Below are 137,539 nucleotides of genomic sequence, written 5' to 3'. Positions count from 1 at the left end.
TATATAACTGTAGCAGTGGTGTGTGTCTGCTGAATCGAGGAACCACAAACACACACACACACACACACACACACACTGCAGGATCACAGCGATGTGTTTCCATTCGCACTGTTCCGCCTCCCCAGTGTGATGTTCCTCAGCAGTTCTCATCCGACCTCCTCTCTTCTTCCTCTTCTTTTCCTTCTTCCTTTCCATCTGTCTGTCTGTACATCTCTATCTCTCTCTCTCCCTGTACATCTCTATAATTACCACCTTCTCTCTTCTGTGTTCTCTCTCTTTCTCTATCTCACACACTGCTGTGAATGACCTTTTCAGCACCCACTCTTTTCTCTCTGCGTCTGATTCGGAGACTTCCTCAGATGTGCCTTAGTATTGATCGCGGAGGCTTCCTGATGCGAAGGGTTGACTTTTATTTTTAGCCCTGCTTTTTCCTGCACTTAAATATAGTCAGGTCTGTCTGGTGGTTATATTTTTACAGGAGAAACTCTGAAATTCTGATTTCTGTAATTTTCTAAAACATGGATATATCAGAATGTATTCAAGTGTATGCACGTCAGTGTGAAATGTCTTGCACTCTACATCTCAATGCCTTATGGTGATTAGTTCTATAAATCGGCTTTGTGAGAACATTGTAAAATAAAATGACTAAAAACCCGTTCTGTCCTGTGTCCGTAGAGGAGAGTTCTGCGCTCGGCTCCGGAGAAGCTGCGTAATCGAACCTCGGTTTCCGCCAACGTGACCCAGAGCAGCCCCGGCACACGGGTCAACCGCTACATCGGCCGTCTGATCGAAGCGCGTCAGACAGAGTCGGACACGGCTGACTTGCATTTCCTCACACTCATGTATAAGTGCTCGGAGAGGGAGAGGAGGGTGAGCTGCTTCATCACATCCGTGGTCCATTAAAAGTTATCATCTTACTGGCCGGCACTCCCATTAGATCCATGGTGCTGCACACCAGTGACTGGACTGGTAGTGGAGCAGAAGAAGACCTAATGTATTAGATCTACATCACATAAAGGGACAGTTAAGCATTTTGGTATATATAAAAATAAAATAAATGTTTCAGTGTAGTGAAAAATAGCAGACATTCTGTTTAATCCAAACTCGAAGGGCATGTCCCCTCAGGATATCGATACACTTTTCCTAAACTGAATCATGTTTTCCAACCCAATGTAAAGTTCTAGCAGCATGACAGACAGATTGACTGTTTTGTTAACGCTGGGAGACCGAAAACCGTTTCTTTCCATAAATATCATGTTTGCAGGTAAGCATCAAGGCGAGGTTGGAAAGTATGTTAAAAAAAAATAAAAAGATTTAAGCTTTGCTTTGAAATAGGAAACAAATTTATGGTTCAAAGGGAGTGGTGACTATTATTAATTGTAGTGTCACATGGTGTCCACTAGGGGTGTAACAGACTCACTCACTCGCTCATTGTCTATAAAGAACTAGAACTTAGGATGCCTGCATCTGTCTTAACAGATGCACACGCCCCATACACTCACTCATTCATTCACACACTACGCGCAATTTGGGAATGCCAATTAGCCTAATCTGCATGTCTTTGGACTTTGGGGGGAAATACCTAAAAGAAACTCATTAAGCATGTGGAGAACATGCAAACTCCATGCACACAGACCCGAGATGGGAAGCGAACCCCGACTATGAAGGTGCAAGGCGTGCTGGTGGTGTAACAAACCAACAAACAAATAAGAATAAATAATCCTAAACGTTGCATTAAACTTCATCTGAGAAAATGATCGATGGAAATGAAAAAAACTCTGCATACAGCAGAAATCGTCATCCACCTCCTCTTTCTCAGCGCGTTGTTGCACTGGATTGGTTGAAAATCTTTCATAGACTTTGTTTAACTGTTATACACATGCCTGGTGCAGATCCTCAATCAAATAATGTAATTATATATATTTAACTCTATTGGTGCCACAGTTGCTAAACTATTAGCGAATGGCCGCCATTGTTAATAGTGTGTTGTAGTGACATATGGTATCCAGTAGGGGTGTAACTTCACAATTGGATTCAAAAAGCAAATACACATAAAATAATCCTAAAAAGTTGATTAAATATACTCTGACCCTAAAAAAACGATCATTTAAAATCGTTGAAGCCCTGTACAGTATGTAGCAGTGCCTGGGGCATCAGAGCTCCAAAGTCAGCTAAACTGCCCCACTTCCTCCTCTTCGTTCTCGAGGACCCTAGGTCGCCGCTGCGTTGTGGCACTGGTTCCACAAGGTAATTATATATATATATATATATATATATATATATATATATATATATATATATATATATATGAAAATGTGTGTGTGTGTGTGATGCATAATTCAAAGTTTGTTGATTCCCATGATTGTCATTATTCATTAGTTCAAATTTAACCCACTTAACTTCTCTCTCCATTTTCTTTTCTTTTCCCCCAGTATCATCTCATCCATGACGAGTACTTCACAGGTGCAGTGGTGCTGTCGCTAATCCTTGCAGCCTTGTTGGGCCTCGTCTACCTTCTCATCATGCCACAGTAAATCTTTACTTTACCTATTTTCATTAATGATTGCCTTTTCTTCCAAGCTAATGCTAACAGCAATCATTAATGGCTAGAAGGAGTAGTTCAGTGGATAAGGCATTGGACTACGGTTCGGAAGATCCCAGGTTCAAACCCCACAACCACCAAGTTGCCACTGTTGGGCCCTTGAGCAAGGCCCTTAACCCTCAACTGCTCAGATGTGTAATGAGATAAAAATAATTATCTCATATCTCATAGCTCTGGATAAGAGCGTCTGCCAAATGCCTAAATGTAGAAGGAGTAACACTTTTTATGGCCATTAATAATCAAAACCTAAGCACTTTTAGTTCTGTAATTGCACCTAGTCTCCTGTCTTTGCATTCTGTTATTCTTGCTTTACTTTTATACTCTAATTTTCCTCTAACCCCTTGTGCTAACATCTCGTCTCTGTTTGTCCTCTTTCTTTTGCCTGACCTCAGGGGGACAGTAGTGTTGGTGCTGCTGGTTTTCTGCATCTGTTTCCTTGTAGCTTGTATCATGTACCTTCATGTCACTAGAGTGCAGGTAAATGATTACATTTTAAAATGCAATTAGTTTTTAAACAATATTATTTTTTTTCTAACACTAGCTCCATGCTAATTTCCTGACACAGAATAGCCTGTAGCATTTCAAATAACATGGCTAACTAGAGAAAGATTTAGCACATTTCAGATGTCTTGCAGCTAAACCTGAGATGTACATAGGAGTGTTTTCTAATACTACCTTCTCATTTTGGACAGATACAGATAGAGGAAAGGCTTAAGGGTCTCAACAGCGCTACACACAGCATTTAGGAATGAATACTCTTTGCTTAGCAAGTGAAAGTATCTTGGAAGATTACAAAACCTATTAGTAGATTTTTTTAACAGGCCCATGTTCCCAGAGGCTTATGTTCATATGTTCACAGGGTCCTTTGTTCCCGTGGTTTTATGTTCACGAAGTCGTACTGTATATTCCCATCTTTCCATGGTCCTATGTCCCCATCTTTCCATGGTCCTATGTTCCCATCTACCCATGGTCCTATGTTCCCATCTTCCCATGGTCCTATGTCCCCATCTTCCCATGGTCCTATGTCTCCATCTTCCCATGGTCCTATGTCCCCATCCTCCCATGGTCCTATGTCTCCATCTTCCCATGGTCCTAGGGCCCCTTTGTTCCCAGAGTCATATATTGCCATGTTCCCATGTTTCCATGGTCCTATGTTCCCAGAATCATATGTTCCCATGTTCCCATGGTCCTATGTTCCCAGAATCATATGTTCCCATGTTCCCATGGTCCTATGTTCCCAGAATCATATGTTCCCATGTTCCCATGGTCCTATGTTCCCAGAATCATATGTTCCCATGTTCCCATGTTCCCATGGTCCTATGTTCCCAGGGCTCTATTTTCTGATAGTCCTATTTTCCCAGAGTCTGTTATATATGTTTATACGGTCTTTTGTTCCAGTGGATCTGTGTTTCTCTGTTAATACACACCAATCCTCAATTCTGTCTGAGACAACTGTGGACTACTTATTTCCTAAACATTATCCAGGCTTTAAAACTTTTTTAAACACAATAAAACTATTGTTTTTATTTATTTATTTTTATTGGCTTCATTTTATGTGTATTTTATAGATCTGTTGAGAGAATTTCATAAAACAAAGGGAGCTAGGGAATCCTTTCAGGTTTCTATTATGTGACCTGATAGATTAAATAGACCCGGGGAACACAGGACCTTAGAACTGGGAACATACAGCCCTTTCTCATGCCATGTAAATCTAGTGACAGTACGGCCCTGGGAACATAGCGATGACCCTATTTTTAAGCTTCAAATTAGCTTTTAGTTATTAGCAGATTAGCGGTTACTTTAGCTTCCAACCTGGTCGACTTTATCCAGATGAACTTTGCCCTAGAAATTTACCAGTCTTGAAAACTTTGAATGAAGTGGCTGAAATATAAAGTAAAAACCAATCATCTCAAAGCTTATTGAGGTTATGAAAAGAGAAACACTGACATGCTACGAAAGTCAATTCGCGCTAATCGTTTCCTTTTGTTCAGAACAAAGTCTTTATCAAGTTGGCTGCTTGTCATTAGACGTTGCCTGTAAGTGGATTTAGGAATTTGAATTCTCTGAGGTAATTGTGTGTGTGTGTGTGTGTGTGTGTGTGTTTCTCCCGCAGTGCTTTCCTGGGTGTCTCACTATCCAGATCCGCACAGTCTTGTGTGTGCTAATAGTGTCGCTAATCTATGCTGTGGCACAGGCGTGTGTGGTAAGCCTTTAGTTTTCATCATCATCATCATCATTATCATCAGCATTAAAGGGAAAGTGTATGATAAAACACAGTATATACATCCATGTGAGGTTAGCAGATAGCGGTTAGCAGTTGCCTGAGGTGACACGTTAGATGTTAGACAGAAACCAGTGTGGAGTTGCTGTTTCCTGTCCAGGTTGACTGCATGCCCTGGCTCTGGGTCTCCACTTCCAACACCTCTATAGTGATCATCGACACGGTGGGCGGGGCCAACCGCACTATGCCCGAGCTGCCCTGTGACGGAGTCCAGTATGCCTTCCTGGCCTGCGTGGTAGCCACGGTTACCATGGCGCTGTACCTGAGGGTGTCCTGGCTGCCCAAGCTGCTTCTGCTGCTCGTGTTGGCCGTCAGCTTCATCACCGTGCTGGAGCTGAGCGGATACCGCCGAACCATGACCGGGTCAGAGCTCATACCCCTGCTAATGTGTGTGTGTGTGTATGTGTGTGTGTGTGAATACAGTATTTCATCCCCTCAAAAAAAGAAAGGCAGGGATGAGTCTAAAAAAAAAAAAAGTCAGATTCATTTGTGTAATTGTTTTCTCTGTTGTAACTCGTCTGTGTATTCTGTTTAAAAAAAACTAATCTCTTTATATAATCATCCTTAAAATTCAAATCAGTTATAAATTCTGATGTATCATCATCTTTTATTTAAATAAAACATTTAAATGGTGCAAACATTTTAAAGAAGGCCATACTGTACATCCCTGAATCATTGCCATACAGTCCTGACCTCACTACTAGAAATTTCCACATGTTTGCGGCAATAAAGGAGTTCCTGGGAGGCCAGCGTTTCACACGTGATCAGGCAGTCCGATCATGGCTGAGACAGCTTTCTACCTTTGATGGTGTCCAAGCACTAGTGAAACGCTGAAATGAGTCCATTAGTGTGGCAGGGGATTATACAGAGAAATAAAGGGAGTTTTTCAAAATCTCTTAAAGTCCTGGTTTGACTTGAACGCCCCTCATTTAAGCTGTTGACTTGGATATTAGGAAGTCATGTTCCTCCAATAAACCAGTGATTATTTAGTAAAAGTTCAGTGAGTAAGTCGTGCTATCTTTTATTCATCCACAACATTAGGGTTTTAGATTACAAAATTAAATCCATACACATGATTGCACACACACACACACACACACACACAGCAAAAGCATTAATCACTCTGCTCTTTCAGAGCACGCTATTTTAGTTAGTGACCTACACTATGTTGTGTGTGTGTGTGTGTGTGTGTGTGTGTGTGTGTGTGTGTGTGTCGGCGTGTTCCCCAGAAAGCCTGAGCTCCAGTCCTTTGTGCAGTCCCCACAGCTGTTTGAGAAATAGGCCATGGGTCAGTTGCAGGGAGATTTCCATAATAATGATAATTAAAAGGTATTTGAAGCCGCTCTAATAAAGTTGTGTGTTTAAGCGCTCCCTTTTAATCGACCTCTCCAAAGTGTTTGAAGACGAGCCGAGCTTCATTAGAGCCACGCGTAATCAATCACGACACAAAACATCCACCCACTCAGCTCAGTGGCCTCTTACATAACCCTGGGAGAGAGAGAGAGAGAGATGGACAGTATCGGTGGTTAGATGGACAGATGGACAGATGGATGGATAGATGAATAATGGATTTAAAATTCATTCTTATTAGAACTAATATTTTAACAGTTTATTAGATTAATGGGTAAATGGGTTGATGTATGAGTATGTAAAAATGGTTAATAGATGAATTCATTAATTGATAGACTGATTACTAAATTTGTGCATCGATGGATAAATGGATGGATAAATAATGAACAGTTATATAATTAAATAAATTCTTTCTAGAACTACTACTGTTATAGAATGGATGAATGGATGGGTTAATTAATAAATAATGGATAAATAATGGGTTGAGCGATAGATTAGTGGGTGGATGGATGGATAGATAGATTAATAGGCTCGTGGATTAATATATAATATACAAGGAAATGGTCGTACAAGTTGGGGATAAATACAATGGTCACCACAGGCCTCCACGTTTCCTAGTTGGACTACAGAGGTTCCTAGATGGATGGATGGATGGGTAGATAGATTAATGGATAAATAGATGGATGTGTTGATGGATGGGTTGATGGATGGATGGATAATTAGATCAAGGGATTTATGGATCAATTAATAGGTGGATGGATAAATGGATGTATGGATGGATGGATTAAAGGAAAGATCAATGGATGGATAGATAGATGGATAAGGAATAAATGGATGTATTTAATCTACTGTATTTAATCATAAAAGTAAAAACAGATGAAGCGTGGTTAATAAGTAATCATTATAGTTTTAAAACAGTGCTGTGGCATGATGCCATGTTGCTGCTATAAATGTAAATTTATAAATTTGTAAATTTGAGTTAAACAGATAAAAACTGAGACAGACAGACAAATAGATAGATAGATAGATAGATAGATAGATAGATAGATAGATAGAGAGTTTACATGAACACACATTATTTCTACAGTATAATTTGTAAAAGTGAACGTTTTCTCCTTCTCACCAGATGGTTTCCTGAAGCCCCCTGAGGGTTCCCCGTGTTCTCTGTTTGTCTCAGTCTGACCTTTATTCCAGCTCTTCTTCTCCGACCGCATTTCATTGCGTCCTGCACTGCGTTCCGCGTGCTGGTGTTACACACTCCATCATACACAGCTTGCTGTTCCAGTGGGGTGAAGCTGAGACACTAAAGTCTACTTCATCATGACTGTGCTTTAACCACAGCAGTGCACAGTGGAGTGTTTTCTCTTCTCTAAAACACACCCTACAGCTTGTTAGTGTTTTTACACACTTGGGTTGAGTCGGGTGGGCTCGCGGAGTAAACCCTGCAGCGCTCCAGGACTTCACTTCATCCCTCTCTCGTTAGCTGGTTTGGAATGTCTGTCGGAATAATTTCCTAATTAAACGATAATTAACCCTCTGTGGCCTTCTCTGCTGCGTCTCTTATAGCATGTCAGCATGTCAAGATAGAAAAAAAGGATGGACAGAAGACTGACATGACGTGTTTTTTTTCTCTCTCCACAGTGCGGGTATGGGTTCACTGAATGTTCGCTCATATGAGCCCATCCTCTCACTGCTGCTATTCTCCAGCGCTCTGGCCCTGCACTCACGCCAGCTCGAGCTCAAACTGCGCCTGGACTTCCTCTGGGCCACACAGGTTAGAGCCCTCATACAGGAAACGTTTACATAGAGCCCTGACACAAGGCCACTGACATACGGTAATACCCTCACATAGGACCCTGACTGTGAACACATACAGTAGGACTGCGACATGACCGACTCACTTAAGGCTCAGACCTGGAACCCAGGCATAGGATGCTGACCATCAAATAGGACACTTACATACTGTAGGACACAAATGTAGGACCTTTACATAAAACTCTCATATAGAAATCTAACATAGATTTCTCACAGGGAACCTAAACAACACTGGAACAGAACCGTTTCAGAGCCCTCACATATAACCCACACATATCCATATCTAAAAACCTCTGTAGGGACTGTGGAGGCCAAGGGTGACCTTTGTATTTACAGTATTCACATTTTTACAACCATTGTACTGTAGGTCGACCAAGACATATAACCATCACATTTAACCCACACACATCCATCCATCCATCCATCCACCAATCCATTCATCAGGAAACCTCTGTAGTCCAACTAGAACTGTGGAGGCCAATAGTAACCATTGTATTTATTCACATTTTTACAACCATGGTAGGACAACCCTCACATATTACATTCACATATAACCCTCACATATAACCCTCACATATAACCTTTATATATAACCCTCACATATAACCTTTATATATAACCCTCACATATAACCCTCACATATAACCTTTATATATAACCCTCACATATAACCCTCACATATAACCTTTATATATAACCCTCACATATAACCTTTACATATAACCCTCACATATAACCCTCACATATAACCTTTACATATAACCCCCACATATAACTCTCACATATAACCTTTACATATAACCCTCACATATAACCTTTACATATAACCCTCACATATAACCTTTACATATAACTCTCACATATAACTCTCACATATAACCTTTATATATAACCCTCACATATAACCCTCACATATAACCTTTACATATAACCCTCACATATAACTCTTACATATAACTCTCACATATAACCCTCACATATAACCCTCACATATATAACCCTTACATATAACCCTCACATATAACCTTCACATATAACCCTCACATATAACTCTCACATATAACCCTCACATATAACCCTCACATATAACTCTTACATATAACTCTCACATATAACCCTCACATATAACCCTCACATATATAACCCTTACATATAACCCTCACATATAACCTTCACATATAACCCTCACTTATAACTCTTACATATAACCCTCACATATAACCCTCACATATAACCCTCACATATAACCTTCACATATAACCCTCACATATAACTCTCACATATAACCCTCACATATATAACCCTCACATATAACTCTCACATATAACCCTCACATATAACTCTCACATATTACCCCTTACATATATAACCCTTACATATAACCCTCACATATAACTCTCACATATAACTCTCACATATTACCCCTTACATATATAACCCTTACATATAACCCTCACATATAACTCTCACATATAACCCTCACATATAACCCTCACATATAACTCTTACATATAACTCTCACATATAACCCTCACATATAACCCTCACATATATAACCCTTACATATAACCCTTACATATAACTCTCACATATAACTCTCACATATAACCCTCACATATAACCCTCACATATAACCTTCACATATAACCCTCAAATATAACTCTCACATATAACCCTCACATATATAACCCTCACATATAACTCTCACAAATAACCCTCACATATAACTCTCACATATTACCCCTTACATATATAACCCTTACATATAACCCTCACATATAACTCTCACATATAACCCTCACATATAACCCTCACATATAACTCTCACATATAACCCTTACATATAACCCTCACATATATAACCCTTACATATAACCCTCACATATAACCTTCACATATAACCCTCACATATAACCCTCACATATAACTCTCACATATAACCCTCACATATATAACCCTCACATATAACTCTCACATATAACCCTCACATATAACTCTCACATATAACTCTCACATATAACCCTTACATATAACCCTCACATATATAACCTTTACATGTAACCCTCACATATAACTCTCACATATAACCCTCACATATAACCCTCACATATAACCTTTACATATAACTCTCACATATAACCTTTACATATAACCTTTATATATAACCCTCACATATAACCCTTACATATAACCTTTACATATAACCCCCACATATAACCCTCACATATAACCTTTACATATAACCCTCACATATAACCCTCACATATAACCTTTACATATAACCCTCACATATAACCTTTACATATAACCCCCACATATAACTCTCACATATAACCTTCACATATAACTCTCACATATAACTCTCACATATAACCCTCACATATAACTCTTACATATAACCCTCACATATAACCCTCACATATATAACCCTTACATATAACCCTCACATATAACCTTCACATATAACCCTCACATATAACTCTCACATATAACCCTCACATATAACTCTCACATATAACTCTCACATATAACCCTTACATATAACCCTTACATATATAACCCTTACATATAACCTTCACATATAACCCTCACATATAACTCTCACATATAACCCTCACATATAACCCTCACATATAACTCTCACATATAACCCTCACATATATAACCCTCACATATAACTCTCACATATAACCCTCACATATAACTCTCACATATTACCCCTTACATATATAACCCTTACATATAACCCTCACATATAACTCTCACATATAACCCTCACATATAACTCTTACATATAACTCTCACATATAACCCTCACATATAACCCTCACATATAACTCTCACATATAACCCTCACATATAACCTTCACATATAACCCTCACATATAACTCTCACATATAACCCTCACATATAACCCCCACATATAACTCTCACATATAACCCTCACATATATAACCCTCACATATAATTCTCACATATAACCCTCACATATAACTCTCACATATAACCCTCACATATAACCCTCACATATATAACCCTTACATATAACCCTCACATATAACTCTCACATATAACCCTCACATATAACCCTCACATATAACTCTTACATATAACTCTCACATATAACCCTCACATATAACTCTCACATATAACCCTCACATATAACCCTCACATATAACTCTTACATATAACTCTCACATATAACCCTCACATATAACCCTCACATATATAACCCTTACATATAACCCTCACATATAACCTTCACATATAACCCTCACTTATAACTCTTACATATAACCCTCACATATAACCCTCACATATAACCCTCACATATAACCTTCACATATAACCCTCACATATAACTCTCACATATAACCCTCACATATATAACCCTCACATATAACTCTCACATATAACCCTCACATATAACTCTCACATATTACCCCTTACATATATAACCCTTACATATAACCCTCACATATAACTCTCACATATAACTCTCACATATTACCCCTTACATATATAACCCTTACATATAACCCTCACATATAACTCTCACATATAACCCTCACATATAACCCTCACATATAACTCTTACATATAACTCTCACATATAACCCTCACATATAACCCTCACATATATAACCCTTACATATAACCCTTACATATAACCTTCACATATAACTCTCACATATAACTCTCACATATAACCCTCACATATAACCCTCACATATAACCTTCACATATAACCCTCAAATATAACTCTCACATATAACCCTCACGTATATAACCCTCACATATAACTCTCACAAATAACCCTCACATATAACTCTCACATATTACCCCTTACATATATAACCCTTACATATAACCCTCACATATAACTCTCACATATAACCCTCACATATAACCCTCACATATAACTCTTACATATAACTCTCACATATAACCCTTACATATAACCCTCACATATATAACCCTTACATATAACCCTCACATATAACCTTCACATATAACCCTCACATATAACCCTCACATATAACTCTCACATATAACCCTCACATATATAACCCTCACATATAACTCTCACATATAACCCTCACATATAACTCTCACATATAACTCTCACATATAACCCTTACATATAACCCTCACATATATAACCTTTACATGTAACCCTCACATATAACTCTCACATATAACCCTCACATATAACCCTCACATATAACCTTTACATATAACTCTCACATATAACCTTTACATATAACCTTTATATATAACCCTCACATATAACCCTTACATATAACCTTTACATATAACCCCCACATATAACCCTCACATATAACCTTTACATATAACCCTCACATATAACCCTCACATATAACCTTTACATATAACCCTCACATATAACCTTTACATATAACCCCCACATATAACTCTCACATATAACCTTTACATATAACCCTCACATATAACTCTTACATATAACCCTCACATATAACTCTTACATATAACCCTCACATATAACCCTCACATATATAACCCTTACATATAACCCTCACATATAACCTTCACATATAACCCTCACATATAACTCTCACATATAACCCTCACATATAACTCTCACATATAACTCTCACATATAACCCTTACATATAACCCTTACATATATAACCCTTACATATAACCTTCACATATAACCCTCACATATAACTCTCACATATAACCCTCACATATAACCCTCACATATAACTCTCACATATAACCCTCACATATATAACCCTCACATATAACTCTCACATATAACCCTCACATATAACTCTCACATATTACCCCTTACATATATAACCCTTACATATAACCCTCACATATAACTCTCACATATAACCCTCACATATAACTCTTACATATAACTCTCACATATAACCCTCACATATAACCCTCACATATAACTCTCACATATAACCCTCACATATAACCTTCACATATAACCCTCACATATAACTCTCACATATAACCCTCACATATAACCCCCACATATAACTCTCACATATAACCCTCACATATATAACCCTCACATATAATTCTCACATATAACCCTCACATATAACTCTCACATATAACCCTCACATATAACCCTCACATATATAACCCTTACATATAACCCTCACATATAACTCTCACATATAACCCTCACATATAACCCTCACATATAACTCTTACATATAACTCTCACATATAACTCTCACATATAACCCTCACATATAACCCTCACATATATAACCCTTACATATAACCCTCACATATAACCTTCACATATAACCCTCACATATAACCCTCACATATAACCTTCACATATAACCCTCACATATAACTCCCTCATATAACCCTCACATATATAACCCTCACATATAACTCTCACATATAACCCTCACATATAACTCTCACATATTACCCCTTACATATATAACCCTTACATATAACTCTCACATATAACCCTCACATATAACCCCTTACATATATAACCCTCACATATAACCTGCACATATAACCTGCACATCTAATCCTTACCTATAACGCACACACACATAATCAACAGCAGTGTGATGTCATTATAAAGTATAAATGCAGATAGTATATGTACTTGAGTATTACAGTATGAGGAATGTGAGTGACATTTCAAACACACACACTTACACACACTTATACACACAGTATTATTATTATTATTATTATTATTATTATTAATGAAAGGAGTCGAGGCTACTGGGGTCATTTTACCTTGCTGTTTTGTACAGCACTTGCAGCAGTGTGTATGTATGTATGTGTGTGCGTGTGTGTGTGTGTGTGAGTGCGTGTGCGTGTGTGTGTGCTACCAGCATGCTCACCGCTGGGTATTTGCTCTGTTAGCACTGGCACTCCAACGAGGTGAAAAAGTAGCACGCTGGGCATAAGTGTGTGTGTGTGTGTGTGTGTGTGTGTGTGTGTGTGTGTGTGTGTGTGTGTGTTTATGCACTCCCCGTATTTACACATGATTTGGTGACCTACATTACACCCAGTTTCAGTCAGACACAACAACATCAGTCCTTTTATTCCTTTTAAAATCACTGAGGCTTGTTAAAGTGCTGAATATTAACATGCATATTTTATTCATATGTAAATGTATCGATTTTACTGTAGGTCATAAATAATTATCACTCTCGATGGGAGTCAATAATTTAGTGATTGAGATGACGACGTTCATCCAGACGTCAATGGCAGACTTGAGTACAACATGTTTCAATGGACATCACACATCACCCGAGGTTGTTCTGAGCCACGCCCGGGCGTGGCCTGTCTTCAGGGGTTAACAGGAGTGTGTGAGTGTGAGGGGGTGAGGTTTACATTGTCCCCACACTTCTAAAATCGTTACCTGGGTTTAGGAGAACCTCGGTTTTTTCATGAGGAGTGAACGAGAATGAAAGCGTCTTCGCTGCCACACACACACACACACACACACACTCTGGGATTTATTTTTCAAGCCCTGGCCTGAAGTGGCACTGCAGTGTGTGTGTGAAAGCTCTGCGTCACCAATTCGGAGCTGATGTGAATGTTCGATAAAGCAGCCTAGCACATAATGGAATAAATTAGAGGCGACCCCACACACACAGACACACACACACACACACACACACCTCCCTGAGGCCTTTATTACATAACGCTGAGAAACACAAACGCACAGAAAACAAAGAGCCTCTGACACACTGCTTACCTCGCTGTCCTCACTCACCCTCATAATGTAATATACACGGCCTGAGAGTGCACACACACACACACACACACACACACACACACGAGTGTTTATATATATATATATATATATATATATATATATATATATATATACAGGACACACATTTACAGTACACACACACACACATGCACTGGCTCTGTGCTGACATCTAGTGCTCAGCCGAGGCGAACACCAAGTCACACTCTAAATTAATTTATTTTTTCTTAGTTAAAAAAGTTAATAAAATTAATACATAAATAAATAAATATATATTTAAACTAATTAATTATTTCAGTTGCTTAAAGTTGTATTTACTGTAATAGTTTATTTAAAAAGAAGCCATTAATAAAACATTTATACATTATTTATCTGATATTTACAATGACATTTTTTTTCATGTTCATTGCACAGTACCAGCTACTACTAGTACTAAAGTCAATTATTCTGCCCACTTATTTATTTGTATTTTGAGGAAAACACTTTATTTATTTATTTATTTATTTATTTATTTATCTATCCATTTAGACATTGATGTGTTTGATTGTTTATTTAATAATAATATTAATAATAATAATCTAATTGTTAAAGGACAATATATTATTTAAAATATTGCTAGATTAAAGATTTAATAATTTTATTAATCACATACATGATTGTACAAGTACAACAGTAGTGAAATGCAATAAAACAAACTCCAGACTGTGCAAATAAAAAAGGGATGCATGTATGTACAAAATAAAAAGGAGAAAATAAAATCAATTATATACAATATAGTATACATCTAAAATGATAAAAATTGTTGTTGTAAAAAATGTGAAACCAGTGCAATGGTATTAGATGTTAGATAAATTGACTATAATATTCATGTTTAAATTTAATTTAATTTAATTGAAATAATTGTTAATAATAATAATAATAATAATAATTATTATTATTATTATTATTATTATTATATTTTTTATTTTATTTTTTACTTTGCCTATTTAAACAGCAGGACAGTATTCAAATACTTATTGATTTGTTAATTATTATTATTATTATTATTATTATTATTATTATTATTAGACTATTATTTATTTCTTATTTATATGCTAATTTAAAGAACAGTCTTGAATTAAACACTAAGTTATTTGTTTGCTTATTTCTTTACAGATTCAAGACTTCAATCTGTATTTTCTGATTTTCTTTTAATTAAGGTGTGCAATAAAGAAATAGATTTTCTTTTTTATTAGATAAAATTAGTCTTATAAAAATGTTACAGATAGAAATGTGTTGTGATTTCTTTTCAAACATTAAAAATAATGACCGTCATTGTTCTGAAAGTTAGTATTTTAGTTTTAAAAAGTATTTTGGATGAATCTTCTTTTCTCTAATAATTCCATATTCTTTAACTGACACACCAAATATAAAAGACAATTTATAGAGTTAATAGAAAAAATATTCCCTGTAGCACCAAGTCAGTAATGACAGCTCTCACACCTTTATTTATTGTCCTGTAAGACTTAATATCTGCGTTGACGTTCCTGTTAGCATGTGGTGGATAAGAGACTGTGTAGCGTGTGCTGTTCATGATGTTATTGCTACTCGTTGTGTGTGCTTCCAGGCCGAGGAGGAGAGGGACGGTATGGAGAAGGTGAAACTGGACAACAGGAGGATTCTCTTTAATCTGCTCCCGGTCCACGTGGCTCAACACTTCTTAATGTCAAACCCCAGGAACATGGTGAGAGACAACACGGTCTCACACCTACACACGGGAAGATTAACAAAGGCAACTCTAAGTAAAGGTTACATTTATCTGGGGTTGGCAGACTAGGTGTACAAACTTTGACACTTTTTTTTTTACATTTTGTATATTTGAAAGTAATCAAATAGTAAATACTTTAAAAAATAATGAATAAAATATGGATATTTGATAGTGGGTGCCAAAACTTTTGACACCACTGTATTGTATTCAACTGTGAACTTTTTTGCTTTGACACTTGTTTATCCACAGGACCTGTATTATCAGTCGTACTCGCAGGTCGGCGTGCTCTTCGCCTCCATTCCCAACTTCAACGACTTCTACATCGAGCTGGACGGAAACAACATGGGCGTGGAGTGCCTGCGCCTGCTCAATGAGATCATCGCCGATTTCGATGAGGTCAGTCTCCCGTTGCCTCGCAGCAGTCGATCACGAGCTTGTCCCGCACATCACGTGCTCTGAACATTTCCTTTTTCCTATTCGTTTCCCAGCTCATGGATAAGGAATACTACAAAGACATCGAGAAGATCAAAACCATCGGCAGCACCTACATGGCAGCGGTGGGATTGGTTCCCACTACAGGCAGCAAGGTGAGACTTGAGTGCAACCATTTACCATGACCTCTACCTAATAAGATAAGAGAGTTTTACTCTTGTGTTCCAGGTTAAAAAGTCTATTTTAGCTCATCTTAGCACAATAGCAGACTTCGCCATCGAAATGTTCGACGTCCTTGACGAAATCAACTACCAGTCCTACAATGATTTCATCCTGAGAGTAGGTAAGCTGCATCCAGGCAGGGTGGACTTATGCATTTTGAGAATTCTCTACCAGAAGCCACTGGAACTGTCCTGTTCTGGTCTTTATGGATGTGCTTTTCCTCGCAGGTATAAATGTAGGTCCAGTAGTGGCTGGGGTTATTGGTGCTCGGAGGCCACAGTACGATATCTGGGGCAACACGGTGAACGTGGCCAGCCGTATGGACAGTACCGGAGTCCCGGGAAAGATCCAGGTCCGAATGCTTTTCTTTTTTGATATATTTGTTCGTTTTTTTGCCATGTCCTTACTTTGAATGAAAATACAATTCTTTTCATTTTGCCTTGTCAAAAGAAAAAGAGTAGAACAGGTACAAGTCACAAGTTTAGTGTCTGAATACTTTGGAAGATTCACACTGTATCTTCTTTAGCCAATTTTCCAGTTTGGCGTATCAACAATTAAAATGGCTGGGGCTGCTTTGCAGCTTCAGGACCTGGACGACTTGCTATAACTGATGGGACGATAAATTCTGGGCTCTACGAGAAAATCCTAAAGGAGAAACGTTCAGCCATCAGTTCAAGTGCAGTTGGGTTATGTAGCAGTACAATGATCTGAAACACACCAGCAAGTCCACCTTTGAATAACTCCAAAAAACCCAAAACAAAATTAAGGCTTTGGAGAGACCTAGTGGAAGTTCAGACTTCAATTTGACTGAGATGTTGTGGGATGACCTTAAACAGGTCGTCTCCCAAAAACAGTCCAATGTGGATAAATTCAAACAATTCTGGAAAGAAGAGCGGGCCAAAATTCCTCCATAGCTATATAAAAGATTTGTTACCAGTTATCGCAATGCTTGAATGCACGGGCGGCACAACCAGTTATTAGGTTTAGGGGGTGATTACTTTTTCACACAGGGGCTGGTGATGTATGTGAGAGAGTGAACTAGCTTGTTTTGTAGACATTTCCAAACAGGAAATTTCCCTTTAAGTGGCAACTGCTAGTGTAACTATAAAACTTTCAGAGCTGTGTTACAACCAAGACAACGCTGTACTGCATGTCCTGTAGCAGATTGTATGTAGGGCTTTATTTATTTATATCTTCTCCATAGGTAACAGAGGAAGTGCACCGTCTGCTACAGAACGACTACGACTTGGTGTGTCGGGGCAACATCAGCGTAAAGGGAAAAGGTCAAATGGTGACTTACTTCCTGGAGGGCAGGTCCCAAGACGCAGGTCCGAGGGCACCTGAGCGGCGAAGGAGCACGTACGCGATAGGGCGCGCCGCCCGGGTAGGGGTCGGATCTGCACAAACCTCCGCCCACAACTCCGGCCGTCCCGCATCTTACATCGTGCACGAGGAGGATGGGGAGGAGGACACCGAAGAAGAGGAAGGAGAGGTTTGAGGAAAAGGAACATAGAGCGTCAGTACGGTGGCGTCGGAAAGGGGCTTCTCCGATTGAGGTGCATGAGGCTTTTGAAGGTTTTCCAGTCTACGAGGATAAGTCTTGAGATTTGAAAGATTGAATTTTGTCTTCCCTTTCTAAGTGATCGATCACTTTGCTTTAGTTTTGGCGACGGAAATACTTTGTTATGTTTTTCAGCTATCCGATTTCAATCTGCACACTCGTCTTTTCCAATCAGAGGCACGGCTGGGGATCACAGACACCCTGTTTAGTGGGTGATTTTTGTGCACTTGTAAAGTGTTATTTACAATATTTACATCAGGACTGATTTTTTTAATTTATTATACGCCAAGACTACCTGATCTGATTCAAATACTTCGATGTTCTATCAGATTTGTGTACTTTTTTCTATGCTATTCAGTGTGGTTGAGTGGAGATGTGTGTGTGTGTGTACAGTATGCATGTGTTTGAGATGTAAAGATAGCACAGATGACATTTTAAAAGCAATTTATTAAATAAGCGATAGGCTTTATAGGCTTTATTTTTTTGTTGTCATTAGTGGTGGCAGTCTTTTTTCGGATCTTTGAGTAGCTGTTGATTAATCAGGGAGGGTGACCAGCACCCAAACTGCTCGACTTCAGTTGATATTTTTCAGGTTATGCGACTTGCCTTGCTGCACCGACGACTTTTCTAACGTGAAATTTGTGCAACTTTCTTATCAGGGCACTTCTATTAGACGTTCTAAACAGACTTAAGAGATGTAGATGCAACTTTAAGGACACATTTAGCACCTATGAGTTCATGACGTCAAAGCTAAGCGATGGACTGGACGTTCTCTGATCCAGGAATGAAGATAGGATTATAAAATCATAAAGTCATTAACATCATATATTTATGGTTTTTAAACATGAAGTGATTATCAACCAAGTGATTAGCATCTTGTGAAAAACCTAATTTAGCTCTGTTTTTTTATCTTGCTTTCTTCAAGACATGTTTAATGGTGGTTATGAGAAAAGATTGAAGGCAATGACGCCATGTTGAGTGGGGTATCTCACCTGTACACATGTATGAAGTCACAGGGTGCTTTCACATCCGCAGTGTTTGAACGGAACCCTCACATTGGTTCTTTAGACTTTCAGCAATCGCATTGAAGTTCTAGTGCGAGATGGTCTCGGTCTACTTCCAAGTGACCCATGGCATGTACAGTATTCTGGTTCGCAGACTCAGGGTTGCCAGGTCTCAGGGAAACTCCCAGCCCAATTACATTCTGCAAAACATATATGAAAAAATAAAAAATACAACATTTTTTTTCTTGTGTTCTGTCTGGCTCTCTTAGGGTAACGAGGGTGCGAATGCATTTCTAATTTGTGTTTCAGTTATTTGCTCCAGAATCCCATTTCCCAATCTTTCCAATATATCTGTTCTACAAAAAATGTTCAATACGTCCCAGATACTTTTCTTCCCTTTGTTTATGGAAATGAACAAGATATAATTCCAATTGTTTTCCCCTTAGATAAACAATTTTCAAGACCCTCAAGGGGCAGTGTTGGCTCAGGAGGTTTGATGTTGTGGGTCACTGGTTAGAGTGATGGGGGTTTGAGCCCCACCACCTCAAGGTTGCTACTGTTAACCATTTGGACAAACTGGAACCCTCAACCTTTACTTGCCTATACGAAATAACTCTGCTGGTATCTGCATGGGAGGAAAACTGGTTTAAAGGTCCTATATTTGACTATGTTTGTAACAAGGTCTCAGAGCAGCACTGAAGCTGGGGAAGGGGCTCTTCTTTTATGAGGTCATATCAGGAAGGAAAAATCGAGGTGTGTTTTTTAATCACTTTGTTGAGAGCCATCTGAACCTTTCAAAAGTGAATTTTCATGGTGAGATGAACTGCAACCCTGGCAACCCTGGTAACAAAGTCAAGCTCTGAACCTTGGAGGCTCATTCTGAGCTAAAAGACGGAGCTGTAGTACAACAGAATGCCATGTGGAAATTCTGGAGAACAGAAAGATGAAATCAACGTTGAACATGACGACTGAGTTATTACGTATGGTTTAATAATTCCATGCTCACTGTGATGGGTTCCATTTAGTGGTTTCTACACGCACTAGGAAAATCTTCATTTTATTTTTTTGTTGTGACTATAAAGGAAAAAGCAAGTTTTTAGTCCAGCACACTACTAAACCAACATCATTTTATTTTGTCTTTCGGTTTGTTTACTGAATAAACTCAGAGGTGTGAAAGCACCCTTAGACATTCTCATTACCAGAACATCACGATTCACCATAATTTGCAAAAATAAGTGCCAGAGAATGTACATTAGTAACTTCTTATATTAATCCTCACCAGTACATTATCTTTATACTATACTATACTATACTATACTATACTATACTATACTATACTACAGTCATACTATACTATACTGTAGAAGAATGGGTCCAGAAGACTGTACAGCTGAATTTGTTTATATACGCAATAAGTTTTGCCAAATTTTTTGAAAAGCGCAGTGTTAGTAGAATAAACGCTTGTAATTTTGAAGCGCTTGTCAAACTTTTGTATCTTTTACAGCTTTTGTTTGAATTTCGCATGATATTTTTGGGGAAATTCAGGAAGATTTTCAGGTAGACATGGAAACTCAATAACTATTTGAAGTGGGTATGAAGGAGAATTATAGAAATGTCATACCATACAGTAGTTATACAGTTTTAGATTTTTTTTTCCTCTTCCTTTTGTAACACTTACATTACATAACTGTACCTTGGGTTGGTAAACTACATTTCTGTAATTAACAAACAAGCCAAAAATGTAACTTTTGAGCACATAAAAGCTAGATTTATTTATTTATTTAGTTATTTATTTTTATTTCTATAGTGTTTCCGGAATGAATGTACAGTATATTTAATCTTCCATTAAATATCTTCTCTTTAATCCTGGTTTAACAACAGACATTTTTTTTTTCCTGTTTAATGTATCAAACTGCTAACTGACAAAAAAATTATGGCTCACAAAATTTCCTCATACTATATCTATAATCAACCAATTATTTATATAATATTAGTTATATATAATATTTATATATATATTTATATAATATTAGTATATATATATATATATATATATATATATATACTTTATTTTTTTTATTTATTTTTTTTTTTTTGGTTTTTCGGTTCAATCAGTCAGAAATAAAACTCTCAGTGTTGTGCTGTTACAGAAAAAAAAAAAAATCAACAACGATGTGGGGTAATTAACTCACAGATCCACAGGGTACTTTTTAATCCAATTGTAGTAATGTTGTGGACCTTCTGCAAAACGGGCTAGTTCCCAAATTTACCGACTGTTACAAAGCACTGGACACTCCTTCCAAAAATATGTCCTTCCAGTGTATTAATAATAATTAATAAAGTTTATTATTAAATTCTAGTTCTAATATTAAAGGTGTAACAATAACTCCTAGTCCAGTAGCACATTCAGAAACAAAATTTTAATTTCATTAGAACTAATCATTTTAATCAACTCCTTTTAGTACTGTGGTATAATAATCGTTATTTGGTCCATTTTTCTTTTATCAGTACTTTTTCTAATATTAATGCTGGTTTATAAATATCTCTGATATGTCCGTATGGAGCTGAAGAACTGCCACAAACTCCATCCGAACCTTTTTTATTTTTTGCATGAACTCTGTGTATTCTTTCTTTTTTCTCAGAATCAATAACATTATTTTGTAATTATACTTTCCTTCTCTGACAAACATGTTACCATGGTTCAATTTGGTTGACTGAACATGAACTCGTTGACCCAGCCACGGGCTGCTTGATCTGACCAGACCGCGTCAATAATTTAAAAAAAATAAAAATTCTGCCTTATTTTCCAAGCTATAGTGAATGAAATATATTGCCTTGAAGCTGCCGCTCTTTGATATGCAGATGTACCGTTTGTAAACGCAGTGGTTTGTGAAGCATCTTCTCTACTAAGCTAATCAGTAGAAGATTTTGTAATGAACACGACATTGAAGTAAAACTCTTTATCCACCCGGGTCTTCAGAGTGATTTTTTTTTTTAAAAAACCTTAATCCTAATGGACTAGTAAGTACCAACAGAAGCATTTCAGAGTGGAGAAGGCTAACGAGGGCGTGTCCAGCCAGCATTTAGCTGCCGCCCTTGATCATCATGACAGGTGTCTCCAATCAACCCAATCATCCAGCTTCTCAAAGCCCTGTTAGAAACTGCACTCTGCAGTCTGAAGCTCTGACATCCAGGACGCTCTACTGAGGTAAGCGGACACTGTGTTTATTATGTGTTTAGCAACAATCTGTCTGTGATCTACTGTTTATGAGCATGGTTGACCACAAGCATTCCTCAGAGAGCTTCTCGTACATGCACGGGTAAATATTTACACCAATAGGAAGGTCAGGAGGGATGGTTCGATGATGTGTGTGTGTGTGTTCTTGTTTGAGCAACTTCTCGGCTGAGGTTACATATGGCTATCAGCGGTTGGGTAATCCATAGATGTTGCTGGGGGAAGAGAAAAAAACACACAACCGGGAAAAACAAAACCCAGTAACCTTCAAACAGCCTGAGATCAGAGGTCTGATTAGAGCGGAGTTTCCAGATGACACGGCGAGATGTAATGTGATCACACAGTCTTGTACCTGCTGAACATTATTTAGACTCATTCCCAGATACTAAATAAATATACAAATAGTGTTGAGTCAAAGCGGGACTTTCGATCGTGTCAAATAACGGAACACAGTTATGAGAGTAAAAGCTTTATTCATTTCTCTATATAATCCCTGCTACTTGACATAATCCATGTATAAAGTGAAACACTCACAAGATCTAATGGTAGTCCTCAGCTTAGAGCTTGGACCTTCTAGCGACTAAAAACAGAACCTCACTCTACCATCTACTAGACTTAATAAGACCAGGTTATTCAAAATAAGAAGAGCTGGATTAATTACGATACCACTGTAACCTCCACCCTGAACATTTTCTACCCCAGCAAAATGTTCTACTTGTCCACTATTCAAGAAGATGATGAATCTGAGACTCTCCTGCAGGAACCTGGAGTAGGAGAAGGAGGAGGCCAGAAGGAGCCTGATGAACCTTCGCCACATGGTTGGGTTACTGGTTAACTTTTCCCATTTCCTATTCATTCCAGTTGATACACTTGGGCAGAACCGAGAGTGCCAAATTACACAACTTTGTTAATCATTAATGAAATCCATATAATACAATTCCTAATTAATTAGTTAGTCCTTATAGGAGCCCATGAATGATAATTATTCATTCAGCCAATGAATTAATTACCTAATGCTTCAGTTTGACAACGTTACTTATTAAATAATCTTGCTAATAACCACGATTATTGCTGAAATGGTCCAACTGCTGCTTCAGCTCTTGGTTCATCATCAAGTAGTATTTTGGTTAATGGTTTCTTAGTTAGAAGTCTTGCTTAGTGACTGTTACCAATGGAGAAACTACATATACGATTCTTAAATGAAATCTAATCCAGGACATGCAGGGCAGGATTATCTTAGTTGTAGCACGGCTCTGAAAGTCTCATAGGTATACTAAGGTTGTAATAGGATGTACGTAAAGGGATGTAGCCAAAAATCAAGACTTTATTTAACACATACCTGTAACATATTCATTCTAAATAGATATTCAGTATAAAGTAAAGCCTTCATTTGTCACTTATACATTACTGTACAGTGAAATTCTTCACATACCCCAGCTTTATTAGTAGGCTGGTGTCAGAGCACAGGGTCAGCCATATGTTGCCCACGGAGCAGACATGGTTAAGGGCCATGCTCAAGGGCCCAACCTAGCAGAGCTGGAGACTTATGTCTCCCAAACCCAAAATAACTGGGAGGCAAATCCAATGTTTACAATTTAATTATCTGATGAAGTTGCCTGAGTACCGAGTCTGAGACCTTACACTACGCAAATCAACTTCTGTACTGATGGCACCTGATGAAGAGTTTGGACAGGCAACGAGTGAGAAAATCCGGGAAGTTCCATTTGGACATTGTGTTCTTGTTAGTTCCTTGACTAACATTAGCTTACTTTGTCTAGCTAGCCAGCTCGGCTACATCACAACCATTATTTAGCATGTCCCTCGACTGGATGTGGAATGGAAATCAATAGCATTTCTAGCATAGCAAAGATGGTTCCCTTCCTGGTAAACTACTAATCAGTTCTTGTTTTTTTCAGTATCGAATCAGAAAATTCACCCACTATTGGTTTGTTACATCTTATTTAGGTGTTTTATCTTTGTTCAGATTAGGTGGATCTATTGATTAAAATAATCATCTTGTGGATTACCAGGAAATTCCAATCCTTGACCCAACAGAAATGCGGTCAATAAAAGTTCAAATACATAGATTAGTTGTCTTTAAGTTCAGCGCCAGTTTGCAGGATCGTGGTCATGATTAGGGTAAAGTTTTCCAATGATCAATTTAGAAATGTTTCATGTTAGCTGGTTGGCTTTTCTTAAAGAATGTAATCACACACTTTCAGTCCAATTAGAACAGCACTAAAGAAAATCCATTATTTAATAAATTGGTTAAATCTTTTGATAGGTGGTTCAATACGTTCATGAATATATCCATCACTCAATCCTCCTTCAAAACAATAAATAATTAGATTAACATTACTTTTATTATTATAGTTTGGTGTCATTTGGCCCTGTTCATCCTCCATAGACCTAAAGTTTAACTTGTTCATATTAAATGGATGTAGAATTAATAAAGCTCCACTGTGGTTCCTTAGACATCAGAACATCCAGACATGACACCGATTCACACAAATACACGTCCTCATTGTCTCACTTTGAAAACGACTCAATCCTACAAGACAAGGATGGTGACCGTAACTTCAGTATAGCTCCAGCCCCAGTAGCCTTGAAGGAACTCCACACAAAATCACACGATGAACCGAATAATAGACTGAGCCCCTCGACCCCAAGAAAAACGAGGAGAAGTAGCTCCTCAACACAGATGAGAAGAAACTCTTCAACATCTAGAAGCCCTAACAAAAGAAAATCCACCCCAACACCACAGAGTTTTAGAAGAACGAACTCATCTACACCTTCTCAGAGAAGGACCTCCTCAGACCAGAGCACTCCTTTAAGTGTTCCACATAAAGCTTCAAGAAGACGTTATGCAGGACGAATGTCTGAGCCTGTGGTGGGGAAAAGTGATGCACCAATGGTAAGACCAGGTTTTTTTTTATTTTTATTGGGTATGTAGTTATTGTAGATGGTCGATACAGGTTTCACAAGTCATTAGATCAATGAACCTTCTGTGTAGATTATGAGGGTTTACTAGGTATGAGGAAAGTTTTAAATTTTCTTCAAGTTCCAGTGTTGAAGGACACATAATGTAGAGGAGATAATTGTGGAGAGAAATGGAAGCAAGAAGGCAAAGAGAGCATTAAGTGAATATTAATGCAAGCATGTCTTTAGCTAGCTAGTTGAGCTATGTACACACATATTATGCAATAGATGCTTAGCAAATTAGTTTTTAAGTTTGACCAAAACCATTGTTCTGCCATTGCTTCTGGCTCCTTAACTAGTCTGTCTGCTGCTAATCACAAAGTATTGGCTCCCTCTATCCTCCCTATTATCAATGGATCAATCACTGAGCAGTTATGATCTAGATGGTAAACCAAAGCATGGACTTTGACATGGCAGTAGAAGAGTAGTAGTAGTAGTGTTTGGTGCTGGAACTAGGGTATTATCCTTCAGCCCACTAGTATCAGTTCTTGACCACAGTTTTCCTACATGTTCAATATGTTATAACGCCAAAGATCTGTGGATAGGTCCAGTCTTCTGTGGCTTGAAGGCCTTCCACTAGATTTGAGTTCATGGATGTTAGGATTTGAATTGTAGTTGATTGGAGTGATGTAATCTAAAGTAGTGTATTATGAGATATTTTCCCTTAAAGACGACTTCATCGAAGAGGACAGCGCCCTCTACTGCAGCACAACGTCATTCAGCGAGACGCAGACAGCATACACAGGTGACTCCTGAACACGTGAGTAAACATGTATATAACAAAATAAAAAATTTCAATTATTTAGGTGATATCTATCAATTATAGGATATGTTTAAATGTGTTTAGCCTATATTTAAGTCTTAAAGTCAATGAAAAAAAAACAGGATTGATTGCAAAATGCTTGCTGTGTTTAAACTGGTTTGATTGATCGTTGTTGCTTCCACTTGGCACTGGTAAATGGGCCATGATCATCCAGGTCAAGGGCTGACTCACAAATCAAACACAAGAAGTGTCAATAAAGGGTCAAAAAAACACTTGATTTATTATTATTGACTTTTATTATTATTATTATTATTATTATTATTACAATTTGTGCTGCTGTATATTTGTCAAAATTCCAGAACAGACCTGTCCATGAGCTACAGTAATCTGTTACCCATGTGTTCATACAGAACGACCTTCCTGCACCTCAGTGGGTCATCAATTTGATGTTTGACATCGAAGAAGCCACCAGACATGAGCTGAACGTGGAATATGGGATGAAATGAAGAATGAGGATGCTTTCAAAGTTCCTGTTTTTTTTTTTTATAGTTAAAGTGAACATTCTGTTATTTTCTACAGTATTGTATATTGATTATAATAAACTATAAAGCATTATGAGTACCTCTCTCTCTTAAGTTCTTACTTCTATCTTTCCTCCTAAACCATAGATAAAAAGACTGACCGGTTCTGACCTGCCGCACTTGCACAAGCTGTACAGAACAGGACAATACAAGTTCTTCTTGTTTTTCCAACATCATCCTTGACAAATTGTTTTTTTTTTTTTTTATCCTTTCTGCTTACGTAACCCTGGCCTATGACACATTGCATCGTGTTAATCATTGGCTCAGCGTCTGTATCAAAGTAATGCAAATAGATGTACAGATTAATTCACAAATGAATAAAAGGACCCCAGACGTAAGTGTCTGTACATGCTCTCAATTCTCAAGTCTCTCTAAACAAACGTTAAGTCGATTTACATGGTGTTTCAAAGTGTTTTAAAGTGGGTGTGATCGAGTGAGAGTTTTACTGTAACCGGTGATTGTTGTGTCATTGTTTGTAGAAGATAGGTGAGATTAATACTACACCAGGACGCTCGTAATTACTCGACAGACAAACATGTTGTGATTAAGGCAAACCTTTGAAGAATCCGTCCTGTTACTCAACCCACTGATAACTTGTTTTTGTGACCCGTGTCACGGGTGAAAGAGGAAAAGTCCGAGGTCTGACGGAGGTGATCACCATGATTAAGGGGATCAGAGGAACCTGAATGGCGAATGATGTAATCTTAATCTGAGGGACATTATCACATTCACTAAAATGCTTTGATGATTATTATCAACATCAATTTGGTGTGATTGATGTCGTTCTACATTTTTTTTTTATCCTGGAAAAGAGGGAACACTGCATACCTATTCCATTACAGAAAATTTCACCAATCAAATATTTATGAAATGACATGCATTTTAATCCGTTCATTAATAACCTTAGTTTATGTGCATCATCTGCCAGACAAGTCTCTGTGAATGAGCTGTTACCATGGAAATGATAACACATTAAAAAAGCAAAGCTCATGTTCTATAAAATGAATAAACATCTCCTGACCAATCAGAATCCAGATCTAAACAATGTATCTCATGTATTATACATTACCATTAACTGGGTAAAGAACCCTTGAACACATTGTGAAAAGCTGTAAGAGTGGTGTTGAACCATCAAATTTGTGTAAGAAATGTGGTCAGAAAAAATAATCAATGGAAATCACTTAAACACTGTAAGAAAACCATGTTTGATGAGATAATGAAAATGTACTGCTGTATAAAAAAGGAATAGAGCACATACTGTATGTAAATAGTGTAGTGTCGTTTCAGCACAAACTTGCAGAACTAAAGTGACTATCGTTTCATCATGTAGACATGTTTAATTGACTGTGTATGTTTAACCTGGAAGCTGACCATGGTGTAGCTTTAATTAGCTTTAAGAATAATGCTTTTTTTTTTACGCATTTTCCATTTAAAAAAAAAAAAACTTTTCCTTTTTTCTCATCAATCTATCTATCGATCTATCTATCTATTGATCTATCGATCCATCTATCGACCAATTATGGACGAGAAGGCCTGGCTCCCAATCTCCGTTCCAGTTCATCCCAATGGTGCTTGCTTGGGGTTGAGGTCAGGGCTCTGTGTTAGGGCCGGTCAAGTTCTTCCACACTGAACTTATCAAACCATGTCATTATAGTCCTTGCTTTGTGCACTGGGACACAGTCATGTTGAAATAGAAAAGGGTCTTCTCCAAAACTGTTGCCACAAAGTTGTATAGAAGGATAGCATTGTCCAAGATGGTCTGCTGAAGCATGAAGATTGCCCTTCACTGGTCATAAGGGGCCTGAGTGAAACACCTGAATTCAATAATTAACAGGTTTGGGCAAATACTTTTGTCCACATAGTGTCTATTTCTATCTCTCTATCTATCAATGGCTTAGTGGTTAGGGCCCTGGGTTACTGATCAGTTGGTTGGACTTTACGATTTGCAAAGAAAGCAATTTTATTGAGCTCCAAAAGCACACTCACTACTTTATCCTGTATACAGGGTCAATGAGGGCGTGGAGCCTATCTCAGAGCGCCAATCCATCATAGGACACACACACACACTCATACACACTCATTTACAGCCTAATCTGTGGGTACCTGGAGGAAACCCACCAAGCACTGGGAGAACATGCAAACTCCATGCACACAGTGATGGAAATCGAACCCGGACCCTGGACTTGCGAGGAGATGGTGATAATCACTACACCACTGTGCCGCCCTGTAAAAGCACAAAGGCTTATTATTATTATCATTATTATTATTATTATTATTGAAGCGTTACCAGTTTATAAGAAGTCCTTAATGTACTGTATAATTATGTACCTGAAATATTAATTTTTTTCTAAAACAATAATGTGAATTTTCAAAGTGGATATGATACACCAGACATGTTTCACGGTCTTTTTATTTATTTATATATATTTTAATATAAGTTTGAAAGGCCACAGGAGGGAGGTAGGCGGTGAGGCCTGGTTAAGGGGAGACACACACAAGAATACCCTGACCCGACCCAGTAAACATTAACTCTAATCAGATCAAACACACACACACACACACACACACACACAGTGCGGCGGCTGTGTACCTACGCAAACCCGCCCGCGCACGCCTGAGCGCAAAAACATTTGTTTTGTTCCGTGACGAATTATTATTACGAGTGGCATGTGGGTCAAATATTAACCCCCTCCTGAGGTCACGGCGGGGTATAAGAGCAGCACACACACACACATGCCGGTTACAGACACACTTTAGGAGCTTCAACCTGAAAACTTGACGAACAGGAGCTTCACTTCAGAGCGCGCTTTGTACCTTTCTTTATTATTATTATTATTATTATTATTAGTTTTTTCGTGTCTTTTTGTCCGACATGTCCGGATTACTTCTGCCGTCCACGCTCCTCCTCGTCCTCCTCCTCCTCCCCGCTCCGGCAGAGCAGTCCCCGGTGCGAGCGCTCGAGCCGATCCGGTGCGCGCCGTGCACCGCGGAGAAGCTGAGCGCGTGCCCGGCCGCGCCGTCCGGCTGCACGGAGCTGAGGAAGGAGTCCGGCTGCGGCTGCTGCATGACCTGCGCGCTGCCCGAGGGCGCCCCCTGCGGCGTGTACACCGCGCCCTGCGGCGCCGCGCTGCGCTGCACGCCCCGGCCCGACGACCCGCACCCGCTGCACTCGCTCACGCACGGACAAGCCGTGTGCACCGGCGAGCACCCCGCGCCAGGTGCGTCTCCTCTCTCTCCCGCGCAGTCCCCGCTTGTTGCCGAAAAGTTGATGCTAAACCATAACAGTCTCCTTACAGAGGAGGATCCCGAGCGCGGCTTCTCCCTATTCCACCTGCTGGGGCTGGATAGGGCACGAGACCCGGACGCGCTGGAGGGCATCAAGGCCAAAGTCAACGCCATCCGGATGAAGCTCGTGCAGCTGGTAAGGGTACGCAGACACACGGCACGCTCTCTTACAGTACGTCATCGCAGGATTTAACAGGGTGCGCGCGTTCCTCCTGATCACGCGACCTCCTATCAGTTAATCAGTGCGGTTACAGATCAAAGAGGACCAACAATGGCGCATCTGTTCTAACTTTAACTTAATTAGAAGCTTTGATGTACATTCAAAGCTCATTATAGTTACACCTCGTGCATCTTCAAGGTACTCCTGATGGTACCCTTATTTCTGATAACTAACATACTGGGTAATATCAGTACATTTGTTTTTTGCTGCATGTAATTGAACAACAAACATTTAAGGACGAATAAATCTTTCTGTTATTTGTTTGCTTGTTTATGAATGTGCTATCTACATTCCCAAAAAAATAAAAAATAAAATAACACCAATATACCGCCTTATCCTGTATACAGGGTCACAGGGAGGCCTGGCGCACCTATCCCACGAGACTTAGGGCACAAGGCGGGGGAAACACGCATGCTGCCTTACATGTGTTGTACCTTTTACTTAATTAGCACACATTCAAAGCTCTGATGTACATTCAAAGATTATTATAGTTACACCACATGCGCCTTCAAGATACTCTTGATGGTACCCTTATTTCTGATAACTAACATACTCGGTAATATCAGTACATTTGTTTTTGGTGCATGTAACTGAACAACAAATATTTAAGGATTAAACAAAGCTTTCTGTTATTTGTTTGTTGCCATACAGTAGGCTATGTAGGTTTTCAATTCCTGCCTTAGGTCTGTGTGTTTGGAGTTTGCATGTTTTCCCCATGTTTGATGGGTTTCCTCCCACAGTCCAAAGACATTAGCCTAATTACTGTTCCCCTAAAAAAAATCCTCATTGTGTTTGTGGCCTGCAATGGATTGGTACCTTGTCCTGGGTGTACCCCACCTGGTGCTCAAAGTCTCCTGGTATAGGCTCCAGGCCCCCAGCAATAAAGTGTTAAAATTGATACTTTAGGTGTAACAGAACACTTAAAATGCATGTCCTAAAATAAAAACTTTGGCTGTAATTGAACCCTTGTGACTCTAGAGGGCAGTGCTCCAACACTTGGCTTTCAGGTTTAGCTTTCAGCCTTAACCTGAATGCGACACCGGGTTGTTTGAGATTGTCCTCACTGCAAAACAACAAAAAAAATAATAATAATTTAGGGAGCTGAGCTGGATCTGATACAACTTATTCTGTAAGCCTAACCCCTTACCCCTAACCCACAAAACACTGTACAACATGAAGCAACACATTAAAAACATTTATTTAGCCTGAAACAAACTCTGGCCACTTGACTGAACTCTGTCCAGCTTCACCCAGGAAAAAGGACATGGATCAGGTTAAACTTCACCCCATGGACTATTTGTTCTGACTGTTTGTTGTTTAAGTTGGGTTACCAATCCAGTTTTTTGGGGTAGTTCATATTTTTCTTCACGCTAGAATGGAAAATGTGAAATACCTGGACTTGAGCTTGTTAGGAAATAGGATACAATACATTTATGAAATTGTGGACTGGCTCAGAGTCTATACGGCAGCGGCGTCCAATCTTATCCATATTAAGGCATTGCGGCTGCAGGCTTTCCTGCCACCCAAGCAGGAGCCACATCTGATAGCTGATTAAAAGCCAAGACAAACTGAATAAATTGGCAAGACCCTTGATTTGTTGGAACCGCCGCCACATGAATCTTCTGTGGATGTAACTGGACATCCCTGCTCTTAGAGCTGGATGAAGAACTCTTCCCCTAAACCCTATTTACAATTCATTGGCCCATAAAATCAGATGTTCTCAGTGGACCAGGGCCAGTCTTTAAAAAAATGTGCTGTTCCAAGATTAACCAACCTGATCCAGATAATCCAGTGTCTAATCGTTTTCCTCAAACAACCGGTTCAAGAGCAGCCAATCAAGTTTGAGCCAATTAAAATCCGTTCTCTTCAGCCTTGAGGAAAGATGCAATCATGCCAGTATTTCAACCGCAGATAAATTTGGATATCCCTGACTATCTGAGTATCTATCTGATTCGAATGTGTCCTGCAGACAGGGTTAGGGAAAGGTTCTTGAATCCAGCTGTCATTTTCCTGGATGTTTCCATCAAATGCATGGTGTTGACTTTAATGACTAACTTTGAATCGATGTTTTGTTGCAGGGTCCATGTCACACTGAACTTCACTCTGCCCTGGACACGATCACGGCCTCGCAGCAGGCTCTGGGCGACAAGTTTACTACGTTTTATCTTCCCAACTGTGACAAGCATGGCTTCTACAAGACCAAGCAGGTGAGCCTCACTGTGAAACCCAAGTCTAATGGTATGTTGGTGCGTTTCCATATGGTCGCGCGATGATCATTGGCTTATGTGCAATATACGATTGTTTGCTGTATCTTCATCTGCACAGTTTTGAAAGTCATATGCACATCTCTGATTCTCTTTTATTTTTCATTCCATGTCGACCGCAGTGCGAGACGTCCCTCGTCGGCCAGCATGCACGCTGTTGGTGCGTCTCAGCTTGGAATGGGAAAAGACTCGTGGGTTCCAGCGATGTCTCCGAAGATGACCTCTGCCACCAGGAGATCGCTCACTGAATATTTGGACACCACTAACACACAAGCTGCATTTTTTTTGTTATTTTCTTGTTTTTTTGAAGCACTTTTCTTAATCAGGACTACCTACAAATACTATGTACATACATACACTATACTAAATCTTTTTCTTGGTAAAGAGATCAAATTTCTTAATTTATTTTTGTTTTGTTTCATATCTTCACATATTTATTGTAAAGAATCATTTGACAAGTATTTATATTTACCGAAATTGTATTGTTACTGTCGATATTTTATTTTTATTTAATTTTGCTATTGTTTAAACTGAACGACTCCACTGTGACTCAGAACTTGCAATAGAACCGTGGGCCATATTAAACACCCATTGCAACACACACACACACACACACACCACTGAAAGAAAGGCAGAGTTGCTTTGCATACTTTTAGTCTCAGCCCAATTTAGAAGCTTTGTACTTAAACAGCTTCACCATTCATTTGCTTTACGACGTGTCGATTCGGCCGACATTCGCACAAGCCTGCTAAACTTTCTGCCTCGACCTGCGACGCCCGTGTTTGTGAATTTGTCGGGGCTGTTTTTCGTTTCTTTTTTTTTTTTTTTTTTTTTTCCTGCCCCTAGAAGGAATAGCTCTGGATTTTTCCACTTACACGGGACAACTGCCAATTGATCCCAGATGTTTTGAAGGAGATCGCAGATCTGGCCCGTGTTTGTGACTCGTACACAGCTTCTACCTCTCCGGAGTGCAGGTTCTTCTTTTCCTCAGGTCCCTCTCTCTCTCTCTCTCTGTCTGTCTTCTGTGCCATCACTCTGGAAATTACTTCCCCGTTCCTTTGAGTATATGAAAATCTCAGATACGTTGAAATAAAAAAAAGAAAGCAAATGGACTTCCTGTTGGTTTGGAGAGCAGGAGATATGAGGCCAATGGGATTCAGAGTAGTTGCAAGCAGGAACGCTTTATGAATATGGTTCCAACCTTGCTGCATGCCAGGACATTTTTACAGAGGGAAAAAAAAGAAAAGAAAAAAAGAAAAACCAGACAGGGATTTGTAAACCCATGTTGCGGGCGTGTCTCTTCTTGGCTCTCTGCAAAAAAACACATCCATCCTTCTATCCATCCGTCTATCTATCTATCTATCTATCTATCTATCTATCTATCTATCTAGCTATTCAGGGCTCTGTCTGAAGTTAACAGATTTGATGCATTCAGGTTGGGGACTAAGAGGACTGGACTACCAAAGTTCTTCTTTTCTTGACTTAAACATTCACATGCTGCTACAGTTCATCTGCCTACCTACCTGTTCTTTTTTGTAGTAAATGTAGATTCATTGTACATTATTATATGCTTTCTAATCTCTATTGTATACTGTATATATTCTTTTAATAAAATCAATTGTCATTATATCCCAGGACTGTGAAATGTGCATTTTTTTTTCTCCCCCACTTATTAGAAGAACCAGACATAAACGCCAGCTGTTCCTTAAATTAGATCTTTAATTATTGAAAGTAAAAATATACACAGATATATCTCCCGGTTTTAAGGCACTGGGAAAGACCTGACACTGACACGTACAAAAATTTAACCACACAAAGTGAATAATGTCAAAATACTGTTTACACATGATGTCATGTAATGTCCCCAGGTACAAGTTTTGGTTTCTTGTTTGTTCGTTTTTTTTATTCCTTGCTTATAGCTTATCACAATGGGGATTCAGTCCAAAAGAAGCCAGTATAATGGAACAAAAAGCTGTACACTTACTGTAGCTACATTGTACTGTACTAGAAGCGTTTGCATATCACTAGAAGCCTGAGTATGAGCTTAATGTGTACTGTTTCCCTGTTCGCAGCAACATTTACCTTTGGTTACAAAAGAACGAAAAAAAAGAATAACAAAAGAAAGTGAAAAGGTGCAGCGATAAAAGTCTTTTTAATGCTAATTTTGTTAGACAGTTTACAAAATTTTACATGAATTGGATATTTTACAATTTAGCATCAATGAGAGTTTTTTTCATTTGTTTACTCCAGTTGTTAAGCTAAAAAAATCGAAATTAAATTTTATTTTAATAGGATATATTACAATTTTACAACAGTTTTTATTTATTATTTAATTAATTAATTAATTAATTAATATTATCATTCTTCAGTTGGGGGCTATACTGTATAGTATATGAGATAGCTATTTTTCTTTACATATTTTACTTTTATTTTAAACTTTAACATCAAGTCTTTTTTTTTTTTATTTCATTAAACATTTTTTTACAACTTTAAACCAATTTAATGTTTTTAATTTTCATTAAAGGATTGAAAAACTTTTTTATTTACACAATTTTTATAATTTCATAATTATTAGATGCATTCGAAATTTGTTCTAGACGGTGAATTTTAAGCTAGCTTTTAGTTTTTATATTACTCTGATTGGAGATTTGACCCCTTTATGGTAGCATTTTTGTATTTTACTCCAGTTGTGAATGTTACAATTTTACACTAGTTGAATTCTTTAAAATTAAATTAAAATTTTTTATTCCATATTTTTTTATGGTGTTTGATGGTTTTGGATTCTTAAACGAGATTAATATTTCGGAGTTTGCCTTTGTCTGAAAAGCTTTTGATTTCTAGACCATCTAGGAACTTTAGAAATTTACAGTTTTCTGGCAGATAAAAGTTCTAGAATGCTACAGTTTTGGGGAATTTTACACATTTATGAAAACACTTGAAATTCCACAGCACGCATTACTGAAAATAAAAAGCAATGAAAGAAAATGTAGTGACATGAAGACAATGAATACTTTGTGTACAGTAAAAACAAACAAACAAGTAAACAAACAAACAAACAAACAACCCACCACATCCTATTTTGGCTCATGTTAGGGTGCGTTGAACAAGGACGTCTTCGGGAAAGGTTTCAGCTTCACACGAACGTTTAAAAGCCAGAAAATTGGCCGTATGTCACTCAAACAGAAAAAAAAAAAAATGTTGCTATGCTAAGCATGTCTGTTAAAGTCGTCGCAGGTTTATAGATCAGTAAAGACATATGCATTGTATATACAGAGAAAGTAAAGCAGATATGGACGTCATGAAGGTTGTATGATCGGTCCTAATAGAGCGCGTGTATACAGCTGTATTCATGCATCATGCACATGCTTTCCATACTGAATCGGATCAACGATAAAAAAAAAAAAAGGATCATTTAATTCGAATTCCTGATTTTACGCAACAGGAATGTGTAATAAAGGTGACACTGATAGCCATGAAGATACAGAGGCACATGGTTAAGTTATTATAATAGCCACTCACACACACACACACACACACACTCACATACACACTCAACCTTATAGGAAGTGCTTTACAAACGTTAGTGCCTTCTTCCATGTCCTTTTGCATTTCGCGGTCAGTCCTGCGTCCACTTGCTACAGCTCTACTGCGTCCTGAGACACACCCATGTCCTTTCATCCATCAATCTCTTTCTCTCCTGCAAGCATCTAGGGTTCCACTGCTGCGTAAGCATGGGGCAATGGAGCACAGAAATAAATTAGAGCTTGGTGAAGATCAGGAAAGCCCAGAATTTTAAGCCCCACCCCTTTAATATAATTATTATTATTTTTTTTTATTATTTCTTTTCTGGAGGACCGACAGCACGAGTCCGAGATGGAGGGTCGGAGCGTGGAGGTTCTTCAGTGCACGCACACTCCCTCGATCTCTCTCTCTTTTCTTTGGCCTTCTGCGCTGTTCTACTGGTTCTCCATGGCGTAGCACAGCACATTCCCTTTCTCCTTTCCATCGTAGCCTGGCATGGGCTGGCCGTATTTGTCCACGCACCAGCATATGCCACGTTTTCGGCCCTTAGAGGGCCAGCACTGAGAAAGAACGACAGACAAAATTTTATAATTGGTTTACCGATTTACTCATTGTTTCTTTTTATTTTAAATTTGAAACAGCTTTAAACCTCATGACCTTGAGTTTCACTATAATAAAACACCCGCTGTCTGTCCAGACATTATGCTGACGTGACCTGCGCTCCGAGGTATTTTCGAGGGATTTTTTACGATGCACATCCTGTTTTGTGTTCATATAGAGCAACTTAAAGGTAAACACAGGGAAGCTGAAATATTTGCTCAGGGCCAGTGTGTGTGTGTGAAGCTCGCCAGCGCCAACTTCTATTTTCAGCCTCCTGCTGGCCGGTACAAATCATCCATTGCTGATTATACCCCCGGCTCCAAATTATGGGTGCTACAAATGACTTACAGAGCTTGGCGCTCCAGCCCAGAGGGCTGTTATTTAGCTGCCAATTTAACTAAAGGTCAAAGTCCTGTCTAGTGTGCGTAAAAAAAAAAATAAAAAAAAATACAACAACACAACAAAAACCAACCGTTCCATGAGAGCATGAGAGGACTCGATGATTCGTAAATGGCCCATTGATTCATTCCTCGCAGTGTGTGATACCAAGGGAATTCGCTCAAGACTGGGAGGCCTGTTTGGAGCTCACGAAACTAAATGAAGTGAGAGCCAAGAGACAATATCCAGACTGGGAACCTTAAAGAAAAAAAAAACTGTGTGGGAGTGTGAAGGCTAAGGATCTTGTTTTCAGCCTTACGCTTCGTTAATGCAGTCTAAAATGTCCTTGAAAAATAGATTGAATTCTTGGTCGCTACAGCTACCTGTAAAGGCTCGTGGAACCAAAATAAACTGACCGCAAAGCAAGCTAGGATTCTGCTAATCGAATCTTTCTTTATTTGCACAAGACCCGCTGCGAAAACGTTCAGGTTTAATCATTAGCGCGAGGCTAAGCGTCCGCGCTGACCACAAAAAGTAAACACCCCGTCGTAAAAAAGGTCGTCACTCCCTCTCCTCTCTTTTCATGATTGTTGCAGTAACATATATCTATAAATATATAAATTTAAACTATATGAATATATATATATATATATTTAAAGAAGAAAACTGTTTTTTTTTTAATTGCAGGTCGACAAAAAGACCTCCATTAAGCAGGACCTGCCATGTTGTATAAATATTGCTCATGACGATGGAGGATAAGTGCATCCATATGAAGGCGTCTGGGGCACTCATTTATTATAAACCAATTGTGGGCCGACCGCGTAAATCTGGAAGGGGCTCAAATCTATTTTCAAGCAGCCACCACAAGGAGTCCGATAATTATGGGGAGATGCTCAGACCCCAGTAGCCACCTTGACGTCGCTCGCTCAGGGCGGGTTACACAAGATGGCCACCACGGCGGCCACGCTCGGTTTGGCCCCGAGCGAGAAAGAGATGGGTCCTTAGGGCTCGTTTGGGCTGGCGCTAATCACCCGGAGAAAAATGACTCTGAGGCTGATACGATCCTAAACGGGATCATGTGTGGATAAACAGGATGCTAATGTCCTGAAAAACATGCACCACTAAGCCAAGGACATCATCTGTGCTGTAAGGGACACTTAAGCCCCAACCTGTCATAGATTTTATTTTGATAAATATTTCATTTCAGATGCAATTCCCACTTAGGATAAACAACAAAAACTCCCAGCCAGATCCTTGACAGGATCTTTATGAAAGCATCTTTCAGCAATGTTACTAATGCAACCAGACCCCATTTAGAAATCTAGACCTGGCACCATATTTAAGGTTTTTTTTTCCACCAAATTTTCTTAGCTACAAAGTTCCATTTGCATTGTAATTCCCTCACCTGTTTTTTCCTGTAGAAACCTTTCCTGTCGCAGTTCGGGATGCGGAAGCCTCTGGGGTTCGCCATGTCCGTGATCTTCAGTGTGTTTAGTACTTCGTCCATTTCCCTTCGACATGGACCCTGCATACACACACACATACACATAAACAGCATCAATGCACCGCTCAAAACACAATAAAAACAATGTAGTCTACCAAAGAGGGAACTAAATTCGGCGGCTGTATTTGCTCCCTGTGGCATTCTCATAAAGACCTCCTTCAAAGACCTGGACGCAAAATGCACAAGCTATGATGGAAGAAGCCTTGACAGAAACCAAACACAGACTGCCATGAATATGGACATTAGTGGCCATTTTTTTTTTTATAAATCCCTCTGTGTACCTTGCCTCTAATTCGTCCCTTGGGAAATAAATATGGAGGTCCATTTCCAGGAAATGCAATCCCTTCTATGAAAACAGCTTCTGGCAGCAAGATCGCCACTAAAGCAGCTAAACACGCCACACCGCACACCGGAGCCCAGGAATACGGGATTAGAAGCACTTTAACGCTGTAACGGCTCCAGAACCCGAGCAAATACGGGTCTACAGGAAGTAGGGCCACACAGCCTGAAGCCCCGAGAGGGTAAAAATAGGATCAGGAATTAACGAACGAGGGTTAACGAGGAAGTCAAATTGTGGAAAGGGAGGCGTGATCTTCATTCAAAGACCTTGCTGTGCAGTGATCCAGCTGCTAAAATGAAACCTAATTCATGCTGCTGCTTTTAAAATATGAATGGCGGCACGATTTCATTTCAGAATTATAAAATCAAAATATGCATTGCACTTTCCATCTCTTTCCTTTTGGGTTTACAAGATTTAAGTTTACAGAGTGTTTTTTTTTTCTCTGCTAAATGAGAAACAGCCCTGTAGGAATTTGTGCTTGTCTAAACATTGTGGTGATGTTAATTTGGCAACATTACAGTCGTTGGGACAATGTTGGTGTTGAACTGTTTTAAAAAAATTTTACTTACTTTCATGAAATGGCGTTGGAACAATGTTGATTACACGACAATAGGATAACGTTGAACGAATGCCGCTAACACGATATTGCAAAAATGCCTTTAAAACTAAATTAATACCAAATCATTAGCCTGAGCGGGACTCGAAATTCCAGTCACTGTGGTGAGAGCACTGTGTGCTAACCACTGGACCACTAGAGGAACATACTGTTGAAACCAGTAAATGCGTGCACATAACAACAAGCGGCACAAACACCATGTTATAGTAGAGTAATTGGAGAGCTGAGACGCATCTCATGTACGTCCCAATCTCTGATTGGAATTCTAAACCTTGTTAGAAACTTGGGGAGCTTGAATTTGGATGGATGCTGTAAGAATGGAAGTTAATCTAAATAAATGAGCATGCATGCTCCGAATAAAGCTTTAAATTATGTTGTTTTGGGGTTGTATTTGCAGCGTTACGTTTAGGTTGTTCATTCCATGTTATCTCAATTTCTTTTTATCAAAATTATTCTAACGTTAGAGCGCTGCCATTGAACATCCACTTCTTTATGTGCCAAATATTTCATATTGATGGATTTCATCCATCCATCCATCTAAGAACCTCTGTAGTCTATCTAAAGACCATGGAGCCCAATGGTAACCATTGTATTATTTCCATTTTTTACCACCGTGGGTGGACCTCAGGTCATCACTCGGAATGCAAATTAGTCTAATCTTCATAGTCTTTGGACTGTGGTTGGAGGAAACTGGAGTATCCAGAGGAAACCCACCAAACATGGGAAGAGCATGCAAACTCAATGCACACAGACCCGAGGCGACAGTGCTAACCACTTGAGAAGGATGTTGCAAGTGTAATGTGTTAAACAGATTCTTGTGAAAAAAAAAAAATGCATTAAGCATGTTTTGGTTAAACGGAACAGATTAAATTGTTTTCTTGATGTTTGAAGTTGGTTATCTGAAACATGCATGTCCCTATTATTGTTACCTTTGAACAAACCCAAGAAAACTGCACTTTAATAAAACCTCTGCCTTTTAGACGACGGACACTTTTCTTTTCGAGCACATTGAGAAACGTTCAGACTGGCGCTAGCTAAAGCGTAACTAGCAGCCCTGTTCGTCGTCTCCGAACAGCTTTCCAGCACATGAAGGAAGGCGAAAGCCACATGAATCACAGCCCGAAAAACCCCATCCCCTCAGTGGCGTCCAGTCGAGGAGGCAGAGCTTGTTTACAACAGAAATGGACCAAAAGCAGGGAATGTGGGCATCAAAACAGCCCTAACACACAAACCAAGAGCCACCAGCTCTAGTTACTCATCAGAGTCCGCAAATACCACTCACACATACACACACGGCGAGAGGAGACATCCAAAACGCCACCACAGTTTGGCTCGTGCCAACATGGTAGCACATAAAATGAGACCAAAAAAAATGCAGCACAAAAGGTTGTTCGCAAATTACGCATTTTGCAAAGTTTACTGTTCTTTCTTTTCTCCTTTCATACGCACACTTTTAAGCTGTTAAACATTCCTCAATCGTCGGTTAGCAACGATGTTCCAAAGAAAAATCATACCTGATCACTACTGTAGGATAGAAAAACAGCCTAATCATCCAAACACACATCACACACACACACACACACACACACTCAATCACTCACTCATACATTTCCCACTCAACACTCGAACTCATGGATTCGAAGTAGATATCAAGAAACAACACAAGATATCTCTGGAATGTTTGAAAGATGGTGCAAGGCTCCAAGAACAACTACTCTGAAAGACACACTTTGATAAATCTGGAATATTACTTTTGGTGCTACAGATTGCCGAGCTTTCCATTGCAAAAAGGTCGAGCTGAACCTTTTCTCCATTTCGGATTTGGATGAACATGATGTATTCTTTAGAGAACAATTGTTTCTAGGAAAAAGAAATCTCAAATAAAATCTTCTGAGTGGCCGGGGGTGGTGGTGGTGGGGGGGGTGGGGGTTGGTGAGGTTAAAAACAACTTCAGGTTTGAATTGTTGCTGGTTTTGGCAGTTAGTTTGCAACTTTTATTATGGTGGTGCATCTGTGGTTATGGTTGGGGTGGAAAAGAGTTGCAGGAACCCAAACTACATATACAGCACTAGTCAAAAGCTTGGACACAAGTTTGGATTTATGTTCCACATTCTAGAGCAATACTGGAATTTTTTTCAAAACTATGAAATAGTGCACATGGTGACACAAAGGTCAGCTGTTCTGGAGCAGTTCTTGCAAGAACAGTATTTTGTCAAGTGCAAAACCCACCAAGCTTCTTTTTCTCCTTCTTTGTCTTTCGTCTGTTCCCTTTCAGGGGTCGGCACAGCGAATCATCTGCCTCCATCTAACCCTACCCTCTGCATCCTCTTCTCTCACACCAACTAACTTCATGTCCTCTCTCACTGCATCCATAAATCTCCTCTTTGGTCTTCCTTTAGACCTCCTGCCTGGCAGTTAAAACCTCAGCAACCTTCTACTGATATATTCACGATCTCTTCTGAACATGTCCAAACCACCTCAATCTGGCCTCTCTGACTTTATCTCCAAAACATCTAACATGGGTTGTCCCTCTGATGAACTCATTCTTGATCCTATCCATCCTTGTAACTCCCAAGGAGAACCTTAACATCTTCAGCTCTGCTATCTTTATCTCTGCCTCCTGTCTTTTCTTCAGTGCCACTGTCTCTAATCCGTAGAGCATCGATGGTTTCACCACTGTCTTGTACAACTTTCCTTTCATTCTCGCTGATACTCTTTTGTCACATAACACACCTGACACTTTTCTCCACCCCATTCCAACCTGTCTGTACCCACAAAACCCACCAAGCACCATGATGAAACTGATCTCATGACCTTCCCAGGAAAGGAAGACCAAAACTTACCTCTGCTGCAGTGGAGAAGTTAATTTAGAGTTACCAGCCTCAGAAATCACCAATTAACCAAATAGCACTTATGAAAGCTTTAGAGAGCCCAGGTAGCAGACACATTTCAATATTAACTGTTCAAAGAGGTATTATCACATATTTTGGAAACCTTGTATAGGAAGAAATAATCAGGAAAGACCATGGAATTAGAAGGTGTGTCCTTCCAAACTTCATCTTATCCCATCACAGTGTCACCACCACCTCTCATTAAATGACTTGAGAGAAGTTTCAAAGTAAAAACAAAGCTTGGAGGAAAGAGGCAAACCCGTGTCAGTGAGTAATTAGTTAGCATAAATTTTACTCTTTGTGTTTCTACAGTTCTGCCCTTTGGCTCAGGTAAACACCATATGTCTTGGAAATTAACCCACTTTGGCCCAGTTTTAGTCACTTCCTCCAGTCGCTGCAATAAAGCACACTAGACCAGTGGTCCCCAACACCTTTTTATCACCGCGGACAGGTCAATGCTTGACAATTTTACTGCGGCCCGGAGGGGTGGAGGGGGTGAGCCGTCAGATAAGGCCTCTGCATTTTGGTGTGCCCGCTAATTCTCACAAGCTCTACTCCTCTCCAGAACACTGGTAAGCTACAGTAGTTTTGTGACCCATTCCTTGTCATTGAAATGTGCTGTCAGCAGTGACTTCTTTTCTAAGAGAAATCTTTGCAGCGGCTCTCGTAATGCGGCGCGCGCAAGACATAACCGAGAGAATCCGGTCATTTCTCAAAATAAAACGTTTTTCAAAATAAAAGGTTCTTTAAAATAAAATATCGTTCAGACTCAGATAATACATAAAACAAAAATATTTCATTATTTATGGTACCATTTGATCCACGGACTGGTACCGGTCCACGGCCCGGGTGTTGGGGACCACTGCACTAGACTATCTGTGACCATCTTAGAACTAAAGATGTATAATGGTTAACATACCAGTTGAGATGGGAAAAAAAGGTTTAATGATTCTTTTGTGCGGCAACTCATGTTTTTCCATACTGACTACAAAATTGTTTTTCTTTTTAATTAAATTTGATTTCTGTGTTTTCATTTGAGGAGGTAAAATGTTGCAGTTCCGCTATAATCCTACAGGTGATGCACTCTAAACATTGGCAGGCAGTACAAGCAAATAATTTGTTTCATTTGTTTAGAACTAAATGTGTTTCAAAACACTCGTAAACCAAATCAAATTTTCTCATAAAACATTATAAAAACTCAAATTATTCGTTCCATAGCCCCAAAAATACATAAAAATAATAAAGAAAAATAGATATAATAAATAGTATACAAATAAAATAGATTAACCTGCACTTCACCTTTAAAAAAAAATTCTGGGACAGACTCCTGATCCACTGAGATCCTAAGTAAAATATGCTAAAAGTTAGCTAGCCTATATACAGTACTGTATTTTTTAAGGGCTAAAGATGAAGTGGTAGTCTTGCATGTATTAAGCATGGCTTAATGCTAGCTACATCTTTTCCACATTAGCATGGCTTGTTAATGGTTCATTAGAAATTAATTATGACCCATGAATTAGCAAAGAAGTGGCCAGAATTTAACACATTTACATCACAGCTTCCTTGTTTCCTGACTTTCTTTCTAGTTCCCATGAAGGACACATGCTTCTGTTTTGGTCTTATTCCTGTCTTTGTCTTGTAATTGGTCCATTATCCCTGATTGTAAACACCTGTCCTATGCCTCCCCCACACCTTAATCAGTCTGAGTATTTCTACCATCCGTGTTGCCCTTTGTTTTTTTGCAAATATCACTTTGTTCATCCAAGCCTTGTTTCCCAGATTGTGCTTCGTCATAGTTCCCGTCTTTGACTTATGCTTGCTTACTTCATTTAAGAAGCATCCTGCGGTAAATCCTGGCTGTCGGTTTTTGGATGCCCCGTTACAGACTACGGATATGATTTCTATCTCACATCCCAAATCATGAGCTTGTGCACTTGTGCCCAGTCGGCAGCCTAACATGAAACCTGAACTGTGCAACCCTCAAGAACGGAGAGAGAAAGAGAACTGAAATCAGATGTTTTTATAAAAATATTTTCCTTCCTGCAAATGTTCTTGAGCACTAACAAAGTTTAAGAACTATAAAAAGAAAAAAAATTCCAGCACCAACAGCAACCGTCAAGGCAGTCGACATTGAGTGGCATTGTGGGGAAATAAATTATACGTGTCCGTATACTGACTGTTCTCACAGAGTCTGCCCATTGTAAAATGTCATTTGTGTTCAAAGCCAGCATTATGCAATCCCTTTCCTGGTGTACCACAGGGAATGCAGATCTAGTGCTAAGCCGACCCTGACACACCTACTTCAGCTCATTAAAATACTGAGTAGACTCTGATTTTTAGGCCCAGGTGTGTTCGATTAGGCTCGGAATTAAATTCTGCGTGATGCCAAGAGCGCCGGCTTTATATCCATTGTGCTACCCTGAAGGACCTCGAAGCCGCGACTTGCATAAATAGCTGATTGTGTACTGACCGGCAGCATACAGGATCTTTTACAAAGCCACCAACCAAATAGTTTGAAGGACACTACCAGCTGTGCCCACAGCCTTGCAGATTCTATTCGGTTATCCAAAAGATTCTGGCACAGTACTTACATACTCTCGCTCCTGCTTGGACTCGTAGGCGATGTTCTCATGGTTGGAAGGGGCGACTGCGGGAGGCTCCTCTATTTTGTAGCTCTGGGTTTTCCGGTGGTGCTCACGTCGGATGTCCTCAGCTTTGGGGTGAGGCCGGTGGGATGGGGGACGCCGACCGTGGGGGGGGAAGATATCCGTTGCCTGCTCGTGTCCAGCTGGCACCAACGGACTCGTTGTGTTGCTGCTGGAATCTTCCTCGGGCATCCTGGCACTCTCTCCTGAAAATCGGACAGAAGGAATGCTGGGAAGATACAAAACTAGGATGCAAAACCTGCCAACTTCTTTTTTTTTTTTTTTTTTTCCTAGAGAGGAATCTAGGAAACAACACAATCATTGTATATGAATAGCTTTTTACTCAATATAACTTTTTTTTCTTCTTGTTTCAGTCGCAGATTCTTAACTAGACATTATTTTGTGAGAAGGAATGGAATCATGTCTTTAATTCCTTAGTCTTTTCTTGATTTCCCCTTGTCCTTTATTCTTACATTCAGCACCTACTGCACACCCCAGGGTCTAAAGCCGGGTTGTCGGCTGTTAAGGGGCTGTGAAGCCCATCAAGTCATACTTGTGATTTCAGGCTTTATAAATAAACTCGACTAAATATAAAGCACACTAAAGTACTGCACTTGAGTCCAGAAGGAAAAGAGAATTCAGGAGACAAAGAGAGAGGTTCTGGAACTTGCCCAAAATGAGGACAAACATGGAGAAGTTCAACTGGGAAGGTTTTCTGAGATTTTCTAATGCAGTTCCAGCCACCTTTATGGTCCATTTTGGAAAGAAAAAAAAATCTAACAAAACGGCAATATCTTTTCAAATCATGTCTGTTTTTATTCATTAACTTTAACCACTTCTTCAATTGTGTAAACTACTCATTGTACTAATAGGAAGATCATACTCTGTTGAATATATACTAAATGTTTGTCCAAATCACATGTCCATTTAACAGATAATACAAGCAACGTTCAACGACTTTAAGCAACGTACAGTGATGAGACTCTTAGCTGCAGTGAAATATTTGAATGGTGAAAACATTCAGGTAGGCTATACATCCATGAATGACGATCCCGACTGAGGTGGCTCAGAGACCACTGCAGGTGTTACCATAGACACTCAGTGAATAGAACACCTGATCCTTGTGGAGAACTTGACGCCATCTTAGAGAAGAATGTGAGAAGAGTCTGTTTGTGGGAACTGTACAGTACACACTATAATTCACCAACACCACTTGCACATTACAGGAACTCAGCTGGGAGTTATTGCCATATCCCCTGTACAGTCCTGACCTCAAGCCATTTCCACGTGTTTGGGCCATTAAAGGAGCTCCTGGGAGGCCAGCATTTCAGACATAAAACAAGCAATCTGATCATGGCTCTGTCATACAGAGAAAACTTTCTACCTTGATGGTATCCAAGCACTAGTGAAAGTCTGGGATAAGTGCATTATAGCAGAGGATTATATAGAGAAATAAAGGGAGTTTTTTTTTTTTCTCTTATAATAGTGTTCTGTTATTCTGCACAACCAAAAGTCATTGTTTGACTTATACAATCTGGAAATATAATCTCAGGAAAAGCTCATACCCAACAAGGAGAAGATGCTATTCTCCTCAAATACCAAAGCCTAATTAAATATTAGGTGTAATAATTGTTGTTCTGATCATAACAAACTCAATTTTGTCAGTCTGTTATATTACTGTTTGGTTAGTTCAAAATGCATCCATGATAGAAAACCTTTTTTTTTTTTAAATCTCATCCAGTGCAGGAACACCCTTAGTCTTGCAATTTGTGCAATCTGTGATTAAAAAAAAACTTTTAACCTGCACAGAAACACACCTCATTTCAGAAACACCATGAAATGGGCACATTATACATAAAAGAACACATTATACAGTACATACAATCTTTGTTCAAGCTTAAACATAACCATAACATAAAGTCATTTGCAAGGTGATAAGTTATGATGTGACCCTCCTATTAATATTATCATAGGCCTATATAATAGCCTATTATACCCTATTAATAGCATTATAATAAGCAGCTCTGGGCAAATATGATAATACACTCGAAGAATAAAGCAGCACCTATGGTACCTTCCATGGTCACTGTCAGAGCATGTAGCTGCATAAGTGGACTGTGATTAGGTAAAGTGTTAATGCCGTGCAAATAGAGAGTGCTTTATTAATAACAAAGGGAAATGCAGTCAGGTCACATATTATGCAACAAGCAAGAATTGCAGTGAGGAAATGGTAAAGTTAAAAACAAACAAACAAAAAGATACATTGTTTAACATTTAATATGCATTTATTTCTAAGGATATTAGCCTAAAGTGCAGAATGGTAGCCTTTGTATGCCAAAAATGAATAAATAAATAAATAAACACACAAGAAGATTGAAAGCTCCATGCAGAAAAACTCATGCAGTAATCTCATGCCACTCCTTCCTCGACAGAGGGGATCATGCCAGGCGAGCCCCTGGGTGCAGAAGACCCCGGGAGGGTTGGAGAGGAGAAACGCTCGTGCATCCTCATGACGTTAATTAATTAACAAAGCTCGGACACACACACACACACACACCTTCGTGCAGAATGCAATCTACATATATTTGCAGTTATAGTCTAAGCACTGAAATAATGACGTTTAATAGCGCGCTGTGCATATACTGCGCACTCGTACGCATGGTGTAAAAGTGCGGTACCTTCTCGCGCGCCGACCGGAGGAGGAGGAGGAGGTGCGGTCTGGTCCACGCACACCCCGCGGCCCTCGAGCAGCGCGTGCAGCGGCTTCGGCTCGCCCGGCCGGTGTCGGCAGACCAGCCCCGCGCCGCAGCGCCCCGTGTACACCCCGCACGCTCGCCCCTCGGCCAGCGCGCACGTCACGCAGCAGCCGCAGCCCGGCTCGCGCACGCGCTCCACGCAGTCCTCGGGCACGGGCTCGCACAGCGTCCGCGCCCCGGCGTCGCACGGCTCGCAGCGGATCACCGCGCCCACGGCGGAGGACAGGCGCGCCACCGCGGCCAGGCTCACGGACACGAGCAGGGAGCGGAGCGCGGCCACCATGCTCACGGAGACTCGGGAGGGGGGGAAATCAATCTAATATCAATAATAATACTAATATTAATAATAATGATGATGATCACTCCAGTAATAATAATAATAATAATAAACTTAGTAATAATAATAATATTATTATTAACAACACTAATGCGAAAGTTTCTGCGTCCCGGGTGTCGCCAATCGGCCACGTGAGACACGTTTTAAATGGAAAACTTCTCTCTCTATATATAGACGCGGAGAATCGGAGACACGCCCCTTTCATGCATAATGCAGCATCATCTGCGTGACGTCACTCGTCGTCTGGTTCAGCGCGAGACCTCAGAACTGCAGGAGGTTTTAATGTCGCTTCTGTTTCTGCTATTTTTAACTTCACTTGTTTAATAATTTATATATTTATAATTTTACATACAAATTCATGTACGTGATCATGCATTTAATATAATTATTGTTATTTAAACACACACATATACAGTATATATATATATATATATATATATATATATATATATATATACTGTGTACGTAGAGAGAGAGAAAGAGAAGCATGCCATGACTTGGTGGTTAGCACTGTCGCCTTGCATCTCCTATCCATCCATCTATCTATTCGTCCGCTAGAACCTTTTCCAGAATTCCTGGATGTAAAGCAGGAATACATCCTCAGTGAGGTTAGGGGTTTATTTATTTAGCCCTGTTGCACCTTAGCCCTGTTAGCCCTTCTTCTCTTTGCCCCCCTCTTTCTCTTTCCTCTCTCCTCCTGTCTCCCCCTTTCACTCTCTCTCTCTCTGTCGAGCTACACATGTCGTTCCTGAGCTGCCAGTGATCCAGACTCCCTCTGCCCTCCGGACCTGTCTGACCCATCCTGGTGCCCCGCTTCTGGCTGAAGATCTCGTCACATGGATGCCCCGTGTGTCTCTCTGGGATGCGTCTGGTGTCTGGGAATGATTCTCTCTACCTAGAAAATGGTTCTGGCCTTGACTGGTGTTGGCAACTGTTTCTCTGGGGACTTGACAGTTCGATAGTTCATGACTGGAACTTCTTACAAGTCTACCTGGGTCTTCAATAACTACCTGGACTCCATATTAACATCAATTAACATCAGCTATTATAGCTGAACTGCCTCCCACCCTACACACTGTATAAATGCAGATCATTTACTGCTTTCTGTTTCACCCAAATGAGGATGGGTTCCCTGTTGAGTCTGGTTCCTCTCAAGGTTTCTTCCTATTACCATCTCAGGGAGTTTTTCCTTGCCACTGTTGCCCTCGGCTTGCTCACCAGGGACAAACTGACCATTTTGATTCATACAAATTCACATTTCATACAAACTTAAATAATTCTTTTGACTGTGTAAAGCTGCTTTGCGGCAATGAAAATTGGTAAAAGCGCTATAGAAATAAAATTGAATTGAATTGAATTGAATTGCACCTCCAGGGTCTGTGTGCATAGAGTTTGCATGTTCTCCCCGTGCTTGGTGGGTTTCCTCCGGGTACTCTGGTTTCCTATATATATATATATATATATATATATATATATATATATATATATATATATATGAAAGAATACAGCTCCAATGCCACTATAAAATTTGTAGATGAGTAAATTAATTAATACCACCATAACATATTGTTTTTTTTCTTTTATAGTTCACTAAAACAACATTTTATTCGACCAATATGTATATTACATGCAAGAGGACAAACAAAATAAGATAAAAATTAAGTTTATTATAGCATAAAGCTAAATTAATGACTGAAACATTCTTCTTTATTTCCTTACTCTGAAGATCCCTTAGTTTGCAGCACCTTTATTTTTAAACACACATCCATAACCATCCCTTTTATCATTTACACTTATGATAAAAATGCACTCTGTGGGTTTATCTGTCACTTTGCTCTGTGTGTCAGCTCTCCTCTATCTACCCTGTAGTGTTTGTATGTGTGTGTTTGTGTGGGGAGCTTGGATGAGTGCATTAGCTGCAGTGGTGCTGTGAAGTGCATAAACAAGGTACTAATATAAATAGAGTTATTAGTCATGAAACATAGCTGTGTAGGCTGTGTAGATCAAATAAACAGTACCTAGAAAATTTGCTCTTAAAAAGCATACAACACTCAAGGTCTTCCCCTTTAACCCTTAGCACTGGCTTTGTGTAATGCTAGAACAGGTTTAAGACGATTAATGGAGTGCAGTAAAGGAACGTTGTTGCAAGTCATTTGTATGATGCAGTAATTGCTTTTTAATGAGTAATCAGTGTTTTCCTGGGTGGTTATTTCTCATACTTCTAAAAAAGAGATCCAAGGAAATTTGTAATTAGAATGTAAGATACCTCCAGTTCTTTTTTACTTTATGTTACTCCAAAAGCAGGTGCAGACAGTGGGTAGTGGCTAGTCAGCTGAAGATTTGCCCATGCCTGAGTTATTTCAATTACATTTTAATTCTATTGTATTACTTGTACATATTGTAATTTTTTTATTTTACAACCAAAAAGTTTTTCGCTGTAAAATAAAAAATAATTACAATATGTACAAGTAATACAATAGAATTAAAATGTAATTGAAATAGAAACACAATGTCAAGTCACGAGCAGAATAATGTGCAAAGTTCCAGGTGTGCAAAATGTAGACCATGCGCAAATGTGTGTTAATGTGCAATGGTTAGCGTGATGAGTGATGTATAAGTAGGGAGAGTGTTATTGTTGAAATAACAAAGTAGAGTGTTTAGTCTTGTGTGGTGTTGTGTTTAGGAGTCAGTATTTCCTGCGGGAAGAAGAAGCTCCTCCTCAGTCTCTCTGTGTTGGCCTTCAGGGAGCGGAAGTGTTTTCCTGAACGCAACAGAGAGCACAGTCCATTGTTGGGGTGGCTGTGGTCCCTTATGGTCTTCCTGGACTTGGTCCACGACCGCTTGCTGTAGATTGAGTGCAGGTCAAGGAACTCGATGCAGCTGATGCACCCAGCTGATCTCACCACGCTTTGTAGGGCTTGTCTGTCCTGCATGGTGCTGTTCCCAAACCAGGTTGTGATGTTCTATGGTGCAGGAATAAAAAATCCACCAAAAAGGGCACCCTGGAGGGCAGTCTGAAGTCTCTCAAGTCTCTGAGGTGATACTGTAGATACGCTGCTGGGTTCTTTTTCATCTGTTGATGTGACAGGACAGGTCCTGCATGAAGTGAACACTAAGGTATCGAAAGCTGTCCACTCTCTCCACTGGGCTCTCGTTGATGACGGGGGTCTGGTAGTTCCTCTCCTGCTTTGTACTAAAGTCCACTATCAACTCCTTTGTCTTGCTGACATTAAGGAGAAAGATGTTACTCTGGCACCAGTTCTCTAATCTCTTCCAGGCAGGTTGTCTTATTGTTGTCAGAGATCAGACCCACCATGACGGTCTTGTCAGCAAACTTGATGATGGTGGTGGAGTTGGTAGTGGCCACGCAGTCACATGTGTACAATGAGTACAGCAGTGGGCTCAGAACTCAACCCTGGGGGGCTACAGTGCTTAAGGTGAGGGAGCCTGAGACATGTCCGCTTATCCTTACTGCCTGTGGTCTGCCAGTTAGGAAATTGGAGATCTACTGGCACAGGGTCGGGCTGAGTACCAGGTGCTCTGGCTTGGTGGTGAGTATGGTGGTACTTACAATGTTAAATGCTAAACTGTAGTGGACAAACAGCATTTAACATAATTCTCGCTCCTAGTGTCCAGATGAGTGAATGATGTGTGAAGGAGGGGTAAAATGGCATCATCTGTTGAACAGTTTTGATAGTAAGCAAACTGTAATGGATCTGAGGTGTTGGGTAGTGAAGAGATGATGAACTCTCTGACCAGTTGATCAAAGCATTTCATCACTACTGAAGTAAGGGCTACAGGGCGATAGTCTTTGAAGGAAGCAGGATGGGGTTTTCTTGGGACAGGAACAATTAGATAGGAAGAGATTAAATACTACCGTGAACACAGGTGCTAGCTGGTCTGCGCAGGCTCTGAGGACTCACATTACTGAAGGCTCCCCACACATCATGCTTGGAGATGATGTTGGGATTCTCTTCCCGTCTGCAGCCATTTGCACTGCTAGCTTAAGCATTAGCATTGCTAGTTCTATTAGCATCATTAGCTGCAGCTTCAAAGCAAGTGTAGAAGCTGTTCAGCACATTTGCTAGATAATGTTGGTGCTTTATAGCCAGTTATTGTCCTTAGTCCCTGCCACAGGCTCCTAGAGTCACTCTGTTGGAGCTGTGACTTTAGTTTCCTTCGGTAGTGCTGCTTTGCCTTCTCTACTGCTTTCCAGACATTGTATGACTCAGCCATTGTTTGATTTAATGTCACCCGATGCAAGTCCTGCGTTATAAGCTGCGGTGCGAGATCTCAGAGTGTCGTGAATGGTTTTATCCACCCATGGCTTTTGATTGGGAAATGTTCTGATGGTCGCTTTTTGCTTGGTATCACCCACTAGTTTCCCGATGAATCCCACAACCGCTTTTGTAAACACGTTGACGGCATCAGAGCAGTGCCAGAACATGTCTGCGTCATCAAGTGCGTCCTGTAAAGTGGCCACCAATAGGTTCGTCGAGTGTGCCAGAGCTTCCAGTTTGATGCTTCTGATTGAGAATTGTAGACAGCAGTGCCCTTATCTCTCTTTTTTTTCTGAAATGTAATTAAAATAAATTCTACAGCCAGTGTGTGGATAATATTTGATTAACCCTTGTACATTACAAAATTACGCAGATTGCAGAATAACCCTGTGACACTAGGATTGCTCACATGACATGACTAAAGTTTGTATAATAACTATTACTGTTTTTTTTTTTTTTTGGATTGTAATTGTTGGTGGTATTTTGACCAGTAGCTATCATTTGTTTATGTCTAATAAGACTCTTTCAGACTCAGACTGTTTTTTTTTCTCACGTAAAGTTCGTTTATGCTCAAACGAGAGGATTATGTCGCAGCAGGGATTCAGACTCGTTCTTGGCTTTCGAACATAAACAAAACAACACGCTGTAAAAGAAAAAGAAAAAAAAAAAACAATTACATTTTATTAGGTTATTACTGTGACCAGCTGCTTGGTGTATTTCTTCCTGACTGTGTGCCTACCCCTGTGTAACCTCGACCAGCGGTTTTCATTTCCCAGAATAGGAGGCGCTTGCGTTTTACGCACAGCATGATGCAGCGTTTCCTTTAAGATGTATGATTCGGTTCGCAAGATCATTCGTACGGACTTTTAGTGTGGTATATTATAGTTCAATATTTAGCAACGAGGAGTCAGTGGAAATATCTGTAGCGAGTCTTCACTGAAAACCCTAATAAGTTAATTGGACTAATTTGATTGAGTAAACTCGTTGCCTCAATTTAATTGAGTAATGGAATCTTCCAAAACTTGCATATTTAAGTTTATTTAACTTGGCGGTTTTGTAGACTGTACTTAAATCATTTAGTTCAACAAACTTAGCACTTATTTAATGTACTTAAAAAATTGCGTTCACTTGGTATAATTTTTTTTTAAGTGTACTTATATATTTAAGTTAACTCAATATGAAAATGTAACCTGTAAACCTGTTAAACAATGTTCTTATATTTGACTGCAAGCTTTGTGCACACCGAACTGAAATAAAACAATGAACAGCATTTTTAATTTTTTTATTGACAAAATGCCACAATTTTCCACCGGAAAGAATGTTGGAGAGTATTTTATTAGGCACACAGCATGTACGGCATGAGCAGCACAGGAACCACCATCCAATTCAGCCTCAGCATGAACCGGAGCACATTTCACCCGTCACCCCTTACCCACACACACAAACAGGGCTGAAGCCACTAACCCAACCACCCTTCCTCAACATGGTGAACACACCGACATCCCCGCAAAGCATGCTGGTCGTCAGCCGCCGCCCCGCCCACGCCACATTCACATTTGTGAAAATTGACCTTTTGAAAATGCTTTTTCCCCCAAAGGATTAATCATGATTTTGAGTTCACAACACTTGAAATCTTAAGTTTATGCATTTTGATGGTAAATAAGTTAAATGAACTTATATTTTTAAGTGATGGGTCTAAAATGCAAAATTTTAAGTAATGTTTAGTCAACATTACTTGATTGTATAAGTAAAGACAACATTAGGGTTTACAGTGTTTTAAACCCCTTAAGAGGGCTTTACGATGACATTAGTATAAGGATGTCTGGGATGATACCATTTTTAGGGCTCCAATGGGTCTTGAGGATGTCCTGCAATTTGATTCGTGGGGAAACCCCCCCCCGAAACTCTCAGATATAGAGGTGTGTGCATTGCGTGTGAATCCTGCCTCTGACTGTTCTTCAACCTCAGCTACATCAGTCTCCGAAGCTGCAGAAATGTAGACTAAGATTGAGAGTTCCTCAAACTACAAGACTGCAGAGATGTAAGCTGGATTAATAGTTATTTTAAGGTTTTTTTGTGTGTGATATTTAGTTCCTAAAATATTAGAGGAATTTAATCCACATCTACTGACCAGGCAGTTACTAAGGATAAAGGTTAAAAGCATCACTCATACTCAGGTCTCAATTTGTCCTGTGATCCTCCAGCCTGATGCACTCCCGGGAACCTCCTGGTATATAAATGTATAACCACACACACAACTGGTCAAAGGTATGCACACCCGTTCTAATTTGCAATGCTAAAGGCATCCTAAATATGCAATAATTTCATATTGAGATGTGTCTGCAGCTTATGCACTGTAAAGCTTTCAGAACCACACTAATTTTAGGTAATGTTTGGTAAATGGTGATTTGTAGGGCTCGAAACACTAAAGGAACTTCTCCTCTTGGTCTTGTTTTGTTTTCCTAAGAAGGTCTTCATGAGAGCCAGTTTCATCACGGTGCTTGATGGGTTTCGCGAATGCACTTGACATTACTTTTTTGTTGTTGCAAGAACCGTTTCAGACTGTTTCAACTGCCAGAACAGTTTCATGTCTTAAAATAACAACTGACTGTTATTGTTGTTACTTAATTACCTAATGCCATATGTGTTACTTCATAGTTCTGGAAAAATCCAGTATTGCTCTAGAATGTAAAAAAAAAACAAAAAAAACATTCAAGCTTGTTTTCAATCTTTTGAATGACACTGTATATTAAACATACTGTATGTATATACTATAAAGAGTATATGATGGGAGCATACTAAAACACAAGCGGTCAGGTAAGCAGTGCAGTTTGTTATGCGACAGGTAAGTAGTGCAGTTTGTTGCAGGACGGGTGGCCTGAGGTTTGAGTAATAGGCTGTAATGATTTCCTGTGGATGAGGATGTCATCTGTAGTGTAAATACCAAACCGTGCATCATATCCCAAATGAAATGTGACTGTTAATGATTTGTTACCCTCCACGCAGCTGCTTTGTGGATTGGGATAGAGGGACTGATTGGTTCAAAGCACGAAACTGCATGGAAACAAGGCAGCTGAGTTCATTTGGTTCATGCTGTAGTGGTAATGTGTGCAGATTTGCTAACGCTTCATTTTGAAGGATTATTTCCCACAAAATGTTTGCTTTCATGAACCATAAAGTCAGCATTTCAAGCCCATCTGGATTTCTTAATCAACTGCAAGAAGCTGTCAGCCAGTACCTTTACATGATGTGTGAGTCTGACTAATTGCATTAGCCAACTAAAATTGGGCAAATTTTAAACACACATGTTAATCTGAATGAAAATCATACTTTTCAAAGTCAACCTGCACACCCAGGTAATGCAGCTGCAAGTCAGGTTTCTCCTGCATGTTATAACTCAATTGGACACAGAAATTGGCTTAGACCAGGAAGTCGGACGAAATGCAAAACAGCGGGAAGAGGCCATTGACAATAGGGTGTCATGTGCCTTTGGATAACACCATTACCATGAGGGATAGTCTGATTCTCATTAAAAAAAAGCAAACATCATGAACGAAATGTACTGCTAGGTTAATTTTTGTCAATTGTTTGGTTTGTGATGTCGTAGCTTAACTGGGAAGAGATCCAATAAGGCCAATCTGAAAGGAGGCATATTACCACCTATTATAGCGGAGTACTGTATAACATACTTCAGACAATAAATCAATTCCCCTGCCATGCTTGTATAATAAGACAAGAGCAGCAGTCCAATTAAATAGTCTAGTCAAGCTAGACCAACAGCTCTTAACTGTGCATGTATACATAATATTTCCTAATATCTCTTATTAACTCTAAACCAGCTTTTCTTTGAAGTCATCTATTATAGGGTATAAAAATGTTTATTCTAATATTCTAACCCTATTTTCTGAATATATTTCCTGCTGTAAAACATCTGGAAGAGTCCACAAGTTGCACATTCTTCAAGCTGCTGCATAACCTGAATGGTTGGTTTGAAAGGTGAAGTCTTTCAGTCATTATTTCAAAAGCAGCTTATAAAAGGACTGTTTCCTGAATTAGCTTAACATTTGTATTTTAATTTGTAAAAAGTTACAAGAGCTAAAAGACACCGCAGTCGTGGAATCTCCCAAAGGCCACCCGAGAGCCAGCTGGAATCTCAAGCTGTGAGGAGAACTCCTCTGGAGCAGGTCAACTTTGTCCATTGCCAGGAGCTGACCTGAGAGATTCGGAAAGCTTAAAACATGATGCCAAGCTTGCTTTGTAATTATTTTGCATAGTAGAATGTCATTGACCATACTATTTTAAATTACACGACACAGTTGGCAAAGCTAGGCAGCTGTTTGGCTTACTTCATTCTGACTGTGTGCCTACCTCTGTGTAACCTCTAGTCCGGCGGTTTTCATTTCCCAAAACCGGAGCCTCTTGCACAGCATGATCCGGCATTTCCGCTAATACGTGCAATTCTGTGCATCAGATAATTCTCAGGCACTCCGTGATTATAGTTAGATGTGTCGGAATAAGAAAAGCTGTCTCATCACGTCTCGTTCCAGTATGAAATTACAAAACATTGTGTGGTGTAAACAGCAAATTGGATAGTTGTAACTTGGGGTGTGGTTTAGCCTGGATCTGTACCTCGAGGGAGACGGGTAAGGGAGGGCATAACTGACTCTCGGATGACAACCGACTCTCGTATTTATGTCATCTACTGTATCTGTCTCTTTCTCGGAAGTGAGTATGTGTTTTGTGGCTGAGTTCACATGATGCTGAAGAGCACAATGAGATGGAAAGCCGCAAACTTGGTTTTGTTTTGGTTCCAGGAGCTGACACTGGAAAAAAATAATAATTCTTCTTGGCCTTTTGATGCAATGTTTAAATTCACAAAAATAGGGATCAAGAGCAACAAGCTACCCACCCCTATGATTATATCCAACTGTGCACAGGAATCAACTGCATCCAGGGGTACCCTGCAAATCATTGGGTACAGGGACAGCTGAGGGAGCAGGGATGAGGATGACAAATCTATCAGGGTTGTAGACAGAGTAACAGCTACCCTCAAATGGACCCAAAAATAAATTTATGCCATGTGAATTTAGTTCTTTGAGATATCCAGGCTCTTCATCGAACAAGATATGATCCGAGATGAGGCATTGTGAAGAGTTTCACTTGACCAAGTGATGTGGATTCAATTGAGCATCACTCCCTACTAGTCATGTACGCAGCTCAGGATCTACACTGTATGGCTAAACAGGATTCTTCTTCAAACTGTTTTATTTTTTGTGGAGAATGTGTTTTTGTGCTGTAGTCTTAATATTTTCCTTAACTGGTACTAAGACATCCAAACATATACCCCGGAACATTACCCCTGGGCCTTAAAGTAAGCTCTTTGAAAACACTATTTGCAAATTTTGGTTTGATAGTTCTCAGGTTTCCAGCACAGAACCATGACCACAACCCCACTAAAGACCTTTGGCAAGAAGTGGAATGGCAACTGCATCCTCACCTTACATCAGTGCCTGATCTCACGAATCCTCTTGTGGCAGAATGATCACAAATTCCCATAGCCACGCTCCAAAATTCAGTTGAAAGCCTTCCCAGAAGAGGTTCCTAGAGAGAAACCATGTCCATGCTAGTTCCCGTGGTTTTAATGACTATGGTGATGGTCAAGTGCTCACATGATTATTGCACACAACATGGTGGAGACAGTTTCACAATTTCTTCAAGGTTGGGATTCTAAGTTTGTATGAGTATTTGTTTTCCACACACTTCTGGGGTACATAAAATTGCTCAAAAGTTGTAACCCTTATTGTTTGCAGTCTGGGAGGTGGTCCGAGTCAGGATTAGCAGGTTTTCGTAATTCAAACTGCTTCATTGGTGGAAGCCCAGAAAGAAAACTGGATCTCAGGTCCAACCTTTTGCATAAAACAAAAAAAAAAAGTCAGTATATCCTGGATGTGCAAGTGAAACTCCATACACTTGGTGAGTTATCTTGAGAGAATTCACTCCAGGTCCAAAAAAAACAACAGCAGCTCTACAACAGGCACTCCCAGATGAGGCAATATTCACCATAAGATAAGTTCTTGTCTAATTCCCTCTCTCCCTATCTCCAAATAGAAAAGGTTTGCAATGTTCTCCAGCTGCTGCCAAATTTGCTATAGGTTGAATCATATACAGTACCATATAGCTGGAAACTCTCTGGCACTGGCTTTCCAGTAAATTAGGATGATGGTACCACAGAACCAACAAACAGATTTGCATTTACAGCATCTAGCAAATGTTCATATTCAGGGTGCCTTACTTTATACATCTGAGCAGGTGAGCGCTACAGGCCTTGCTCAAGGGCACAACACTAATAGCTTAGTGGTGCTGGGTTTTGAACCAATAACATTCTGACCATTGAGTATTTACCCCTAGAACATATGTATCAGTATAGACAACTACAATATAACAGATACAAAATGTTACTAGTATTTATGTTAGCAATGAGGCTCCTGCTTTGCTGCAAGGAAAATAACCACTTCTCTTTAGATTATCGATTATTCTAGTATTATATAAGCATTTTACTGAATATTATACTGTGTATGACAGTGTATGTGTATGTGACAAATAAAATTTGAGTTTTTCCCACACCTGCAATATTTATCCATCCATTGTCATCCATAAGCATTTATACTGCTATCCCAGGGAACATAGGGCAAAATATTGGGTACGCCCTGGATGGGGTGTCAACCAATCTCAGAGCACAAGTCCACACACTTAGACATTACAGACAATTTGGAAATCAGGCTACAATGCATGTCATTGGACAGTGGGAGGAAGCCCACTGTATATGGAAATAACTTTCTTTAGAGTTTTAGTGTTAAACAAATAATTGAATAGTCAGAAAAGGACATGAACATGTAAAGGAAACCTGAGATGTATCACATGGTCATGAACCCATTTAATTTTCCTCATTAATAGTAAGTACACTGTAGTATATTGTACATAGTGCTATCTGGGCTTCAATAAACTATATCTATACAGTATGTTTAAAACTGGAAGGTGTGGCATAGGATTTCCCAGGAGCCCAACATGTTCCATCATGGCAATGCCAATGTGCCTAAGACTAGCTCCCTGAACACATGATTTTTTTAAATTTACTAAGAAACCCTGAAACTGGAACACTGACTACACCTCAGACATCCTCACCGAACACCAATGCCTCACTCACTCATCTTCTATACCGCTTTCAAGTATTCAGGGTCACGGGGACCTGAAGCCTATCCCAGGAGGCTTAGGGCACGAAGCAGGGTACACCCTGGACAGGGTGCCATTCCATCGCAGGGCACACACACATACACACACACACAATGATTCACACACTACAGGCAATTTGGGAACGTCAATTAGCCTAACCTGCATATCTTTGGACTGTGGGAGGAAACCGGAGTATCCGGAGGAAACCAACCAAGCATGGGGTGAACATGTAAACTCCACGCACAATGCCTGACTTCACGATTCTCGTTGTGGCTAATGATTACAAATTCCTATAGCCATGCTCCAAATCTATTTGAAAGCCTTTCCAGAAGAGTGAAGAATACAGTGTGCTTGATTTACTTTGCTTAGCTAGGCCACCCCATTACTTCTAGAAGACTCAGAAGTAAATCAATCACTTATCATGATCTATATTGCGCTGTGGAAGGCCTGGAGCATATCACAGGAGACTAGGGCATGAGTCAAGCTACACCCTGGACAGGGAGCCAATTTATCACAGGGCGTGCACACTCACACACACACACACACGCACACACACACACACACACACACACTCAAACACCCATTCACACACTATGGGCAATTTTGGGAAAGCCAATAAGCCTAATCTGCATGTCTTTGGACTGTGGGAGGAAACCAGACTACTTGGAGGAACCCCACCAAGCACAAGGAGAACATACAAACTCCAGGGTCCAGGTTTGATTTCTGCCTCCGGTCTGTGTACATGGAGTTGATTGTAACATTGTTTGAGCCTTAAACAATCATGCTAAATTGAAAGGATTTACTGAGTAAATTGATTTCGAGTGAGACGTGTAGCTGGTTGGACCAAACCAAAGCCTGGAATCACAACATCAGTTTCTGGTTGATGATTATAAAAATTAAATATGATGAAAGTTTGATGGAAGCAAACTCCTTTGTGGCTACGTTTGGTGGAACTTACTGTTATCGTACCATAAACGGCACCAAGTAGGGTTAAGTCAGAAGATCACACCCAGATCTATTCCTGCTTGGCCAGAGAAAAATGGACAACTAAGTTAGCAAGCACAAGTATAGAAGAAATAATGTGCTGTGAACCACAAAATGGTGGTTAGGCCTATTGCATGGGTTAGGATAGAAACCATTCCACTAGAGGAATGTGTGAAGCACAACAATTTGAAGTCAGCTGTAACAAAACAAATGCTTGTTCTCCCAATGGGCACTTAAGGTTTCTGTTAATAGAATTAATACTTCAAAGACAAATAAACTACTGACGACAGTACATTTATGCACATAGAAACGATAAATCTTTGGAACATTCCTTCGTTTTTTTTTCTACAGGAAACAGATTATGATGTCACCCTTATTATTTCAACAATACTTATGACTTCCAGCCAAATTCTGCATTAAATAGAAAATATTACTGATGTTGTATTGAGTGCCAAATGGTGCCTGAATCAACTTTTGGTCGAATGTGTTGCAAAATGTCCAGGGAGGTGTTGTGAATGATTACCGCCCAAACAAAATTACAATTTTGTTTAAACCATGTCCAAAGAGCAGGTCACAGGGGGAAAAAATAATTCTCTCATTTTAACCACAAGCTTTTTTCCCGATCACAGAATGCTTTGAAAGTCATAATAACCTTACTTCATTGTGCCACAACAACGATGAAACAATTGCAATACACTGCACTACACTAAGAAACATAGGGTCACATCCTCAGATAAAAAGGGTGCAGGTTGATTAGCAATTCCTGGTGTTTCTTCAACTTCAAAACCATTTTCTGTTCGAAATGTAACATTGTACATAATTGACTAGCGGGTAATAATAAGAACACAGCGGGTTACTCTGGGGTGAAGCTTTTAGCGCCCACGAGACCTTGTAGTGTGGGATGACAGAAATGTAATTCGAAACAGACAAAGAAATAAAAAAAAGAGCAAACAACTTAAACAAAGGCAAGATTAACGGAAAACATGTAGCTGGAAAAAAAAAAATAGAGCCGATCTGCTAACTAGTTATTAGTGCGGCTGTGGATGTGAAAGGCGAGGCAGCTGAGGGAGCTTTGTGACGCATCAGTGCCTGAGTCACCGCACTTGAATGTGAGGTTTTAGCAGTGGAGCAGAGCGAGCACATGTGACCAAATTACTCCTGCTCTGCCCATTACCATTAGCATTAGCATTGCCATTCAGCGGGCACGCTGTGTGTGGCACGGAACGAGGGGGGTCTCTCTCTCTCTCTCTCTCTCTCTCTCTCGGCTCAGAGGGGGGCATTATTGCAGAGGTAGAGGAGAAAATAGCCTTGTGCATTCCACACCTAGACGCAGAAAAATCCAAGACATAATTAAGAGTGTACGTTGAGACCACATCTGAGCTCACCTCACACACAACAAAAACATAGAGACCGAAACAGGCGTAGAGTTGCACAGAAAGGGCCAAGTGTTCTATTCCAACACGCCTCTGTGTTTTCTCTAATAACCGTCCCGGGTGGTAGGCAGGATCTCTCTCCAAACCCCCTGCAGCGGATCCTGTGCCTCCCGATGCACTCGGGCTCTGCTCTGAGAGCAAGGAATGTCAGGAATTTCTGTCGTGTGATCGAGCGCGTGACTGTGTTCGCCAACAACATTTTGTTTCACAGGAAGTTCCTTCGCTGCACCACACTGTCCTACTGTATTTGTCTCCCTTCTATTAGAGAGAGAGGATCACTATTTCAATTCCAAAGATGTAAAATCGATGATGTTCCCCAGCTTCGGCGTGTCTGTTGGCTGAAACGTGATTGGCTCTTTTAAATTTGGTGATGTAACAATACTAAACAGCGCGGTCATAATCTTGTTTACTAAAGCCATCCATTCATCTTCACTAAATGTTTATCGCAGTTGATCTAGAGTTCATCCCTGACATAATACAAGCACATTAAACACTGAGGCAGTGTAGAGTCACCTGGGGTGTTTTTGGAAGGTTGAACAAACCTGGAGGACCCACAGGACACTCGGAGGAACATGATTAGGAGATACAAAACCACAGACAGTATCTCAAACCCAGGATCTGACCAAGTTGTAAAGTGGTAATGCTGCCAGCTGTACCAGCATGCTGGCCCTTGGAAACATTAAATAGTGGACGGTAGAAAGAGGAAAAGGTGAATAAAGAGAAGAAGACAGGAATAAAAAAAAGAATGTGGCTTAATGCTATTGGGGGGGGGGAATCTTAAGGGACCTCACAGAGGAACTGAGGTAGAGTTTAATCAGCTAGTGTGTTAGAAAGGACTGGCATTTCAGACGCACAAATACACACACATGACTGGGGTCCTGTAAATTTACATTTAGGAATTTAGCAGACGCTTTTATCCAGAGCGACTTACATTTTTCATTATACATCTGAGCAGTTGAGGGTAAGGGCCTTGCTCAAGGCAACTTGGTGGTTGTGGGATTTGAACCTGGGATCTTCCGAACCCTAGTCCAATGCCTTAACCACTGAGCTACCCATGGCCACAGTAGAGAAATGAATAGTATCAGAATGTCTCAGACTGAAGCATGCGTAGTCTGAGACACAATTATTAGTGTTTGAAAGCACAAATGCTGAATGTTTTACTTAAATATGATGAAGTACTAGCACAAAGGGACTACTTACATTGGCAAAGTATTACAGATAAATTAGTTACGCTCCATTGCGTAACTTTGGGATAATCAGATTCTAACTTCTAATGCATTTATTGTTCATGTTGCTAAGTAATGAACAGATCAACACCGCAGCGGTATAGAGTACATTAATCTCATTTGTACATTTTAGTCTCTGAGTTTGCATTACATTGTACGACAGGCTTCTCCAGCAGCACCATAAAAAGACCAAAGGTCCAGTCAAAGGATGCCATGTACACTACTGTATAAAGGCTTCTCTTTGCTGGGGAAAAAATGTCTCCCAACACTTTGACAACCTGCAGGTGATTAAATAAAAAACAACTTCCCTGTTATAACAATGTTTTGGGAAAGGAACATTAATGTTTTCAGGAAACACCGAAAAAATTGCCAGATGAAATATTCATAGAAAAAGAACAATTCTGAAAGCGTTCTGGTAACTGAAACCAGTTGGCAGAGAGAGTAAAAGAAAAGCAAAAATTATCCTTCTTCAAGGGGTCTTAATGGTTTTAGTGAATGCTGTATGAGTATTTGTAGAGAACCCCCCCAAAATAAATTAAGGGTTAGAACTTTATTTTTAAGTCGTTATTGTTTGAGGATGCCCCAAAACACCTGTTCCATGTGAACGTACCCTTAAAAAAAAGGCCCTTAAATGGCAACTTGGCTCCTTGTGTTCTACACAAAGTCCTGCTTTAAGTCTGGGTTCTGGCAGGGAATGCTAGTTACACCTACACACACAAACACACACACAATCACCCCAACTACACACACGTACTCTTATAAAGATGAATTCCTCAAAGGTTCTTGGCAAAGCTGAAGACTTTCAAACCCACAAAGCCACTCTGAGAAGCAAACACTCAATAATTGGAATTGACAAGGACAAGATAAACAACAAAGAACCCTAAAGGATGTACATTTGAAAATCCTTCACTTACAGAAAATCATACACTTTTTCCATCAAGTTCCTTGGATAGTTTAGCTTTCTAAATTGATCTACTTAGACCATTCACTGAAAATGAAAATAAAAAACTCAGGGGGACTCCAGTTTCCTCCCACATTCCAAAGACTTGCACATTCGGCTAATTGGGATTCTCAAATTTCCTGTAGTGTGTGAATGAGTGTGTGCCCTGTGATGGATTGACACCCATTCCAGGGTGTACCCAGCCTTGTGCCCTAAGTCACCTGAGATAGGCTCCAGCCCCCCCGCAACCCTGAATACAAGAAAAAGCGGTATAGATGATGATTATCTAGCGGTGAGTATTCCAATGTATCTTCCATGGCAAGGTTTCCCAGATGTTCCTCAGATGGTTTAGAATTATTTGCTTTCTTATTGAGGGTGAATACTTTCTCTGGTCCTCTACAGAATGTTAATGTTGCCCCTAATATTACGCAGTGATTTTGAAACTGGTGTGGAGTTGTTTTTCAGGAGTTTGGCTCGGCCCCTTACTTCCAGTTAAAGGAACGATTAATGTCCTGATAAGAGTCCTGACCTCAACCTGATAGAACACTTTTGGGATGAATTAGAGTGGAGCCAGGCCAACCAACATCAGTGTCTGACCTCGATTGTGAAAGAATGGTCAAAAATTCCCATAAACACACTCCTAAACCTAGTGGAAAGCCTTCCAGGAAGAATTGAAGCTGTTATAGATGCAAAAGGGGTATAGTGTATATAAAAATACATCTACCCTAAGTAAGGTTTTTGAGGGTTTGCTAAGTGTAAAAGTTCTAAGTTTTAGATGTTACATTAGATGTTTCTTCTTTCTTGTCTAAGAGAGAAACACACCATGGCAGGGTTCTACACACAACCAGAAGGTCAAGCAAAGTGTGCTAGATATGGCTTATAGCGTATGCACTCCAACAGAGAAATGTTCCTTGAATAGTTGAGGATTCTTACAGTAGGTTTGTTTCGAGATTCCAGGGTGCTAGTTACACCTTAAATGCACATGACATTTCCACACACTCTATGGTTCCTCGGTGGTTCCTTCTTTGTTTAATCAAGAGGCCCAGTATGGAAGAAGAGAGCTGAAAGAGAGAGAACGGAAACCTCTGTTTTTGATATCTGTAACCAGGAGGAGCTTTAAAGGCTTAACTTGATGAATGGGGCTTTATTTCTAATGTTGAAATTGAAATGTAATTTGAAATGACTTCTTGGCGATATTTCAATCTGATAAACGTGCGTTCCTCTTGTCACAGTGCCATCGTTTTCAATCTGGCTTCTGCTCGCATTTTACTTCCTGTGACTTAAGCGCTTGTGTATGTCCGAAAATGTCATCCTACAAACTATTATTCAGATCTTACATAACTTGCCGTTTGCTTCCCATTTTTTCCATAATTAGAACAGATTTTCAGAAGCGTGCGGAGCGGAGCCCGTGTGGACAATAACAAAGGGAGAAAGTATGAGCTACAAAAGCAGATAAAGAGAATGAAAGTGCTGCGGTTTGCTGTTTAAAATCGTTCATCTGAAACGTTCGCCTGAACGGATTCATGCTGCTGTTAATATGTTTAACAAAAATACAGAAGGAGCTCGGCTCTATCGGACAGCGTCTCCAATCCCTAGACAGCCCAGAACTATGTTGTGTTTACAGCAGACATTCCTAATAGCACTAATTCTATACTATTTCCTCAAACAATGTCGTTCCAAATCACCAAACATGAGCACTTTGAGCAACACGCTGCTCCGGAGCCCATAAAAGGCATTCGGAGGAGCACTGTGTCTTTTAAATAAGTGGCATATTTCATGACAGTCTATAAAGTTTTACCAGTGGTATTTAGCTAAGACATACAAACTTCTCGAGGATATCTGCTACACGTTCACTAACAGCCCGTAATACTGAGGGATTTTACTGAGCAGTGATTAGTTATTAATGAAATGAGTGAAGAAGCCATAATGTAGGCTTAGCCAAACGCAAAGAACATCAGAACCGTCATTAAAACCCAAATGTATGTTTCAGTCCTGCTGATCTGAGCAAGGGGGATCATTCGCGCCAGAACGCTGCAGAGGTTCACTCTTTGACCCTGATTCGATCTGGCCAGCTCTGTGTATCGCTGCGGTTAGCATGTCTGACTCATTCGCTGGACTGAAGTGTGTGTGACCCGGGCCAGGACTCACAACGCCTCCCAGAGCTGGAATCCAAATTCAGATCTGTGGCCAAAAACACAGCGAAGAATCCGATCCCAGATCAACATTCCTGCTATAAAATGCTTTGGGATGATTGTATTCAATTAGTAACGCTGATTTGGGAGCAGAGCATGTGAACAAATGTTAGCACAAGCGCAAAATATCCTCGATTTAAGAAAACGTTGACTGTTTTTTTTAACACGTTGGTAGCTATGATGCACTGAGTTGTTTGGTCTCTTAAAATCACAAGAAACATAATTTTCTTTTAGATTGATAAATTTGCTTTATTTAGAAAGAAATAGGTAGTTAAATAAGTATTATTCATTGATCTTCTATAACGCTTATCCCGTACAGGGTCATGGAGGATGGGGTTGCAGTCGGGGTCGCCATGGTGCAACCCCACTAAGCACCTTGAAACTGGAAACTGGAACATACAGTAGACTACAACTCAAGCATTCTCACCGAATGCCAATGCTTGACTTCACTAATCCTGTTGTGGCTGAATGATGACAAATCCCTATGGCCATGCTCCAAAATCTTGTTGAAAGCCTTTCCAGAAGAGTGGAGAACACCGTGTACCTGATTTAGTTAGCTTAGCTAGGCCAATCCATTACATATAGGAGACTCAGATGTGACTCAATCACTCACTCATCATCGACTGTATCGCTCTATCCTGTTTACAGGGTTGTGAAGAGCTGGAGCCTTTCCCAGGAGAGTTAGGACACGAGGAGGAGTACATCCTAGATGGGGTGCCAATCCATCGCAGGCCACACAGTACAGACGATTTGGGAAACAAGCACACCAGTCAGCCTAGAGGGCATGTATTTGGACTGTGGGAGGAAACCAGTGTACCAGGAGGAAACCGGAATCCCACCAAGCACAAGAAGAACATGCAAAGTCCAGACACGGAGACTGGATGTGACGAGGCATTAGTGATAAGCACTAGAATTACAATACAAAATAAAATTGTACAGTATTTTCATTTTTCAGCTAGAGTTTAGAAAATGTTTTTATTTTCTTTCATTTCGTACTTTAATTGTTTCATTATGCTTAGTGTGGAATCCAGAATTCAGAGAAGACTGGGAGTGCATTGGGAAAACACCCTAGAGGGGATGCCAAGGCACTATGCACACACACACACACACACACACAGGAAGAACCGGAGGAACCCAGATAGAACTTGAGTTCACAAGCTCTACAAGAACATGCAAGTCAGTGCCTTCTATGCCATCGATATTTCTCCAAAACTTTATTTTGTCTCAAATTTTCCTAAACATGTTGTGTTATGTAGTCAGTGTGTAGACATTTCCTTAGAAAATGTGAGGATTAGGGAGAGAAAAGAGAGAAAGAGAAAAGAACTGGGATTCTGTCAATACTGATGTTATGGTTATAGGCTGTTTCTCAAACATGACTCATTCTCCATGTGGCAAATAATTTTTCTCAGCTTGGAAAGAACATTCACATTCAATTTCACACACTGGTTCACTAGTTCATAGCCTGTGTGCCAAAGGTGACATTTTATTTATAAACCTGTACAAAGTGAGATATTTTTTATTTTATAATTTCAGTCGGTACAGTAATAACAATTCCATAAGCTGTTATGTGAAATTGTAACGCTGGGTGTTTTATCGCACGTCAAATATTTTTACAGTAATAGCTCCTTCAAATGAAAAATGTAACACGTTGTTGTAATGGTTGTCCTAATGTAGATTTTAAGCCCATAAGGGTGTGGCACTTGGCTTTAAACTCCATCAGCTGTTGTGGTCTTACATTCCGGATTTGATCATTTCCTATTAATCTTAATATAGTTCTTGAAACTCTAATTCTTAACTGTTTGAAAATGAATGGCTGAGTAATCTTCTGGCTCTTGAATATCCCAATGTCCCTGTATGACTTAACCACATTGTTGGTGGTTGGGATTTGAGGTGGGGGTGTTTGGAACCTGTATGCGCTTGGTGTTTCCCATTTCTCCCACATCTTTGACCTCTAAAAATACCAGTCCTTCTGCCCCCACCCCAACTGAGCCTAGTTAAATACTGTAACTGCGCTTCACGGAGCTGAGATAACCACCAGCGGCCTGAATTCCTTTCTGCGGACGCAGAAACCATTCAACAAAGTCGTTTAATTAAAAGTTATGATGCAGTTTTCACAACAATGTTCTCACCACTTTAGCATGAGTCCTTCAGGCTAAATACTTGGAGAATGAATGGTGGGTTGTCTGGAGGGTAAATGGACCCCAGTGCAGTGCGTATTAGCTAAACTCCTGATCGTTTGTCAAATTTTGCAGTAGACGTATGGTTGAATGGCGACAGAACCATTTACCCTTGCTGAAACAGTAGTGGATGTGGTAGCAGCTAATTAGCAGACTCAGAAATGATTATGCACACTCGGACTTACATGCAACTAGCATGTGTGGTGCTGAATGAGTTATGTTATTTTGTAAATAAATTATGTTTAGGTTTGAAACAACTAGCATGTCCATTACTTAACCAACCCAGTCTGGTTCTGAATCAACTACGTCCAGCTTTGAATCAACTTCTTGAGTCCTGAATTAAGTATATGGTTCTAACTATGGTTCAGCTACGTACAGGTCAGATTAAAGTACATCTGGTTATAAGACATCACCATTATGTCCATTTCTGAATCAAGTCTGTCTGGTTTAATTATGTCCAATTTTGCATCAAGGTGGCACGGTGGTGTAGTGATTAGCACTGTCGCCCTGCGCCTCCAGGGGCTGGGTTCAATTCCCGGCAAGGTTCAATTCCTGTTTCTGTGTGCATGGAGTTTGCATGGTTTCCCTCTGCTTGGTGGGTTTCCTCTGGGTACTCCGGTTTCCTCCCACAGTACAAAGACCTGCATATTAGGTTAATTGGCATTCCCAAATTGCCATGAGTGCCCTGCGATGGATTGGCACCCTGTCCAGGGTGTATCCTGCCTAGTGCCCTACATATAAGTCTTCTAGGATAGGATAAGAGACCCCCGTGACCCTGACTACAAGATAAAGCTGTATAGACAATGATTGAGTAAATTTTGCAGCAACTATGTACAGATCTACATCAACTTGATCATCAACTTAGCTTCGTTCAGATCCAAATCAACTATGTTTGGTTCTGATTTAACTAGATACAGGCCTGATACAACCACATCTTATTGTAGGACAACTTGTCCATTTCTGAATCAACTTTCTTTGGTTCTGAATCAACTATGTCCAATCAAGTTTGTTTAGTTCTGAATCAATTATGGTAGTTTCCAAATCAGCTATGTGCAGGTCTGATTTTGCGACAATTATGTCCAGCTTATAATGCAACATAGTTGAGATCAGAACTGAACAAAGATGATGTAAAGCTGTACATAATTGATTCCGAAGCATTGATCCAGAGAGTGAGATAGTTGACTCAAGAACAGACATATTTGAATCACACCTTTACAGTTTAAGTTGGAAAGAAAATTGAATTTGAAAAAAGAACAAAGTTGATTCAAAGATGAACAAGGTTGTCATACAAAAGATGTAGTGGTATCAGTCCTGTAAATAGTTGATTTAGAACTACCGTAAACAAAGTTATTTCACGCTGAGAACTACATTGCGTTCATTAAAAATGGACACAGTTGTCTCAAAATCCAGCATAGATTTTAACCCTGTGTGTTGATATTTGATTCATATCTCCAAACAGTTGATTTAAAGCTGGACATAATTGGCGCAAAATCAGACCTGCACATAGCTGGTCTGATTCATTTGTGTTTGATTTTGGGGCAACTTTTAATTAACTTGGTACAGTACTGAATCAACTATGCTCAGCTTTGTTCAGTTCTGAGAACAGGCCTGATACAACCACACCTTTTTTAAAGACAACTTTGTTTCTTTCTCGATCAACCCTCTCTGGTTCCGAATCAACTATCTCCAGCTTTGTCTTAACTTTGTCCTGTTTTAAATGTTTTTTAATCATTCAACTGCGTCTGTTTTGAGACAACTATGACCCTCTCTGAATCAACTCCGTCTGGTCCTGAATTAACGCTTTGAATCGGCTTTGATCGGTTCTCAATCAGCTATGTTTTTTCCTAAATGCACAATCTACATGTCTGATTCAAATACATCTGGTTGTGAGACAACTACGTCCATGTCTTAATCGACTCTCTTTGGTTGTGAGTCAAGTGTGTCCAATACTAAATTAACTTTGTTTGGTTTCGAATCAACTACAGCACGTATCGTTCTGATTCAGCAACATGTGGTTTTGTGAGAACAACTTTTGGTTTTGTTCTGAATTAACTTTGTCTGGTTCTGAATCAATTATTCACGGCTCTCTGTACAGACAGTGTCCAGTTGTAAAAAAAAAAACAATGTCCTCTTGTCCATCAACCATGTCTGGCTCTGAATCAAGTATTCCTAGTCCTGGATTACGTTTGTTCTGTTCTGAATCAATGCAAATGCAGACAAAAGTGCCAAAATTCAATCGATTCGATTGAATCGGTTGAATTTAAATTGATTCCATGATTCTTCAGGAGAAGTTCCAGTGATTTCCCAGAAAGTTTCATAATATCACGGTTGTTTGTTGTAAATTCCTCGTACAGGGGTATTGTTGTCTCTATGGCAACATACAGGTTACTCAGAACCGCTTTCTCTCTCTCTCTCTCTCTCTCTCTCTCTCTCTTTTACTCACACACACCCGTTCTATAAACAGACATCTGCTCCCTGACAGTTTCCTCACCAGTGCGCCTGAATTATCAGAAGCCGAGGCTCTCTCTTTCATCTGCAGCCTCGTATCTCGATCCTTTATCTTCCCGAGTTTCACTGAACCTGAACTCACCACGGCTGTTTATGTTATTAACCAGGAAGGCTACACTGTCCATATTTACACACCTGCTCTGCTGCCGGTACAAATCATTCCACATGACACACATCAGAAAAACTGTATTGTGTTTTTGCACTCTTCTGTGCTACAAGGGTGGGGAAGAAAACAAAGACGAATTCTTCTTTAGTGAAAACTCGAGTGTATTCAAAAACGCGAAAGGTGGGTCAGATTCAAAAGTTTGTACACGCACATAAATGCACAGAGGTACTGATTTAACTGCAATTAGAATATAAAAATTAGAATATGAAGATCTGTTTACAATTCCGTAGCTAATCACATGGCCCATATGATTAGGGGTGGGGTTTATACTTACACCATCCCACTTGTTAATATTATTTTGTTAAAGCTTCATGACTTGTACAGACCTGCACACTGCCTTTAACTGAGCAGCAACATACAGCATGCGTGTAAGTGTGCATGTGTGTTTGCACACCTGTGTGCTGCTGGACTGTGTGTGGAGTGTGAGCTGATGTGCTTGTACTCTAATGTCGTCATGCACAAATCCACAGAACCACTGAGGGTTATTTTTGGAGCAATTGAACTGTTTGTTAAATGAAAATGGCAGCATGCCCAGTGGGTTAGTAATGGATCTGTCAAGGCATTTCATTATTATATGTAATGGAGCATTTCAGACAGGAAGTGGAAGTTTATTGAAGCGAAAGCGCCTCCTGCTGGCCACTCTGCTGACCCGCTGGATGCGTTGGAAATTAGAGAATAGAGTCAATTTTATTGTCATTGTGCAAAGTACATATATAGAGCCAATGAAAGTCAGTTAGGAAAAGTTTTGAGAATGACATATACATATATATATATATATATATATATATATATATATATATATATATATATATAGTATACTATTACATTATTAAGGATTGATCACACAAGTTCTCAATGGGGTTAAGGTCTGGGGAGTTTCCTGGCCATGGACCTAAAATTTCAATGTTTTGTTCCCTGAGCCACTTAGTTATCACTTTTGCCTCATAGCAAGGTGATCCATCATGCTGGAAAAGGCATCGTTCATCACCAAACTGTTCCAGTTCCAGTTGCTCCAGTTAAAAGAAAAATTATTAAAGATAAGAAACTCGCTCGCTTGAAAATTAGGAAATAAAAGGTGTCAAACTAAATGATTCGTTTTTCAAATAGCCTTCTGAATTATGAAAAAAAGCTTTAAGGGCTTCTAGATTGTTGTATCTCTCCGCTCTTAGAAAATCACAAATTATAATAACGATTTTTATTTAATACTGTAGCTAAATTAACTGGAAACAAGACCACTGCAGAAATCTCCACAACAACATACGGTAGTGAGGACTTCATGAACTTTTTCAATAACAAAATCGTAAATATTAGGCAAAAAATTCAGGATTTAAAACCAGACAATTTAAGTAATAAAGATGATAGACTAACCAGATCACATCAGAACCTAAACTACTTTACTCCCCTTTAAGAGAAAGATCTAATTTTACTCATCTCTTCTTCAAAAACATCAACCTGTGAATTCGTTCCTAAACCGACACATTTTCTCAAGCAGATAGTACCAGCAATAGCAGAACTATTTAAAATATTAAAAAATACTAATAGAAAATATTTAACTGTTCACTTAGTAGTAGAAGGTATGTTTCTAAATCCCTTAAATTACCCTTATCAGCTGTCAAATCATAGGCAGATATCAAACATCCCCTTTATCTCTAATATTCTGTAAAAGGTAGTAGCAGTAGCTATGTTCTAGCAATGTAAAATGTAGAGGGAATTAAGGGAACGGCCCTCTCAGATCCTATTTGACTGATCGTTATCAGTTCGTAAATTTAAATGGTGACTATTCTGCATGTTCTTAAGTAGAGTTTGGTGTTCCACAGGGTTCAGTTTTAGGCCCACTGCTTTTTTCTCTTTACATGCTTCCTCTGGGCAACATAATTCGTAAGGCATGGCAAGGCAAGTTTATTTGTATAGCACATTTCATACACAGTGGTAATTCAAAGTGCTTTACATAGAAGAAAATAAAATAAACATGAAATAAAATAAAAGATAATAGCAATAAAATATTTTAACAAAAACTTTTACATTTCATTTAAAATAAAAATAAATGCAGTTTGCAACAAAACTTTAAACTAATTAAAACTAATAAAAACATGATTTAAAATAAAAAAAAAAACAGTTAAATTTTTTTTTTTTTTTACATAAAATAGTACAATCAGTTCGGACGTAGCACAGTGCTCATTGAATAAATGCACAGCTGAACAGATGAGTTTTGAGTCTACACTGAAAAAAATGATTTTTTGGTGTGGTAAAATTTATTAAATTAACCATCATAATTTTTACATTGTAAAAATACATTTTAAGGAGAACTAGAATTTTCTAAGTAAAAGTTTAAATACCTACACATTTAATTCGTGTAATAAATTAACTAAGTGGAAAGAGTTAAATATTATTATGTATTTACTTGTAACATTTACATGTTTTATTGTCACTGCACATAAACCTAATAATATTAAGTACATTTTACCTCTTAAGTTTAGTTTAAATTTCAAATTAAACCGCGCATGCGTGTTTGGAGACGCTGTACCCGCGCTGTGGATCAGTCGGTTGGGGATCATCACGGAGGTACAGCACGGCGTGGCTGGAGTTTGTCGTGTTCGAGGTAAGTTTACCTTTCTGTTTTGGATGTGTTTCTCACTTTCATGACCCCCAATTAATGTTCATCTTAATCTCAGGACGTACAATTAGCAATATTTCAGTTTTTAATAGTGTGGAGATTCACAAAACACCGTTTTTCGTGTAAAAACCTGAACCTACGGAGCCCCCCAGGGGTCCTGTGGTAAATAAAAATAAATAAATAAATAAAATAATAACAAACAGAGCGCGTGGTTTAATAGAACGAGATGCGTGTTTCTTACCCCCACCCCTCGTGAAAACGGCGTGTTCAGAGAAAGGCTCGCCAGTGAGATGACCTTTCTGAACAAACTGAGTCAGGTGTGTTAAAGCATTAAATGCTAAAAGAGCACTAGCAATTAACGGGTTTTTTTTTTTAATCCGAATTTTATTAATAAGTTACAAGTTAAATTTCAACTGTAATGAACCTGTACATATGTTCATACAGTATTGACAGCAGCTCTAATTTGTCCAAATCGCATTGCAGACAAGAAAAAGAAGTAGAGTCATCCTGTGACCTTGCATGCTTCATCTTTCCACATATGATTCTTGCTTCTTATTTTTTCATTAATCCCTCACTATTCTATCATGTATTTTTCTAACAATGTCAGAAACGTTGTGTTAGTAGCACTGCTTGACATGCTTGATGCCTTTCTCTTTTGTAATTTTCTTTGGATAAAGGCAAACTTACAAAAGATGAAGAAATGGCTAAATGTAGTTGTACTAATAAAAGATTATGTAATGATACAATGTAAATATTTTCACAGAAACAAAGCGTAGAGATGAGCCATGAATCTGAAGAGGATCTCTGATGATTGCCTGGTAAAGCATTGTTTTCTTATTAATTATACAATTTAAAATGTTAAATTCACTACAAGATAAAGTTAGATGAAGGGGTGGACATTTCCTGCTTAGTGATGACCATCTACAGTTTATCTAGCTCAAACAGTAGAGCATGGTGCTACCAAGGTCATGGGTTTGATTCCCAGGAAAAGCAAGTAATTGTAAATTACAAGTTATAATATCATTTTTATTATTATTTTTTCTCTGTGATAATGAAGTCATCACAGGTGATTGAAGCAATTCAGATTTTTTTGTTTCTCAAAATATTTTTATTTTTTTTATTTACTTGTAAATTTTATGCAGGAGGACAGACGAAGTGATGTCAGTTTGCACATTCTTAAAATCCTTGTTGTCCGTGCTGTTGAAGGGGAGGAACCAGTTGGTGTATCCATAATCCTTGAAGGAAAGGAAATTTTGCAAGAATGTGGCAATACTGCAAATGCATGTGCACTGCTTATGGGAATAATTTATGCCATAAACCTTGCAGACCCCTGAGCACTGCGCTACACATTTGAGCTATTTTAGAAAGTTCTTTTAGAACTTGGTGGGATTAAGCTATCACCAAAAGTGCAAGCTTTAAAGATAAAGTTATCATCTTAAAACATTTGATATGGCTTGACTACTTGTCTTTACATGTTCAGTGTTTACATGTTCAGCTTAAAATATTTTAATGCGTTAAGTTTCAATAGCATACTTTTAAGTGCACTAGTCCAGAGTGCTGATTTGAATGTTGCAACTTCACTGCTACAGAGGGCTATCAAGTTTTAAAGTTTATTCTACAGTTTGTTTAATGTATTTTCTGCTGTATTTTATTTCTAAATGAATGCTGTATTTTATTAATTTATTTATTATTATTATTTTACACAATTTTGTTTAAAACAAGTATTTCAGAACCTGGTGCTGTGCAGATGTTCCTATGGATGTAAAATTTATCTGAATGCACATTTATTAAAAAGACAACCTGTATCTAGACTGTGAATGTCAAAAATATTTGGTAATGTTGGTGAATAAACTGTTTACTTATATTTTAGTTGTGTGATTTATGAAAGATATAAATGAAATAATTACTTAAGTTTCTTTGCAAAACATAAATTAGCAATGTGTACATTATTATAGGGAGTAATATAAATTAATAAAACCAAGTAAGGGAAAATCTCATAAAACAAAAGATTTACTTAATAATTTCATAAAATCAAGGTTCCTGCTGATACAACAATAAATTAACTTTACTAGATTATTTTAAATAAATCTAACTTGTGCATTAAATATAATTATGTAACTTTTACTTAATTTTTTTGATTGTTAATTTAATTGTTAATTTAATTGTTAAGTAGATTTTACCTGACAATTACAGGTGAGTTTTACTTAATATTGGAGCAATAAAATTTACTTAAAATCTATGTGTGCAAATTGTTACGAGGATTTTATTAAGTAAATCTTACAAGTTATTTTTTTCAGTGTAGATTTAAATGTGACTAATGTTTTAGCACAATGGTAAGCATGGTACAGTATTAGTTTTCACTGTTATGCTGATGACACACAGTTATACGTTTCAGCAAAACCAGATGAGTGCAGGATATATCCTTCTGCTTAATCCTGATAAGACAGATGTTCTAGTCGTAGAATCACAAGCAGCTAGAAGCAAGCTTTTCGATCACTCTGTAACTTTAAATGAACTTTCTGTTCCATCAAGTGCAACAGTAAAAGACCTCGGTGTGATTATAGATCCCAGCCTTTTATTTGAAGCTCATGTACTGTACATTCACATTATACTGTACATTGTTTGACTGTGACCATAACTAACTGCCATCTCTCCTTCTCTTCTGCGCTCTCCTCTTCTCCCCTCTCTCTCTGTCTTTCCCTCTACCTGTCTCTCCGTTGAGCTACTGTATACATGTCGCTCCTGAGCTGTCAGTGATCCAGACCCCCTCTGCCCTCTGGACCTGTCTGACTCGTCCTGGTGTCCCTCTTCTGGCTGGCGATCTCGTCCCATGGAGATGCCCGTGTGGTTTTCCTAGGATGGGCTTGGTGAATGGAGATGGTTCCACTTTTCCACAAAGAGAGTCCTGGCCTCGGCTAATGCTGATAGCTGTTTACTAAAGAGTCATGACTGCAGTTGCTTGATAGTTCGGGACTGGATTTTTCTATAATAAATACAGTAACCATATTCAATCATATTATTAAGTTTGCTGATGACACGACCGTGGGGGGGTCTCATCAGCAAGAACGACGAGACAGCATACAGAGAGGCTAACTAAAGTTCAGAGGCTAACAGACTGGTGTAAGGACAACAACCTGTCTCTTAACATTGATAGGATAAACGAGATGGTTGTTGACTTCAGAAGGACATGGAGCGATCACTTTCCGCTCAACATCGACGGCTCCTCTGTGGAGATTGTCAAGAGCACAAAATTCCTGGGTGTCCACCTGGATGAGAACCTCACCTGGTCCCTCAACACCAGCTCTCTGCACAAGAAAGCCCAACAATGTCTTTTTTTCCTGAGAAGGCTAAGAAGGGCCCAGCTTCCACCACCAATCCTCACCACCTTCTGTAAAGGGGCAATCGAGAGCATCTTGAGCAGCGGGAATTGTGCCATATCTGACCACAAGACCCGACAGTGGATAGTGAGGACAGCTGAGAAGATCATCTGGGTCTCTCTTCCCTCTATTGAAGACATATACACCAGACGCTGCATCCGCAAATCCAACAGCATTGTGGCTGATCGGACACACCCCTCTCACTTACTCTGGGCTGATAAAACACACACACACACAAACACAAACACTCTGATCTACGACCATCTCACAATTTGTTCATATCGACCCACCTGATCTTCTCTTTTTGCACTATATTGCACAATATTTATCTTCCTGCTATTTTTTGCACAAAATATTTTTAAATCATTGCTGCTGCTCAGGAATGTCAAATGTTTCCTGTTTCTCCTCCCACTACCTCAAACCATACCTCATTACTACAAAGGTACTGGAACGTGTTACGTTGTTGTGTTTGTCACTGTAGCTCTTTGTTTGTACATTTACACTTTGTTGTCTGTTGTCTATAGTTTTCTCTTTTTTGTTGTAGAAGTAGTTTTAGGTTAACTTATGATAAAAAATATAAATCTGTCGTATCTAAGCTAGTCAGCTAATTATGTACTGTAGGTCTCTTAGTTAGCTAGCTGGTTCCGGTAAAGTTGTGTTGTTCATTTCATTTGATCATTTCATATCATTTTGATTCGTACACATTCACATTTTATACAAACTTAAATAATTCTGTTATGCATGACACTAATTGACTGATGGCAGAGCTGAAAATTTATATTTGTTTCATTCTCAAGGAACAAGCAAGCAGATATCAACAACAATATCATTACTTTGTCATTACTTTATCACATTTTTATATTTTTTGGCTACCTTGCATTTGTAAAAATATCCTCTCTGAAATTCATTGTAGTAATATTCAACATTTTATTAATATTTTCCAGCAATGCATTATCTGAAGGAGGTAAGCTCAGACTAGTTTTAGATACATTCAGGTCATTTAAGCCACAATGTATTTCTAAATTTTTCATTTACTTTCCACAAAACCAGTCAGAACCAAATTTGTCAATTCTAGATAAGCTGCAGTTTTGTGTTTTTTTCACACACAAATCTTACTAAAATGCAAGATGCATAAATCTTGGGCAGTGGTGGCTCAGTGTGTTAAGGCTCTGAGTTACAGATCAGAAGATCAGCAGTTCGAGCCCCAGCTCTGCCAGGTTGCTGCTGTTACATTTACATTTAGGCATTTGGCAGACGCTCTTATCCAGAGCGACTTACATTTTTATCTCATTACACATCTGAGCAGTTGAGGGTTAAGGGCCTTGCTCAAGGGCCCAACAGTGGCAACTTGGTGGTTGTGGGGTTTGAACCTGGGATCTAAATGTATTTAACATTGATTGATTCGTGACTCTTCAGATACTTTCACCTTTTAATTCCTTTGAACAGGTTGCTGTGTGTAGAGTTTCTTTAGGTTTTATGGTTTGTGGATTGGCTTTGCACAACACCCTATATACATACTGTATGTTTCTGTTCTTTACATACTGTATATGAAACTATTGTTTTCACTTTTTCTCCACTACATCCAAGGTAAACATCTGTCCTACTACACTACATTTCTGCACAGCGTTACATTATATAACCACAGTAGTGTGCAGTATATGAAGCAGTAATATCGCCACCTGCTGACTAATTTGTGCTGTTGTGTGATTAGCATTTCTGCTAAATAATGTAGCATGTATTTGAAATCAGAAGCAGCAATGAAACAGTGCATACACAGTCTGGAAGCTGAGAGAGAGAGAGAGAGAGTCTCAGATTTTTGTACAAGTACTTTTGTACTTAAGCGTAAATGATAGTAAATGTTAATAGATGACTCATATTTTTACGTGAGTAGTATTTTACTTGAAGTAGCTATACTTTTACTCAAGTCCAGAGTTTGTGTATTTTGGCCACCTCCGCCCAGGATAGACTCAGGATTCACAACAACAAAGCAAATAGATTAAATAATATAAATGACATTCAACTGCTCTGGAAAACCATTTTTACTTATGATCTAACCCTGAACATAGCATGATGTTTGCAGGTCAGAGTTTATTATTTTCCAATCAGTTAATAAATACAAAATATAGGTTTAGAAAAAGAAAATCGAGATTATAACAGTAACTCTACTTTCTCAAACCCCCACCCCCACATACCAACACATCCTGAGATGTTTCATATAAATTGAATACACTCTCATATATTTTTAGTTTTATTGCAAGATGCATTGATCTGTAACTCAGTGAGGGGTGTTTTATTCTTCTTCTCAGTTCCATCCTATCACAGCGTAACACATTAATCACTTCACAGTAACGAAGCAGCAAGAAAGAACAAACTATTGTTTTTAATAGTATCTGTTTTAGCATCAAAGAGAAACGGTAATAAACCTGCATGAGCATTTACATAGTAACAGATACACAACACTGTAATACTACAATCAGAGTACAAACTGCTCATATATATATATATATATATATATATATATATATATATATATATATCTTCCTTTATCAACACATCGCTTATGAAACAATCATTCCTATCACACCAGCAAGACCAAGGCACTTCAGTAGAGCGATCAGCCTGTTTAATGTAACATAAAGCCACTGGATAGTGAATATATTAAAGTTTACATAGAAAAATACGTAGATTTGCTTTTACTATGCTTTCAAATAAACATGAAAATAACTTTCAATATAATTATTGGTCCAGTTTTTGGCCAAGTGGCCTAAATGCTGACTTTAAAAAAAAGTAATTTTCTCCTAATACCTCAAGGTTGTGAATGAACATTCAGCCCTTGTGCTGCATTTAATACACATCTTGCATAGGCAGAAATAAGCTTAATTGAAGTGAAGTGAACTTCAAAATATTCTTATATACACACCAATCAGCCACAGCATTAGCCAGTTCAAGCCCATTGGGGACGTGGTGTGGTGTCAGACTTGTTGGTCCATTGGGCTTAATTGGATTGAGATCTGGGGATCTCAATCCAATTAAGGCCTTGTGCATGGCGGGCTGTGGTGCACTGTGTGTTCTGGTGCCTTTCTATCATGGCAAGCATTGGGTTTTAAGTGAGTTGTGCTGCATTGGATTTTTCAAAGGATCGGCCCAGAAGAGTTGGCCTTTTGTCCCGTGGGCATGGCTTATATCCCGTCTCCATGGTATGGTATGGCTGATTGGTACATTAAATCGTAACTCAAGCTGACAGGTGTGTCAGATAACATTTGTGTTAAAAAAAAAGACATGTGACCAAAACACTTAGCTAGAAATAAAAAAATATGATTAATACCCTCAGTTACCAGCAACGAAGAAAAAAATAAAACATATTCACAATCAAAATCTTAGCTACCAGTTGCATTAAAAACACAAAATAGGTGGACCCTAAAAAAGAAGGAGAAAGAAAGAAAGAAAGAAAGAACAATCAGACCCCCTAGCTACCAGCTAAATATATATATATATATATAAAAAAAAGGTTTTCAGTCTTTTTAGCAATACTAGTGACTTTTCTGCTTAGACCTTTTTAACATAAACACACAGTTCTTTATAAAAAAAAAAAAGAAGAAAAAAAATCTACCTTTTTAAACTACCTGGTCCTCTAAACTTTCCCACCTCTGAGTGTGTGTATACAACATTTATTTATGGATGGTCAGTAGTAAAATTCCAATAAAAGCTAAACATCAACATAAAATCCCCACATGTAAGGCAAAAGCGAAGGCTAAAGTGTATATCCTAAAAAAAAAAAACTATTCTGTAAGGATAGAGAACAAAAACAAAACAATAAATACAGTTTGGTTAGATACCATTACATACATATACAATATACATGACACTCAACATACACTTATATATATATATATATATATATATATATTTTAAAGCTGAGTAGCAGCACAGTCTCAACCTATACATGTTTTTTTTTCTGTATGATATGAGTCCTTCCTCATTAATAATAGCTCTCGAATAGCTCTTCGCGTTCATGTGATACAATGTGATGTCATCATTAGGGGACAGCAGGTCGAGGGGGATTGGTTGGGGATATGGTGTTCAAGCGTTCTTCTGCGACCCGATCATGACTTTGGAGACGAAGTTGACGATGGCACTGGCGGGCTGCTCAGGGTCGTGCTCAGCAAACAGGTGGCACACGTTGTCCATGCCGCTGCCCGTCTTCCGCGCTACGAAACCGAAAATCCTGCACGGAAATTAACAGACATTTTCATGCTTCAGATCATCAAACAAATTGAAATATTAGTCAAAGATAACACAAGTAAACACATCATGCAGATTTTAAATGAAGATTTTTATTATTAAAGGGAAACAAAATCCAAACCGGCTTAGCCTATGTGAAAAACCACTGTATGCCACAGTCATTAAATAATTACTCTGGGAAATAGCAAAAAAAAAAAAAACAACAACACTTGTGCATCTACTTAACATTATTTAATGGAAAGCAAAGATGTTTAAAGACAGTGTAAATATAATGAAATACCAGACTTACTTAGCTGACGGTAATCCATCTCGTCTCCACCTGCGAATCAACACAGTTTAGATCGTTAGCACAACTGTTTTAAAACATTTAATTGTTTCGTTTGTATATAAAGCCATAGAAAGCACTAAAATTGCCCTCGAAACATCCTTACACTATTAAACACGATTATATACCGTATAACTATGACAGTTTGAAACGCCCATATTTCTTTTCTAAATATCATTGATTAGCAAGCTAATCAGCTAGTTTGAAACTAGCTAGCTAACACCGAATGGGACGAGTAGGATTTCAGGGTCTCAATTCAGAGTCTTACCTTGCGTTCAGCATATTGTACATGTTAAAATATAACATGACCATAACAACACATGACCATACTTATTTTAGCCAAATTGGCAACTGCATGTGTGAAGAAAGATTAACTGCATTATTTATTGTCTAATCTCTTACACATCAGATGTGAGGGAGCCAAAGCCTAATTATAGTGAAATTGAACATTTCAAAGAGGTTTGGATAAGTATTTACCCCCACACACCCCCAGCTCCCACATTTAAATTGTAGCAATCCTGAACTGAAATGGATTTAATTTCGTGATTCTACACAAAATACCCCTGATATGGAAATTCGGGAAATCTATATACAAGGGGCATTCAAGTCAAAGCGGGATGTTTGAGTTAAGCAATTTCCCTTTGGATTTAATAAAGTTTTTTGAATTTTGAATCTTGATTGTGCAGAATAAAACCCCCTTTATTTCTCTATATAATTCCCTGGTTCACTTATGCAACATTTCACTAGTGCTTGGAACCATCAAGTTAGTAATTTTTTTTTTTTTTTTTGGTATGACAGAATCTGTCTAAAACGCCGGCCCCCCAGGAACTCCAGAAGCAATGGCCCAAACATATGGAAATGGCTAGAAATGAGGTCGTTCATGATAAATTTCATCACAAGTCCCGGTTAGTCATAATGGATGGATGGATGGATGGATGGATGGATGGATAGATAGATAGATAGATAGATAGATAGATAGATAGATAGATAGATAGATAGATCAGGTCAATGCATGGATAGGTGGATTTATAAATAATAGTAAATGGATTCATGAATAAATAGATTAGATGGATCTGGAATGAATGCATAGATAAAAATGGATGGAAGGATAATGGATGAGTTTGTGGATGGATGGACGTAGGGATGGATGTATGGACAGATAAGCAAGAAAAAGTCCCGGTTTGACTTGAACGACTTTTGTAGTTTGCACGTAAATTAAATTGTTAAAGCATAAGTATTCACCCCCGTTACTGTGAAACCCTTTATTTAGCACTAGTGCAGCTAGTCGCTATCAGAATTCACACAGTTATTTGGCAGAAGTATGTCACATGATCTAAATATATAAATACACATGAATATTTTTGAACCAAAAATCATCATAAACACCAAGAAGGTATCCAAACATATCTGGTAAGCTAAGGTTAACGCTCAGCATGGTGCTCCCACCATCACGCTTCACAACACTTATGCAAGCCACTACGAAGAAACCAATCCATTTCAGAACGAAACTTTAGCTGTGCTTTTGAAGAATCTTGTAATGACTGTTTTTTTTTTTCATGCTTACTTCCTGTCCTGAGGGTCCAAAGAGCAGAAAATAACAGTGTTGACAGCGTAGTGTCTTCTGAAGAACAACCTGTCAGAAAGACACGAGTGTGATGTCAGACAGGAAAAGTGTTTATGGTGTTTAGACATGTGAACAGACAGACAGGGACTCACTTCCTCTGGTTATCAGTGAGCGTGATGCCCTGTGAGGACACTTTGAAGTGCACTACGGTGGAGGAGTGTGCAGGCTCAGAACCCAACAGGTCCGTGGTGGCTTTCTGCACGGCATGATAGCCTGTCAAAGACTCCATCTCGACAGAGCCCAGGAACCACACATTACACGCTGCTCAGGAGAGAGAGAGAGAGAGAGAAAAGAATCATGCGTCAGTGTCACTCATGACATATAGAGAAGTAATAATTTGTTTCTTTTCCACATGAATAAAAAAATAGATAGATAGATAGATAGATAGATAGATAGATAGATAGATAGATAGATAGATAGATAGATGAGTTTATGGAGAGTCAATGGATTTGGAAATAATGGTCATTGGATAAATACAGTAGATTGAATGGATGAATGAATGCATGGATACAAATTGAAAAAGGATGGATGTTTGGATTTATGAATAATGGACGGGATGGGTGGATAGATTGATAGACAGATGAAAAGAGGATTGAGGATGAAGGAATTATGAACAGATATGGAAGACTGCTAAATGATTGAAGGATAAATAATTGAAAATTGGATAGATGGATGCATAAAATTATGTAATGAATACTTTGAGACGATGACCATTGTTTAAGCAAATTTTATTGAATTTCTTTTACTGGATAAATTACTAAAAGATGGATGGTTAATGGATGGATGGCTTAATTAATTGATAAACGATGAGATGAAATGTTGGATGAAGGGGAATGAATAAATGGATGGATGGATGACTAATGAATTATTGTATAAGTACAAAAAATTAAAATTGGATGATGGAATGATGAGAGGATGGATAGATAGATGGATGGATGGATGGATGGATGGTTGGATGGATGGGCGTTGCTAATAATTAATAAATTAACTAATAAAAATCTCACTGCAACTGCTCACATTTGCAAGACAATTAGAACCTCGTTTTATGATGTATGACTTTTTCTGTGTTGGGATGGAAAATATAAAAAGAAAGAACTGTTTTAAATTAAAACTATAAATAATCCAGGATGGTGAGGGTTCATGAGGTGCTTTCTCTGGAGGAATCCGCTCACCTGCTCCCTGTTTCAGAAGCTCGGCTGCAGAATTGCTGATGGACTGCGGTGCTGTTTCAACGGTGTCCTCTAGTGGATCTGAAGGGGAAGACAAGGCAACGCACTTCAACACACACTACTGAGGCACTTCACTAATACAAAAAAGTATACTGTATACGCTACTGTATATACTGCATGTCAGGGCGTTTAATGTTGCTAACTATGGTATATTTGTGTCTTTCACTACTTTATCAGCTCAAGGTCACATGATCATTAAAGGAAATGAGCTGCATGCTAATCACCACCTACATTCTTCAACACAAGGGTTTTAAAGAAATCAAAGATGATGGGAAGAAGCCAGGATAAAATGTGAATAAACGTCAGTCAGTGTCTCAGAGCTGCTGTGTTACATACTGTACCTCTGTCTGGGATGATGAGTTTACACGGCAGAGCCAGTGGTGTGATAGAGTGCTGACACACCAGTGCAGTCAGACTCCCTGCAAAGCACACACACACACACACACACACACACACACACACACACACACACACACACACACACACACTGGATATGAGTTAAATTTATTATGACATGGACGGATGAATGGATGGATAAATTGATAAAATGAATAGATAATTGACAATGTGATAAATAGATGGATGAAATAATGAATGAGTGGATGGATGCTTGTTTGACTAAAGGATAGATAAACAAAGAACTTGGATGAATGGATGGATGGATGGATGGATGCATGAATGAATGGATGGATGGATGGATGGATGCATGGATGGACGGATGGACGGATGGACAGATAAGCGAAGATGATTGGGGATGAACAAATATTGCACAGGGCTAAAAAATGTAATAAATGTGTTGACAAATGGACAAATTAATGATTTGATGGATAGATGGTGAGACAGATGGATGGTAGGATGTGGATATATAGAAACAGGGAAATCAATGGATGACTGATGACTTAATAAATGGGTCAGTTAATGAATCGGTAGGGGGATGGGTGGATAGAGGGAAAGATAACAAATTTGATGGATGGATGACTGGGTTGACTAATAGATAAACAAATAATTTAATGGACTGATTAACTGGATAACGTGATGAATGGATGGAAACAGACAACTAATTTAATGACAAATGAATAGATGGAGGGATGGACGGACGGACGGATGGATGGATGGATGAATAGAAGGGAGGAAAGTTTACCAAAGTAAGGCTCATTGGGACATCCCTTCAGTCGTACTCCTTTTGGTGTGCACTCGATCAAGAAATGACGGACAAGCTCATTGGACATGTCTCCACCTGGACAATAGAAAGAGTTTTAATTTTCAAACAAATATCAATTAAAAAGAGACAATATTCAGTTGTTTTCAGATCACTTTCACCTCTATTTTTTCTATCCCTTGTTAGTTTCATTCCTCCCTCTCTCTCTCCTGTCGACCCCCTCCCCACACGCATACACACACACAGGTGGGCCTGCAGAAAGAGGTGGGGTTTCTCCACAGGGCCTCAGGAGGCAGAATTCCTCGACAGGTGGAAAGGACCGAGCACAAAGACCTCAGCGTTGTGTTTCACGTTCTTAGGAGCTTTTCACAAAAGCTTGATTTAAGCAGCAGGACACATTATTTCATCAGGTTCTCACAAACCTAGTGTGTGTGTGTGTGTGTGTGTGTGTGTGTGTGTGTGTGTGTGTGTGTGTGTGTGTGTGTGTGTGTACCTATACAATGCTGAAAGGACCTGTGGAGCAAGGTTGAGATTGTGTATGCATTTGACTTTTCAATCAATTGTATTCTTTTATTTTTAATGGCCTTGCTTGTTATAAAGTGGCCAGTGGTTTGCTGTGATTTCTTTTCATCTTTTGTTTATTTGTTTCTGTTTGTATTAACATGAAAGACATTAAAGTTTACATTTCGAAACATTTGGTTTTTGAAATGTGTGAGTGTAACAAAGGCAGATTTTACTTCTCTTTTTTCATTTCGAACTATTTGTTTTAGATCTTGAACCGTTATTTAATTAATAATTTGTTTATTTGTTGGCTTTTATTAACACAAAAAAATTATGAAAAAAACGAAATATAAAAAAGTGAATGTAACATTTGTTTCTACATTATTTATTTATTTTTTTGCAGATTTTTTTGGTCACTCATCAACAGTTTATTTATTTATTTATTTGTTCAATCCAAAAAATATATATAATTTCAATATTTAATATCAGCCCTTTGGTTTTTATTTTTGTCGTATTTTTTCTTCCACTCTGGCAATGTGTTTCTGTCTGCATTTCAGGAAATTTATCCTTTAACAAATCAGACATTTTTAACTGGAACTTTTGGAATGTTTAGAATTTTAACCTTCTGACCTTGCTAATAACGATTCAGCAGAGAAACACCTTCCTAATAGCGAAACACTATAAAACGAGCATGGCATTCTGTACTGGAGGTAAACCGTATCAATCTTCTTTCCATCACAGATCAGATAAGAACACGTCCGAGTGGCTGAGAAGCTAAAAAGCCCTGAGCAACGAAACCAAACCAGCGGACGCATCGATGGAAAGCAAGACCTATCGGTTTTCCATATTGAGTCACAGATGAGTTGTATTCAATGCACATGATAACAAAAAGACTCTTTCATGTCAGCAGGAGGAGAAAGCCAAGGCCACTAGAGCGGCGCTGAATGGAAAATGCTCTGGAACAAAACACACACACACACACACCCACCCCAGTCAACCGTCGCTCAGGTATCCTGTCCACCCGCCCGCTTTTCACTCAGCCCTCACCTTTCTTACTCTGCTGCACGGCGGAGGGAGGGGGCGTGGCCACCTTCATAGCCAATCCGTAGGCACCTTTAAACGAGTGGCTGTCACGTACAATGAAGGAGCCGGGCTCTTTATCCTTTAGCACTGCGATGGCTGTGTGGAGAGAGACGTGTTACTGGTTCCCATCGCATACACACAGTCTAACCGACCGGCACAAAGGTACGCAAATCGTCTGTTTACCTGGACATCACTCGCAGTTTGTGGATATTAACGAGTAAAATGTTTTGCTGCGTCATATTTACCTTGTTCCCTTGCGATGTCTGGTTTGTACCAGTATTTCGAAGTGTCCTGGACGAACTTTGCTGTCGCCTGCTTGTTCATCAGAACATCTACAGCAAAGAGACAGAAGAAGAAAATGAAGAAAGACTGGTCAGAAATAACTAAATGACTCAAATTTTGTGAGAATGCTCTTTCTGAAAATAAATCGACAAAGGGGTGGGGTTTCAAATCTACAAAAAGTAAAACGTTGAAAACATTTCCTGACACTGGAGACTCCTTCCATGAAGGTTTTTAAAAAAAACAAATCTCTTCACCATGTACCTTAGACAAGTCACTTGATAGGATAAACATATACAAGATACTTACTGTATATCTGTTCCATGCTGAGAACTGGTGCATTATGGGAAAGGGTGTGTGGTTTACCTGGTAAAGGGCTGATGCTGTTGCTCCTGGCCTGCAGCTCCGGCAGCGAGTTCGGGAATGGGATAGAGAGCGAACTACCGCTGTGAGGACTGGAGAACCCGCTAGGTGCCGGAGACACAGACCCTAAAGAACGCTCGCAGTCCAGGGCACGCATCTTCTCAGGAAGCGGAGGTTGCTGGGGCTCGTAGCTCAGACCGTCAGGCTCCTCGTCGAAGCTGAGCACTGGGCTGCGGTTCACTGCGTAATGCACGACTCGGGTCACCTGGTTGCCCCGGGGCGAGCTGTGGGCATTGGGGGCGGGGTGAGGGTGTGGGTGAAGATGTTGGGATGGAGGTGAGTTTTGGTTGAAACCCATGGTGACAGGGTGTTGGGTGTTGATATGTTGATGTTGGGCGTTGATAGAGGTTTGGCGACTGAGCAGCGCCCCTTCTGGGCAGGAGGACTGAATCGAGCTGAAGGAAACAAGAACAAGTGTTTAATAAAACAGTGTGTATTTGCGCTGCTGTTTCACAATCATATTCCTAGCATCAAGTCAAGTACCACCTTTCGGCAAGGTGGTGAGCTCTAATCCCAGGTCTGTGAGAGAACCACTGCTGGACCTTATGCTTGATTGATTCTAATGCGTTAAGGGATGTCTTTACACCCATCATGCCAATTCCATATACAATTACATACTTAGCTTATAGCTTGGCTTAGTACTTAGCTCATCTTTGTAGTGTCAATGCTTGCATCTTACCTGTCTGTCAGGGTTATGGTTCCTCCGGTGGATGGGGTGTGTGTGAAGGCTCGGTGAGACATATTCACTCTGCCCTCATCGTGGCCCATAATATCTGCAAAAGCTCTCATATCTGAAATCAAGACACACTTGTTAGAACGCTAGTTGAAACGCTAGCACGACATCAAAGCTAAACACCATTTGCTACAGCAACAGAGCACTGTGGCAACAGAACTCAAGGTCACTGTCATGTTTGGACAGACGGCAAAGGAAAAAAAAAAACTCTAGCTGAAAGACTCTGTTGTCACTCCGAGGAGTGTGAACGTTCAGACCGCTGAAGGTCATTTGCCAAGAGACATTAAAACATTGGAACAAAAACAAACAGAAATGAAGAAACAAAAGGATAGGACTTTCCCATGCTTACAGTCGTTAGCTTCGTTATTATTTAATGTTCGAGACATCACCGCGTCAAAGTAAACCCATTAACTCAACAAAGAGCGTGCTATCATTTATGGATATGGATGGTTTCTATTGAGAAAAATACCAGTCAATATTGATAATACAGTTCTGTGCAAAAGTCTTGACCCCCCAATTCTGCATTTTAAATGTATTTACATTATTATAAAATATGAAATTAAAGAAATGGGAACAGTGGTTAAGGCCTACAGTTTGGAAGGTCCCAGGTTCAAACCCCTTGTTCCTTAAACCCTTAACTGCTCAGATGCATAATGAGATAAAAATTGTAAGTCACTCTGGGTAGGCATGTCTGCACAAATGCTGTATTCGAAAATTAGAGTCCTTCAGGAAGACTGGAGAACCATTCTTCAATACTACATTAAAAATACAAGAAAGTCTTTTTTGCCTCAAGACTTTTGCACACTTCTGTACATGTACTGTAACATCATTTACACTATAAAAGCGTGAAGTTAAAGGTTCATTCTTGTCCATTATTTCATTAAACTGGGGCCAACAACCATAATACAAGTCATTACCCCTGAAACATTTTACTGGGCCTCTTCAAAAAGGGCATCTGGAGAGCGTCATCTCTTAAAGAGCATTAAGTACTTTTGGAACTACGCTAATCTTTATTGCCCCTTGGGGAATTAGCTCTCCAAATGGCAGGGGCGGATACTTCAGCTTTAGAACCCAATCAAAGCACAAGCTAACAGAGAGCCGCCTTTCACTTCTTCTAAGCCGGCTTTTCCTCTATTGTTCAGCAGGCTGCTTCCTACCATCTTGGCCTTTTGTCAAAGGTCAGGAAGCACATACTATATGTGTGTACAAAAGGCTTGACATCTCCATAAAGCCACCTCTCCAAAGTGTGTGCGTCTCTCTAAGCTGTGAGCTTGCCTTCAACTTGGGGTTAACATTTCTGAGTTTTGTCCATAATGAAAAGAATTAAAGGGTGTATTTTTTTCTAGCTGCTTCTTTAAGGTGCTCGGCCATAATCCGAGCAGCATTCCTGAAGCTCCCGCAGTGCACAAACATGTACGCATGTCTGCCGGGTCAGGACTTGTACAGGGTGTTTAGTCTGAGACTGCTTAACCGTAATCGTCCCTGATCATATCTTATATCCTGAGAAAAAACAAAGTAAATAAATAAAACGCAACCGTCTTACTCATATAGTTTTCCAAAATAACGTCCATCAATCAGATTTGAAAGAATCTGCTTACCGTGCTCCGTCCTGAAGGCTCCGTACATCGGCATCCCGGGAGACGGCGTCTGGGCGAAGTGGCTGAACTCCACCGTCTTCACTGTGGAGAAAGAGTAAAAAGAGAGCGTGTTTGGTAAGAAACTGGCAAAAAAAAAACACTCCAGCTCTTTAGAGGGACAGTGGGAGAAGTGTGGTCAGGCATGTTGGAGCGAGTGGGTTGACCTCACATCATATTTTGGGGATTTCAGACAGACGTTACTCACTTTCTTCGAGTAAGTGAAGTAATTACTGTACGGACATTGAAGACAGGTATTTCTATCAACTATGGATAGAAGAAGACATCCAATTTTCACAAAGATCTAATATATTACAGTATATATATAAGGAACCTGGAACAAACATTCGGGATCAAGGACATGCAGTGCACTCGCCCTGAGCTTGTATACAGTACATACTTGAACACTGGTATGTGCATGTGACAGGCAGTGTCTGAAAATAGCTTGAATATTCATCATTGTCTTGGTCAATGCCATGTAACAAATCTAAGGTTTCAGTATTAAAGACAACGACAGATGGATGTTTAGAAGCCTAGATAACCCTGTCATCTTTATGTGACATCCTTCTATAGCTCAGATGCATTCAGAACTAAAATAGACATAACAGTGGTTGTTAATCACTAATCATGTGACTCGGCTCGCGAGTGGAACGCCTGATCCTTGAAAACCGACAGATAACTTGTAGTCAATTAACAAAATAACAAACTGATTAAAGCATTAGAGATATAATCTTAAGGGAAAAAAAAAACTGGCAAATATTATCTAATGCACCCTGAACGATGGGTTTTCTCTCAACATCTACATCAAATTTCAAACAACTCAGTCACTCATCTTCTATACCGCTTTATCCTTTATTTTCGATTCCCTGTGATTGATTGGCACCCTGTCCGGGGTACACAATGGACAGGGTGCCAATCAATCAAAGGGAATCGAACCTGGACCCTGGTGGTGCAAGATGATGGTTATGATGATTTCGAGCATTCCTGATATCTAAGCAACCCAACAAGTACACTTCAGTTATAGCAAACCCCTAGGGTTCCTCCAGAAACATATGAATCACATATTATAAAATGTTAAATGCTGAAACACATAGGATTGGCCGATGATGAGCACCACAACCCTTCTAAACACAGGTTTAAACAAGTGTGCTGTGTCTTATATTTGGCTCACAAGCCCAAGCTTTTAGATCAGATTAGTTTGTTGGTGTCTTATTACCTGGTGCGAGATCTTTATATGAGTCCTGAAGCACATGGCATGTTGGAGATGAGTCTGGCGTTTGGAATGCGTGAATAATGTGGTGTTTAGTAGTACCATGGTTGTAACCATGGTTACAGTTATTAGTTGTGGTTGCGTAATAGCGCCACACCAGAACACCTAATTACGACGGTAACCATAGCAACTACAAACTCAATCTGATTGATATCCGGTCTCATGGGCGTGATGCGTACGGTTCTGCATGTCTGTCTGCATATGTGTGTATATGGGTGTGTAGGTGTCTCACCATAAGGTGTAGGTGGTGAGATGGGGAAAGCTGGTGTTGGAGGAACCACGTCAATTCCTGCGTCAAGTCCAGCATTCGGACCTCGGTACTCCACACTGTCTGCTCTGTACAGAGGAGTCCGCTGAAATACAAATCATTTTCATTCTTATGAGGTTGTTTTCATGGATGTGTAAATCACAATTCCGCTCCAAACATCTGTACAGGCATACAGATTTTCACTTTACTGTTTTAATGCTGAACAGGCCTTTGAAACCAAAACAGTGTGTAAGGGCTACCTGTGGTGGAGACACATTGTGTGTGTAGGTCAGTCGGTCACGGAACTCCGGTTCCATTTCCCACGCAGGTCGCACACACCCCGTCGAGTGCTCGGCCACCTCGCTGCCCTGGCGACTCAGAGAGCGCAAACTCTCTCCGGCAGGTGGGACAGCTGATCAGACACATCAAAAACAACAAAAAAAAACAAACAAAAAAAAATCACGGATTACTACTGCCAGGCCCTTATCACATCACATTGCAATTTCATCCAACTAACACTTATGTTTAATCCTAAACAAGGTTATCTGATAAAATATTTATACAGATGTATAAGCAAATGCATAATCATGATCGTATAATGCCACATTACATACTGCATGATCACATAGAAATATGATAAGGATATCATATATGCTAATGCAGTATAGATACAAACATGCAATTTATTTATCCATTTATTTAATTGGCTAGAAATAATAACTTGATGTGGTGTAAGAAATACATCATGTATTTCTCCATCACCTACTGTATGTTATTAATGCTTTATTGCTTTTATAGAAGTATAGTACATTTTTCCCCAAAAAAAGAGATGTAAAAAAGTGCATGCAGAATGTGGAAAGAAAAAGTGGATTAAAGTTTATGCGGTGTTAAAGAACAGGGTTAAAACAAATATGCAATACCATGCAAACATGCAAAGCTTCTAATTTTATTTCTGACTTACTAAGAAATATACAAACTCTCCTCCTTTTTTTGTCCTGCTTTTTTGTTTTTGTTTGTTTATCTGTTTTAAAGAATTCCAAGAAATCCGGAGCTGTGCCTCGGGAGTGTGTGCAAACTGCCGTGTGTTTGTCCGTCTGCTCCGAGTGTGAAGTGTCATTTAGCACGGAACTGTTAATCTCCACCGTTCACACAGCACTCGAGCTATTCCTGTCTGTGGAATGCTAATATGGAGGAGAGGGCATGTGGAGCACCAGGACCAAGCGACCGCTTACACACTAATTCTCTCACACATCATTCACTATAAACATTATCTACCTAAAATTTATTTATTTTTTTCTGTAAAATTTTTAAAAGAAAAAAACGTATCACATAATAATAATAATAATAATAATAATAATAATAATAATAATAATAATGAAGAAATAATAGTTAAGGAAATAATTCTATACATGTTTATAATGTTATCGTTCTTATTACTTAAAGAATCCTAATCCTTTAGCATTCTACATATACAGAGACTTTTCATTGCAGTTTTACTTTATTTTGGGTTTATTTTAGGATTGAAAGCACATGTTTTTAGTTTTATATTGTTTTTTTCCTGCTTTTTAATGTGCTTCCATTAAATCCTTTCAAAGCTTAATGGTTTCTCTCTTTTTCTCTCTCTGTCTTGCTTTTAAAAAGTTTAAAAATAAAAATAAATATATTTAAATGTTTTAATTTTAAGAAATTAATAATTTCATCTGTTAATTATTTGTTATGATTGTATTATATATTTTTATTATTATTGTATTCCTATATTGTATATTTATTGTCTATGAATAGAATGTCTATACTACTTCTACTAAAAAAATGATTAATAATAATAATAATAATAATAATAATAATAATAATAATAAATGTACAGTTAATAATTATAGTTGAATTAGTTTTCAATTAATCACTGATGATGAAAAATTTTAAACGCTTTAAAACTTTGGGCAACTCGTAACTGAGATTCTGTCCTGTTGCAGGTTTCCGGTCTGTTTTTTTTTTTTTTTTGGCATCTGCACACATGTTATTTTGTGTCTTGGGGCAGCTGGCTGTCAGTCAGGAGCGGAGAATGCAGAGCCTCGGGCTGCTTCTGCTCCTTTCCTGGAAATTCCAGTTCCATGCAGCCACCTCGCTGCTGATCCACTGAGGCTACGCATTTAAAATCCTGCTTTCATGTGTGTGAATCAGCACTTTCATGTCCAAAGATGTAAGTCATAATTCATCAGATATGGGGACGCTGCAGCCTGGAGCCGATTCTCATCTCATCAGATGTATAGTGAAATTCATCTGATCTCCATGCTGACGTCTATACACTGATCATATCGAGACTCCAGTTCTGTGTCTGATCTTTAGTCTACAGTATAAACAGACTCATGTTTAAAATGGTCTCATCCTAACCAGGTACCGACTTCTCTATAAATCAAGAGCCAATCCAGTCGTCTCTTCAATACTGACATCAATTCTAAAGTTCTAAAAGAACCAGTTCCCTTAAAAGGTTTTTTTTTTGAACAGCTAATAACAGGCTGTTATTAGAAACAGATTTTTATTTTAATGTGGTGAGAAAAAGTTAATGGAAAAAAAACATAAAACGATACAATTATTTGGTAATTGTTAAATAAGTTGGGTTACATTATGTAACATTTTTAAATCTTAGCAAGAAAGTTTCTGTTGTTTTGTGACTTTTAGTTTTCAACGTAAACAGAAATAATTATTTGTCTGGCTGTTTTATTTTAGTTAACTTTTTAAATAGTTATTTACTTTTTTTTAGATAGCTATTACTTAATTCATTAAAGACCACAAAATGTTTTGCGATTAAACTTTTTTCTTTGATTTGCTTTGTTTTTATATTACAACATAACCAGTAAGAGTACTGCAGCTATAAAGTTTTATACTTGCTTTATAAGCTTTAGATCTTTTTTTTTTTTACATTCATTTTTTTTCTTGCAGCATAACCATTAAGTGTACTGAAACTATAGTTTCTTCTAACTTTTTTTGTTTGATTTTGTTTTGCTTTTAAGATAGAGGATGACTACAGAAAGTGAAATTGCTGGTCTTTTTTTTTTTTGTTTGTTTTCTTTACATCACAATCTGACCAGAAAAGTACTGCATTTATGAGTGTTTTTTCTAATTTCTTTTATTTTGTTTGATTTTTCATGTATTTCCAGAAAGAATACTGAAACTATCACATTTTTTACTTCATTTTTGTTTGTGTTTTTTATTGTCTTTTTTTTCTTTTTGTCCCTTTACACTACAATGTTGACATTTTTATAAATTTATTTCATGAACAGAAACATAACAGAAACCGTAATGCTTTTGTTGAACTTTTTCTGTTTTGTTTTGTCTTTATGTAACAGCATAACCAGGAGAGTACTGAAACTACTGTATAATGTTTTTGTCTAGCTTTTTTTTTTTTTATTTGTTTTGTCTTCAGTTTTCGACATAACCAGGACAACATAAAGAAATGGAACATATATATTTTTCTTTTCCCTGACTTCAATTTTAGGTTGTTTTACTTTGTTACTCCATAGCCAGAAAATTTATTAAATCTATATAATAATAATAATAATAATTATTATTATTATTATTATTATTATTATTATACACAAAGAGCACTGAAATCATGAAAAGCCTCAAAATGGTTTTAAACAGTTCAGCTCAAATATCCCCATCAATTAAAATCCCATTTTAACTTTATGTTTTTCTTGCCCTTCCCATATCTCCCACCTGTATAACTACTTCTGCTGTTTAGGTGTGAACAATCTAATTAAAGCTTTTATAGTCTCTAATTGTCCATGAACATTTCTCACATTCCAAAGCAGAATCTTGCTTGTGGTGTGTGTGTGTGTGTGTGTGTGTGTGTGTGTGTGTCTGAGTCTACAGGAGACTCCCACTGTACTCGAGCAGCTGGATAAACAGGCAGCATTCAAGGCTAGCATTTTGTAAACATGCCAAGACAATGCTAGCTGATAATCAATCAACTAGCATAGTGTGCTAATACAAAAGTCATGTTTTGCCTTTGATCAATATCACCAAATCTTATCCCTGTTTCATTTCTCTTTTGATTTTTTTTTTTTTTTTTTTTGTCTCCATGTCTCGCTTGTACAGTAGTGCTGGCTTTTCACTTCAAATGAATTCCTAGGACATTTTTAGCCCTTTTGTCAAAACTCTCCTTTTCACCCTTAAGGGCAAAAATGTGACCTTTTGCTCTAAATTCAATCCAAGCTACAAAGTTCCTGGATTATGCTTCTAAAGTTTCTGTGCCTTTTACAGGTAACCGTCCAGTGCTTCTTAACTACCAGTACTAAATACCTGACATGTGTTTTGCATCTGTCATCAAAACACATGAAAGCAAAAAAAGGCAGATTTTAATTTTAATTTTAATTTTTTTTTTTTAAAGGGTGTATGTTCTACAATCAGTTCTACAGCCTATGACAGGTTAAAGATTGTCCTCAATAGGAGCTGATAAAAGAGAACATGCTTTAGATCTCAAAGAAGCAGATACCAGAGTAAAGGCAAGTCCCAACAGCTAAACCTTGTCACATAGCTAAGATTCTGCCAGGAGCTCTGATTTCCTATTTGTGTAAAAAAAAAAAAAAAAAAAAAAAAAACTGCTAAAATTCCTCGGAATAACCATGTTGTTTGTCAGGCATACGGGCAAAAGCCTTAAACATAAAAATTGACAAAATGGTCGCTACATGCATCAATAGATTTGGCATTTGTCTTGTTTTTTTGGCAAGACCTTTCTGCAGCAAATAGGTGACCCTATATCCTACTGTATGTTGGTGACAAACTTAGTAAAGTGTGCAGTTTAAAAAAATGTGAACAAATTATGTGTACAAATTTTAAAAAACCTCTCTAAAATATGGATCTTATTAAATTTAAAGTAATAGTAATTCAAGACTTTGGTGTGAATGCAAGCCTGGCACCTTGATTACAGGGGCCACAAAAGCTATTGGTATTCCGAGTGAGGACTGATGTGAGAACAGAAGCTTGACGGTATACCAGCAAATATCACTGTGATATCTTCTTTCCTTTCTTCATCCCAAATTTCTCACGTTTCCAAGCGTTCCCACTCTGATAAAGGGAAGTTTCATACAAAATCATTTACTAATACCATCTGAATCTCTACCTGTGTTCCCCCTGGGTATATCCTTATCCTTTTGAAGTCTGCCATTCATCTACTGTAGTTGATTGCCTCATAATGTTCAAAAAACCACCACCAGAATCATTAACCAGATGTTGTCGAACTGGATTTGTGAAGCACCAACACCACTTAACCCATCACCAGAAAGAGTAAAGGAAAAAATACAGAAACCTTTGCCAGATGCTGTCAAGTTTGATTTTGATTTTTAGGTTATAAGACCACCACCAAATCCGCCACCAGAAAGACTAAAGGAATGTGTACCAGATGAAATTACTTTGCATTTTAAATTGTAACACCACCACTAAATCCATCACCAGAAAGAGTAGAAAAATATTTACTAGATGAAGTTACACTAGATTTTGATTTATACAGTAGCTGGTAGCACCACCACCATCACCCAATCACCAGTAAGTGTACAGAAATGTTCACCAGATGCAGCTTCATTGACTTTTGATTCATAAGTTGTTATTCCAGTTTCAAAAACCCACCACCAAGGAAGAATTGTGTGAAGATTTAGCAAACCGGATTTTGACTTGTAGGTTGGGTTAAAAAATACATAAAAAATAAATGACTTACTCAAATTCACATTTTAGTGACTGAATCCAAGCCAAAAAAAAAACTGATTTTACTGCTTTTAAATCTTTTCTCTGACTTACCCGTCTGTTGATTCCTGTTGCTCTCATTAAGTCTGAGTGTCAAGCCCTTGCTCTTACACGAAGTAGCCATATTTGTCGATCCTTCGTTTCTTTTAACTGAATTGCTCCGTGTTGGAATGGGCACAAATGTAGGGTCCAAGTCCAGAATCAATTGGTTAAGCTGGTCGATGGAGTTGTCAATGTCCATTGTGAGGGAATTAAACTCCTCATCATGTTTTTTCTCACTCTCCTGACTTGTAGAAACCTTTGGGTTAAGAGCAGCATGGTTTTGACCACTAACGGGCACTTTGGGTAAAATCTCTTGCTTGTCCCTATGGAAGTTCTCCTCCGCTCCACTGTCCTCAGACAGGTAGGAGTAGTGCGGGGCCGCTACCATTTGCTGCTGGCGGACCCAAGTCTGAGTGGAGTAGTTGCCCTGCCGGAACTGTTGCCCCCTAGAAGTTGTGGTGGCAGAGGTGGTGACAGGAACAGAGACAGTCCTCTTGGCAAAACAGTTTCTCCGTGTCTCAGCGTATGCTCGCTCATATTCTTCCATGGCTGCTGGGCCATGATGTGGGACATCCTCAATCGCACCAGGGCTGCAGAAGCCATCAGAGAGCAGAGAGTTTTGGCTGCTCTTGTGGTACGATGAAGAGAGAGTCCCCAGACTGTCCACACTGCGCAGGTCATGGCCCGACATCAGAACCTCGTCATCAAGGATGTCCGTCTCTCTATCTTTTGGCCGGGAGTTGCCATTTATATGAACCTGCTCTGGGTGATGGAGGACTCCCTGAGAGGCTGAGGTCAGCTCCATTCCGTCATCTGTCTGAGGCTCATCGATCCCAAATCCACTCAGCAGGCGAGTCAGATCTGCCTTCTCCTGGTCACTGGGGCCACCGGACTTTACACTAGATGCGGGGCAGCGCTCCGTCCAAAGGGAAGTACTCGAGAGACCGGAGTCGCTGCTGGCTGAAAGAGCGTGATCGCTATGCTCTGGGCTGGAGGTGACGGATGTGGTGCGGTTGGATCTGCTAAGAATGACTGTGCTGCTCTGTATCCGCTTAGGTGAGAATTTGTCCAGGGTTCCGATCGGGGACTGCAGAGAAGGAGCTGGGGGAGAGAAGAGATGTAGCGCTTCAAGAGGTTAGCTGGGTTAAACACACTTAGAGACAAACAAATAGAGGACACATTCTGGCCATACCACAATGCAAAGTGAGAGTCATCCCTACACACTACAGGGCTGATTATCAGGTTTCTAGGCTTGTTTCTTAGAAAATAAACCGTCTCATGTACAAACAAATCCGCTACTAATGATACACAGTTCAATCAGACAGAAACCTTAAATTGATTGTATGTATACTTGTTTACAAAGTGGTGATGATATAAACTTAGTTGAAATCAGTTGTAGTTTTCTTAATTTCTTTGTTCAAACTTTTAGAAACGAGACAACAAAAGATGACAAAGAAGACAACCATACATGAACAATTTAGTTTCTAACATCTAACACGCTACCATCTACTTTATCTAGAGAAAAAGGAAACATCAGACTGTAATATGCACATATACATACAAGACATGTAAACATATTGTTTAAAAGCTCCCTTCACTCCCTGACAGCTCTTAGACTTCAGGAGAACGTAGTTAGTTAATCTAAAACCACGACTCGCCCACATTTCACCCGGGCATTTCACTCAATCATGTGATTTGCCCGCCTACTCCTCTGGACTTCTGAGTTAAACCATAGAAAAAACCCATCAAGCTCAAGAGACATGGGTGAGACACACAGAATGTCCCCTACTGACCCACACACTAACAACCTGGTCAGCCAGACACACTCATTCGAGTACCAGTGTGTTAAAAGAAGGTGTGAAGAGCTCCAAATACCAGACCTGCATGATAAAGGCTGCCTGTTCACACACATCCTTATACACACACACACACACACACACACACTCAGGAATACATACATGCACGAGTTTGTCCAAAGCCGTCAAAAATACTGCACCAGTGCTGTTACATTCCTGCAGCACGTCTTCTTCCTTCTGCTTCTTACCCCTGTTCTCTCTCTCTCTCTCTCTCTCTCTTACCTACCCCCTCCCACATTCCTCACTCTCACCACCCCATACAGGGGGGAAAGAGCCCACGTTTCATCCCTCCTCCTACCTTCAGGCCAGCCTGAGAGACTCACGTAACTCTCTTCCTTCACTTTCTCAGCACTTAAACAGAGTTACACTAAGCACACTGTGCGCACTCAGTGCTTCAGCCCTGCTCAACACAAAGCTTAGTGTGTGTGTGTGTGTGTGTGTGTGGGTTGGGGTGGGGGGTGCTTAGACTACAGGCAAGAATGAACGGCATATTGAGGTTGCCAAATAATGAGAAGGAAAGTAAACACAGGGGAGGGGCTTAGGAGAAAGGGGTGGGAACTGAGGAATATCAATTTGATTGGAAAAGGGGGAAAAGGAGAGAAGTGTCAGTGTGGAAAGAGGAAGGAAGGAAGGAAGAAAGGAAGAAAGAAAGAAAGAAAGAAAGAAAGAAAGAAAGGGAGAAAGAAAGAAAGAAAAAAAGAAAGAAAGAAAGAAAGAAAGAAAGAAAGAAATGGTCAGCAAAGAAAGGAAGGAAGTAAGGAAGGGTTGAAAAAGGGAGGGACAGCAAAGAAAATGAAAAAAGAAAGAAAGCAAAGAAAGAAAGGAAGGAAGAAGGAAAGTGAATGAAAGAAAGGAAGGAAAGAAGAAAGGAAGAAAGAAAGAAAGAAAAAAAGAAAGAAAGGGTCAGCAAAGAAAAAAAGGAAGGATTGAAGGGTGGAAAAAGGGAGGGACAGCAAAGAAAATGGAAAAAGAAAGAAAGCAAAGAAAGAAATGAAGAAAGAAGGAAAGAGAATGAAAGAAAGGAAGGAAGAAAGGAAGAAAGAAAGAAAGAAAGAAAGGGTCAGCAAAGAAAGAAAGGAAGGAAGGAAGTGTGGAAAAAGGGAGGGACAGCAAAGAAAAGCAAAAAAAGAAATAAGCAAAGAAAGAAAGGAAGGAAGAAGGAAAGAGAATGAAAGAAAGGAAGGAAGAAGAGAGGAACAGCGAAGTAAAGGAAAAAAGAAAAAAGCAAGAAAGAAAGAAAGGAAGGACGGAAGGAAGGAGGAAGGAACAGAAAAGAAAAAGAAAGATTCTTTCTTTATTTCTGTCCATATTCTTTATTTAATGCACTCCACCTGTGCTGTGAGTAAGAAAGAAAGAAACAAAGATAATTATTTTTTATCAAAGGAAGTATACACTCATCTGTGCAAGAATAAAGACAGATAATAATAACTGAAGCTGTGTTTAGAAGAGAAGAGAAGAGAGTGAGTGATAGAATCCCTCCGTCTGGAGAAGAAAAGACACAAACATTCCTTTGTGCAGCTAAACACCTGACAGGAGCTTTTTAATCAGAGCCGCCGTGCCTTCTACTTCAGCTGCTTTTATATGAAACTCAAGCTGTGCTCCCAAATTACACGCCTGCTGCTGTCAACACACACACACACACACACACACACATGCATTTGTACCAGATGTGCCCTGAGACAAAATTACTGCCTTTCAGAGACATTGTCTTAGAGAAAAGACGGAGGTGATGGTTTCCTGTGCAGATATGAACTGGAACACACTGCACGGACGGAGAGCACGCTCTGGATCAGAGCTGAATTCAGATTCATTCATAAAGACAGTACAACAGAGCTCACAGCGCAACGTGTGTGAATGACGTCATCGATAAGGAAGTGAACGTTGGGACCAGGGTGTGCTGGAGCATGGTCACTAGTAGCGTCCCAGAGTCAATTCATGCCCTACGTGACCTGCAGTGTCGTGTCCAAGGCCATAACTTTGGGTTTAAAGTTTGAGTTCTCCACTCGCGACATTGGGAGGTTGATTTGGACTTAGTCTCACACAAGGGCGGGGTGAGGGTGATGTGTGTGTTCACGGGGCGTTGATTGTGCGGGTGAGTGTACTATAACAGTTAGTCATTTTAATCGTCCCCCTCATCGTCCCCATAAACTCCGTCTATGATCCTGTCCCTCTTACAGCACAGCAACTTAATGGATGGAAATAAATTGAAAAGAAACAGAAAGAAACAAAAGGAAAGAAAAAAATGGAAGAAGGGATAAAAGGGAAGTAAATAAGCAGTATAAGAATACTGAAAAATATAGAACAAAAAAGAAAAAAAAAGGAAAGATAGAAATAAATTAAAAAGAAACAGAAAAAATAGAAAAAAAGGAAAGAAGGAAGGGAAGTAAATAAGCAGTATAAGAATACTGAAAAATATAAAACAAAAAAGGAAAAAGAAAAAAAGATGGATGGATAGAAATAAATTAAAAAGAAACAGAAAAAAACAGAAAGAAAGAAAGAAAGAAAAAAAGAAAGAAAGTGAGGATGAAAGGAAGTAAAGTAAATAAGCAGTATAAGAATACTAAAAAATATAGAACAAAAAAAAGAAAAAAAGCTGGATGGATGAAAATAAATTGAAAAGAAACAGAAGGAAACAAAAAGAAAGAAAGAAAGAAAGAAAGAATGAAAGAAAGAAAGAAAGAAAGTGAGGATGGAAGGAAGTAAAGTAAATAAGCAGTAGCCCTATAAGAACACAAAAAATAGAACAAAAAAAAGAAAAAAGCTGGATGGATGGAAATAAATTGAAAAGAAACAGAAAGAAACAAAAAGAAAAAAATGTAAGAAGGGATAAAAGGGACATAAATAAGCAGTATAAGAATACTGAAAAATATAGAACAAAAAGAAAAAGAAAAAAAGATGGATAGATAGAAATAAATTAAAAAGAAACAGAAAGAAAAAGAAAGAAAGAAAGAAAGAAAGAAAGAAAGAAATATGGTTTGATGAATAAATCGATAGATGCAAATTAGAAAGATAGAAAGAAAAAAGGAAACTGAAACAAAAGAAAAAAAAATACATAATAAAAGGAAAAATTATGGATGGAAAGTGAAAAGAAAGAAGAAAGAGCAACTCTTAAAAGATAAAAGGAGAGAACATAAGCAATATATTGTTGACATAATAAGGTCAGCTGTTGCTATAGAAACGACGAGGCGGACTCTGTCTGGTTCCCAGGTTGTCAGTGAACTGGACATAGGTTTGGGGTGGAGTCACATTGATTACATCATAACCATAAGGACAAGGAGGCTGCTCATTGCTACTGTCCACCAGTTCAGAGCTGATTGGAGCAGAAGCTGATGAATCGGGACGTTCTGACCAATCAGAGAGCGGTGGAGTAGCAGTGGTGTAACGTCTCCTCTCACTGCCTGTGTGCCAGGAGGAAGTGGGGTCATGGAGAAGGACCGAGCGGTAGAGAGGGACGCTGAATTCCTCCTGGGCTGTTTCTTTAACGTTGTGTTTACACGCGAGTGCAAACTTTACCACAGGAATGCGTCTCCCTCACAAGCGCCCCCAAGTGGCCTCAGTCTGCCTCTGCCATTTTTTTTTCTTTTAGTACCTTATGCTCTGGTGTGTTATTCAGGAAGCCACTCTGCTTTTACGATGTCTCATTCTCAGCGCTCCACTCTCCCCGAGTCTCTCCCCTGTCCCGGGATCTGAACATGGCTCCATGTGAGTCTATTTTCAGCTTCCTGTGAATTCCGCGGCAGACTGGTGAGGTTCACCATAGTGGGCACAGCAGGAGAAAAATACCCCTGAGTGTGAGGCTCGGGACCGCAGGGACAGTGTGTGTGTGTGTGTGTGCTCAGTGTGTGTGTTTTGGGTGGGTGAGTGGGTGGGGGCATGTCTGGTTAGAGCCTGTGTGTTCAGTACCAAACAAACATGCACAGGCCGAAAGAATGAGAGAGAGGGAGAGAGAGAGAGAGAGAGAGAGAGAGAGAGATTGTTGTTACAACAAGAAGAAAACAGCATTTCTAAGCAACAGTGTGTGTCGATGTTTCCTGGTCACACACCATCCTGCTGCAGTTTATTATTTTTCCAGACTCGGGACACGCTACAGTGTTCTTTAAAGACATGGCTGTGGTCCCTTCATCCCTAAAACTTTAAAGTCTTACTGAAAGAAAGAAGGAGAAAGGAGAGAGAAAAGAAAGAGTGAAGGATAGAAAGATGAAAGGAAGAACATTGAAAAGAAAGAAAGAAAGGAAGAAAAAAAGAAAGATAGCGCATCTGTTGTCTTCTTTCATAAATTGATTGTTTTAAATAAACACTGGGATATATTCTCAACCTTCATCATCATCATCATCATCACAACCTTCGCCCCTTCATCATCATCACAACCTTCATCATTTTCACCATCATCATCATCACAACCTTTAACCTTCAACGTGTATCATCATCATCTTTATCACCATCATCATCATAATCATCACAACCTTCACCCTTTTTTCATCATCTTCAACATCATCATCATCGTCATCATCATCACAACCTTCACCATTTTATCATCATCATCATCATCTTTAACATCATCATCACAACCTTCACCATTTTTATCATCATATAAACCTTCACCCCTTCACCATCATCATCATCATCATCATCCTCATCATCATCAAAAGCTTCACCAATTTTATCATCATTATCATCATAATCATCTTCATCATCATTATAATCATCATCACCACAACCTTCCCCCCATTCATCATCATCATCATCACAACTTTCATCATTTTCATCATCGTCATCATCATCATCATTATCATTATCACAACCTTCACCATTTTCATCATCATATAAACCTTCACCCCTTCACCATCATCATCATCATCATCATCATCCTCATCAAAAGCTTCACCAATTTTATCATCATCATCATCATAATCATCTTCATCATTATAATCATCATCACCACAACCTTCACCCCTTCATCATCATCATCATCATCATCACAACTTTCATCATTTTCATCATCATCATCATCATCATCATCATCATCATCATCTTTATCATCATCTTTATCATCATCTTCATCATCATCATCATCACCATTATCACAACCTTAACCATTTTCATCATCATAAAAACCTTCACTCCTTCATGATCATCATCATCACAAATCTCACCCCTTCATCATCATCATCATCATCATCACAAACCTCACCCCTTCAGCATCATCATCACTCCCTTCACTGACTTTGCCACATTCCTCATCATCATCATCATCATCATTACAAACTTCACAAACTTGACCACTATAATCATCATCAAAATCATTATTCATAATCATAATCACTACCTTTAACACCTTCACCATCACCATTTTTTATCCTCACCCTCATCATCTGCAGGCAGTATTTTCTCCTGCTCAGCACATGTGGGACTACAGATTGGATGGGACACCAGCAAGCTGGAGAAGTTCACTGATCTCATATGATGATTCACTCCAAAGTAAACAAGCTACAGTTGTTGATTAGTTCTCCATCTCACATCCCTGAGCAGCCGTTGCTCATCATCTCCATCTGACGAGCATTCCTGAATGTCCCCTCTGTGAGGCATGTTACATATCGGAGTGGAAAAGGATTTCTCAAATGACTCATGGGTGGGTGGGGACTATGGGGGGTGGATGTGCCTACTCACTCTGGTGCATGTGTGTTGAGAATGTGTGTGTGTGTGTGTTCCTGTCATCCAGCAGGATGTCCCTCAGTGTAGGATGTAAGATTCATTATACGTAGAGGCTGGGATATATAGCAGGCTGCTCTATCTATCATCACACTCCCAAGCCACGTCAGCATAAACACCTCATTTCTAAGAAGGCCACGGGGAAACGACATCATGCTACGCCAAGCCAAGCTTTAGGAAGTTAGGAAGCTTTACACAAGATTACGCAGGCGCCTCAGTAGCAGCTTTACGTGTTTATTCAGTGTTGAATGTTACCTTCACCGTTGCAGACGTCTTGGTATGAATCCCACCTGGTGAGTGAGTCTGTAGAGCTGAAGTCCACCGACACATCGGCTCCATTCTGCCAGAGTTCAGCTCCTGACACAAACACACATTGGTATTGGTATGTATTCAATACATGCACGCTTTTACTGGGAATGAAAAAAAAATACAGTACTACCAAGTCCAGGGACTTCTTACTATTACTGAAGTTGCGCAATCCTATCTCTCCCAAATAGCAGCTGAAAGCCTATTGGCTGCTGGTCGATGATGACCATGTTATCTGCTTAGCATTGGGGAACTGATACAGTTTGGGACGAAGATTCAATGCGCCAAATTTTAGCCCAATCAGATTTTAGGGTCCGGAGAAATGCTGCTGTGTTCTCACTCCATATGTATAGTGATACTAAATACGAGGGCATTGACTCAATTAGCCGAGGTTCTAGGACGCTAATCAACACCTTGTGACCAATCAGATTCAAGAATTCATTCTATATGGTCCTGATCTCACTCCATCAGATATTCACATGTTCGGTTCCCTCGCAGCCCAACGAGGAGGAAGATCTACATCTGATGAAGAAGTGAGGACCCCGGCGCATTAGTGGCTCGCGGCTCAGAATACAACATTAATCTAAAGTTAATTCAAATAAATTCCACAGCCAGAGTGTGTGTGTGTGTGTGTGTGTGTATACAGTATATAGCCTATTGTATAAATAGACCATAATGTAGCTGACTATATTTACTATTTCACACACACACACACACACACACACACACACACACACACACACACACACACACACAGTCTCCTGCTGGCTGCTGGAGCTAGGATGTGGAATGTCTCTCACTTGAATACACACACACACACACACACACGCACACACACACACACGCACACACACACACCGTCAGTCGTCCTGCCTCCTGCTGGGACTCTCTCTCCAAGTGGAAGTGTGTGAAGAGTGTGCTGACAGGACAGCAGAAGAGCTCAGCAGGCCGTGGCCCGGCTAACAACAGGGGACGTATTTGTGTGTGTGTGTGTGTGTGTGTGTGTGTGTGTGTGTGTGTGTGTGTGTGTGTGTGTGTGTGTGTGTGTGCGAGAGGAAAGAGCAGAAAACTGAATTATACCTTGGCTCCTCTCAGGGCTCTCAGAGAACACCAGCTCCACTTTGCCGTAATCCGGAAATCTGGGATCTGAAACGCAAACAGCGGAGGTTCAACTCCCAGCACACACTTCTCTCAGAGTACAAACACACACACACACACACACACACACACACGCTCTCTCTCTCTCTCTCTTGTGTTACCTTTTGTAATATGTGTTAAAGCTCCAAAGTACAATGAAATGATTTGTCACGAGGACACATTGAGTGTGTGTTTAAGTGTGTGTGTGTGTGTGTGTGTGTGTGCGTGTGCGTGCATGTGTGTGAATAAACCTTTGTTGGCTTGCTCCAAGTCGTCTTTCTCAAACATCAGGTTGTATCCCTGCACCGCTCCTGTGTGGAACTGCAGTCTGAAGACCAGATCTTTCTGAGATGGACTGCTTCTATGGAAACACTTGATCTACACACACACACACACACACACACACACACACACACACACACACACACACATTGTTGGCATGCGTCATGACTTCAGCGGTTTATTATCCGGTGTGAATTCTGGTTAATCGTTATACCATGATGTCTCCTTTCAGTAGCTGAGCCGGCTCCAGGGCTATGCACACCTTATGTCTGTGGCCTGGTCCGATGTGACTACACACACACACACACACACACACACACACACACACCATGTAAAGCTTTTTGGTCTACTTCCAACTTCCTTATACATTCAAAGTTTACATGCAAAGCTCAAGGTGAAGCATAAACAGACAATGCTGAGTAACTCACTAAACACCAGAGGCGTAGACGGCCTGCATCCCCTGATATACCCTTATGTAGGGACGACACACTGCGGGACAAAAAGTGAATCACAACATCGTGAGCAAAGGAAAAGATCTTTTTCAACATCTCATTGATCTACCATAGAAATTATAATAGGGATTTCATAACTATTATACCATTAAAATAACATTGTTGTTGTTGTTGTTGTTTATTAGTACTCCAGATGTTTTTATTGTTTCCAAGGATCTATTAAACACAAGGAATTTATTGTCTTTCTCTTTATGAGACCGCCCTCTAGTCATAAACATTAATAAGCAATAGCACACGAGAGAGTTGTGTATCAGCAGTTGTGGGCACGAGGGCACCACCTGAGTACGGAAGGGATCACAGCCGTGCTGATATTCAGCACAACAGAACAGAACAACCTTGAGCGAGATATTGCTTTTATACCAAAGCTCCACAAGAACCATTTAGTATAAACAGATTATGATTTGTTTGCTTACACACCTGGTTTAAATAACTAACCACGACAGACAGTTGGTGTAATTAACACGGGCGAAAGACGTTTTCAGCTCTTACTGGTACTGTGTAGCCAAAAGGTACGGAGAATAACCCATGGAGGTAGTGGAGAGTCCTGAGAAACTTACAAGATATCGTTTATATTTCCACTTATTTCACCAGGTTAAATCATTGGAAAATAAGTGCACTATGTAGGGTGTATAATCACCAAGTATTGCCCTTGATCAGGGCTTAAAGAGGAATTTAGGATGCAGATGTGTGTTTGATGCTAGTTAGCTCTGTAGCTCGCCTTAGCCGTGAACAGAACAACATGGATGGTTCAAGGGCAATTCAGCAAGCGTTAGAAGCACTTAAAGATCAAAGGCCGATTTTGTCTCACTTTTGATTTTCAGGATTGACTGTCCACACTTATTTGAACAGAATCGAAGCCTTTGCTTGTATTGATGCATCCTCTCAAAGTGTTATCAGACTGTTCACCTACTGTATCTACAGCCTATCATTCTCCATTACCATACTGCGGTTAAGCCATACGCTCTTCTGGGAAAACAATCTCAATTTAGACGCGGAAAAAATTGAAGGGCGCGGCATGGTGGTGTAGTGGTTAGCACTGTCGCCTTGCACCTCCAGGGTCCAGTTCGATTCCCGGCCAGACTCGATTCCCATCTCTGTGTGCATGAAGTTTGCATGTTCTCACCGTGCTTGGTGGGTTTCCTCCGGGTACTCCGGTTTCCTCCCACAGTCCAAAGATATGCAAGTTAGGCTGATTGGCGTTCCCAAATCGCCCGTAGTGTGTGAGTGTGTGTATGTGTGTGCCCTGTGATGGATTGGCACCCTGTCCAGAGTGTACTCCGCCTCGTGCCCTAAACCTCCTGGAATCTGACTTGGGCCAGCAGTCTGAACGAGGCCGAGGTGTTGTTTAAGATTCCGTGACTGGTTTTGAATGTAGGTTTTGTCAGGCAGCTGCTCTCCCCTCTCTCCAGCACTTAGGACCGTAACGACCTGCTGTATTTTCACCCACGCTGCTGACAGACAGTATAATTACCCATTGTTAGAACACCTGTGAGGCGGAGTGATACATATAATTAAAGATCCCAGTGCTGTTACTGTCTATTATCACCACTCGTGGAATATATCTCTTACAGATCCGAAGCTGATTCATTGAAAGCATTTAAGACCACGTGTCCAACTGTGTGGGATTGTGGGAAATTTGAGCTGTTGCCCTTTTTTTGCGATTGCGCGCAATAAACCACGAGTACGTCACACACTGGAGAACTGTATTGTAATGTGTGTGCATGCGTATACAGTATGTGTGTGTCTCGTATTACTGTGGTTAGGCTGATTTATAGTAACTCTCACCTCATAGTCTTATTGTCAGAGTGTTTTGCAGTTTTGCGCGAGAGCGAGGAAGAGAGAGAGTCCGATCCTGTACGTACACGCACGTCTGATTGTGTTACTATGAATAATGGCCATGTTATTTTCTGTTTGCCTGTCAGTCTTTTGAATGGGATTTTTCCCAGCCGGTGTGTAAACACAGCCAGTCAGCGCTGAGAGGTTTTCCTTTCCTCCACCTGAGACACGTGACATAAAGCCCTGACTTACTCGCATCACCTGCTCCAGGTGTGCTCCAAGGCCACGGAACAGGAGTTCTCTTGGAAAAGATTAGTCTGACTTAAAAACAAGACCTTGGTCCTGGATGACTCTCCCAGTCCTAACTGGTTTCCATGGTTTCCTCAGTAGCAGATATTGAAGCAAGGACTATTTGCCCAAATCAGTGCTGTTCCAGTTTTTGGAAGCAAGTGTTGGAAACCACCAATCTGAGAAAGCAATACAAAATTCTTTAGCAGAACTGAGCAGAAATCAGTTAGAATGGACGTCGGGCATGTAGGACCCTACATGAGGTTTGTGTAAGTGGAACCGCATTCAAAAGTTAAGAATACTTCACTATCCCAATTTCTAAGAGCCATATTCTGTACAGAGCCAGGTGCCTTAACTCAACGCCAAATTTAAGGTCAGTTATAATCGTACGAACCCCCAGAGTTCTCGAAATTGGGAATCCCGTGTAGGATTATACAGTGCAGGAACAGAGGAGAGGTGTTCATCTTCATGGAGCCGCTGAGCAGGCTGTTCAGGATCCATACATATCTGGGGGACAAAGAAAGAAAGAAAAAAACTCAATCGCAAACAATTCTGCACAGAGTTCTTTAAATCCTCATTCATTCTCTTTCTTTACAACTCATCATTTACAGGTCATGGAAAGCCTGGAGAATACTGGAAAGTATTGCAGAAGTTAATTAAACCAAAATTGTGTTGTTGTCTTTTTAGTCAATAGAACCTTTATTTGAGCTGGTGTGAACAGAGATCAGTCAGTTCAAGAGATAGGCATATGATAGGCGATTTCTTTTTTCAGTATTAACAAACTGGTAGAACTTTACGTTTTTTAATATTTGATTCATAAAGTTCATACATACATGTCAAAACTATTTATACTTCATATTTAGCCAGCAACAACCATTTGAAACCGAGTCAAACTCAAAACAAGGTGACAAAAGCCTTGGGTTCAACGCCCAGCCTGACTTGTGTTGCTGTTTTGTTTGGTTGTTTGCTTTGATCCCAGTGTGACATTGTGCTGGGAATGCAAGAAGTTTGTCGAAATTAGTGAATCTGTGTCTAAAACCGAGTTATGTTTTTGTGGAATCAGTATAATCAGAAAGAATCAATGGGATTACTACTGCGCCTTGCATAAGTATTCACCCGCTTGAACATTTCCAACATTTGACTAATTAGGGATAGTGAAGCATGGTGTTGGGAGCATCGACATATTAAGAGCTACACAAAGCCTTATCGTTTTGTTTCTCTTATTGATCCTAGGTCGCTAAATTTTGGCAGACAGCCTTTTATAAGCAGAAACACAGTTATACCGTGTTGTTTTTTGTTCTTGCCAGAAAGTATAATACCATTTCTGTTTTTAACTGTAGATATATTTTTACCTTTTCTGTGAGGGCGTCATCAGAGCAGAGACTTTATCATCGTAGAACTTTCTCATGGCGAAGCGATCCAGCGCCTGATCCGCACTGTAACACATACAGAAATCCATGGATGTGGGTTTTTATATTATTATAATATTTATTAGAGCTTATATGTCTATAAGTGATTTAACACAGATAAGAGGAAGAGAAAGTAAGTAGTAAAGCCAGAGAATCCAGCATGGAGGAGCAGAATGTCCTGTTTAAGTCAACACAGTGGAGGAAAGGCTGTGTGTGTGTGTGTGTGTGTGTGTGTGTCTTCATCCGTCCATTTCTCCTCTAAACCAACACACATCGAGAGCTCTTCAAAAGAGGCCCCTCTCTGAACACACACACACACACACACACACACACACAGTCTAATCTCCCGCAGGGTGAAGAGCTGGCTCACCCTTCACGTCACAGCAGGAAGTGTGTGTACGGAGCAGATCAGCAGAGATGCATATGATAATGAACATTTAAACCAAATGAGCAGGTGACCGAGAAAAACTCACACAACACACACTGTAACCATGGCAACATTCTGACTAGGTATTAGCTAGTTAAAGCTAAATGACTCAGCTAGCTTGCTTGAAAGTTTACATCCCCACTGGCATTCACAGGTTAGTTTATATGATTGTGCATCATGAAGATGTTTAATGAAGAAAAACAGTCACTAAAACACAAAATACATTTACATTTACATTTAGGCATTTGGCAGACGCTCTTATCCAGAGCGACTTACAAAAAGTGCTTTATTGTTTACATAATTGGATACATACTTACACTGGGTTAACTAGGTTAATAACTAAGTGCCATTAGTCCAACACAACTAAGAAGAGGGTTTTTTTTTTTTTTTTTTTTCGGGGGGGGGGGGGGGGGCGCACACTAAAGCAGTGTGTCATTGGACAGATAGACAGATAGATAGATAGATAGATAGATAGATAGATAGATAGATATGTCAATTTATGGGTGAATTATACTGCATTTATGAAAAATGTTTATTTTTTTATAAAACTACAGTACTGAATGATGTGTTATATACAGTAGCTCTGATGAGTTTTGATCATACGGGCAGTAAACAGTAGAATATTTTGAGAGGTGAGGTACAGTACCTGGCCGAGATGTCAGTGAAGTGAACGAAGGAAGAGATGATCACTCCAATCCGCCCTTTACCTCCCTGCGGCACAGGGGGGAAATAAATAAATAAATAAATAAATAAATAAATTGTATTACTTTACTTTAAGTAAATGATCTCATTAAAGTTCACCAATATTTGTTTATTACCAAAAAGCATATAAAATTATTATTTAAAAAAATTATTATTATTTACCAACTTTACACAAGTTGCTGACTATGAGTATATCAACTGTAATAAATTGCAGCCTTTTGGAAATAAATAACTGCATGGTTCCATACTGCGATTTAGATTTTTATGCAACAAATAGTGCATGAATAAATAAAATTGAGGGAAATAATAAAAAGTGAAGTAAATATAGTTAATGCTAGATGATGATGATGATGATTATTATTATTATTATTATTATTATTATTATTATTATTATTATTAACCGTATTATATACAGGTGACCTTTAACTAATGTGCTTCAGATATTTGCTGTCAAATATTACAATATTTAATCGAATTTTTATACAGTAATAGTGCTGGTTAAATGTAACATAAGAACAGTTGGGATATATATATATATATATATATATATATATGCTTAGTCTTTGGCCATTACAGTACCAAACAGTTAATCATGAGTATAAATTCAGTACATTTTTATATGTTGTTAATCTTGCACCCTATTTGTCACACTTGACATCAGCTTCTGCACAAGAAATTTAAAAAATAAGTTTTTATAAAAATTTGAAAAAAAAAAACCTTTAATATATTTCACTCCTGACTTTGTGTAAATGTGCACTTCAGTTTGGCTTGAATGTTTCTGGGTCATTAGCATTGGTCAACATAAGCATTTGAGCATGACATTTTTATGAAAGAAGATTTACTGAAACTTTCATAAATCTGGCAGGAATTTTAGTTGAAAAATATTCACAAACTATACTGAAGGTCAAAGAAATGAGGCTCTGTGTTAGCAGTGCTTTATGGACTGAACCGCCAACATAACAGTTCATTCATCAAGCTGGGTACGAACAGAATTATCTGTAAATCATTTATAGAATGTTTGCACAAGAAAGTTTGTATTTGTGAAAATTCCATGATTTTGGGGAAAAAAAAAACTGTCACACGATGTGTCATGTACTGAATAATGTTGTGTATGCCAACATGGTGCCCTTGTGCTTTTCCAACATGGCATCGGGGAGGGCACATGAGCGATTTCTGGCTGACATTCCCAGAGAAACTTGGCTTTGATTGAAATAAAAACATTTCCAATTGATGTTGTCCATGGTCACTTACTGAGTACTGTATATATTTGTTCTCTCTGGCTTCAGGTCAACCGACTTTCATTTTATATCAAGTAATTAGTATACAGTTCATGTTTTTTAACTCCTGATTGTGGCCTTTCGAGTGCTTTTAAATTTTTTAATAATATATATTTTTATTTCTGTTGACGTGCACCAAATAACGTTAACTATTATTTCTCATTTTCCCCTGTGTGAGCATCTCCTTTAATAGAGTTTCTGGTGCGTCACTGAATGCAAACCATCTGTCCTGTTTCGCAAAAGACTAACTTACCAAAACATTCCAAACTCAAGCATAACATGTTAGTTTTACACAAACGATTACACACAATTTTAGAAGTGGAAAACATTTCTCATTGTGAAAAACCTACCCTGCAATGGATGACCACAACATGCAGGGGGTCATTGGTCAGCCAGTTCTCCATGGCCTTACAGATGGTGCAGATCTTATCCAGAGGAGGAGCGTGAAGATCCGGCCAACCCGTATCTAAAGTCTAAGCAAAATAACAGACATTATCGACTCAGGATGTGCTATTGCAGATTTTTGAGTTTTAAACCAATAAATTGAATAGATCAAAACTTTCATATAAAAGCCTTGGATATTGCAGAACCTTGCAGAATATAAACTTATTGAACACCTTCTGACCAATCAGAATCCAGAATGCAATAAAGATGTTGTATAAAATGGTTTATTTTTTAGAAGTGTTTTGCACTTGAGTGTATGCACATCAGGCAGGGTGTTGGTTCTAGCCTTTGATGACTAACACTGTTACCAAACACGCAGCCAACACACTCCACCCACATACTCTTTCAGCCATTTCCAAACAGATCTATTTCCATTACCTTAGGGTTCATCCTAGTCAGGTCATGTTTCTTCTCTGACAGGTTGATCACCTGGAACAAAAACAGGAACATGAGCAAACCCCGGGGGGAATAAAACTTAAAAACAACTTGGCTCTTCACAGGATCTTGAGATCATTTATCAGACTGAGCGTGCAGTAAAGCGCAATACCACAAGATACCACTAGGTTCTTTTTTCTTGTGAATTATTTTATTTCAGCGGTGCATAGTGTGCAGTGATTTTGTCTTTCAGGTCGTCTAAAGAGAGCTTTGTCTCTCACTACTGTCCTGAACGAGTCAAAACAAGACTACTGACAATGACATAAAAGAAAAGAGAGAGAAAGAGAGAAATGTGCTCATCACCAGACAGCAGACCGACACTGGAGAATTCAGGACTGAGTAAACAGCAATCATTCTCTCTAATACAGTAAGGATTAGTAAAGATCAAAGTGAATTAGTCAGCACATAAGCACAAGCCTCACCCCCTTGTTTTAAACTCGAAAATGTTTCCTCACTCCATCTAAATATACAAGAATTAAAATCCATGCTTATGTGCTTAAAGCATTTAGATGTATGTCCTAAGAAAAAGGTTTAATGAGTCCAGATTAGTTGGTCAGGTCCAGGGTTAGCAATATTATGAGGCAATAAAATAAAGTCAGCTGCAGACCTGAATGTACTGAATGGCAGGTTATCACATCTGATCAAACGGAATCTTTTTTGAACTAAATAAGAAATGGACATGACAACTGTAACGAATGTCTTTATAGAACATTTATCATATATGTTCTATATATAGAACATATATGACTCTTTATAGACTCAGTTTTCAGTAAGAAAAATTTTCTAGAGCACTGCTGAAACGTTTAGCTTGTTTGAATGTTGCAAATTTCTTTACATAAAATTTTGTGAAAGTTTCTTCAACGTTGCTGAAAATTAATTTGTAGAAATCCCAATTATCAAAAGTTCCGCCTAATGTTTCTAAATGTTTTTGGGATGTTAAAAGAAACGTAGGCAAGTGAACCTTACTTAAAACAAAGATTTCTGCTACACAAAAGTTTTCACGTAAAAAGTTTTACCTTATACAATGTTTTATTTTTAATGCAGTAAATGGACTGAGAAAATCTATCTATCTAAATACTCCTATAAGATTTTTAGTTTGTGTAAACGCTGCATAAACACCATGCATAAATGTTTCTTCAACTTTGTAGCAACACATTTAATTTTAGCAATACTACGCAATGTTTGCAGATACAATTGCTAAATACTTTAACGGGTAAAAATTTTTCAGCAACATTTTGAGGTAAACTATTACTAAAGTAGATGTTTTAAAACCTTGCAGGAACCCTGATTATAAATTTTGGTTCTATTTCACTAAGACAAACACTATTCCTTGTGATTCCGTATCACTCAAAAGGACGTCCATAAACCCATCGTAATGAGCTCATTAATTGCTGTTGTCTCTACAGCCAGACTTTGAAAAGAGTCCTCTGTACAGACGTCCCTGCATGACGTTCACCAGACAAGCTGGAACCCATTCCTCCGAGGCCTATAATCCTGAGCCGCTTCTTCCAGCGGTCGTTTCTCCTCCGCTAACGGGTGTAAACACTCAGGCGTGCCTTACCAAATAGTTATCGGCGTGTTTCGACTTGAGCATGCGTGTGACATCCTTCAGATTATGCAGGTAGGTCTCTTCGGAGCAGGCCTGCGGGAAGGACACGGCGATGATGCGCTCGGTCACATAGGTCAGGTCAAGTTCGTAGCCTTCCTCCATCTGTGTGGAGAGACACACAACTCCATGTTTATGACTGTAACGTATACAAGCAGTACAATTACATTTTATTGTTCACGTATGTTTGGCTTCGTCGTAAAACCTTGTACAATTCAGGCAAATCTATAAACTGAACACAACCGCAAAAAAACATAAAAGGCGAGGCATTAAATGGTTAATGTTTTTTTAACAATAAGCACAAAGCAAAACACAGAACTGACACTGATTTACATATTTGCACTTAAATACTTTAAGAAATAGTAGATGTAAATACTTTATATACTTTATAGAACTTAATGGTAAAAGGTTTTCCTAAATTATAATTCTCAGGAAAGCATATGATTATTGTGAGCTAGCATTACTAAACACTTTTCTAAAAAGCTATCAGTATACACTAGAATTAAATACACTGAGAAAAAGCAGTGAAAACACCAATAAAAAACCGTGTACTGAATAGCTTATGTAAAAATTAAATTTTCTCATGTTTAAAGTTGTATATGACTGGATGAGTTGAAACCAGGTTATATTATTATTATTATTATTATTATTATTATTATTATTATTATTATTATTATTATTATTATTTGTTTTCATTTTGAACTAATTGGAGGAAAGAAATAGAATTCTGATCAAGGAATTAAAAACATGTGGACGTTGTGGACAATTGGCCCAAAGAATAATTCCAATGTCTCAGTTGGCTTCGTGTCATACACGAAAAAATTTATAGTGGTTGGTCATGCTGTTTCATACTAGCTGGAATGTAGAGAAATTCAGGCTAAAATATTGACTAAAATCAATTGATGAATGTTAGGTATGCTATTGGTATGCTTTCCGTTTATTGCCCTTATATGATTTAAAGTATCTAGCCAGCTTGAGCAGAGTTATATGTACAGTATCTATATATAACTGTGCATTTATGGTTTTTGGTTATGTCAGGTATTATCATTATTTTAATAACATGTAAATTTTACCACGTATGTAAATGATGTCTCAAAAATGTAGAAATGTCAAAATGATCACTCACTTACTCACTCACTCACTCATCTTCTACACCACTTTATCCTGTACTCAGGGTCACGGGGACCCCCAAGGGCACAAGGCAGGGTACACCCTGGACAGGGTGCCAATACATCACAGGGCACAAAATAATCATATGTTTTAGAACCAACCAAAAACAAACATAAAAACATTTGATCATTTGTATCTGTGCTATTTCTTGGCCTGTGTGACCCATTTTTACAGTTTTTTTTGCTCAGTGTTCTGGCTCTACCAGTCATTTGTTCTGTTTAGGTATCTGGATCTTTATTTTGAGGAAGTGGGAGAATGCGGAAGTAATTTAGTACACTCGGTCATGTTTATATAGTTGGATAAAATTAAATAAAATTCAGTTCATCACATTGCCTATCTTGTTTTACAAAAAGTGCAGTTGAGCTGCTGAACTGCGAAATTCCTCACTCAGAACTAAACTAGGCTGTACGAATAAGTTTAATTGAGTAAATTTACATTGCATTTGTTTTATATTTCTGATTACAGACCAGAAACTGAATGAATTCAAAGAGCTTCTGATCCCTCATAACGCTGCCACATGTGGTGTCCAGCAGCAAGTTAAACCCTGAGCGCTTCCTGTGTTTCTACAGCGAGGCTTCCCCTCGGCATGGCTTATCTGTTCCTGCTTATCCCACCACTGCAGTATCAACAGAGGGAAGAGATCCTGCTGTGACAGACTCATGGAGCTGTAGGTCCTGATCCTGTGTGTTGTCCTGCCCCATTCAGCTCAGGAGGTGCTTCATGCTTCATGGGTTCAGTCAGCGTAGCAGAACAACATGGACCATGTGAACTACAGGGGTGGGATGGGATTTGGAAAACAACTTTGAGGTCCAGAATCAATCTCAGACCTGTTTACTATGATCGTATGTTATTTCGTAATGAGTCACACGCTTCTGGAGTCATGGAGTTAAAGTTGAGGCATTGGTTCTTGAGCAAGATTAAAGTATGAACATCTGAAGTATATTTAGTTCAAATGCTGACAGGGATTTGCCTTTCCTGTGTGGTTCATCTCTGACTTCCCCTGCTAGTTCTGTACTTTTTATTGTTTATATTTCACCCATTATGAAAAGTTAATATACAAACAGTATAGGTATGGCTGTTGAACAAATGATGCCTCTGTGTTTTTTAGTGGAACAACAAAGGGGACATTTTCAGCTAATAAGCAATGAGCAATAGTCTGTTACATTCTTTAATATTCTTCTCTTGGTTTGTTTTATACATTTTTACATCATTGATCGCACAATATTTAAAATTAAGCAAAATAAACCATTATTGAAATGTTAGGGTTAATTTCCTAAAACTAAGAATATTGGTCTTTCGGCTGCTCCCAGCAAGGAGTTGCCACAACAGACCATCCGGTCCGCACGTACAAGCTTGCCACAGGGTTTACACCAGATGCCCTTCCTGATGCTATCCTCCCATTCTTTCAGGCCTTGGGACTGGCATTGGCTGGGGTTTTGGGTACTGGCTAGGAATCAAACCCAGGACCTCCTCATGGCAGGCGAAACTCCCACCAATGAACCACCAGTGCTTAGTTTCTAGAAGTATAACATTAAATAAACAATTTGTAAACCTTAAAACCTCATATTTAGAAGAGATGAAACAACTGAGAGGGGATTTTACCATATCATTTTTTTCTTTTCTTTTTTTAAATATGGGACCTTTAAGTTTAGTGGAGATATTCATAATCATGGTTCTGCAATGTGTTGTATTCAGGTCTTGCAAAACACCTCTGAGGTTTCTAGATTTTACTCATGTAGACACATTCGAAATGGTTTTCTTCAAAAGCTCTATTTGCCTTTAGGGTACAGTGGTACACTGGAAATGTCATTCGGGGATCGTGAGTTGTCATCCCTAGCCATGAGACGCTAGCCAATCATGGTTGTCTTTGATCTCACGCAGGTGGAAGAGGGTGGATGGTGCTTCCCCTGGAATGTGTTATATTGCCCCCTAGTTGTGTGCATGCAGCGGTTCAAGGACCAGAAGGAAGGTCCTAAAAATACGGGTGGATACTGAAATGACAACTCAAAGAAGAAAATTTTGAAAAAAAAAAAAAAAAAAGACATTTGCCTTTAAGCCTGGAACTAAAAGTCAAGGATAGCGAATGCTGGAGACAATGATGATGGTGATAATTTAATGTGATGCAATATAAGACCTGGTCCTTTATGATATTGCAGTCCTAAAGCCATGATCACAAAGCCTTTTTGGGATCCATTTGAAAATAAATTGAAGTCCCATAACTGGTTTGTTTTTTAGGCGTGCCTCTTGGCAGATGCTATAATCCGAAAAACACTGATTGTAAACTGCCCTTATATAACTTATATGCCCTTATAGCTTTGAACACGAGGTTGAAAGACTGCAGCCCCGCCCTGCGAACTCTTCTTCCATACATTCACTCATAATATGTTTCACAGACGACGATCTTTAACACCCTGACACGCGTTGTCGAGATGTCGCTGCTTTTGATGGCAAAAAAAAAAAAAAAGTCCTTGTGAAGGCAGCTTGATTGTTTAACAGCTGGGAACCACAGCAATGAAATCTCTTTTGTAAAACTTTTTATGACGCTGTAAAGACATAATAGTCACGCTGGATATTGAATGAAGTCTCCGAGCTTTAATCCTTCTGTCTGTTGCGTGAGGTCTCTGAGCTCAGAGTCATGTGCCGAGCGAGAACTCTTATACACATCACTGATATCACGGCTTTCGTTCTTTTACTTCTTCCTGAAAGTTGCTGTGAAGGTTCTCCGAGGACTTGTTTTGGGAACGATTTGCTGCTTGAGTGTGTCGCTTAATGAAGTCTGACTCTACACACCAAACACACACAAGAAAGAGAGCTGTATATCTAAAAGTAGCAGTTGTGTGTGTGTTGCATGTGTTGTTTGTGCTTGGAGAATATGTGTGTGTGTGTGTTAGTTGTGTCTTTAATCAGAATGAAAGGGCGACTGTGCGAAAGAGGTCATCGCCATGGTAAGGTAGTCCTCAGTAGAGTGGCTTAATTGGATATTAATGATGTAGTTCTGTCTGGAGATTAAGACTTAAGAGCGATTAAGACTGAACGGGCAATTTGCAAAAGTAATGACCCCCTGATATTCCAATGAAGGTTAAAGAAATCGCTCTGGGATTTTCCCATGACACAAACAAACCTTTTCACCAGCTCTCTGAACGTCCATTCGGGACCACATTAAGCTTTTTTTTTTCCCTTTCACACACTACTTAATCGTAAACACACCATAACCGTCAGTAGTAATACACTATAAGTAGCAAGCAATCATTGTTAGCACTAAACACACACACACACACACGGATACACACATGGGTAGGAAACAGCTCGGTGTTCAATGTGACCTTTTGACCTGAGCACCACTGAAGAGTTTAGGAACTGTTTTCTATAGATAACCTCAGCCCTCAGTAACACACACACACACCATTTGGAAAGCAATGAATCTGCATCCAGAGAGCTGATATTAAATTCAGACTCTAGTGATATTTAAAGTCTCGGGACATAAAGATGTGAATAACAGCAAGTTACGGTCATGGTGCAGAAGCAAACTCCATGTTTACACACAGGTTGTGTTTCACGTATTTAAGCATCTAAAAATCAGCAATGTGGAAAATTATTATTTTTTTTTTTAAAGGAAGTTTGTGTCGTTGCATGTTTTCGTTTCCACTTGCGGGATCATTACTATAATTTTTACTCTACCTGCACAAGTTTCAGCTTGTGTAAAGATGAAAAAGCTGGCCTTTCCTTTTCCTTGGCGATGCTTCTGCCTCTTGAATTCCCTCCAAAAACCTTTCTTTCATCATTTTAAGGATTCATTATACAGTAAAAAAATGCTCAAAATGCTCAATTTCTCTCCTCAAAATAGTTTCTGTAGCTGTAATAATAATGTAGCTGTGATGTGATTATATTATTAGTGTGCATGTAAACACACTCACTTCTGTAAGCATGCGATTACTATTAAAGGTTCCATTAAGACAGGGGCAGCGTGCTCTTACAAGCCCACAGGGTGCAAAGACAAGTGTAAAAAAAGTCTTGAGGTGGAGAGGGATCACTGCTTTTGACACCTGGACTTGTTCAAACAGGCGCCTCTAGAGCACATCCTGACACCTGAAGAGGAACGGTGGACGCGCCACGTCGCCACAACCCCACTCCAGAGCCGCTTGCCATGATGTATTCCACCCCGCTCGGCTTCACCGGATAATTAAATGCGCCTTGTCATATTAAATCAAGGTGACACATCTATAATCTTAAAGGTATTTCCACACGCCGATGAGTGGAAGCACGTCCAGTCAGGTTGATTTACACTCCAGTCATTTCATGCATCATGTATAAGGATTAAGTCCGGAATGTAAACGTACCTAAAGGCACATTTATGCACATTTAAAACGAAGCAAATCACTTCAGCATGTCTGGGAGACGCTTTAAGTGCACATTAATACAAGTGTACAGTAAATATATTCATCTCATAAATTCTGTGGGTCGTGAACGCAAAACATATGAATGCGACCAAGCACGGAGTTAGAAAACTGAGCAGCAAACCAAATTAGAAAAAAAAAAAGATATTAAGTATAAACTAATCTGAAGAAGTAATACCAATGCAGAATAAAGTAAGTAATAATCACAACAAATCAGTGCCACAAAAATAAGAAAATGACATTAAGGGAAATCTTTAACACTCTGATCTTACATACTGTATTTGCACAAAGATCACAAGAAGCTGGTTATCACCTGCTATCAGATCAGCTGGATTTGTGTCGGTTCGAGAAAAGTGTGGCTCCAATGGGGTTTTGGGAGAAGCAATGACGGGGATAAAAACATTCAGATGTTTAAAACGTTCTAGTTCTATATGATTATTTTACATTTAGGCATTTGGCAGATGTTCTTATCCAGATCGACATACATTTTGATGTCATTATACATCTAAGCAGTTGAGGGTTAAGGGCCTTGCTCAAGGGCCCAACAGTGGCAACTTGGCGGTTGTGGGGTTTGAACCTAAAATCTTCCGAACCGTAGTCCAATGCCTTAACCACTGAGCTACCCCTGACCCCATTTTCTTGCACGGTTATGTGCTGTAGTGAAATATGAACATGAGAGAGATTAAAAAATCCAAATCCTTCAAATTTAATGAAGATGTAAATGAAATCATTGATGTGTGACAAAATCATTTACATTTAAAACACCTGGTAGACACCCTTCTGCATTGGATCTTATTATACTCTACACCGGAGCAGGTGAGGGTTAAGGGCCTCACTCAGGGGGCCCAACAGCGGCAGCGTGGTGGTGCTGGGGTTTGAACCGGGTCCCTTCTAATCAGTAGTCCACTGGCTAAACCCCCGAGGTAAACCCCAGACCAGGTGACAGATATAATGAGGTTTACGAGGAATAATGCTGAAATAATTCAAAGCTTCTGCCTTGAAGGTGATTTCACTCCCTGTGCTTGTGATTTCTCAGAGGGCTGTAATTACATCGTGAAGCAGACTTGTTCCTGAGTCAGCTTGCTTAATTTTGCGGATGCAATGAGGTCGGTAGAGTGAGAGATTTCAATTCAGTAATCATGCTTAGCGGCTTCACCCTACACCTGGATCAGCACACAGGAATCTGACGTCCTGAGGGCAGAGAGGGGAAAGCCCTAGGAGAAGTCAGACAAGCCACTGATTTACCAACCATCTGCTTATGCGGTGCGAGTATTTCAAAAGACCTGCACTCTTTTAGGGGTAGGGCGTAGCACGTAGCGGTGATCGTTAACACAGCCGGGATGTTCATTCCAGAGACTTTAGCTGATGTGTGAGATTAAAATTTTCCTCAATATCAAGATTAGCAAAATGCTCACTGAATACAATGGAATTCAAAGACTTTAACTTTTATATAGTGTTTCACGTGTGTATATGAATGGAGTCTGAATCAGTGGGGTAAATCCCAACTAAATTACTGCAAATCCTCTGATTCACAGTGATCTGTGTCAACAGTTACAGTAAACCTTGCAGATTTCTGTGAAACCCGGGAAATGGCGGCTTCAGGCAGATATATGATCTGTTATCACCCACGCACAGCTGCTCAAATTGAAAGAGAGGACGGCTCAGCTACGTCCTCGGTAACTCTGCTCAGATGTGAGAGTGGTTGAAAAAGCGCATTCATGCAACATAGGTGGTCGATCTCGGTGTGGTATTTGTGTAGGGTTCCCATGAAAGCTAAATCCAAGATCTTTACATGTTTGTTATCAAGCAAAAGATGATGGATGGCGTGCGGGATAGCAAAAGTAAAACCTATGGGAATTAAAGCTAACTGCTTTTGAGTTGGAATCCCAGGACCGGCTGATGTCTATTGATGGCACCTTGGGCAAGAATTTTAATACTTAACAGCTTAGCATGTACGCTGGATTAGATTTTGGCTCAGTTGTGGTTAGTTATGTTCCTCAGATCCTGGTTCCATGTGCAGACTGGTTTAAGTTCAGTAAAATTTCGAGTAGTGATAAAGTAAAATGTTATTAAAAAGGTGTTTCTACACTAACAATACTGAAAGCTTTAAATAGGCTAATAATAAATTGTTACAAATTATGTGCGAAAGCTACAGCATATAGCAAATTATATCGTAGCTAAGGACAGGAATCACCGATGCAATATTATCACGATACCTAGGTGCCAATTCAATTTGTAAGTATCATAATTTCATAAATACTCAATTCGATATTGCATTTCTTTTTTTTAGGTTTTTGTTACAATTCTAAACAAACTTTGCAAATAATTTCCCCCTACCATACAGGATGCTGTACTGTGTCAATAGTTTAGAGCACGCTCTTGGATTATTGAGGAACAGCAACATTGTAACACCTCAAATGCAACCATACTGTATACATACTGTATATAAATAAAAAAAATTTATCATAAAAAAACAATTGATTTTATCCAAAAGAATCTTGGTTTTGCTTATTACCCTTTTGACTATGGACTTTAGTCTGCATTTGTGATGTGGTGGATTGACCTCCTGACCATGTCACTGCAGTTGTCAACAATGCTAACCATAGTGATAAGCCACTGAGGATGACATCATCCAGAGATAAACTGCTTAGCTCTGGTGAAATAACAGTCCATTCCACATTCGAAAGCAGACTGTGTCTCATTGGGTTAATTATTATTATTAAGTGGTATTTAGTGCTTCCTGTTGGTTACTTTCTCCCTCTCTCTCCCTCTTGCTCTCGATCTGCCCCGGATTTCATGAACTTGCGATTTACTCTGCATAATGCTGTTTTGGAGATTTTGCTTGGCCCGCGTTCAGAAATACAATGAGCCAAGATTCTTTTGGGGGTCTTTATGGTCACATTAGAGCTGACATTTCTGTCTTTTGAGACAGAGGGAGCTGCCTTCCATTACAAGAAAGAAAAATAACCACAGATTTATAAAAGCCCCACAACCCCAAAGCATAAAACCTGACACCTAGAGTAGGTCACATAGACCTGTCTTGAAGCTGACAGAAAAAATATGGCCAGACATGATGGGAAGTTGGCTTCAGAAATGCAGTAATGAATAGTTTCATTTTTTGCAACAAGCTCATTAGAAAGATAAAAGGTATCACAAAAAAAAAAAAAAAAAAAATCCCAGAGACTGTGGATTCTGGACGGGGATATCTTTTTCGGGAAGCATGGAGGACCTCCAGCCGTTAAGGATCACTCCATGTCAGCGTTGTGCCAAACAGCAGAGCATGATTAATGACGCTCAGGGCCGTGTTGAACCCCAGGCAACAGCAGGAATACCGTAAAATGCAGCAGGAAGTCGGGTCGGTGAGGGGAGAGAGGAGGCCGTTAGATAGGAATGTGACCTGGCTCAAAGAGTTGGAGGCAGATCTGTGATGACCATGGATCAGAAACTGAGAAATGTTGAGAGAACTTTTCCACACGTCCCCATAACATGATCACTAAAGGCATGTCAATCAATCTAAGAAAAGAAATGGGAGAGTTGGATGTTTCTTGGCTTTTCTGAGCAGGTTCCTTTTGGAGCCCTGTCTAAAAGACAAACATTGGAGCAGGGTTCTACACTCAGAAATAAATAAATGCTAGAGCCAGTCATTGTTTAAAGTGGTTAGTTACAGTAGAACCTTCATTTTTGCTCCAAAATTTAATCAGTTCAACCATTTTATTCATGCACTCTTTTTTCCCTTTTAATTTTTGGAAAGTACTATAAAACCATGAATAACTGTCACGCCACAGTGGCTGCTCTAGCTAGCTAATATTATACAAAACATTATGCATATACATTAATACTGAACGATTGTGTTAAGCAGCATGGTGGCTCAGGGGTTAGCACAGTCGTCTCATGCCTGCAGGGTTGGAGGTTCACGTCTGGTCTGTGTGTAGAGTTTGAATGCTCTCCCTGTGTTTGGTGAGTTTTCTCCATGCTTATCTGATTTCAGTAAAATGTCCAGGATAGTGTGTTGTATCTTGATTGGTGTTTCCAGGCTTCCTGTTGTGGATAACTGGATGTGTGAGTATGGGGCAGGGGTAGATGTTGCACCCTGGATAAGCTGCTGGACTCAAGCAGCACTCAACCCTCACCTGCTCAGATGTATAATGAGATAACTGTATGTCACTCTGGATAAGGGCATCTAAATAAATATGTTTGTGCCCTATGATAGGTTGGTGTGCCCCACACCAACCTAAAGGGAAAAAGGAATATGATTAAAAAAGGAGATGCAAAAGTCTTTAAACAGTCGAGTGGTAGATCTTGGGTAATATACGTCAGCTCAGGTCTATACAAGATTTGAGTAAAAATATGATGTTATTCAGCAAACACTTACGACAGAATGACAATATTACTGGGCTTGCTTTTAATTATAGTGTCAATTCTGCCGTGGTCTTCTTTCTTCTTACCTAGCGAAGTGAAAATGATGCCTTCTGATAGCCTCCATCAGAGACTCAGTCTAATGTGAGGTTTTTTTTCTTTTGGTATGGTTGCAAAAAAATAATCATATACTGTATGTAATGGTTATTTCAAAGGAGGGGCATGCGGGTGGACAGGCTTGTTGTTAGACTGGCACTGACATGGCCGCCTTGCCAGAACCACCAGTGCTTGGGGTGGTTTACCATTTTATCTTTTTTTTTTTTTTTTTTTTTACTGAATCTCATTGCTAAACAAAACACTGGAATCTGGTAGAAAGCATGCAGGGAGGAGTGAGGAGCTATTTTAGCTGTGTTTGTTTGGTTCTTCTGGAACTTTAACCTGTACTTGTGTTGCCTCCTAGATTGAACGTTCTGGCCTGAAAAATAAATAAATAAATAAAAAAAATCTGCCGGAAACAATATAGAGCATGCTGACTGGACAGAGGATCCTGTGGGCTGCGTAACGGCCTCTAAACCAGCTCAAAATTACAGCCCGACTCCCAAGAGCCCAAAGAATGTGGTTTAAAATGATGACGTTTTCTACCATATTTTCCATTTTTCCCCCACTGCCTTTCCTCTTAAACTATATCTATTGCTTTCAGGATTTATGTTTTCCTCTTGTTTGTGTGCTTTATGAACCTGACACTTTGCTTTCGACATTTTAGAAACTCCATGCTTGCGACTGCCACTTTGTGGTCCAGTAGTCCCCGATGGTGCCTGTAATGGTTCACACATGTTGTCCGTATGGCTGCTCTGCATAGATAGGACATGGAACAAAGGCCTGGGAAAGCCCAGCCAGCTTCTACATCGCTCTCAGCCATGGATTTTGTCTCAGCCATCAGATCTTTCCACCTGGGCTTAAATACGCTAACAGATGTATTTTCTAAAGAGAAAACAGGGATAGCACCAAGGCCAGCAGCTAGCTAATTTTAGCCATGATATGCCTTCACTCTTCACTTTTAAGGGAAAGGAATAAAAGGTTCAGTTGATGGCAGTGTCTTATTCTCTGTAACAAATGGTTTAAAGTAGACTGAGAGCAGCCCAGATGCTTGAGAGCAGCCATGGTGATGTGATGTCCCTGCTGAACTCGGCCGAACTTGTAGTTGCAAAGACTGCCCTGAGTTTATGAGTTACAACGTCTTATTGGGTGGCACAGTGGCCTAGTAGTTGGCACTGTCCTCTCGCTCCTTCACTCTTCAGGGGGTTCAAATCTTGATCTTGAAGTGTGCATGTTTTCCCCATACTTGGTGGGTTTCCTCCAGGCACTCTAGTTACCTAACACAGTTCAAAAACATGAGGTCTATGTGGGTGTATTGCTCCTAGTATATAATTGTGTGTGTGCTTGTGCCTTGTGATCTGTTGGTATCCCATCCAGGGTATACACTGCCTTGTGCCTTAAGTTCCAGGCCCAAAATGATCCAATCCAAATAAGAGTTTTAGATAATGATGGATGTATGGATAAATGGAACCTCTCCGCATATGAACAAATAATAATTTAGTTAACAATGCTTCCATTAAAAAAAAGGCATGAAGGAATAAAAATGGATTATTTTCTCAAGCATTGATTTCCAAACTTGGCCTGGGAATAGCTAAGCAAATATTGTACAATCAAAATGTAAATGAGGCAAAGAGACGAATATATTTGAAAAATATCTCATAGCATTGCATTCTAATGTTGAACTTTGGAGTCCAGGTTTGGCTGGGTTGCTCTGATGAGACACCATAATGGTTCAATCATAGTAACACTTAGTTAGGAGAATTTCAATAAAGTGACTGGATCTGATGTTTAATGTGAGCCATTTTATCCCCTAAACACTCTCAAAGATGAATTCCGACAAGGTCAGTGATGTCAAACCAAAAGGAACTGAAGCGGGAGGAGAGGATACGCTGCAATTTTTTAAACTTTGATGCTTTGTTGCTTGGCGCAATATGTTGAGTCCTCTGAATAGATCACTTACAGGAAAGGTTTATCTTGGCTTACCACAGCCATGCAGCTTGTTTTAACCAGTGATATACTATATGTTTAAATCAGACACAGGGTAATTCCAGTGACGCATGGTGAGAACCTATGTCTTCCCACGGGATACGCAAGGCTTGTTTTGAAAGTTAATTGAATGCAGAAGTGACTTTGGATGTCACCAAGTCTTACGCTGCCTGTTAAGGTTCATGAGACGATCCTAATGAAATCTAGATAAGAGTATGTGATCTCCATGTTTGATGATGATGAAGAATGATTGACCGAATGGTGATTACAGAAAATTGCTTATATCATCAAACACTTGTGCAGAAAACACTTTGGCATGAAGACATTTAAACAGTTTAACATGAGTTTCAGGGATAAGAATACACTAGGGTGCATTGTTTATGTTTTGCTATATTTCCCAGCTTAATCGTAGCAGTCCAGTGACTTTAGGATAATCATCTGGCATCCTCCTGGGTATTAGTGGCTTCTAGACAAACATTATATCGAAACACGAAGGTGGAATTTTAGTCTGTGACTTTGCCTAAATGAGGCAGGTTCTTGTTGATGGATAAAGAAAAGAGTACAGTAATGATGTGAGAAGCTCATATGAAAGTAAAGCAGTTTGTTTTATATTAATTTATTGTCAAATCTATGATTATTGGCTTTAAACTGTAGTCCTAATACTTCATCTTCACATTTGGCTCGTTCCAGCTTATTCAACCGTTAGACTCTTAACAGGTGCCTTAGACATTACTTCCGCACATCATTAGTAACCTCAACAGCAATGATTAAGGTAAAAAACAATGCGCTTTATCTTTATCTCTGTTGCACAAAGGCGAGCCATCAAAAGCAAGAAAAACATGCGGGACGTCCTCGCTCGCTGTGCATCCACATATGCTTCCAATTAGCACAAGAACTCCAGAAAGTAGAAAAGGCTAAAAAACCAGAAGAACGTTAACGAGAAGCTTTCACTCTCGTTCAGTCTCACAGCTCAGCGTTAGAACTCTCTCAATTTTTTTTTGTATCTCCTTCATTCTCTCTCTTTCTCTCTCTCCCCTGGAAAGAACCATGAAGAACAGTCTTTCCTGACACTCTGACACACTGCGGAAGAAATCCATAGGAACAAAACACTCTGTGATGGTTCATTCATCCATGACACGGACACGGACAAGTCGACGAGAGCGGAAAGAAAAAGATTCAGAGGGTTTGGAGTGAAGAGCATGAAGTGAGCTTACCTTTAAGTTCAAAATGTGCACTTCTTCTCCTTCTTCTTCTACTTCTTCTTTAGTATTTCTAGCAGGAAAAGATCAAACACATCTCCTCACAGCTCCGAGGAGGGAGTTTTTTGCCATTGTGGTCCAGCTGGAGATTGATTGACACTCCTCACTGTTAACTTATATCCAGGATGAGTTTATTGATTCAATTTTAGTTTAAAAGCAAAATACCAGCCGAGTTGCTTATGCACTGATGTTCACCTTCACGTCCAGAACTCTAACTCTAAACTCTGAAAGAGAGAGAGAATATGAGAGAGCGAAAGAGAGAGAGAGACGCCACCACGAGTCCTAGCATGAGTCCTCCCCTTCTGATCCCGCCCTCCCTCTCTTTTTCTTTCTCTCTCTCTCTTTCTCCCTGTCTCTCTCTCTTTCGTCTTTCCCTCCCTCCGCTCCATGTGGTGGCGTTGAGGCCATGGATTTGGGGGAAGGGGGTTTAGGTTTAGGTTGAACAGGAAAGCACATGCCTTCGCACCAGAAAATGACGGTGATGTTTAAAGGATTTGAATTTAATGCATTTAATGGAGGCCAAAGGAGAGAGAGAGCGAGGGAGAGAGGGAGAGAGAGGGAGGGGGGGGGGATTTGTTTGCTGTGTGATTTCTTAATCTACAATCTTTTCTCAGTTATTTATGGCATTTTTCTGAATGCACTCCTTAGACGCCACATAAAGTGTGTAATTTTAGTACGGAATTATCTTTCATGCAAGAAAAGGAAAAAACATCCAAATTCAGAGCATGAAATGGTGCCAGACGTTGGAGGTTTAACTTTTATTTGCTTTCATAACCAAACTTTTACTGTTCTGAATTCCAGTGTATACCCCATGAAAATGACTTACGCTACTCATAGCGAACCCTCTTGAGCATACATCACTTATAGGCTTTATTTCACATGAATGCACCTAAAGCATGTGAGGATGCAGAGTCTGTGCATCTTTAGAGCAGGAACCTCAAAACATGCTATTCATAATGTGATAAAGGATGCAAGGGGCGGGGCTTCCGGGAGAGGCAGAGACTTCAAAACACCTTTCAGATTCACATGTCTCCCTTATATTTTCCATAATATCATATTAACGAGTGATCGTGCTTTTATCACCGTCCTCATCTTCATATTCATTCTGCTGATCACACACTAGAGTGTGGGTCCTGTACAGTATGTATGGATTTATTAGATGCCTGAATGTACCTCCTGATTTTCTCTTCCTGCTTGTCGGCTCGTTTGAGCGCCTGATGGTCGACGGACCTCTGAACTGCTGTCCTGTTACGCTGACGAAAGGAATGCAGAGTTACATAACCAAGCTTTGTGTCGGACAGCGTTTAATAGCTGAAGGAGTGTCTGGTTTAATGATTTACTTTGGCCAAAGGCTACCAGGACTGACAGATCAAACCCTTACCAGGAAGATCTAAAGCAGAATAGCTGGATTTCATGAAGAACTCTGACAAAACTAATCATTACATCAGCTTGTAATACATTGCTACAAAATATTGTACAATTATAATGTATAATTGAAGCAAGAAGCAGCCTATTTTGTAGATATATGGAATATATCCACAGTCTCTAAGTAATACTGTAATTTCTTTTCTGTTTTATTTGAAATGCATTGCAGGATCCCTGTAAACTGTACATGTGCATATCGCACATGCTGCACACTATTTGACTCTTATATAAATATTTGATTAAAAGGTTTAAATCTACATATTTATTCTTGTTTACATTCTTGTTTACGTTCTTGTTTCATTTTTTGAAATGAGGAGACTGTTTTAATGGGACTGTCTTCTCCAGAGAAGAGCGCCCTCTGTGGGCAAACCTTAGTACCATCCACCATGCCTCCTCTTCAACCTTCATGGAAATCCTTCTGGTTCCCTTTTGTCACTGGGATGGCCCTGGCCCCTTGAATTAAGACCTCTGGGGGGTGCTTTGGTGTCTGGCAGTGGATCTGTGGGTTGTGGGGGCTTATTTGTCTGGTGCATGTTATGGATACCTAATTGAATTGAGATCTGGGGAGTTTGGAGGCCGGAGCCTGGGCCACATGTACGGCATGCTGTGGTGCACTGGGTGTTCTGCTGCCTTTATATCATGGCCAGCATGGCCTTTTTTTTCTGATATTGCATGGGTGAGCCTTGGGTGCTCCTGATCCTGACACCAGTTAACTGGGATATATATATATATATATATATATATATATATATATATATATATATATATATATATGATAATAGGTGTTTATAGGGCTGAAATTAATAGCCGAAGTACGATGATATAAATAAAAATTTTGAGTTTGACTATTTGAATCTGTGGAATAAAAAGTATTAAAAGAGTCTTTGGAATAAATAAATAAATAAATAAATAAATGGTTTTGTCTGTACATTGGTCAAAACCCACTCTTTTAATGATACCTTTCAGTTTCATGCATTGGAGGACCTGAGACCAGTCTTAGAAAACTTTCTGTCTGTATATCTGTATATTCAGCCAGATTATGTCATAGCATTTAATTATTTATTTATTACTCATTCATGTATGTGGAAGACACAGAAATGACCGTAATGCACCCACCTCACACCTAAGGCACAATCCTCAATACACACATGACAAGGACCATCATTGCTTACTCCAAAAAAAATAGGATGTACCCTATGAAAACCGAACCTTGCACCCTAAATGAAAACAAAATGTTAAGTAGAAGGAAAATTATACTGTAAGCAGGTATGTGCCGGATTATGGACTGAAACTTATTGTGAAACATACCGTGCATGCATCGAACTGTGGGCGTGACTTAAATACCCATGCACCATAAGTGAAATCACAATGTTGAGTAAAAGTGATGTTATGAACAGTTATGTGTGGGATTTAATAATCTACTTTTAACCAAGCTACTAATGCGCTACTATCTCAATGTAAACAAACACCGGCACCAATAGATATTAATTAGAAAAGATAAAGTGAATATTTTTACTAGGATTAGTTTAGATTATGAAATAAAAGAGCTAAAATAAATTTTAACTCTCTGGAGTCATTTTTAAGACAAAACTTCATCTTTATCTGATCTACTTTATCGATTTCTCATCTGTGATTCTCTCTCCGATTACAGAACAGGGAGTGTATTTGTCTGATGATGAAAGAAGGACAACTTAGTGTAAACAAGGCGTTACGATTTGTGATTTTTTACTGTTAATAAGTTAGTCCTGGTGTACAGAATGACAGACAGACATGTATGTGTGCTTCAACCTCAAATAATAATAATAATAATAATAATAATAATAATAATAATAATAATATCACTGATTACATTAAACTGATCAGATTATTTTTTACTATAACCTCTTTACTAATACTTTTCCCGCCAATGAGGGGTACTTACACTAATACAGTAATTTAAAAAATAATGAATAAACTAAATTCTTATAATAAAATTTTAACATTAGAGTTACTGACAGTGAAAAAGTAATAATATTTAAGGTTCATATTAATAATATTAACTATGGAGTCGTCCAGTCACCAGATTCAGTGATTAGACATGTGCTTCGAGATAAAGAGCACATGGTTGTGTGTTGGAGCGTTACACTGTAACTGTACTTTGAACTTCACGGAGTGTACACCTCACTTATCAGCTCAGTGTGAGTCATGTGGTTTGAGATTTCTTCTGGATAATCTGCTCTTTCTGTGGAAACGCCATCAGACGCTGTACCACCGGGTCAGATTAAACATCCAAAAAACATCTAACAGATAAAATTATCTTGAATGCAAGAAATTTCTCTTAATTCGATCTAAATTTATTATCCACATTTAAAGATATGGTTACTTATTAACTCAGTCTTGAAAATACTCTTTTTCAAGTATTATTAGATAATGTGGCTTATTTCGAGTTTATTTATGGAAGGGAGCAAAATGATCCCGATTTGATTTAAGGCCGAGCCGCTGGCAGAATCAAGCAAACCTTTGTTTAGCAACAACGTCAGCTTTGTGAAGGCAAATTGCAGGTTAATGCATTCTCGTTCCTATAGTAACAGCTTACCCAGGGACTTGGCTGGTCAAAAAAATTTATTTAAATCTGATAATAAACTGATTAAAAAAAAGAAAGGATAAAGCATGATCATTCATTTATATTATGAGGATGAGATGTTTATTAAACATTTATGGAAGGAGTCTCCAGTGTCAGTGTTTTTGAAACAGGATCTTTTGCCACATGGGAAACTTTTTGTGAGTTCTTAAGAACAGGCCAAAAAAAAAGTCAAAAAACAAAAAGTATTTCCATTTGGTCATTTATTGGTGCAGCTATTTTGTTTTAATGTTTTAGGAGCCCTTGAAGAAGCCTTATTAAAACTAACAAATAAAAATAAAATAAATACATTTAAGTATCACTGTGTCATTTAAGCACTGAAAAGACTCTAAAAGGCAAAAAAGTACTGAGACTTCTATGAATATATCCACCAGGCTGCTGAAAATGGATGTAAAGCTTTAAATCATTGCACTTCATGAGCTTGCACCTAACAACAATGATGCCGTTGGCTCCTTAAAGACTGCATGCTTGTCAGATTCAGCACTGGTGGCCTGGTATATGGTACTTCCTGTTTTGGAGTTGGATCTGTTTAGGCAAACAAGCTGCTCCGTGTTCACTGTGGTCAGACTCATTCCCCTGAGAGGCTGGGGATCGGCGCAGTAAACCTGGCTCAGGTCGACTACTGACTTGTTGCTATAATACAACCACTCATGAAAGTACCTTAGGTGGCAATCGCAGCGCCAAGGATTGCCATGGAGATGCAACAAACACTCAAAGTCTAACAGGTCAAACATGCTGTCAGGCAGGTTCTCCAGTCTGTTCCTGGCCAAGCTGAGGCGTGACATCCTTCCCTGATCTTTAAAAAGCTCCGCTCCTATCGAGGTTAGGTTGTTTTTCTGCAAATAAAGGGCACTGATTTGGAACAGTCCTCTGAACAGAGTGTTGGGTAACGCCAGAATCATATTGTCAGACAAGTTCAGAACCTCTAAAGTGGAAAGATTCCGGAAAAGCTCTGCTGGAAGAGAAGATAAGCTGTTCTGAGACAAATCCAGATGAGTGAGATTATGAAGGCCAGTAAATGCAGTGGATGATAGCTGGATCAGGGAGTTCCCTCGGAGTGTGAGCTTTTTCAGATTGGAAGGGAATAATCCAGCACTCAGTGCCAGTATTTTGTTATCTCTGAGGTTCAGTTCCTCCAAGTATTTCAGTTGGCTGAAGACACCAGAACTGATATTGGTGATCTTGTTAGCCTGCAAGGACAGAATTTGCAGCGTAGAATTTTCACTGAAGGTATCTAGGGATAGTTCGGTAAACTGGTTCATACTTAAATCCAACTTCTGCAAATTTCTCAGATGAATTATGTGTATTGTAGTAATCTTGTTGGAGGACAAGTTGAGCTCTTGGAGGTTGTGGAGCTTTTGGAACAGATCCCTGTGCAGATCTATAAGTATATTTCCTTTCAGTTGAAGTCTCTCAAGTTTCTCAAGGGAGTCAAAAATGCTTGGTGCTATAATCCTTATCTTGTTGTTGTTGAGTAGAAGCTTGGTAAGTTTGTCCAAATTATTGAAGATTCCAGCTTCTAAGGCCATGATAGGACTTCCGCTAATCTCCAGCTCCGTTAGACTTGTCAGACCTTTAAAGGCGTCAGGTGAGAGTTCATGCACTGGATTGTTCAATAATACAAGTTTAGTCAGGTTTTGCAGATTCTCCTGAATGGTTATCTTTTTCAGACCAGTTGCTAACACAAGAAGCTCTTGTGTCTGCGAGGGAATGTCCACTGGTAAAGCCTTCAACAGCAGATCTGAGCAAATTACAGTTTTTTCATAGAAACACTGGCATAAAGCTGGGCAGGAGGTGCTGGTGATGTGATCCTTGTAGCCAAGGAGAGCCAGGAGAACTAGAGTGATCACATGGTAGATTGCCATTTTCTTCTGGGAAAACAAATAACAAATTTGTGTTTGTTTCTGATTTTAGTACTGTACTTATTATATCTATTGTAAAAAAAAAAAAGAGAGAGAGCGAGAGAGCGAGAAAGAAAAAATGCTGACAGTTGAAATTTAAAAAAGAAAGACAAAACGAAAAATAAACAAACATTGTATCAATACAATAATGACAAAAGCGTTTGTATATTTCTTATTATTCCACAATACTCAGACCCTTTTATTATGGACCGTATGCAGTTGAGCTCTGGTGCATCATACTCCTCTCAATGGTCCTTCAGATGCTTCTACAACTTGATTGGATTCCATCTTTCTCAAATAATCATTCAGGTAACCAAGAACCCTCAGGTCACTACTGTACGTATAATTGAGATCCTGATTTCCCTTGTAGAGATGGGAGAGCCTTACAGAAGAACAGCCATCATTGTAGCACTCCAATAAACAGGCCTATATGGTAGAGTGGCCAGAAAAGAAGCCATTCCTTACTAAATGTCTCAGAGTATGAGAAACAAAATCCTCTATTCTGATGAAACAATGTTTTAACTACTTAAAATCAGGAAATCTGTCACTGTGCATCACCTCATTAAAACCATCCCTACAGTCAAACATGGTGGTGGCAGCATCATGCTGCGGGAAGTTTTTTCTGCAACTGGGACTGAATAATTAGTCAGTAGCTTGAAAATTGATGCAGATAAAATATAGGCCTATCCTGAGTGAAAAGCCTTTTCCAAAGTTCTCAGTATCTTAGGCTGGGGAAGAACGGTTTACATTGCAATAAGAAAACACATTAGCAGCTGTAGAACACCTCGCTGAAATTCTTGGAGCAGCCTAGCCAGAGTGCCGACCTGAACCCATTCCAGCATCTCTGGAGAGACCTGAAAATTGGCTGTGCACTCATCCTGGCTGGTTGAGCTCGAATGGTTCTTCCAAGAAGAATGGAAGAGACTTCCAAAAAAAACGGTGTGTCAAGCTTGTAGCATCATTTACAAGCAGACTTGACTTCACAAGCAATAGTTACAGTACATACATGGCATATTTCAGTCTTTATGTTTCATCAACTAATGAAATCAATTACTCCAAGCACATTTTTTTATTTTGTAATTATTATTATTTTATATATATTATTATTATATTATTATCTATTTTAAAATGAATGAAATATAAAGAAAATGTGAAAAACGTTTGTGTGAAAATTTTCTCCCTAGTGTAGTTCCAGACGAGGGTACATTTCCGACATAGTCGATGGTTTACGGTATAAAGTTCAGGTTAAAACTATGAACAAAAGATCGATATAAGGAGGAAAATCATTTCAGTTTGTCAAAGAGATTCCACTAAAGTAGAGATGTACATTATATACCTCTATGTCCTTCGTTTTCTGCCAAAAGAAATGTGTTGAGCTGCAGGTTCGGGTCCAGAAGCTGTGCCGTGCTAATATCACCGCTAATCTTGTACTCCTCCGCTCGGCAAAAGGAAAATATTTGCTGTTGGTCTATCAGTGCTTTACAGGAAGATATTACAAAATAGTTCACTCTGGTTAAAGTTCCTCAGCAGTGTGTGCGTTCAATTATGTAGCAGGAGTGCTCGTGTTATTATTATAGAAAGTCTATTAATTTAATCTACAATAATATAATAACCATTTTTGGAGTTTTCCTCTTTATTCCTAATAGGCAGCATCTTGTGGACTTTTTTTTGCCTTTGAGTCAACAATCTGAGGCTTAACTAGTTTCAACTGGTACTTACACACTTGTTTTTCAAAAAGAGTCATGCAAAAAACAAATAGTTTGTGTTAAATGGAAATAAATAATGTTAAACAATATAGATAATAATAGTAGG

At 39.2% G+C, this 137,539-nt stretch overlaps 5 protein-coding genes and 1 long non-coding RNA gene across 9 annotated transcripts in view; 3 read left to right on the top strand and 3 right to left on the bottom strand.

Moving 5' to 3' along the window:
* Window positions 1-19,979, top strand: part of adcy1b (adenylate cyclase 1b) — a 56,906-nt gene extending 36,927 nt beyond the window's left edge. The window contains exons 9-20 of the mRNA XM_053496040.1: window positions 676-870; window positions 2,433-2,530; window positions 2,995-3,079; window positions 4,716-4,805; window positions 4,984-5,246; window positions 7,875-8,007; window positions 16,425-16,541; window positions 16,815-16,961; window positions 17,054-17,152; window positions 17,226-17,340; window positions 17,447-17,571; window positions 18,424-19,979. Coding sequence (XP_053352015.1) covers window positions 676-870; window positions 2,433-2,530; window positions 2,995-3,079; window positions 4,716-4,805; window positions 4,984-5,246; window positions 7,875-8,007; window positions 16,425-16,541; window positions 16,815-16,961; window positions 17,054-17,152; window positions 17,226-17,340; window positions 17,447-17,571; window positions 18,424-18,717 — 1,761 coding nt within the window. The 3' untranslated portion in view covers window positions 18,718-19,979. The remainder of the gene's footprint in view (window positions 1-675; window positions 871-2,432; window positions 2,531-2,994; window positions 3,080-4,715; window positions 4,806-4,983; window positions 5,247-7,874; window positions 8,008-16,424; window positions 16,542-16,814; window positions 16,962-17,053; window positions 17,153-17,225; window positions 17,341-17,446; window positions 17,572-18,423) is intronic.
* Window positions 19,980-30,210: 10,231 nt separating this feature from the next.
* On the top strand, window positions 30,211-34,745 carry igfbp1b (insulin-like growth factor binding protein 1b). 2 transcript variants are annotated; one of them, XM_053514630.1, is made up of 4 exons: window positions 30,211-30,560; window positions 30,639-30,763; window positions 32,926-33,054; window positions 33,234-34,745. In XM_053514630.1, the coding sequence occupies exons 1-4, from the start codon at window positions 30,215-30,217 to the stop codon at window positions 33,357-33,359; spliced, it is 726 nt and encodes a 241-aa protein (XP_053370605.1). In that variant the 5' UTR covers window positions 30,211-30,214; the 3' UTR covers window positions 33,360-34,745. The 2 variants fall into 2 exon arrangements, with proteins under 2 accessions (XP_053370605.1, XP_053369952.1); XM_053513977.1 differs by having other exon boundaries at window positions 30,211-30,763.
* A 997-nt stretch (window positions 34,746-35,742) lies between these two features.
* Window positions 35,743-48,741, bottom strand: LOC128522647 (insulin-like growth factor-binding protein 3). Of its 2 annotated transcripts, none has more exons than XM_053495621.1 (4): window positions 48,286-48,741; window positions 45,554-45,813; window positions 39,021-39,136; window positions 35,743-37,196 (listed from the first exon to the last, which is right to left on the bottom strand). In XM_053495621.1, the coding sequence occupies exons 1-4, from the start codon at window positions 48,644-48,646 to the stop codon at window positions 36,947-36,949; spliced, it is 987 nt and encodes a 328-aa protein (XP_053351596.1). In that variant the 5' UTR covers window positions 48,647-48,741; the 3' UTR covers window positions 35,743-36,946. The 2 variants fall into 2 exon arrangements, with proteins under 2 accessions (XP_053351596.1, XP_053351597.1); XM_053495622.1 differs by having other exon boundaries at window positions 35,743-37,193; window positions 39,017-39,136; window positions 48,286-48,727.
* A 25,584-nt stretch (window positions 48,742-74,325) lies between these two features.
* LOC128531451 (uncharacterized) lies at window positions 74,326-76,201 on the top strand. Its single transcript, XR_008361198.1, has 3 exons — window positions 74,326-74,435; window positions 75,214-75,268; window positions 75,593-76,201. It is a non-coding gene; the product is annotated as an uncharacterized LOC128531451 (long non-coding RNA).
* A 5,540-nt stretch (window positions 76,202-81,741) lies between these two features.
* On the bottom strand, window positions 81,742-129,886 carry LOC128522046 (tensin-3-like). 2 transcript variants are annotated; one of them, XM_053495579.1, is made up of 27 exons: window positions 129,737-129,886; window positions 116,476-116,625; window positions 114,858-114,908; window positions 114,386-114,508; window positions 112,703-112,767; window positions 111,573-111,656; window positions 110,615-110,727; window positions 108,073-108,133; window positions 107,859-107,934; window positions 107,614-107,740; window positions 107,306-107,371; window positions 106,175-106,276; window positions 98,367-99,455; window positions 92,837-92,988; window positions 92,562-92,682; window positions 91,024-91,104; window positions 89,372-89,483; window positions 88,636-89,087; window positions 88,236-88,322; window positions 87,955-88,086; window positions 86,389-86,484; window positions 85,589-85,666; window positions 85,191-85,268; window positions 84,111-84,279; window positions 83,959-84,027; window positions 82,359-82,388; window positions 81,742-82,052 (listed from the first exon to the last, which is right to left on the bottom strand). In XM_053495579.1, exons 2-27 carry the CDS (start codon window positions 116,623-116,625, stop codon window positions 81,908-81,910), a joined length of 3,909 nt encoding a protein of 1,302 aa, XP_053351554.1. In that variant the 5' UTR covers window positions 129,737-129,886; the 3' UTR covers window positions 81,742-81,907. The 2 variants fall into 2 exon arrangements, with proteins under 2 accessions (XP_053351554.1, XP_053351556.1); XM_053495581.1 differs by lacking the exon at window positions 98,367-99,455.
* Window positions 129,887-134,030: 4,144 nt separating this feature from the next.
* zgc:153913 (carboxypeptidase N subunit 2) lies at window positions 134,031-137,160 on the bottom strand. The gene is made up of 2 exons (XM_053502432.1): window positions 137,064-137,160; window positions 134,031-135,697 (listed from the first exon to the last, which is right to left on the bottom strand). The coding sequence occupies exon 2, from the start codon at window positions 135,689-135,691 to the stop codon at window positions 134,240-134,242; it is 1,452 nt and encodes a 483-aa protein (XP_053358407.1). The 5' UTR covers window positions 135,692-135,697; window positions 137,064-137,160; the 3' UTR covers window positions 134,031-134,239.
* Window positions 137,161-137,539: the final 379 nt, after the last annotated feature.

Source organism: Clarias gariepinus, chromosome 1 (assembly GCF_024256425.1).
Source record: "Clarias gariepinus isolate MV-2021 ecotype Netherlands chromosome 1, CGAR_prim_01v2, whole genome shotgun sequence".
Taxonomy (NCBI): domain Eukaryota; kingdom Metazoa; phylum Chordata; class Actinopteri; order Siluriformes; family Clariidae; genus Clarias; species Clarias gariepinus.
The sequence above is the reverse complement of the archived record's forward strand: the minus strand, read 5'-3'. Positions and strand labels throughout refer to the sequence as shown.

Bases quoted from the DNA above. Each gene is read 5' to 3' on its own strand.
- igfbp1b (XM_053513977.1), top strand. From the start codon at position 30,215: ATGTCCGGATTACTTCTGCCGTCCACGCTCCTCCTCGTCCTCCTCCTC. The intron at 30,764-32,925 runs GTAAGGGTACGC...GTTTTGTTGCAG, and splicing joins GGATGAAGCTCGTGCAGCTG to GGTCCATGTCACACTGAACT. The intron at 33,055-33,233 runs GTGAGCCTCACT...TGTCGACCGCAG, and splicing joins GCTTCTACAAGACCAAGCAG to TGCGAGACGTCCCTCGTCGG.
- LOC128522647 (XM_053495621.1), bottom strand. From the start codon at position 48,646: ATGGTGGCCGCGCTCCGCTCCCTGCTCGTGTCCGTGAGCCTGGCCGCG. The intron at 39,137-45,553 runs GTAAGTACTGTG...GTGTGTATGCAG, and splicing joins CCAAGCAGGAGCGAGAGTAT to GGTCCATGTCGAAGGGAAAT. The intron at 37,197-39,020 runs ACAGGTGAGGGA...GTCGTTCTTTCT, and splicing joins AAAGGTTTCTACAGGAAAAA to CAGTGCTGGCCCTCTAAGGG.
- LOC128522046 (XM_053495579.1), bottom strand. From the start codon at position 116,625: ATGGAGGAAGGCTACGAACTTGACCTGACCTATGTGACCGAGCGCATC. The intron at 106,277-107,305 runs GTATAATTCAGT...TGTTTGTGTCAG, and splicing joins GAGCCCTGAGAGGAGCCAAG to GAGCTGAACTCTGGCAGAAT. The intron at 99,456-106,174 runs GTAACATTCAAC...TCTCTCCCCCAG, and splicing joins AGACGTCTGCAACGGTGAAG to CTCCTTCTCTGCAGTCCCCG.
- zgc:153913 (XM_053502432.1), bottom strand. From the start codon at position 135,691: ATGGCAATCTACCATGTGATCACTCTAGTTCTCCTGGCTCTCCTTGGC.